General features: G+C 35.4%; 10 protein-coding genes and 1 long non-coding RNA gene across 14 annotated transcripts in view; 2 read left to right on the forward strand and 9 right to left on the reverse strand.

Moving 5' to 3' along the window:
* Window positions 1-786, reverse strand: part of LOC123564623 (leucine-rich repeat protein lrrA-like) — a 21,162-nt gene extending 20,376 nt beyond the window's left edge. Inside the window, exon 1 of the mRNA XM_045358337.2 lies at window positions 674-786. The gene's annotated coding sequence lies outside the window, so the exon portion shown is untranslated. The remainder of the gene's footprint in view (window positions 1-673) is intronic.
* An 8,802-nt stretch (window positions 787-9,588) lies between these two features.
* LOC128549774 (uncharacterized) lies at window positions 9,589-11,275 on the reverse strand. Its single transcript, XM_053527331.1, has 2 exons — window positions 10,692-11,275; window positions 9,589-10,441 (listed from the first exon to the last, which is right to left on the reverse strand). Exons 1-2 carry the CDS (start codon window positions 11,273-11,275, stop codon window positions 9,589-9,591), a joined length of 1,437 nt encoding a protein of 478 aa, XP_053383306.1.
* Window positions 11,276-29,917: 18,642 nt separating this feature from the next.
* Window positions 29,918-40,441, reverse strand: LOC123564624 (uncharacterized). 4 transcript variants are annotated; one of them, XM_045358339.2, is made up of 3 exons: window positions 39,776-39,829; window positions 39,308-39,376; window positions 29,918-32,561 (listed from the first exon to the last, which is right to left on the reverse strand). In XM_045358339.2, exon 3 carries the CDS (start codon window positions 32,538-32,540, stop codon window positions 30,630-30,632), a length of 1,911 nt encoding a protein of 636 aa, XP_045214274.2. In that variant the 5' UTR covers window positions 32,541-32,561; window positions 39,308-39,376; window positions 39,776-39,829; the 3' UTR covers window positions 29,918-30,629. The 4 variants fall into 4 exon arrangements, with proteins under 4 accessions (XP_045214274.2, XP_045214275.2, XP_045214273.2 ...); XM_045358340.2 differs by lacking the exons at window positions 39,308-39,376; window positions 39,776-39,829 and adding an exon at window positions 40,339-40,441; XM_045358338.2 differs by lacking the exon at window positions 39,308-39,376 and having other exon boundaries at window positions 39,776-40,217.
* On the forward strand, window positions 40,439-43,149 carry LOC123564625 (uncharacterized). Its single transcript, XM_045358342.2, has 2 exons — window positions 40,439-40,572; window positions 41,141-43,149. Exon 2 carries the CDS (start codon window positions 41,174-41,176, stop codon window positions 41,939-41,941), a length of 768 nt encoding a protein of 255 aa, XP_045214277.1. The 5' UTR covers window positions 40,439-40,572; window positions 41,141-41,173; the 3' UTR covers window positions 41,942-43,149.
* A 54-nt stretch (window positions 43,150-43,203) lies between these two features.
* LOC128555289 (uncharacterized) lies at window positions 43,204-43,961 on the reverse strand. Its single transcript, XR_008369950.1, has 2 exons — window positions 43,786-43,961; window positions 43,204-43,275 (listed from the first exon to the last, which is right to left on the reverse strand). It is a non-coding gene; the product is annotated as an uncharacterized LOC128555289 (long non-coding RNA).
* Window positions 43,962-44,562: 601 nt separating this feature from the next.
* On the reverse strand, window positions 44,563-45,669 carry LOC128549776 (uncharacterized). The gene has a single exon (XM_053527335.1). It carries the CDS (start codon window positions 45,667-45,669, stop codon window positions 44,563-44,565), a length of 1,107 nt encoding a protein of 368 aa, XP_053383310.1.
* Window positions 45,670-45,721: 52 nt separating this feature from the next.
* LOC123526762 (uncharacterized) lies at window positions 45,722-51,178 on the reverse strand. The gene is made up of 2 exons (XM_045306014.2): window positions 50,989-51,178; window positions 45,722-50,478 (listed from the first exon to the last, which is right to left on the reverse strand). Exon 2 carries the CDS (start codon window positions 49,988-49,990, stop codon window positions 45,722-45,724), a length of 4,269 nt encoding a protein of 1,422 aa, XP_045161949.2. The 5' UTR covers window positions 49,991-50,478; window positions 50,989-51,178.
* A 6,270-nt stretch (window positions 51,179-57,448) lies between these two features.
* Window positions 57,449-87,779, forward strand: LOC123564627 (coiled-coil domain-containing protein 57-like). Its single transcript, XM_053527337.1, has 19 exons — window positions 57,449-57,613; window positions 57,980-58,093; window positions 63,462-63,616; window positions 66,208-66,376; window positions 66,988-67,109; window positions 69,029-69,117; window positions 69,376-69,533; window positions 71,648-71,722; window positions 72,082-72,282; window positions 72,739-72,798; window positions 75,543-75,609; window positions 76,096-76,192; window positions 76,946-77,143; window positions 78,096-78,196; window positions 79,020-79,217; window positions 81,620-81,760; window positions 84,982-85,072; window positions 85,491-85,709; window positions 86,654-87,779. Exons 2-19 carry the CDS (start codon window positions 58,008-58,010, stop codon window positions 86,836-86,838), a joined length of 2,412 nt encoding a protein of 803 aa, XP_053383312.1. The 5' UTR covers window positions 57,449-57,613; window positions 57,980-58,007; the 3' UTR covers window positions 86,839-87,779.
* Window positions 87,780-91,791: 4,012 nt separating this feature from the next.
* On the reverse strand, window positions 91,792-97,969 carry LOC123564628 (uncharacterized). The gene is made up of 4 exons (XM_045358345.2): window positions 96,569-97,969; window positions 94,842-94,875; window positions 94,372-94,497; window positions 91,792-93,761 (listed from the first exon to the last, which is right to left on the reverse strand). The coding sequence occupies exons 1-4, from the start codon at window positions 96,632-96,634 to the stop codon at window positions 93,652-93,654; spliced, it is 336 nt and encodes a 111-aa protein (XP_045214280.2). The 5' UTR covers window positions 96,635-97,969; the 3' UTR covers window positions 91,792-93,651.
* Window positions 97,970-108,481: 10,512 nt separating this feature from the next.
* On the reverse strand, window positions 108,482-118,621 carry LOC123564630 (uncharacterized). Its single transcript, XM_045358351.2, has 4 exons — window positions 118,494-118,621; window positions 109,534-109,567; window positions 109,045-109,161; window positions 108,482-108,701 (listed from the first exon to the last, which is right to left on the reverse strand). The coding sequence occupies exons 1-4, from the start codon at window positions 118,557-118,559 to the stop codon at window positions 108,610-108,612; spliced, it is 309 nt and encodes a 102-aa protein (XP_045214286.1). The 5' UTR covers window positions 118,560-118,621; the 3' UTR covers window positions 108,482-108,609.
* Window positions 118,622-124,317: 5,696 nt separating this feature from the next.
* Window positions 124,318-136,603, reverse strand: LOC123564631 (cysteine-rich protein 1-like). Its single transcript, XM_045358352.2, has 4 exons — window positions 136,453-136,603; window positions 128,924-129,018; window positions 125,511-125,568; window positions 124,318-124,514 (listed from the first exon to the last, which is right to left on the reverse strand). Exons 1-4 carry the CDS (start codon window positions 136,490-136,492, stop codon window positions 124,471-124,473), a joined length of 237 nt encoding a protein of 78 aa, XP_045214287.1. The 5' UTR covers window positions 136,493-136,603; the 3' UTR covers window positions 124,318-124,470.
* Window positions 136,604-144,179: the final 7,576 nt, after the last annotated feature.

Genomic DNA, 144,179 nt, shown 5'->3' on the forward strand with positions numbered 1-144,179 from the left:
TGATTTTTCAAGGGAGCTCTGCCTTCTAGGTAGCACCTAAGTTCATATTAGCTGCCGTGATTGATGATACAAAACATCTTCCTGTTTTCCTCAGTCCTACCAAAGACTTAACTCCTGCTTGCTGGTAAACTTCCTGAATATTTTCGATATTTTCTGACAGCTTGTATTTGATGTTCCATAATTCTTTTATTTTTTCATTCATATGTCTAACGACTTCCAATGCATCCCTCCTAATTACGACCATCTTTGGAGTTCATTTCCACAGCTGCAGCTTTTGCCTGTGCATCTGCCACCTCATTCCTGTTATATTTTTATGACCTGGAATCCAATGAACTTTAATTTTGTACTTTTTGTCTTGTAGGACTGACAAATACTTCTTGATGGTTAGAATATTTTCAATCATTTGAGTAGGCTCAGCCTCCTTGGGATCTCTTTTCAAAAAAACAAGATTATTGCAGCCTGACAGTCTGTGAAGACGTGAATATTTTTTGATATAGGTGTTTTTTCACCTCAGTAAGGAATTCCAGTGCAATTTCGATACCTACACTTTCGATGATCGAACCAACCTTGTGTAAATAACATCGCGAAAACGGACGACAAATAAAAATAGCAGAATAGTGCAGAACTGATAATCTTATTTGCATCTTGCGGAGTAACTTTTATTCATACATACCTTTTAATACAGAAATACTTCTTCTAAAACTAAATTATGACCAGAATTTAACGTAAACTGTACTAAAACTTAGAGCAAATTGTTAACGTAAGTTGGTCTATATACAATTTTACGTCATTACTGTTTTCTACGGGTGGTCGGAGACCGCCGATTCAAAAAAAGTACAAAAACATAAGTTACGATGGTTAACACCTATTTAGATAGCGTACCGCTTCAGATAATTTCCTTGTTTTTGTTGTTGTTTTTTTTTCTTTGCTTTTTTGGTAGGGGGTGGGGTGGGGTATTTTTTAGATATGGCCAGGAATGTGCACTTCTGCGCAAAGGCTTTGTATTTGTATTTGTATATCTGTTTGTTTTTGGTATTTGTATTTGCATTTGCATTTGCATTTGCATTGCAATTGCAATTGCAGCATTGCAGCATTGCAATTGCAATTGTAATTGTACTGTACTGTACTGTACTGTACTGCATGCATTCTATTGGTATTGGTCTGGTCTGGTCTGGTCTTGCCTTGCCTTGCCTTGCCTTGCCTTGCCTTGCATTGCATTGCATTTGCATTTGTTTGTATTGCATTTGTTTGTATTGGTCTTGGTCTTGGTCTTTGCCTTGGTCCTTGCCTTGCCTTGCCTTGCCATGCATTGCATTGTCATTGCCAAATACAAAAAAGGTGGTCTGTCTTACTATAGATATACTACATTGTATAATTCATATGTAGTTCCTGTTATTTCATATGGTGCAGATATTTGGGGCTTAAGATCTTTTTCCTGCATTTCTGCTGTCCATCACAAAGCAAAGAGATTTTTTTCTTGGCACGGACAAATATAACCCCAGTACAGACATTCAAAGAGATATGGATTGGAACCCATCATTTAAGACAAATGGAAATCAATATGAAATCACTGGAATCGTTTTCTTAACTATGATAATACTAGAATCAATAAGGAAACATTTGACTGGTCTTTAGCCAAAGGAAGCACTAGATGTAAAAATTGGCCATTTCTTGTACAGGATAAGTTAGCTTCACTTGGTTTAAATGCATATATACAATAACCTTTCCATCGTAAAAAAATATTAAATGATATATCAACTGTTCTCATACATACCCATATTCTACTTTGGAGAGCTCAGCTCGATAGAGTATCAAGTATTATTTGCGTAGGCCGTAAAAAACTAAGCTCTTACAAACTGTTTTAAACTAGATACGAAGTCGAATCGTTTTGCAAAATACAGCTACCATATTCTCATTTATTATACCTCACATAAATGTCCAATGCAACTTTCCCATTAGTTTAACTTGAATAATATATCATATTCCCCAGTGATTTTATATCACATGCGCAAAATCGTTATTTTCAATTTCTGCGCAGGTGATATGATCCATAATTTCATATCACATGCGCAACAGCGTTATTTTGTTTTTCTGCGCATGTGATATAATTTTTTCATATCACCCGTTGAGAGATTGATACTTTCGCATTGGTTAAAATACCGAGTCGATAAATTTTCTGACGAGGCGCTTATATAATTATACGTTAGGATTAAATTACCCTTTTCTGGTGCTCTTGCATGTGCGAACACGGCCGAATTTTCTTTTTTATGCTACGTGCAAAATATTTCGAAAACATTTTTTCATCAAATATTGAATCGAAACTACCGCAATAAGTTTGGAAATGATCTAACTAAGAAAATGAGTGCTCACACTTCTATGTTATATTTAGAACACAGAAAGTTATGGAAAAGTTATTCGAATGCTACTGATTGATGCAATGTTGAAATATTAGAATAAAATTAATATAGGGGTCAGCGATATGTGAACGTCTCGTCTAAATCTATCAAAAATTCTTATTACACAGCAAAGTCGCCACAAATTATGAGTGCTAACAAGTAAAGACTCTTTAATTCTGTCTTCATTATTTGGTTAGTAATTACTTTTTAATGTTAAATATATTATTATGTTGATATTATTATGTTGATTTTCCAGTAAATGCTTTGACCCTTATACGTTTTCGGTATAATAAAATAAATATTGCATTCCTGAGAGGGTGATACGAAAAAATGTTCACCCCTCGAAATATGAATATAGACCTCGGCTGGCGCCTCGGTCAATATTCATATATCTCGCGGTGAACATTTTTCATATCACCCTCTCAGGAATGCAATATTTATATAATATCTGCTTTGGCAAAGTTCAGGTGTGGTGTGCACCCCTGCGGCTTGAAACTGTGCTAAAATCTTAGAAATTATTCTGAAGGATAGACTTGATGGTATTTTCGATGATGTACAAAACCCACACCAAAGAGGCTTTACGACAAAGAGTTCATCCATGAATACAGCTTACATTGTTACAGAGGCAATGGAACACCATAGAGAAAATAATCAACAACTTCTACTGGCTACGCTCGATTCCCAAAAGGCTTCCGACCGTGTTAATCATGAAATTCTTTTTATCATATTGGAGTCCAAGGCCCATTATGGAGCTACTCCTTAGAAACCTCTATAGACAATCCTCAGTAAAATAAAATGGGAGGGAGAATTATCTAGATAATTTGAGTTTAAACAAGGGACAAAGCAGGATGCGCAACTCTCAACGACGCTGTATAAAATATTTCATAACCATCTTCTCTACTCAGTGTCCGGTAATGGCCTTAGAGCATTCATTGGGAACATACGAGTATCAACCTATACGTGCGCTGATGACACAGCACTCTTGGCAAACAGTACAGCCGAACTCCAAGCCATGTTAGACCTAGTGGAATTTAATACTAGTCAAGATCAACCAAGGAAAGTCCGAAATACTCACAGTTAAATGCAAGCAACTAGTAAATATAACACTGGAGGGGCAGTAAATCTCTTGCGTATCTCACCATAAGCATTTAGGAATTGATCGTAACAACAGAAACACCGTAGATCCAGAAGCCATATAAAAAAAACTGCTCATAGATATACGCCTTACCTTACTTGGCCCTGGTCTTCACGCTAGACGAGGGATGTCACCAATAGTATTATACCAGATGTGGAAAACCTTCGTTGTGTCCAGATTTTTATACGGTATAAAAACCCAAATTCTCACTAAAACAAACCTATAAAAACTAGAAAATTTTCAGCGGAAAATCATCAAACAGTTACAAGGACTCCTTGAGAGAACTTCGACAGCAGCAATATGCACGTTACTTGGTTCAGAACCTGTAGAATTGGTCATCGGCCGGAACTACATGTCCCTGTTTCTGTGTATAGCCAGGCTACCAGACTCAGTTGAATTTAGTATCATGTAAAGACAACTAACAATGTCAAACACTGAAAGTAACACCTTCATTTCGAATGTCAGAAAAACCTTAGATAAATATAATCTGCCATCACCTGAAGATCTTCTCCGACAATAGATGGAAACAGGTGTTTAAGAAGGCAACCAACGAGTATTGAAAAACATATGGGAAGATGAGTTAACATCAAAATCATCAACAAAGTATATTCAAATTCAGACAAATCCTATCGGCGCTCCACATAATCTATGGAAGGTCACACAATCGAAACCTCATGAAATCCGACGTGCAGAAGTGAAAGCCAGGTTACTTATTGGTACATACATCTTACAAAGTAATATCGCCAAATTCAACAAGAACAAAGTCTCAGCCACATGTAAACTCTGTAAGCAGGAAGATGAGACTCGAGAACACCTTCTTGTGAGATGCCTCATCGCTTACAATGTAACTGACACGGGCTGAAATTTCATAAACAGTCAATTACGGAAAACGATAAGATCGTTAACATTCCGTTATTTGATCCGCGGGTATTAGTATAACAATTATTGGGTTAGATATTTGTTTACATTTCATATTTCGTTTTATATAAAGTATGATTGTATACGATTAAGAATTTCATTATGATAGGACAATAGAAAATAGATTTAAAAACAAGAGCTGTCTCCGTAGGATGACACATGCCCCCGATGGCACTTTGAATGAATAGTTATGGCCGATGTTAGAGTTTAGGACCTTTGACCCACGGAGCTGGGTCTTGCGCGCAACACATCGTCTTACTGTGTCACACATTCATACATAGTTATTTTAAAATCCATGCATGAATGACAAAGATATGGACCGGACATGCCCATCAATGTACTATCATGAAAAATGATCTTTAACGTCTAAGTGTGACCTTGACCTTTGAGCTACGGACCTGGGTCTTGCGTGTGACACGTCGTCTTACTGTGGTACACATTCATGCCAAGTTATTTGAAAATCCATCCATCGATGACAAAGATATGGACCGGACACACCCATCAATGCACTATCTTTTAACATCTAAGTGTGACCTTGACCTTTGAGCTACGAACCTGGGTCTTGCGCATGACACGTCGTCTTACTGTGGTACACATTTATGCCAAGTTATTTGAAAATTATCCATCGATGACAAAGATATGGACCGGACACGCCCATCAATGCACTATCCTTTAACGTCTAAGTGTGACCTTGACCTTTGAGCTACGGACCTGGGTCTTGCGTGTGACACGTCGTCTTACTGTGGTACACATTCATGCCAAGTTATTTGAAAATCCATCCATCGATGACAAAGATATGGACCGGACACACCCATCAATGCACTATCCTTTAACATCTAAGTGTGACCTTGACCTTTGAGCTACGAACCTGGGTCTTGCGCATGACACGTCGTCTTACTGTGGTACACATTCATGTCAAGTTATTTGAAAATCTATCCATCGATGACAAAGATATGGACCGGACACGCCCATCAATGCACTATCCTTTAACGTCTAAGTGTGACCTTGACCTTTGAGCTACGGACCTGGGTCTTGTGCACTGCACGTCGTCTTACTGTGGTACACATTCATGCCAAGTTATTTGAAAATCCATCCATCGATGACAAAGATATGGACCGGACACGCCCATCAATGCACTATCCTTTAACGTCTAAGTGTGACCTTGACCTTTGAGCTACGGACCTGGGTCTTGCGCACTGCACGTCGTCTTACTGTGGTACACATTCATGCCAAGTTATTTGAAAATCCATCCATCGATGACAAAGATATGGACCGGACACGAAAATTGCGGACATACCGACAGACCGACAGACTGACAGACCGACAGACCGACAGACTGACAGACCGACAGACAGATAGACGGTTCAAAAACTATATGCCTCCCTTCGGGGGCATAAAAATGATAATAAGTCCGGAATGTTGGGTTGGGCTGTAGGGCATTGACCGAGGTGACCTTGACCCGATGAGTCATCCAAAGATCAGGCTGCTCCTTTTCTTCAATATTAGGGTTGGGCTCTGACGTCATGGGACTTTCCGATTGACTCACCTAGTCTCTATTGTTTTGGGAATGCTGGGTGCGGCTGTGACGTCATGGTAATTTCCTATTGACTCACCTACTCTCTTTTGTTCTTTGGAATGTTGGGTGCGGCTCCCCATTGTTCTAGGGCATTGACCTGTCCGCCATCTTGTTGCGCGATTGTGACGTCATGGGTTTTTCCGCGTAAAGTGATAACCTCGCCTCCGAGGCTCCTATTGTTCGTGCGCGGTCATAGGATACCCTCCCCATTGTTCGGTCATTGATGACGTCATGGGGTCACGTGATAGCCTCGGAGCCTCGGAGGCACTCTCCGAAATCGGCGGGACTATACTACTCACATCCATTGTGCAACAAAGCAAGACATTTGACATTTCATTTTAAAATATGGAAATGATAATGATAAATAAATGAACGTTAAAGCGGTTCCCTCTTATTTAAAGCTTCGAACAAATTTACCAAATTATCAAATTCAACTTCACAAACTTGTGTTTGCTGCCAAATGTTAACCTCGAATGGAGATAAAACGCGAAACAAAAACTATATATACAGGCAGAAATGCACGAAATGTTCGTGCAAAAAACCGCCAAAATATATACAATAGAAACCAATAAAGTATAAAACTAATGAAGGATACTTAATTTCGAAGCGATAATAATTACATGCAGCATAGTCTGTTATTTTTAGCTTAGTACTATTCTGCTCCTGAAACATAGACTTTGTAATATTCTAAGTATTATCTTTTTTAAGGACTCGTTTGTAATATTTAATTTAACAGTCTGTATTGACTTCATTTATTATATTGCAGGTGATTCTGCTAATCTGTACACTCTTATCCAAATAAGTGATTAAATATCTTTCTTGTAATATAAACGTAAATATTACACCTTGCCTGCTATAACTGTATTTTACTGTTCTGTGCTTTTATTTGATATTTAAGCGCACAGTGATATGATTTACAGGTTTAACCTTTATTTTAGTGGATTTGTATATATGTGCACTGTAAAATGACAAAGTAAGTTTTGTTTCTTTTAAAGTATGTATAGTCTCTTATAACTCTATTTTAAGACTGGCAATGTACAATATGTGTTTTATCTTTGATGATGAAATTTTATATGTAATTGCGCTTAGATGAGACTTAAATAAATAAATGAATAACATAAAATATTATAGGAATTTAGGAGTTACATTTTGGTTATCTGAACACAGCGAAATTTCTATAATGATCTCTTGATAGATTGACAGATAAAACTCAATTTATATATTACAAAAGCTAGTTATATTTTTAATTTGGAGAACTGTGGACTGGTTAGAGTAAATTTTATAAATATCTTTTTTAATTTTGACAACTTAGCAAAATGTCATAAGGCCTACATTGGGGTCATATCATTAACGCGAAAAATACTCAATCCATATGTTTTCATTACTTTGTCGAACTAAGATGGTTCTTGAAAAAAATAATGTGATCAAATATACATGTTTCGATTTATGAAAGGCCGTATACACACCATATAATGTTACAATTGAAGTCTATTGGAAAATAACCGATGGTCTCAATTCTATAAAGAGCTATATTATTTTAAACTTCTTTGATTGGAGCTAACATGGCTTTTATCGGAAATCATCACTGGTAGTATTTATGGTCACAAATATGTTTCAAATCACGTAGAAAATTTCCATGCGTGAGTGCGAAATTTAAATATATTTTTTTAAAAATGCCTCTTTTTTGACAGGTGTGCCTTTTTTACCAGTTTTCCATCTACATCTACATCATTACGCCAAACTGTCAGACTTGACATTTCTTTGACGGTGCGCAAGAAAAGAGAAAGTGTGAGAAAACTGTAAATAGTGAAAGCTAGAAGTTTGAGTCCCGGTCAAGATTGGGTGCAGATAGACAAATGTTAGAACTGTGAAGAAGTATACCCAGTCACGTTTCAGGTCCATCAGAACACGACCAATTCGGCTTCCGTGGCGGTACCAGGGCACAAGGCCCGGCCGACATAGCTCGAGTCTATCATATGAACGCCTAATTTGTAACTGGGAAGGGTGTCCCCTTAGAAGGTTAGGTTGGAGACCCCGCTCTTAAAAGATGCCAAAGAGGGGGCCTAAGCAACAGCTGCTGGTAGATCATTCCATAGCGGCATAGTACGTGGGAAAAAGCTAAACTTGAGACTGTTTGTAGATGTAGGGTGTGGCAAGAAACCATTTCCATGCTTGTGTCGTGGCATGACCTTTCTCGGAGTCAGATATTTGTTAACATCTATGTCAACGAGGTGGTTTACTATGCGGTGATTCGAGTGTTTCCCATTGTAGCTCTTCCAACATGCAGGTGACGCTGCTGGTGTTATGGTACCTGTTAGTGGTAAAGCGTGCTGCGCGCCGTTGTACCATTTCCACTTGAAGTTTATGTGATACTGCGTCTGGACTCTATACTGTGCAGCAATACTCTAGGTTTGAACGTACCAAGGAGATATAAGCGCTGGTCTTGGTTTCTCTAGAGGTGTTCCGTAGGTTGCGCCGCAGAAAGCCGAGCATGTTGTTTGCTTTCTTGGTCACTCGGTCGATATGTGGTTTCCATGAAAGTTCAGAGTTAAGGTCCACACCAAGGTACTTAGATGTTTTTTTCACTGGATAGTTGGATGCCTTTCAGTATGTAGTTAGTTGAAATGATCTTGGTTCTTGCCCTTGTTACACTTGGAACACTGTAATTTTGCGGGTGAAAGTCCATACCCCATGTAGCTTCCCACTTGGCTAGTGCATCAAGATCTGCTTGAAGAAGTTGGCGATCAAGGTCGGATCGGATCTGGCGGTAGAGAATGCAGTCGTCCGCAAAGAGTCGTACACTTGATAGTAATCCCTCCGGGATGTCATTGATGAATATTAGGAAAAGGAGAGGACCTAATACCGAACCCTAAGGGACACCGCTAACGACAGGGACCTCTTCTGAACGCTGACCATGAACCAAGACTCTCTGTGTTCTACCATGTAAAAATGACGAGATCCAATCTAAGGTGTTACCTCTGATTCCATAATGTTGCACTTTCCTTAGGAGACGCTGGTGTGGCACGCGATCAAACGCCTTGCTAAAATCAAATATGATCAAGTCCGTTTGAATCCTATTGTCGAGCGACTCAGCAAGCTCATGCACTAGAGTTAGTAGTTGAGTTTCGCAACTCCTCCTGGCTCTGAACCCGTGCTGACAGTCGTGAAGGATGGCATGCTTGTCTAGGTGCTTGAGTGTCTGGCTGACAATGACATGCACAAGCAGCTTGCAACATAGACTTGTTAGGGACACAGGACGGTAATTTGCAGGATCTTGCCTAGCACCCTTCTTGTATATGGCTGTGACACTGGCTTGTCGCCAGTCCTGTGGTACATTTCCTTCGCTGATGGAGCAGTGAAAGATCAGTCAAGATCGGGGCCAAGTCTTCAGCACAGTCCTTCAATATCCTAGCTGATATGTCGTCAGGACCTGAAGCTTTCTTGGGGTTCATATTCTTGAGGAGCTTCAAGATGCCTTCCTCTTGTAACTCGATCTTGTCCATGTCCCGGTAAGGTGTACCCGTAGGACTGGGGATCTCGCCGCCGGTTTCATCTGTGAAAACTTACTTGTATTGTCGGTTCAGTATGTTGGCCTTGTCTCTCGCTGAGTTGAACAGTCTTCCATTGTCCTTGAGCGGTGAAATACCAGTGTTGTCTTTCCGTAAAGATTTGAGGTAGTTCCAGAATTTCTTTTGTTTCGAAGGTTTTGTTTCATCAGGGTCGTCGACTTCAATCAGGTTGTTCACATAATTTTGATAAGTTACTCTTTCAAGTTTCTGAGTGGTACTCTTACATTGTCTCTTACATTGTCTGTATCTGTTGATATCTTCGTCCTGACCAGTTTTCTTCATTCTGGTGTACAGCTTTGCCTTGGAAGCCCTCACCTTACGGTCGATCCATGGCTTTCGCTTGAACCCCTCCTTGAGGATCTTTGTTGGGATATACTTGTTCATCAAGGATGTTAATTTCTTCTTGAATTTTGTCCAAAGCACATCAACTGAAGCATTAGGAATATTGGACAAGTCTTCATGTAGCTCGCATAGCTCCTCTCTGAAGCCCTCGTAATTAGCCTTGTTGTATGTGAAGACTTTTCTCTTGAGTGGGGGTGTCTTGTGGGGTCGTAGACTAGCTTCCACGTAGACCGCCTCATGGTCCGAAATTCCTGGAATGACTTCAGTTGTATTGATAAGTGAGCTGTTGTTGGGGAAGAATAAATCTAAGATGTTATACGAGTGTTCAGTAACTCTTGTTGGTTCTGTTGCTTGTTGTTCAAGACAGTGGTTTTCAGTGTTTTCAAGTAATTGATTACAAAGGACAGGTTTAGATGCTGACGGATTACCGCTGTTGTTTTCCCAGTCGATATCACCAAGGTTGAAGTCAGTCCCCTCCGAGCCAGATGTGTGCTCCTGCTGGGATCTCGGATAGACATGTGTTTAGGTGTGACAGATACCCCGGTTGGTCCATGTTGGGTGGGCGGCAAAAAGCACCAACGTAGAGATGGCTAGATCCCTTGAGAGTAAGTTGGACCCATAACATCTCGCAGTCGACTCCAATTGAAAGTTCCTCTGGTTCCCATTCTCGCATACCAGAGGTCTACCGTGGTTCCCCGTCTCGGGATTTTGACGAACATCTGATGGATGAGAATGCTGGTTGCATACTTTGGTACTTCTTTTCAACCAGGATGAAAACCCCGCCACCTCTACCTCTATTACGGTCTCGTCGGTAGACAGTGTAATTTTCTGGGAAGATCTCAGTACTCAGATGTGATGAGTTGAGCCAAGATTCTGTACCGATGATGATTTCGGAACCCGTGCTGGTGCACATATTGTAGAGAGATGTTTTCTTTCCAACTATAGATTGGCAATTCAGAAGGGCAACTTTGAGTGGAATATCCTGTCTCTGCTGTTTGCTTTTATGGATGAATAGAAATTCATTTCCATTTTCTAGAAAACTTGAATGTTCAAGGTTTTCATCATCGCCAATAGTGGTACATGGAATTGTCCAGACACTTGGGGGACGATCACGGATTGGAGACTTAGTTCTGTTTGGAGATGATGTTGCTTTCGGGTTCGCGAAGCTGATGTCACATTCTAAATGGCTGCTAATATCATTTTTGAGTGGGTCAAAACTGTTTGAGGTTTCATAGAAAGTTAGATCAAAGAGGCTCGATGCGAAGTTGGGGAGACCGCAGTTTACACATCCCCATGAAACATTGTGTAGACCCCTGTACACTTCATCGCACATACCCATTCAGTCTGTGTGGTACCAGTTGTCGCATGAATCACATTGCACACCTGGAGTAGTCCATTTTACTTCCTTTTTACCGGCCATGCAAGGATATTTACATTGTCTAGGACCCGGGTTCGGCTCAGAGTAGAAGGACTCATGGAGAAGGACCATGCAGAGATAAAGCAAAACGAGTTTTTCGCGACATACTGGGCCTTTTTTCTTAGACATGTAGACATTCATAATTCGCGGCCGGATGTTGACAAAACAGCTGATAAAGCTTGCAACTCCTAGTACTACGTCTGATGATGATCCGAACTATATAAAACTACAGAACTATAGAGGAAAAAGAGAAACATCATGGAACACCGATAGAGAAGGTTACTGTAAAAGAAGTTGAGCTGGCAATTAAAAACCTAAATACAGGCAAAGCTGCTGACGAAAGAGGTATCGCTGCTGAAAATAACGCATATAGAAGTAGCACCAATTATTACAAACATTTTAAATGAAATCTTCAATGACCTAGATGTGCCAACTTAAATGAAAGGCGGAGTTCTTACACCTGTTCATAAAAAAAGGCAAAGATAAAACAATTCCTGGAAACTACAGGGGCATAGTGGTTACTGATACAGTTATGAAAATCTTAGAAAGCATCCTGAAGATAAGAATAGACAGCATCTTTGACACTCAACAGAACCCCCTACAACGAGGCTTTACCTCGAACAGTTCCTCTATTAATGCAGCATATAGATTTTCAGAGGCTATTGCGAATACATCTGGATCAGACACACTAATTATGGCAAGCCTTGATGCCCAAAAGGCATTTGATACCGTAGGTCATGAGGTTATGTTCAACAAGTTGTACCATCAAGGAATACCAGGACACCTCTGGCTTCTCCTGCGGAATATATAACGAAACACCACAGTAAAAGTCAAATGGAATGGGCAACTCTCTGAAAGCCTCTCATTACAGTTTTTCCCGTGAGATGATTTCTGACTGCTACCCAAGTAATGACTCCTTGATGACGAATAAAGTTTTGCCTGTGATAGGATTTCAGACACTTTATTGTCTGCCCTGATGTGGCTCTGATGAAGGAAATAAAATAACTTCATGTATTTCATGAATTGTAAATATTTACCAGCTGACAACATTTTCAAATAAATAGTTTGATTCAAACTTTGATGGATATTACAAGTATAGTATGTGTTAGATGTAAAAAATTATGGCAGAGACATTTTAATGGATTAGAAGGATAGTTGTGTGATTTGTGGAATAAAATTTATACTGAAATGAACATCAAGGTACGAACTGCATGAATTTGACATTTAAAAATTGAAATGATTACGAGTTTGAAGTCTAGAAGTAAAAAACATAAGACAATTGATTAGCAAATTTATTAAAATAGTGACACGATAACTCTATGCACTGGTGATTTCTTTTGTGTTATAATTGATTGTGGATACATATTGAACTATTTTTAAAACCTGCATAATTATTGACCAGCGCTCACAATAATACTTCTTTTGTGTTGGCAAGTCTTGCCTGTGGGGAAACTACGGAAGCGTATAGAGGCCAAAATGACAATAGAAATTGAAACATATCGCGCCAGAATCGGACCTTTCGGTCCAGGTCGAGGCTACAGGAAACCTTCTTCAAAGGCTGTGTACAACCCAACGACAACCGGTACAGACATTCATTTCAGAACCTTGCTGATGGGAATATTAGCCGTTATGACCGTCGGGGGAGGGACTTTTATTTCAAATACATTTCTGGATACGGCAACTGTTTTGAGTACCGAAAAGAATTTCCCACAAAACATTTGTATAATCGCACCCATCACTTCCGGCGATTTAAATATAGGCATACACGATGCAACCTCCATATATAATGGCTATACGGCCAGACTAATTTCCCTATCTTACGATGTAAAAGTCAGCCCAGGCCCTATGTCTGACAAAGATGAAATTCTTCAAGCAATTAAAACTAATAGTGATCAATTGAAAACTGAAATAAAAGGTGTTAGAACTGATATTTCCCAGATTAAATCTGATGTCGAAAAAATGAAATCTCTTTGTAATGAAATGAAATCCAGGGTTGATATAATTGAAGGGAGGCAATCTAAGCTTGAAGAAACTTAAAAATCTAAAAGGTGACGTAACGTTTTTGCGAGGCGATAAAGATATGTTACAACTTGATATTGATTCCATAAACGAGAAATGTGACGAAAGATTTGAAAAATTAGATACTGTTGAAAGTGCGGTGGATAAAATTGAACGCCGTTTAAATCAGAAAACTTTACGAATTTTTGGTCTAGGAGAACCTCCCGGTGAAACTGAGTCACAATTAAAAACTAACATTATCAACAACGTTTGTCTAGTTGCTTGTCCCGGGGAATCATGGGATAACGGATCCATTACCGAGGCATATCGAGTTGGTAAACCCGATTCTGAAAACAAACGTATTATTATTACCAAATTCGCCTCAGTCAGTGACAAACATAAATTATTCAGCGGGAGAAACAGTCTGCGAGAAAATAAAATCAGAATTTCGGACGAGCTAACTACTAGGGAAAGAGCGACTTTAGCAAGCCTGAGGGCACAGGGCAAAACTGGTTATTATTCAAAGGGTAAATTGCACATCAGAACTGAAAATAAAACTGACGGTGCAGGAGTTTTTATCAACGCTAAAAGAAGGATTGCACAAACAAGCTCGGACAATTTAGGTGCTAGTTCCAATAATGAGAACAGTTTAGGAGATGACCATGAAGATATTAACGTTGATTAGCAGTCCGGCCGAGGCCCGCAATTAGACCAGTTGAAATTTTTATTTTGGAATATTGAAGGTATTTCACGAAAAATTGAATTCGAGAATTTCCTAGACTATTTAAAATGTTTTGACATCATCGGTTTGGCCGAAACTTGGGAAGAAAGTAATGAAAATACGAAACATCTTTTAGATACACACACTTGTTTTTTCTTGCCTGCTGTAAAACATTCAAAACACGGTCGCGCTATGGGTGGTATGTCAGTTTACTGTAAAAATGATATTGTGAAATATGTAGAGCGTATAGAAGAAACCTGTTGTATTGGCATCATACTAAAGCTTGATAAATCGTTTTTAAATTCAGACGAAAATGTATATATAATGTTTGTTTACCTGCCTCCAATAGACTCACCATTCTATTTAGATAAAGAAGTAAAAGGTGTTTTTCTTCTTGAAGATGAATTATTATCACTATATTGTAAATACAATGCAATAAATCTAGTAATAATGGGAGACATGAATGCACGCTGTGGCGAAATAAGCGAAGCCGTTACAGCTGAACATACCAACACTGGAAGAATATAACGATATATATGAGTGCCCTGTTGATGAAAATCGGAAGTCTTGTGATAAAACCATTAATACACAAGGGCGACATTTAATAGACCTGTGTAAAACGTATGCTCTATATATCATGAATGGCAGGTTTGAAGATGACAATAATATTGGGAACTTTACATTCACTTCATCACATGGCTGCAGTGTTATCGACTACTCTTTGATTTCTAAAGATGTTGTGAACTTTGTAAGAAATTTTTGTGTTGAAGAAAGAACAGAATCTTCACATTTTCCAATATCATTAGCCTTTGGAATTAAAATACAAAGGGCCGAAAAGCAAACCATTTTCGAACATACAGAAACGAAATACAATTTGAATGCAAGAACTAAAGAATCGTTTCAATGTAAAGTTCGGGTTTTTTTAGTAATAAAATGCTTCACAAAATAATTACCAATATAGATAATCTAAATGTCAGTGTTAATGATTGTGTTTCAAATTTTGTCGAAATTCTTAGAGAAGTTGGCTCAAAATATATTCGTCCAGTGAAGCGTAATTTGGTAAAATCCGGTCCTAAGTGGTTCGACAAGGAGTGTCTAAATATGAAGCGGCAGAAATACAAACTTTTGAGAAATTACAGACGCTACAGATCGGCCGAAAACCTGAACTTATATCTACAAAAGAAAAATGAATTTAAAACCATGTGTGACATTAAAAGTAAACAGTTTTTTGCGAATGAGTTAGACGATTTGACAAATTGTATTAACGACCCAAAATCTTTTTGGTCCAAGCTGAAAAAACTATCGAATCGTAAGAGCAATGTTACAAATAATATAAGTACTGTTGAATGGGTTGAATATTTTGAAGGTTTATTAAATCCAAATGTTGCTAATGATAACAATGCTGAAACAATCGATATTTCAATAGATGAACCTGATACTGAAGTTGAAAACCATATATTTAATTCGGTAATAACAGATGATGAGGTTAGATTAGCTATTAAACATTTGAAACAAGGCAAAAAACCTGGTCCTGATAATATTGTTCCAGAATTCTTTATATACGGTATAGACAGTATCACACCGGTATTAGTTAGATTATTCAACAGATTGTTCACCTCCGGGGAATATCCTGATAGTTGGTGTGAATCAATTATCGTTACTTTACATAAAAGGGTGATGTGAATAATGTAGAAAACTACAGGGGAATTTCTTTGCAAAATGTTCTGAGTAAAGTATATTGTTGTGTTCTTGTAAATAGATTAAATTTCTTTGCACAAATGTATCATAAAATTTCTGAACCAAGCTGTTGTTGATCGTATTCTTGGAATGAAAAGACGTAAATTATACGTCGCATTTGTAGATTTTCAAAAATGTTTCGATACTATAAATAGACAATTATTGTGGAATATACTAAAGGAAAACGGTTTAAAGGGTAAATTATTCAGTGCATTTCAGAGTATGTACGGTACAGTTAAGTCATGTGTCAGATGTAATAACATAAGAAGTGAATATATACAAAGTACTGTGGGCTTAAAACAAGGATGTATAGCTAGTCCCATTTTATTTTGTTTTTTCATAGATGAATTAGAAAGATGTTTGTCTGAGAACAATGTAAAGGGTATTCAGTTACATCCTGATACTATGCAATTATTTCTGTTAATGTTTGCAGACGATATAGCACTAATGTCTGACACTGTTTATGGTCTACAAAAACAACTAAATGTTCTATCAGGGTTCTGTAATGAATATATGTTAAAGGTAAATGAAAATAAAACAAAAATTGTTGTTTTCAAAAATGGTGGAATTTTAGCCAGAAATGAAAAATGGTATTATAATACCATACAATTAGAAGTTGTAAATAGATTTTGTTATGTTGGATTAACTTTTACTAAGCAAATGTCCATGAATAGTATGGTTCATGAATTGTGTGTCAAAGGGAAACGAGTTTTGATATCAATTTTACATTCATTATATAAACATAGTCAATTACCTAAATCTATTTTCTTTAAAATATTTGACTGCAAAATTTGTCCCCAGTTATTGTATGGATATGAAGTATGGGGCTTAGACAAATTTGAAGAACTTGAACGTGTTCAATATTATACATGTAAAAGGTTTATGTGTGCCAAACAAAAAGCATCAAATTCTGCAATATTGGATGACTGTGCAAGATATCCATTGTATATAAAAACATATAAAAGGGCCTTAAAGTACTGGCTAAAAATTTTAAGAATGCCAGGTGAAAGACTTGTGAAAAATTGTTATAACATAATGTTAAATGATGACAGATATGGGTGTGTAAATTGGGCTACTTCTGTTAAAACATGTTTGCAGACCTTCGGGTTTGGTTATGTATGGTATGATCAAAATGTACAACATGAAAACTCTTTTTTGAATATGTTCGAAAACAGACTTAAAGATGTCAGTACACAGGAGTGGTGTGAAACTGTTAGTATTAACCCGAAACTTAGAAGTTATAAATTGTACAAAAGTGATTTTGTTTTCGAACCTTATCTAGATGTCTTAAATATTAGAAAGTTCAGATATATTTATGTCAATTTTAGAATAGGTAGTCATGATCTTGAAATTGAAAAAGGAAGGTACGCAAATATTTCAAGACAAAATAGACTGTGTAAACTATGTGATACTAATAGTATTGAAGATGAATACCATTTTTTGTTGAAATGTACCTGTTACTCAGATCTACGTGTTTCATATTTACCACAAAAGTATTATCTCCAACCAAATGTTAACAAATTTAATATGCTTATGTCATCTAAAAATGTAGAATTGATCAAGTCAGTTGCGGTATTCTTATACCATGCCTTTCAAAAGAGAAAACTTTGTATGCAGGAGTTATAACCACATATTGTTAATCAGTACTTGAAAGATATTGCCTGATATAAATGTATCATGTCTATTTCATTGACTTTACACATGCTATACTTTGTACACATATTTGTAAATGTATATATATTTTGCATGGGCCGGAGGCCTTAAAGCGAATAAAACTTTGTCATTGTCATTGTCATTGTCAAACTTATCATTGGTGGGGTTATGCAGAGATAAAGAATGTTTTTCTATACTACTTTGTCCAGCTGAATAATAAAAAAAATTCCATAAGGCCTCACCAAATTAACAAGTTGTTCATCGGATTTGCCGCTCGTATATTTTCAGAATCACAAAAAAAATTGTTTTTGTTTTTGGCATGCGCTCGCCCCATTGAAAAAAATCAAGCCAAACCTTTTTGGTGCGCTACTTTCTATTGACGTAACAGTGTACAAATGCTTAAAATACCAGTCCCAGATTGTTCTAATATGGACTTTAATCACAATAAATATATTATACGCACACATCGTCTAAGTACTGGACTCTAAATTAGAGCTTTGCCAGTAAAGGGGGCATAGTAGTCAAAAGCTTTGAAAGTAACAGACCTATTGGACGCTATTATAAAACTTAAACAAAAATATTCTAAGTTAAAAATGGGCATAACTCTGTCAAAATTGAATCAGAGTTATGGTTATGGGGATTGTTTCTCTTGGTGTAGACTTTGATAGTAAATAACTGTTTTAAGTTTCAAGTCAAAAGCTTTTATAGTTACAGAGATATTTGACTTTATCAAAAACTTCGAAAAGTCTAGCGAAAATGCTACATTTTCATAGCAGTAGATATTCAAGTCATATATCTATGTCATTATTATGGTTTAAGGTTATGCACTGTTGTATATTAAATATTTTCTAACGGCATTTTCAAAAGCATACATTATTTGATTACTCTGTACTGTATGCCAGTGTTACTTAATACCTTTTTCATGAGTTCGCTTTGTTGTGCGTCTTCAGGTCAAATTTTCTCAATCCCTGGTGAATTATTTTTAATGTAAAATGGCTTTACATTCTGTTTTAAGGTTTTTATGAGTCAATCGAGAGCTAAATCAAGACAAATACATTTCTTCGCTCTTCGCTCACTCCTGATTTTCTCAAAAACCAAAAAGAATATTTTTTCGCACGCTGCCTCAATTTTTTCAGAAAAAAATCCGATGAACAACTTTTCAATTTGGTGTGGCCTAATGCACTTTAGTACTTATCATATAGCAGAGTTTTTATTATAGAAAGATCTAGTTTCACTCAACAGTACTGTGAAATCATACAATATTGTGGGTATTAAAAGGTTTTGGCCCAAACAGTTATTTCATGGGGATTTGAATTAGTAGATTTTAAACTTTGAAGAAAAAATGAAATTAGCTATTTTATTTGTTCATTCGGATTTTATTTCCTGGATTGATGCACCCATTAAATACATGAAAATAATCTGTCATGAATAATATGAAATAAGGCACTGCCTCAGTCGGAAATCGATCCGACTTCAGCTCATCCCATAAGATTTGAAAAGAACTGTCAAATGACAGCACTCATGAGGACACATTTTTTAATTCGGTAGTAAATATCTCATTTGGTATATCGCGTGTTACAGTAGAAGTAGATGTTTAAATAAAAAAAACACTGTTACACTGCCCATATTTGTACTGATGTGCAAAACGTTGCGGTTTGGACAAGTTATGTGGACGCTTATTAGGAACAAGGAAAAAGCGTATTCTTCCAAAAAATCCGAAGTCAGATGCAAATGAATTATGGTATACACCTGTTATTATTTGTAACATAACTGTTTCAGGTATTGAAGAGCTGAAACTTACACATATCACTGCCAAGATTGGATACAGCAACAAACCCAGCATAAAAATGTTTATGAACAAGAGGTATTTTATTTATGATTCTTGTAAAATGTTTTCACTTATCAACACTACTTTCAACTATTGTAGGCAGCCTAATCTGACACCTGATTTTATGTTTTCTAATTGTGAATTAAGGTGCAACATGATGATATTATTTAACATGATGATATTATCAACATGATTATATTATCAATATGATTATATTGTCAACATAATGATAATGACAACATGATGATATTATTATGGAAATACATCAGTGGCTGAAAAAATCTTACCAAAGTTTATTCACAGATCTCAGATGAATTTTAGAAAGCGAGTAAGAATTGACAGCATAATGCTTTTGAATGTTTTTCTGTTGGAATTGGCAGTGATTACTTGGATTAATGATAAGTTCACTTGGGTTAATTATAAGTTCACTTGGGTTAATTATAAGTTCGGTTAATTATAAGTTCACTTGGGTTAATTATAAGTTCACTTGGATTAATGATAATTATGTTGAAGATGTAATGAAGCATTATTAAAAATGTGTCCAGTTTTTTTGCTATGACCGATGTAACAGTACCGTGAATTCTTTTGATTTTCAAGAAAAAAAGTAAACATATGGAAAAAATGATGAAAACTTCTGACCTTTCGAATGATAAACATAACCCAATTTTTGACAAAATATCAGTTAGAAATGAGGCAACAAAATAAGTTGTGGTAAATGAGATTACTAACTGGTACATAAATATCAAGATGGATTAAAGCACTTACCAATTTTTATTTTACAGATTTCCAGGAGTGATGTTTTTGAAGAAATAACCTTTGAATTAAATCTTATTGAAGACAGAAAGGAAAGAATTAAAGCTTGCAGTGCTCCATACAGGATTGACAGATATAGATAGCACTATGTTGAAATTATTATCGCTATGGTAACAGATTCAGCCAGCCTGACAGTTGCAGATGTGAATGATACATTTACAGTTTAATACATTAAAGTTTATTCATTGAAAATCTGTGATAACTGTGAAGTTTTCTAAGACAATAATCTTTACGATCATTGTAGTTTGACAAATTTGAATGCCACGTAGAAATCTTGGAAAATTTAACATTTGGCCTGCTAAATTTCTAAAATGGAATGGTCCATCATTTAATTTTGGCAATACCATTTATTATCTAAAGGGGTGTTCACTGAAAATTTACTGATTGAATAGCAAAGAGTGTGTAATGACCATGAACCATGATCAGCCTGTATGTCCATGGCAGAATCACTTTGCACCAGCAGGGTAAAGGTTAATACCAATAAGACCCTTAACGATCATTTTGGTGCAGTTGAAATTAAAACAAAGTGTATTTATACATTTTGAAGAATCATGATATTTGTAGTATTTATTTAAGCTATGAACATTGTAACTAGGAAAAAAGGCATTTCAGATTCTTAATCTAATTGATTGTGTATTATTGTCTGACATGACTTGGTCAAACAATTCTGACCTGCTTTGTGAAGAATGTTAGCACAGTATTTTATTTCATATGGTTCATGTTAACTTTAATAAGAATCATATTATTATGTTGTTTAAAACAATGTTATATACAAAATAGTGATATATTTGGACGAATACCAGTTGGAAATATCTGCTCGTCCGGTTTTTTTTTTTTTTTTTTTTTTTTGGATGGGCAGGAGTCAAGATATAAACTGTATTGTACAGGACAGTGTTAAGGTGTTAAGCTTTAAGCCCTCAACAGACGGTAGGTTTTTATTGTACAAACATCAATTAAATTTAAGATGTACAGCCAAATATTACCATGTGTACGATGCTATTCCTTGATTTCGTAAATCTTAAGTCTTAACTTACAGATTAGGACATTTTCTATTTCGTAAGTTTTGCCTTACGTACCATCCACGTTGACTAGCAACAAATTGGTAAATAATTAGTTGATAAGAGGGAAGTGAATGAAATATCCAGAAATAATTGCCCAAAAAATAAACACAAATTTGAATATAGAATGACTTCCAATGTATAATGGAAAAAGGATGACACTGAAAAGTTAAATGATTTGAGCCGCGCCATGAGAAAAGCAACATAGTGCATTTCCGACCAGCATCCACGCAGTCTGGTCCATGCTGTTCGCTAACGGTTTCTCTAATTGCAGTAGACTTTAAAAGCAAATATCTTTGATCCTGACCAGACTGCGTGGATGCACAGGCTGGTCTGGATCCTTGCTGGTCGCAAAGGTACTATGTTGGTTTTCTCATGGCGTGGCTATTTGTGCCATGCGTAATCAAATTCATGGGACATAAAAAGGTGAATAGTATTTTTTATTATTAATGGTTACATTCTTTTTCAGATGCACTATGTTTACTAGGTAAATCTCTGTGATTTATATGGGAGTGGAATACTGTCTGTATGTGAAAAATGTACAATCTTAAAATTGTACATCTTTGAGATAATTAGTGTTGTACAACTAGAACCTACCGTCTGTTAAATAGTCTCTTTATTCTATGAATTTTTCTCAGTTTAAGAAAAACAATAGAGATAGATTGGTTTATAATATATATACAAAAACATAGCATCTAGCGTTTTTAGCTCACCTGACACATAGTGACAAGGTGAGCTTTTGTGATCACTCTTCGTCCGTGGTCCGTCGTCCGTCCATGCGTGCGCCCATCAACAATTTCTTCTCTGCACGATAGAGGTTTCATTTATGATTTTATTTTAACCAAACTTGCACACAACTTGTATCACCATAAGATCTCGGGTCCTTTCTTGAATTGGCCAGATCCAATTTTGGGTTCCAGAGTTACGGCCCCTGAAACGTAGATAACTTTTGACTGAGTTTATGACAAATTACCTCCCTTTATTTTATGTAAACGAATATATATCAGCAGCATCTAATGTGATTGGTTTTAAATGTTATTTAAGTCTTCCAGGGGAAGGAGTAGTCATGTTAGTACAAAAATGCAGCATTTGAGCCTATGACCCTCAAACTTGGTATGGAAACTTAAGGGACTGTTTTAAGAAAATGTTTATCCTGATGATATTTAATGTGTAAGCCTATGTGCTCTATGTCAAAACTTGATCATATCATTTTGAGCAATGGTATTCAGGTGAGCGATAAAGGGTCATCATGGCCCTCTTGTTTTACGTTGAATTCATATATTTTATCGGTCAACATCTTTTTGGCTTGGTCAACATGGGGATTGGAAGAGAAGTTGTTGCATCATGCAGTATGGAAATATACTGTAACCAATAAAGAAATATATTGTACGGTCACATGGTACAAGTGCGAATTGCTGTAGCTTACTACTCGATCCCTTGCTTTTGTAAAATGTATTGTAATCACATGCTATTTGTTGAATAAAATATTGTTTAAACCAAACTGTGGTTATGCCATATCAAACTTGGTCTTCAGGTAGCTTGCATGGAGACCAGTATTCAGCTGCATTTTGGATCACTTTGGTCAAGGTGGCCATTACTAATTGCACAATGACCATGGTTGGTTGCATTTTTAAAATCGGCATTGGTTTAAACTTTTGTTTAGGTCCACTTTTCCTGAAAAACTGTTAGAGCTACAGCTTTGAAACTTTGCATACTTGTTCATCACCATTTAGGGACTATGTAGGCCAAAAACCATAATTCTGATATGCATTTTGTTAGAATTATGGCCCTTTTTGTACTTAGAAAATTTGAGTTTCTTGGTTAAAATTTTTGTTAAGGTCCACCTTTTCTCAAAAACTATAACCTGAGCTACAACTTTGAAACTTTGAACACTTGTTTATGATCATCATTAGGGGACTAGGTAGGCCAAGGCCCTTTTTGTACTAAGTAATTCTTAACTATAACTCTTTTCTTACATATTGTCCAGCACTTGCAGACGAGCGATAGTACCCGCAGGCGGTGCTCTTGTTTTGTTTTTGTCATCACGGTCAAGATTATTGTTACATCTACATCTACATCTACATGATACTTCCAACAATCATTAACGATTATGACTGGAAGGCTTTCTTAAAAGAGAAAAATGTGCTTTGGGCAATAACTTTTGTTAGAAATAAAGTACTATTGTCAGAAATAGATAAACTGTTTCAGTCAGTCAAATTTAATTTCATTAAGGAATGAGGTATTGAACCAAACTCACATTTAAAAAGTCCATTTTAGACAGAGAATGCCTAGACCTGTTCAGCGGGTGATACAAATTCACTGAATTAGATTTATATGCATGATTAAAAAGACAGTCTAAGCATGTATTATGGCAATCTCGTTATGTCTGTCATTGCATGATTTGCATCATAGATACAGATATTAAGCTGATCGATGATTAATATCTTCTTTGCAGGCGTATTGATTTTAGCTGGTAAACCACAATTTGATGTACTGTTGATTTGTTTTCCAGACCTTGTTCATCGATCATGTGGGTGTAACATTTCGCAGTCACTATTATTATTTCAACTGCTTATAACACAGGAACGGTTTTACACAAACTTACAACTGTTGCGAAGAAAGGTCAAGGACTGAAATAGAAAATAGAAAGGTTTGCCTTAATTAAACTACAACAGCAAAAACTTATCTTATAGTAATAAAATTTAAAGATTTATCAAATAATATACATGCATCATTTTCATCAATATACGGAAGGTAAAAGGCCCGTGATTTGCCATATTGACCTTTTACATAGTGACCCACAAGTTGTTATCTGATCAGAAGGATTCATCTTCATAGAATGTAGTATTTTGGGAAATTGTAATTTACCAAACGGACGCGTCAAGTAGCATTGCGAAAGTGTTATATAACATCAAGACATACATAGTCTAATAGTGTGATCTAACACCCCTTCGGAATAATCCTCAGACTCCTTGGATAATGCTTAAAATTTGTTATGAAATTGTTGTGTTCACCAGTTTACTATTATATACAACTGTAGGACTTTCCAAAATTTGCCAAGAACATGTCTGCACATACAAAATAAAAAGGTAGTACAGCGTGTCGGTTCTGAAAAAAAAAACACACTATATACAGGCAATATACAAAAATGTACGCTTAAGTTCAGGTGCAATAATGATACATGTCTGGTGAATATAATGCCACTAATGGTGTGAATTACATGTAACGATGTGACCAGCTTTACATGGCTCTTGCGGGGCCTCCGTGGCCGAGTGGTTAAGGTCGCTGACTTCAAATCACTTGCCCCTCATCGATGTGGGTTCGAGCCTCACTCGGGGCGCTGAATTCTTCATGTGAGGAAGCCATCCAGCTGGCTTACGGAAGGTCGGTGGTTCTACACAGGTGCCCGCTCGTGATGAAATAATGCACGGAGGGGCACCTGGGGTCTTCCTCCACCATTAAAGCTGGAAAGTCGCCATATGACCTATAATTATGTCGGTGCGACGTTAAACCCAACAAACAAAATAAATAAATAAATTACATGGCTCTTGCTGTTTCCTTATCTTCGACCGGACATTCATTGGATCTACACACCATAATGTTAGAATACAAACCATGGTCATATATAACTGCTTTCGGAATGTTCGCCTTCCGAATTTTTTCTTATTATCATTACCCGGCGGATCTTCACCTAAGAGAGTGGCAGATGCGGAGTTAACATGACACTGTCCAGTAGTGCAAGGTACCAATGTTCAAGTAGCAAGTTCTTACCGTCGTGGGTGAACGGAACCTTGTCACTGGGTTATAGTCTAAGCACAGATTAATTTCACCATTTCCAACATGTACTTCACGTTCACGAATGCCAACTATTATATTTTTGTGGGATTAATTGTCAAACCCGAACTGACCACCCTTAACGTAAAGCTTTCATTGGCATAGTGTTAATGTACATTGCTGCTGTATTCTGATTTATCATACATATTTTAAATAAGAAACCATGCTTTTATGAAGGTCTAAAAGTATTTCTTTATTCCGGTTATCATTTTGAACGTATTTTAGACTTGTGAATTCTGACATTTTTTCATCTCTTTTTTCATAATATCTGAATAATATTGTGGATCTGCTCTCAATTTAGATTCGTCTTCGAAAAAGGTCCGGTTTGTGACTTTCAGTATGTTGCTTTGGTCTTCCTCTGCAATATTGTTTTCCTGATCATTCGAAATGACAGTAGCAACAACATTCAGAGTTTCTATTCCGGATGTTCCATAGTAGAAAGCTGAAGTTCATGTAGTTCATGTAGTTTTCGAAACCGTACAGCGAGGAGCTGTATAAACAATGTTGTTTCTTAGTCCTTTTGACATATGTTTTCCCGAATTGATATATGGCACTTCCAGTTCACAATATATATATGTATAAATATATGTTACTTCTTGTAGTTAACATCATAATACTTTGTTATTTTCCATTTATACTATAGTTTTTATAACATGTAGATCACTTGTTATCTTTTCATGTATATTATAATTATTATTACAACACGGTTCTCAATAGTTTAAAACTATGTACACTGCTTCACACTGTCTTATGTTTCTTGTAACAACACTGTTCATTCTAGTTTAAAACTATGTACACTGTTTCCCACTGTCTTATATTGAGGCTTTTTAGTACCCAATTTAACCCGTTTTAGCTATAGCAGTTAGGCGAAAATTTATTTGCCACAACCCAAAACTTGTTAAGTCTAGATTTACAGGAATTTAGAGTGGGTGCATTTACCACTTGCTCTGGTAGGTTGTTCCATGTATCAACCACTTTGAGACTGAAACATTTTAAGCGAGTTTCTGTACGGGCCCTTTTTTGTATAATTTCTTATTATGACCTCTAGTATTTCTGGAGACGACTTGAATAAACATTTCATTATTTTCTACATGATCTATAAAAAAATTGTTTAAGATTTTGTACAATTCTATCGTATCGGCTTTTACCCTTCTGTACTCTAGTGTAGGTAAACCTAAGGTACGTATTCTTTCGGTGTAAGTTTGTCCCACTAATGATTTCACCATTCTTGTTGCCCTGCGTTGTACATTTTCCATGCTGATAATATCTTTTTTTAGTCTTGGGGACCAGACTGGGGATCGAAGCATACTCTAGATGTGGCCGTATGAGTGCTTTATACAAGTCCATGAACATATCTCTAGACATGTATGTGAAGGTTTCCATGATCAAACCTAAATTTCTATTGGCTAATTTCGCTTTGTTATGGATGTAATGCATCAAATTTCAGATTTTTGTCAAATGTTACACCAAGATCTTTCTCTGTAGAGACCGGCTGGATTTTCGTAACTGTACTTTGACTATCTTTCATGAAGAATTCATGTTCTCTGATCGTTTCCAATTGTTAAGACCTTGCATTTTTTTGGTATTGAAGACCATCTGCCATTTCTTTGCCCACTCACATGCATTAAAAATGTTACCTTGCAGCACGTTCTCATCTTCAAGACCATCATTAACTGAGTATAGTTTTGTATCATCAGCAAACATGCAGCTTCACCGTACAAGTCATTGCCTCAGGAAGATCATTGATGTGGATTAGAAATAGGACAGGCTCAAGCACACTACCTTATGGGGCCCCACACTCTACTGATTTCCCCGGAGAACTTTTACCATTCACTATCACTCTCAGTTGTCGAAGAAATTTTCAATCCATTTGTATATGTTACCTCTGATACCACAGTTCCAAACTTTTAAAAGAAGTCGTTTGTGAGGCACTTTATCGAATGCAGCCATTATCGTGTTATTCTGCCAAATACGTATATAGAGTATATTGAATTTGAGAGACTTTTTTCAACCGAATTTAGAAGCAACCAAATATTGACTTATTTTGAAGAAAAATATACCATCATAAAGGTATTGAATTGTTTTTAAGGAAATGTCAGGGGTGGTATAATTGAATAAATAGAAATGTGTAATTTATGACATTTTCTATGGTAAATATATCATTTTCCTATATAAATCAATGCAAGTATAGGAATAGGATTTATCAGTTGCGCTGTCTGATGGCTTATCAGAATATGTGCCGTAGATATACTGATAAGATCGCCAAAGAGGAGAATTGTTCGAAATCAAAGTATGTATATTGTATTTACGTTCTTTTTTTCATCGATAACTCTACTCCAATCTTTAATACACTCCAAGAGTTGTGTGGTGCATGGATGTTTTTTTTTCTAAAACCATGTTGTTTTGTGATGATCCCATTGTTTTCCAAGTGCGCCACAACAGCGTTCCGGATTATCCTTTCCATAGCCAGACAGTAAATAAAAGTGACGCTAATAGGACGATAGTTTTCTGGTTTGGTCCTTGACACAGATCTGAATATGGCAGAGACATTGGCTGTCTTCCACGAGGTTGGTAGTTTACCTTCCTGTAGTGATTAATTAAATATCATTTTAGTGGTTTAATTACAGTCGTCATACATTCATTTATTATTTTAGGGTGAATTTTATCAGCTAGGTCCCTGGGCTTTTGTTGGATTTATTTCCTTTAAATAAGGACTTGAGCATCATATCTTCTGTTATATATATCAGACAGTATATTATCAAGTATTTTTTCTTCCATAACTGACATATCATTTGAATTTTCAGTGGTAAAGACATTAATAAAGTGGTTATTTAATGTATTTGCTATTTCTTGGTCGTCTGTTGATAAGTTGTTTTCTTCCGTTATGATACTATTTACTTGGGCACTAGTTTTGGTATTGGATCTAATATATTTCCAGAACATCTTTGTGTTATTGCCAACGTTTTGTGCTATGTTTTTCTCATATTCGTACTTAGACCTCCTTTACTCATACACCACTTTGTTTCTTGCTAGTTTATATTCATTATATCTATTTTGGTTTTTACAGTTCATATATTTTGTCCATTTCTGTCTTTTTAATTTTATTGCTTCAGCTGCACCTCTGTCTACATATGGGTTGCGCGTGTGTGTGTGTGTGTGTGTGTGTGTGTGTGTGTGTTCGGGTTTAACGTCTTTTTCAACAATTTTTCAGTCATATAAACGACGGTGTTACTTGTAGCAGTGAACACAATGCCCACCTTTATAGTGCTGCCTCACTCGAATATCACGCCGTACACACGTGACATGATACCCCACCCAGTCACATTATACTGACACCGGGCTGACCAGTCCTAGCACTGCCCTCTTAATACTGAGCGCCAAGCGAGGAAGTAACTAGTACCATTTTTTACGTCTTTGGTATGACGCGGCCGGGGATCGAACCCACGACCTCCCGCACTCAAAGCGGACGCTCTACCACTAGGCTACCGAGGCGGTTACATATGGTTTGCGATGATTTGAGTTTGAAATGCGTTTGGAATATGTTTATCAGTTATTTGGGATATGTTATCAGCAAATCTTCCCCACAACATCTCAACCCCTGTGTCTCCAAATGCAGTCCACTCAATATTATTTAGGTCTGCAATATATGATTTCCCCCCTGCCAACTGTTGGAACGCATTGATCTGCTGTGTCGTGAATATAAACTAAATCAGAATGTAAGACTGAACGTGAAAATGTCAACTTCGACAGTCGACAGTTTTGTATTTCCTGTGTGCAGTTGTAATTTGTATGCAGCTTTAACTTGAAAGAAGCTAATATTGTTGTCCGCGCGCACTCGATATTTAACTATAACTTATCCGAAATTGTCAAACGGTCAACTTCCCCTATCGACCCTAAAGTTTTCTGCTTGACCCACTTTTTTCGTCCATTCCCCCGGAATTTGCATCAAAAGCCCATTAGGCAGTTTTGGACTATGTGTCCATGACTGAAATTCTTCTGCCGTTTCATTATCAGTCACCTCCAAAGGAATGTTTCAGTAATGACGAGATAATTACCGGCGCTATCTTCGTAAAATACATTAATCAAGCTATTCTGGTTCGCACACTGTTCCAGTAAACTACAGTTAAGGTATATCAGTTGTTGTTTGTAGGATCTATAATGGTAAGACAGGCACAAATTGTCCCATTGTAACAACGTGTTCCATTTTTACTTCTAAGCAGTATAAAAGAGGCGTGTCTTGCTAGTTCTTATCTTCCGTCGCATTAGGGTTTAAATAATGCAAAATCAGGATGGCCACTTCGAGTACTGCTACATGAACATTTAATAAGAACTTTGATTTTTGTTAAAAAATGTTACTGTGTATACACATCAAAGGGACAATCGTTTGTAACGAAAAGGGGAGACAAGTTTTGTTTTGCTTGTAATAGGAATCCAGAATTAAACATTTAGCAAATTAAATTGACCATTTATCATAAAGGATATTGACCTAATTGGCTTTCTATAGTGTAGAATGTAAAACATGTAAATAAAAAAAAATATTGTCTACATACAGATCATAATGATACAGAAAAAGTCAAAAGCATATTATTCTTTTCTTTTTATTTTATTTATAAAGCAATATAAGCAAGGAAAAATAGACTTTCTCACGGAAATGACATCTTCCCATGGGAATGGGAACATTTTCCATGGGAAACAAACGAGGAACAATGTATTCTGAACTCCGTGAAGAAACAGTAATTAATGTTTGTATCATATACCCACCATGATCGTAATTTTTATGATCAATTTCGTTTTCATTGTTTTCAAAATCTTCCCAGGGAAACCGTTCCTTATGGAAACATGTGAGAAAAGTTTCCTATGGGAATGAAAGGATGTGAACGAGGTGAAATTAAAAATACTGAGAATGAAGACAACACGAGGGATAAGGACGGCTGTTTATTCATAAATACACTTGCAGTTCAGGCTTTAAGTGACCCAAATAAAACATTAAATGACAACACATTGAAATATTGCTAGATATTTCTAAAAGGAAACCCAGCAGTACTTTTTATATGGAGGCGTAATATATATAATTGTATTTCTTTTACGTTCTTCAGTTGTTTTTATTTGTGCATACATACATTTTCGTTTATTTATACGTGACTCTATTATTTAACTTATATGGATTCGTCATATTGCCATCAAAAAGTTTAACTTGAACACCAAACAACATTGAAATTAGCAAGATTCATCATGACACAAAATAGATCAGTTCTTGCAAAATTTTGCATTGATTTTAAATGGACTTATTACACTGATTCGTTAACCTTTCTGAAAACGTACTTGTACAGGCTTATTAAGTGAAATTGCACTAAAATGCATTCATATTTACAATCTATCAAAGGTGAACATTCATTCAGCGTTGAATCAGTAATGAAAGAAAATGCATCGACTAAGCGTTCACACAAGAATGAATAATTCTACAACATAAACACACTTAAATTACAATTCAGCATTGAATCAGTGCTAAAAGTATTTTTACTGGAAAATATAAGACCTTCAACTTTGTGCTTTTCAGAAAAAGCAATACAGTAGATATGCCTCGGATACAAAATTTCTTGCATCAGTTGAAGCGTCATTGCACGTGTATATTCTTCAAATGCTGACATATGCGAGTTTCGTTGATTCCTTGAAGTCATCTGAATTTGATGTAAAAACAATTACGTCATCAATAACGTACACTCCGAGACAATCGCACAAAAGCCTTTTAGTGTCATGCTTTGCAGCCAGTGAACCGTCATCAGCTAACAAGAGGGCGATCTCATCCCTACACGCAATGCAAATCGTGTCTTTGTACAGACACATGTTCCTCGGAATGAACGACCTGTCTTCGTATTTACATCTCCAAAGTGCATCAGACGTTTTAAAAGAGAAGCATTTTAAAGTTTTATTTTGCATGTTCATTATGTAAAGGCAATCTCTTTTGAAATCATACGTTGTTGTCATTTGAGTCAAAGGCGACTGGACGGAGCTATACTGTACGGACTTCATCTTTCTTCCACTTTTGTCAAGAATGACTAGTTTATTTGGTGAGCTTATGGCAAATTGCGACGACGCTTCATCGAAATCGAATCCAGTTATATTTGGGATTTCTTCATGTACCATGAAGTATTCCGTCGTTGAAAATCCGACAAAGCTTACATCAAACTTACAAATCTGATGTCCATTTTCAACGAGAAGAGCAACCTCAGTTTTTCCAGTTGCAACAGCACCTTCCAATCCACCTATCATTGTTTTCGTTTTGTAAACGTTTCCGAGTAAATCTGCCATCACAAAAGAATTATGAGCTTTCGACAGCAACCCTATGAATCCATCTCCAAGATAAACAAGTTTGGAAAACTTACATGCAGAGCTGAACTGCTGTTCGAGTTTTGATAGCACTACTGTTTTGTTTATCAGATATTTAGGATGCACGTAACTTGACGGAGCAAACGTTTTAACATCATATACATGTTCAGTGCTTCTGGATTTACTTTCACATAGACTACCCGTCTTCAAGTTGTTAATACCTCTCTCAGGTTCCTTTCCGTCCGATTTATCTGATCTCTTTATATCTGACGAAAACCATCTACGTAGTCCTCCAAATATTCTGCCCGACTTTTTTTCTTCCAATGATTTTTTGTCGGCTTGCGTACTTTCACCAGTATTTTCGCCGCTTTGAGCAGGAATTCGAGTTTCGTTTTTAATACCATATACTATTTCATCTGATGATGTATACACCGCCGCTAAAAGTTTTTGACGTGTAACGACAGATTCTTTGTCCTCTTCTTTCGAACTAACTTCACTTTTGTTTAAATGTTGGATAGGCAGTGTCTCTTGTGATCGCATCTCAACTTTATTTTCAGGCAAATCATCAATCATATCATAATGTTCGGTATCAGTCAAGTATACGCGTCCAAGAGAAGTATCTTCTTGTAAAATGAAATCGCCAAAGAAACTATTTGGTTTAAAGTGACCTTCAGGCATGGATTCTTTATCTGGAATGTTCTGCACTAATTCTGTTTTCATCTTTATTAAGTTCGGTTGAATACAAATGATGTCGTCTGGTGAGCTAACCGACAGTTTGTCGAGGTATTCATTTACTTTGGTTTCGACTATAACTATTCGTTGCTTGTTATTCTTGTTTGTTTTTATGACTGCTTTAGCTTGTGTTTCGATTGATTTAAGACAAGTATCTTTCATTTCGTCGAGCCGCTTTGTTAGCTTACTATGCATCTCTATTACTTGTTCTTCCAAATTAGTCTTTACAGTTTCTGTTTTCCTTTCATGATAGTCTATTAATCGTTTCTTCTTTACTGTCATTTGTCTAGCAACTAAACATTCTAACATCAGAATATCGTTCTCTTCAGAAACTTTTCGGATTTCAATGATCGAACATTCTGGTGATTTCTCTCTTCCCAACACACAGCTTAGGCAGAGCAATTCCTTATGGTGACGGCAGAGTACTAGTGCAACTTCATCCTGGTGACAGTCGCACATAGGTTCGATGTAACTATATTCTGACATAATTGTTTCTTTTCTCCATATCTGAAAAAAAAACAACAGCAAACATTTTATTCAAAGCTAAGGCGGCGAACAGATGGTTTAAGTGAACTGTCATAAACGATTTCATAATCTCTTTATTCTCTCGTGTCTTTGATGGTTCGTCCTACCATATGCATATTAAAACTCTAGGTACATGTATTTCAACTATATGTTGCATTTTCTAGTCAAGATAAAACTTCAACATTCTGCTATGTTTACCTTTCGATCTACAACCAAACTTTGTTTACAAGCAGTGGTTTCTATGTATTCAAACATCCACAATGCAACTTTGTCCCATTTTGCGTCGTACGTTTGTAAGGAAGAAATATGAATCAGTCAGGATTTGGACCCAAAACTAAACTAGGATACAAGTCAAATGGTTTATCGCGGCCAGAAATTTGTAGAAACCGGACAGAAGTTGCGAAATTGTCATTTGTGCAGGAAAGAAGCGTTTACCATAATGTCCAGTACTGGACAGGTATAGTGACCATGCACGGACACAGCCAATTTTCTCAGAGGAGGTCCGATCCCCTGCCCCCGCCCCCTCCCCCCTGGAAATTTTTAAATTTAGCACTTCATTTTTTGCATTCTGGGACAGTTTTATGGACTAACCTGTTAAATTTGGGAACATGATAAATCAAGCTTTCTTGAAGGTAAAATTCTTAGTTTCTTTTAGATAAATAATATGAATTATGTCGGGGTCGTATGTAGCAGCAGCCGCATATACTTTACATGCAGTCCTAATGTTGCCTTTTTCGAAAAACATTTTCTTTCCTTCTTGTCTTCTTTCCTTTTTTAAAGATTTTCCAGAGGGGGTCCGGACCCCCGGTTCCCCCTTCTGGATCCGCGCATGGTGACATATCATGCTTTCTGTTTATGCAGGTAAACTTGTGTTTGGTTAAATTTCAACAGAGCACAATTTTCTGAACAGTGTACAAACTCATTACTGTTTTTCAGGCAAGAATGGAAAAAAAGTGGTAGACAATGAAAGCAGTAACAGTTTTATTAAAAACATAAACAATAAGACAAACATTTCCAACATCTTTGGACGGTTCAAAAATCCCATGTTAAACATACGATAAAGCCCGAAACGCGTGAAAATGTTCCGAATGTAAATCGGGTGAAGTACGCGCTCTATGTATAAAATTAGATTGTGCGTCTAGATTGATTACACTGGGCGAGTCTACTTACTTATTACTTGAGGATGAAAAAAACGTGTTTTTTAAATGTTGCTCTTAAACAAGGGTGGCGGTTGAACTACTAAAAGTACAACAACAGTTAATTCACAACAAATCGTACGGTATGTTTTATAATCAGTAGAAGCTAGTCGTATTTACGCTTATGAGACCTGTTTCACCCATAAGTAAAGAATTCACAGGTCCATCATGAAATATTTTCCCCAGCGCGTATATACTTGTCCTATTCAAAATGATCGATAAATTAACGATTACAATACCTTTGTAATAGAATATAATTTCCTTGCTTTATAAACTTATATGTGACAAATTTTCGTCCGTGTTCTATGACACGGAAATATGGTTGTACATACAATTCAATTTAGTTAAAGGCAAAGAAAATCTCCTATATAAGTGACCACCGCCCCCCCCCCCCCCCCCCCCCCCCCCCCCCCAATACCAGACTTTTTAATCCCCAATATACAAGATCCTGTCTGGTCCAGTCTGATAAGGGTCCATAAAACCCCTGTAGACTTGACATGTAGCCTAATTATTGTCAGAGAATCATAAATTTTATTGCCTAGGTAAATTGGTTATTTCCTGTGTTTTTGCATTTTATTAATTGAAATGCTGTTGTTTTGTTTTTTAGTCTTTTTTTCAGCATGTACATGTGATATAATGGTTTAAAGAATCCATTATACCAAACACTTCTTACGCATTCTTTTCAGATAGCTTTTTGGTCAATAATAAGTCATGTACTTTAAGAATATATTTCGCATTCCTTTCCACACTTAGCCTTACGGTCTAGAAATTAGTCATGTGCATTAATTGACAGGTTACATTATATCGCCCAGTTAATGCATTGTCCAGCAATGCATGTTTCAAAATTACTAATTGTTTTGACAACTGACTAACTGGATAAATGACGGGGTAATTATAAACACCCGGTCTTTTGATCACGCCGCATGACTCAAGTCACGAATCATTTCTTTCTTAAGCAGAAGTTTTGTGACAAAAACTGCAGTATCATTCTGGTACTCAGTTAGGTTAGATGCTTATGTTCGATACTACCAAAATGAATTAGTTAGATAAAGACCGAGGCAATTAACGTTGAAGTAATTATGTCGAAGAATAGAAGTTCTTTTAATAACTGTGAATGTTAGAAAACTATGTTAGAGAATTATGAAGAAAGACATTGATGTTTATATATTATCGTAGCATATAGTAGAACATTAAATAGTAGTTATATAACAATTGTTGTTGTTGCTGGTATTTAGTAGTGTGAACTTTAGTTACTGTTACACCACATACACAAAATTATTTTAATTGATAAGATACTAATTTTGATTGCTCAGTCATGTTGAGTAATGTCCTGGCCAGTTAAATTATAACCCTAATAGCAAAGCATTTCTCACTATAAAATAATTATTCAAAACTTAATAAGAGAAATTACAAGTTTGTTTATTCAATGATTATGATCTTTTTATCAAAAGTAACAAAATAAAAACGAAAAAAAAGGTAATTGCTGGATTTTATTAGAAATTAAAGAAGCGTTCAGTTGCATTTTTAATAGATAAAGAAGGTATATAGAAAGAAGGATGTTATATATTAAAAATGCTTAATTCCTCTTGTGTTGTCTAAATAATGTTAACTTTCTTTTATGTATAATAAAATCCAGCAATAAAGATATATCATTGTTCAAAATACACAATAATTTATTACTTCTAAAAGCTATGTGCCTGAATGCATTTTTTATATTTTGATAATAAAAAACAGCAATAATGAGATGTAATTGTTAAAAAACTTACTTTATTAAAAATATGTTCTAACACGATCCGCAGCAGTTGCTATATAAACATATAGCGAAATCGCCTATACATGAATCTACGATAAAATATAGCTCTTCCATTCTGCCCTACGATTGTAACACGACTGATATTCTACTCTGCTTCCGTTATATACCGACTAAATACTCGACTTTTTCAGTGTTATGTAGTAGTAATAAAAAGTACATCAAATTTTCTGAAACAAACAATATCTAACTGATGAATTTATTTGTTTATATTTTACCGTAAGAGTATGTTTCAGCCCGGTAAGTTTCAACTTCAACACCAGTGCATCTATGTCTGGTCGTGTGTGTAGTTTACAATTTCTGCGTTGTAGGCACCACAAATGTCAACTAAATTCTACTTTGACAGTAAATAAATTATAATTAATTTTCCAATCTTCCAGACTCAAGTTTTTACGTGTTTATATGCCGCCGCAATGTTCTGGCGTGTATGTTTCAGTGCCATCATGTAGGTGACGTGTACTATTTTTAGAAACTGCATATATAAACCTTGAATTAAGTATTTACCTCTGATTTCTATATCCGACCTTTGATGTTATTGAAAATAACATTTTCACGGCAATAACTACTTAATACTTTAATTAAAATTTACTGAATATCGGAAAATTCTGTTTGATGCAACGCTTTCCATTCGTGGGGAGGTTTTTATAATAGCATATGGCCAGCCGAATGACAATCGCGCTAAAATGTAGTGCTGTAAAATGCGAAGAATTTACGTGGTTAGAATCGAAATAATAAATATGTTCCAATAATTTTATCAGTTAATAAAATATGGGCAGTCGTTCGGATGCGAATATTAAATCACTCGTGCTACGCACTCGTGATTTAATTATTACGCATCCGAACTCCTGCCCATATTTTATTAACTGATAAAATATAGGCACATATTTATTATTTCTTAAATAAAACACTGTTGTATCTTATCACTTTGTTTATTTAGCCCTAATTCAATCAAGCTTTCTAAACTCGTTATAAAGGTGAGAACTGATTTGCTATAAAGGTGAGAAATATCACCTGCAATTTATTTACTGCACAGTAGCTATACAGTAGCTTATTATGATAAACAGAAGCAAGTCTACCAATGGTCCTGACTTGTGTATTGGCCCTTATCGCCAATACGCAGACCTTATCATCTCCATAGGCTACATACCAGGCATACCAGAATTAGTGTCTTTAAAGGCAAAGAAAATCTCCTATATATGTGACCCCCCCCCCCCCCCCCAAATACCAGACTTTTTAATCCCCAATATAATACAAGATCCTGTCTGGTCCAGTCTGATAAGGGTCCATAAAACCCCTGTAGACTTGACATGTAGCCTAATTATTGTCAGAGAATCATAAATTTTATTGCCTACAGGTAAATTGGTTATTTCCTGTGTTTTGCATTTTATTAATTGAAATGCTGTTGTTTTTTTAGTCTTTTTTCAGCATGTACACAAAATTATTTTAATTGATAAGATACTAATTTTGATTGCTCAGTCATGTTGAGTAATGTCCTGGCCAGTTAAATTATAACCCTAATAGCAAAGCATTTCTCACTATAAAATAATTATTCAAAACTTAATAAGAGAAATTACAAGTTTGTTTATTCAATGATTATGATCTTTTTAACAAAAGTAACAAAATAAAAACGAAAAAGAAAAAGATAATTGCTGGATTTTATTAGAAATTAAAGAAGCGTTCAGATGCATTTTTAATAGATAAAGAAGGTATATAGACAGAAGGATGTTATATATTAAAAATGCTTAATTCCTCTTGTGTTGTCTAAATAATGTTAACTTTCTTTTATGTATAATAAAATCCAGCAATAAAGATATATCATTGTTCAAAATACACAATAATTTATTACTTCTAAAAGCTATGTGCCTGAATGCATTTTTTATATTTTTGATAATAAAAAACAGCAATAATGAGATGTAATTGTTAAAAAACTTACTTTATTAAAAATATGATAAAACACTGTTGTATCTTATTACTTTGTTTATTTAGCCCTAATTCAATCAAGCTTTCTAAACTCCTTATAAAGGTGAGAACTGATTTTCTATAAAGGTGAGAAATATCACCTGCAATTTATTTACTGCACAGTAGCTATACAGTAGCTTATTATGATAAACAGAAGCAAGGCTACCAATGGTCCTGACTTGTGTATTGGCCCTTATCGCCAATACGCAGACCTTATGATCTCCATAGGCCACATACCAGGCATACCAGAATCAGTGTCTTTAAGAACACGCAGCAATGAATTAAACTACAAACACTTTTTATGTTTTTGAAGTGTCAGATTTATATATAGATGAGCGATAACGAAAGAGGTCTAAGTGTAAAAGAATATAGAAGCTTCTAGACCACTTAATTCGCTCTCATTAGTCGGTATATACTAACACATTAGTCGGTATATACTAACAGATAGAATTATTAAATAACGTTAACATTGAGCAACTTGATAACAATCACACAATTGTGTCATATTTAGATTTAGGCATTTGTACTATCAGATCTCAGAAAAAATACAATGTTTCAGTCTATCGTTACATTTAGTAATGCAAGTGCAGGTAATGACATATCATCTCGCCACATGATGACTTTCATGTACATTCATATGCTCATGGTACTTTTTTGCATTAAGGGGACGAATATAGAGTTCTGACGGCATTATGGCCATGTTTACATTTCTGATTATTCAAACGGCATAGATATTATTTCTAATATAATCTATATATTTCCTAGCAGTGAAATCAAATACATGTATCTACATATGTTAATAGCCTACATGAATACATTTTGACGACTGTTTCCTACATTTCAAGTTTCAAACTACACCCCCCCCCCCCCCCCCCCCCCCCCCCAACACACACACACACATAATGTTTATTCAATAAATGCTGGAAAAAAATTTTGTTAATTTCATAATTGTGTTAATTTCAAAGATAGCTCATTTTTACCTCGAGACAAAAGGCAATATAAAGTCAATATAGGAGTGAGTGAGTGAGTTGGGTTTTACGGCGAATCGACACAAAACGGGAACGATCTGCTGGATTTCCTCCCGGGTACTTTCTTAAAATACGATGTTTTTGAAAGAAAACTAAATAATACTATTTAAAAGAAAGTAAAACCTGAAATTAGATGAGACTGCTCCTTTCAGTTATATAGACACTTGAAAAAATACTTATGACAGTAACACCTTCTTTATATAGGAAATGCAAGATATGGTTTCATGAGAAACAACAACATTTTCCTACTAAGAAGGCAACAAAATGAAGTACATCACAGGTTTTAACTAGTTTTAACTAGTTTTGTGGTCCATTCTGCATGTAGTTACTTTCAGTACTCGTATGTACGTTACAACGTGTTATTACGCATATCTAATGTGGGATGGTTTGTACACCAAGACTTGAAGAGAGTCATGTAATATGCGAACAACATATGAAAACAAATTTAAGGGAGTGCCATATGATATTCAAGGGTGTCATATAATATAACAAAACTAATTTAATGGGGTCATGTGATAACACCACTAGTTTAAGGGGAACATGTGATACAACACCAATAATCTAAGGGGATTGTGTGATACGACATCAACAGAAATGATTTAACAGGGTCGTGTGGTATGACAGAAATACTTTAAGGGGGTCGTGTGATGACACAAATAATTCAAGGGGGTCCTGCGCAATAATATATATAATTTAAGGCGCCATGCATTTCAGCAACAATAAAAAGCTACTCACCTACATTTTTGGTGAAATTTATCATCCTGTTCATTTATACCAAGTTTGGCATGGAATGTATATACGACACTGAAAAATGATAAAGTGGCTGAAAATACAAGAAAATTGCATTTTTTGCAATATTTCTAACTGCTTCTTTAGGTGTTTATACCAAAGTTTGGCTCTTATATTATTGAAGAAAGACGTGATTTCGGTGGATCAATTTAATAACGCACTATAATCGTATTTGTAGCGATTGCATATGAAAAGGATAAATTGGATGATGAGTCGTATAACATGAACCCCTAGTTAGTATCGTATCACGTACATGACCCCTTAAAGGGACTACCCCGAAAAATAGATTCTCTTAAAAATTCATTAACAGTGAGTACTCTGAAAATAACTAAATGTACAAACTTATTGACATAAGAATTTTGCAAGATATTCATTTAAATAATATTATATAATAAGATTTATAATAATGCTCACCTCAGTAATACTACCTTATCGCCATCTTTTTTCATAATCCATTTTCACTGTGGGGAATCACATGATCAAAATAATCTCTAAACCAAAGTTGTATTTTGAAGAACATGAATAAATTTCCTGTCATGATAAGATATGAAATTTAAACATAGCCTATCATATGACTAATGAAAATTGTTAAATTATCATGGAGTTGACAATAATGATAGATATCCTGTAATTACAAACACTAAGGAAAATAAGAAGTATCAGTTTCTTGAAATGTTCCAGATAACCAGAAGGTGCTTGTGATTGAAATCTATGTAGTTTTTAGATACATGTATGTTGGTGTATGATAGGCTGTATCTTAGATTTACAGCAAAAGATTCTTCAATATTATCCGACATTATTCATAAATTTATTTTGGTTTAGAGATTATTTTGATCATGTGATTCCTCGCAGTGATTTTTAAAACTTATTTTTAGTGAGAGTCTGAAATATGAAATGCTTACATACACACTAAACGTAAAAGTACATAACAAATTCAGAAACCCTGTTTGAAAGCATGTTGCATAGATAAAACTCACCTTATAATATTCTCTTCTGCTTCCTGTAGGACAGGAACATTAATACCATTGACACACCGACGCTCGTTGTAATTAAACACTTTTAGAATATACTTCCTGTAAACATATGGTTATACGCATGGGTGTGGACGTATTTAATAAGTTGCTGCTTTTAGGCGAGAAAAATGCTGGTTGCAGTTCAAAATGGCGTCATTTGTTTACTTTTTGACATAACATAGGACACATTTTGCAGTGGTATGTGTGTTTATTATATACGAATTTTCAAACGATAAATTATCTTCACTCGGCTTTTGGTCTTACATGTTTATCTTTGTTTGTTAAAAAGTTATCGAAGGTACAGTACCAGTTTATAGTGACGAAAAAATCGTAGCCGTGCATGAAAATGTAGTTCCTGTACAAAACGAACACTTTACAGGATGTTTATTGATTTGGACATATACATAAATTTATACTGTATACTCCCCCTTTTTAACTCCGAATTTTTTGGTTCAAGTTTTTGATAAAGTGAAATATCTCTTTTACTATCATAGCCTTTGACTTGAAACTTAAAATAGTTATTTACTATCAAGATCTATAAAAGGAGAAACAATTCCAATTACTCTGATTTGAAGTTTGACAGAGTTATGCCCATTTTTAACTTAGATTTTTTTTGTTAATGTTTTATAAAGTTTTTACTGACAAAGCTCTAATTCAGAGTCAAGCACTGAGAAAAGTCGAGCGTGCTGTCTTACGGACAGTTCAGTAACATGACATATAACTCTATCCTCCTTATTTGTTTAATTGCCTTCTTTTATTTGATTAGGAGAGGCTTATCCCCAAAGGTTGCTATGAAGCTATGGAAGACGTACATCATACCTCGGTCGTTGTATGGAATAGAAGTTCTCCACACAAAAACTCTGACATACAACAGCTGGAGAAACAACAGAGGACTACGTTTGAACACTTTCAAGGCCTTCCAGAGAGGGCAGCAAATGTTGGGGTTCATATTTTACTAGGTGCAGAACCGATAGAATCACTCCTAGACAAGAACCAACATTCACTATTTCTGAATATCTGTCGCCTTAAAGGGTCAACTGAGCATGAGATACTCTCTAGACAGCTTGCAATGTCAACTCCAGGAGGCAAGTCTTTTTCTACAACCATTCAAGATGTTCTCAGAAAGTACTCCTTGCCAAGTGCCAGAACATTACTTAACGATCCCCCTTCAAAGCTAAAATGGAAATCGATGGCAGACAAAGCAGTATCAAATTACTGGCACAAAGAATGGACATCTCAGCTTAGTGAAAACCCATCTCTGAAGTACCTGCAGATTCAGCGAAGACCTACAAAGGAACTGCACAATATATGGCAGTCGGTACGCCCAAGGGAACACGAGGTGAAACGGGCAGAGATAAAAGTAAGACTAGCGACTGGCACCTACGTACAACAAACGAATGCAGCAAAAATTAACAAAGCAGAAGTCACCAGAACATGCCAGCTATGTAATAAAGCTGACGAAAATTTACAACACTTCATCCTGGATTGTAGAGAATTACAAGAGTCTAGAACAAAGGGGCTTCAAATGCTCAAAAACATACTTGAAAGAATCCACCCTGAGGGCTAAACATGCTGGTGAAGTCAAACAACCTTCTACAGCTTGTGATGGATTGTACTCACAAAGATATCTAAGATATACATTGAAATTAAATGGAAAACATATTCTTGAGTATTGCCAATTTTTCTTCCCAAGATAATTCCAAATAACACTTATAGGCGTCAGATTTCCAATCTCCTAATAACTGAATATGTTCTGGTAAAACATTACGTTGAAAGGCTAAAGTCGCAAATCCCCTACGGAAAGAGTGAGTGGAAAACTGAGAAGAATCTAAATTAAATTTGGTTATGCAATCCCTAAACTTCTGTTGGAAAAGACTATAAGTGATACATTTTCCACCTGGTAATGAAAAAACAGCTCCCCACTTATTCTCCAAGTTTAAATGTTTCAATCTGATGTAAGCTGTGACTGGACACAACACTGAAGGTAACTTCAGTAAAGGAGATATAACCTTTCTTTCTCCAAACTGAATTGTTTTTGACCAGTTGAAATGTACTAGTAAATGATTATCAAAAACTTCAATGCTATCTTTATGTAAAAAAATGTCCACTTATCAAGTCTTGTTTTGATGTAGGTACTAAATTAGACTTCCTAGCAACCAAGAAAAATGCAAATAAAAACAAACACCAATACACTGTATCAGATGGCTCACTAAAATTTAAAATACCATAAATGTCAGTCAAAATTTCAAGTGTGACTGGTTTGGCGCGTTTAACAGTATGTTGCTTTAGTCTAGTCAAGCCCTTTAATGATAAATTGAGTAAATAGGTGTTAACATGTGCCAACTCCATTCCTAATATGAAATGTAAAGTCTTAACTCCAGCAATATAATTCCGTATGCTGTCAACTGATTTAAAAGTTCTACTTAAAAACTGTGCATACAATTCTAAAGTGACAGTTGATGCCGGCAAGAACGTAAGATTAAAAAACAAACAAAAAATTAAAAAGGTCTCCCACTGAATTCTCAAATTCTTATTAATACCTTGAGCAAAGGCTGACGTTGTAGTCACTTTCAAATCCTTTCTCAATGACTGTAACTCTGAAAACAAAATGAACAGCTGCGATGTTACCAATCATGAGAAAATCTAAAATTTTCCTCATTAACCTCTACTTCATTCCAAGACCCTGAATGCACTGCTAGCTTGTCGAATTCATCTTGAAATGACTGATCTAAATGCCATCTGGACAAATAATCTGATAAACGATTTTTTGTACCTTCAATATTGTACTGGCTGGTAAATGTTCAAATATCAAGACAAATTGACAATGCGTAACTGTTTCAAGATGATCTTTATTACATCATGTTGCATGGTGTTATGTCCAGTTCGTTATGTTACGATTGACTGAAAATACACAAAACCATGAATAAGTACTAGCAAATAAGTCACAATACATGTATAATGCTATTATAGCCTAGTAAATTATTATACATGTCAAAACAACTTAATTAATGTTTAAAATCTTTAAACTTCTTAACACAATACTAACAAATGTAACAATAGTGAATTTAAGCAAGGTGAAACAAAGGGGCATAACTATGCAAGGCATATACAAGAATTTGTAGCAGTTACTTCCCTTGACAATAAGCAAACGACAACTGAGGTCTTAAACGTAATAAAATATACAAACACAGCTTGAATACAAAGAAAATCGATCCTTGTTACTTAAACAATTGCTGTCCTAAATCTAGAAAACTGTAGTAGTCATTTACCAGCAACAAACTTATTAGCGAACAGTCAGATATGGGTGGGGTACGAATGGCGCGTAACTAATTAATAGTTATACAGCATAATTGCTTGATTTTACATGTCAAGAATATTCAACAATAGTAAAGCAAATACTTATATTCTTACCAAATTATAGTACATGTATTTGAACCTTTTCAGTACAAAAAAAAAACGAACAATTTTCTAGAAAAAATACTCTGGAAACATGGCTAAACTGCTAACGAAAATCAAAGCAACATTATCGTTGTCGTCTAACAAAACGGCTAAATGCCGGTAAGTACCGACCATTACGAGTGGCACTTACATCCAGCCCTTAATTGTGAAGATAACATCTGACACAATTACTCAACACAATTTCAAAACTTAAGATACAGTAACTCAATTTGCAAAAATAAATTCTTGAGGTTTGAACCATGTGCATAATTTAAAGACATTAAAGGTATTTTACAAAATACACTGTATTCTCAACTAAAGTTTACAACATATGAATTCTCAAGTAATTCTCTAGTAAGACCTTTCAAATATCTTCAAAAAAAAAAAAAAAAATAAAAAAAAAAAAATAAAAAAAAAATAAAGCTATAAATGCCTCATCAGTTATTTAGCTCAACATACAATAGTTCAACATATCAGATAGTTCAATAGACAAACATGCATGTATAAGGTAGTTCCTTCAAGTAGTTCAATTTTCTCTTGAAACGACACACATAGTTCAATTTCTTCTGAAACAACAACACACTCTAGTTCAATTTTCTTCTATAACAACAGTTTAGACTAGTTTATATCGATCACAATAATTAAACTGTTTCTCTTGCTGACTAGAAAAATTTACAAGATATTGAATACTACTTGTTATCAAGATTGTTTCACGGGGATTATTATGCCCCTTAAGAACAGTGAAGCAATCTATGTTTCCGCTTCAAGAAGCAAGCATAGCTTGTCAACTGGACGTACCAAGCTCGTATTGAACACAGTTTTCAACTTCACTTGCCTAACATGGCCTAATCTATCTGGAATAGTCTCTGTTACTTTACCCATCAACCACGAATTCCTTGGCGCGTTAGAATCTACAACTAGGACAACATCACCAACGCATAAATTTCTTTTGACGTCACACCACTTCTGACGTTCTTGGAGTAGAGGTAAATATTCTCGAGTCCACCGATGCCAAAACAGATCAGTCATGTACTGAACTTGTCTCCAGCGACGTCTGATGTAATTATCTGTTTTCGCAAAGATTCCTGGAGGTAAACTTGGCTTACGTTTCATAAGAAGAAGGTGATTCGGGGTTAACGTCTCAAGGTCATTATGTGAATCTGAATTCCTGGTAATTGGTCTATCATTGATTATAGACTCAACTTCGCAAAACAAAGTATGTAAGGACTCATCATTAAGAGTTTGCTCCTTCACAACACTATTTAGAGTTTGACGTACAGTCTTAATCATTCGTTCCCAGACGCCTCCATGATGCGAGCCTGCTGGAGGATTAAACTGCCAATCTATGTTTTTCTGTAACATTGCGTCATGAATCTGACACACATTCCAGTCAGTAATCGCTTTCTTGAGTTCCTTATTGGCACCAATGAAATTACTTCCATTATCAGACCGCATTTTTGTCACTTGTCCGCGACGAGCAATAAAACGACGTAATGCATTGATGTACGAGTCAGTGTCTAGAGACGCGGCAACTTCCAAATGAACAGCTCGACTTGCTAAACACGTAAAAATAACACCATAACGTTTTACATAGCTTCTTCCTTGCTTAACCTCAAAGGGTCCAAAGTAATCCACGCCTACGCGCGTAAAAGGTGGTTCATTTGGCGTGACTCGATCTTCAGGCAAATCGGACATTTTTTGTTCACCAACGCTGCCTCGCTGTCGTCTACAAACTACACATTTTGAAATGATTTTTCTGATAGCTGACGGTGCATTGATCAGCCAAAATCTTTCTCTTAATTTCGAAAGCATCTGGTTTCGACCAACATGGTTGAGATCTTGATGAATTTGTCTCATTATTAGACTAGAAACATGACAGTTTTTTGGCAATATGATAGGATTTTTGCTTTCAATTGGCATACATGACTCGTTTAAAACGACCTCCAACACGCAAAAGTCCATCATCAAGAACAGGGTCAAGATTTCTTATCGAACTGTCTCTTTTCAATTTGTACTTTCCGGACGCGAGAGTCGCGATTTCCTCTGGGAATGCATTTTTCTGAGTATAACTGATGACAATTATTTCAGCTAGATTTAAGTCATGAACTGTTATGTCAGGACAACCACGGTCAATGTCACCAGAAAAATGACTTTGCGAACTAGACTTACACTTTACGCGTTGCAACAACTTTGCGCGAACCTTAAGTATCCAGGCTACTGCTCTTTTAAGTCTTAGCCATGAAGAATAGTGTAATATTAGTTTGTGAATTGGATCCTCTTCAATTGATTCAAAAGTAACATTGTTTGTAACTGATTTCACGAAGTTTATTTTCTTAACCTCGGGGTCATCATCAAGTAGAGAATCTGATACTTGAATGGTAGTTTCCGGTAATATGGACTTCCACAAAAATTCTGGTGCTTCAATCCAATGCCTCGAGAGGTCAGTTGCTGGAATACCCCTGGAAGCTATGTCCGCTGGGTTGAGCTTCGTGCTCACATACCGCCACTGGTCGGGGTTCGAACCTTCATGAATTACCGATAGTCTATTAGCTACGAATGTGTGAAATCTTGATGTGGTATTCATAATGTAGCGAAGAACCGACATACTATCAGTCCAAAACACTGAGTCATTCAACGGAATGTCAATTTCTGATTTCACCATTCTGTCTGTGCGAACAGCAACTGTAGCAGCTGTAAGTTCTAATCTCGGTATTGTGACCTGTTTCAACGGCGCAACACGCGATTTTCCAATCACAAATGAGCAATGAACTCTTTCATCTGAATCTACTAATCTGAGATATGTGACAATTCCGTATCCACTTTCACTGGCATCAGAAAAATGATGTAGGACAGCGGAAGTAATTTTTCCAAACAGTGATGGCTTCAAACACCTAGTAACGCTGAAGTCGGATAGCTTTTCAACATCATTTAGCCACAGATACCACCGCTCGACAACTTTTTCTGGGACAGGATCATCCCAGCCTAGACCTAACCTACACAGATCTTTCAAAAGATTCTTAGCTTGAAGCATAAATGGCGCCAGGAATCCCAAAGGGTCATACACGCTGCTAATCATAGACAACATCCCCCTCCTGGTAAGTGGACGTTCCTTGAGGTGGACCTTGAAACAGAACATATCGGACTCAACATTCCATTGCACCCCAAGTGCACGATCAATGGGAAGAACGTCTTGGTCCAGGTCTAAATCTTGAATCTCTTTGGCTCTGTCACTAGCAGGAACTGCCTGCATTACCTCACGACTGTTGCTCAACCACTTTGATATGTGAAACCCGCCCTGACTCAAAGCTTTTTGTAAACCTTTCACAACTGATTTCGCGTGATCAACAGTATCAACGGATTTTAAGCAATCGTCCACGTAAAAGTTTTTCATAACAGTGTCAGCTATTTCTTCATCAATGTCATCACTACGGTCTTGTACAGTTCTTTTCAATGCATAATTCGCGCAACTCGGCGAGGACCTTGCACCGAACAAATGAACCATCATTTGATATTCAACAATATGTTTATTAATGTCCCCATCTTCCCACCATAGAAACCGTAACAAACTAGCATCACATTCTGGGACCCTAACCTGATAAAACATGCTATCTATGTCCCCCATAATAGCAACTTGCTCCTCGCGAAACCTGATCAATGTTCCAATAAGAGTGTTCGTAAGGTTCGGACCTTGCAATAATTCTTCATTCAAGGACCTTCCTTGAAAACGTGCCGCACAGTCGAATACAACACGTATTTTGTTTTTCTTTGGATGGAATACACCATGATGCGGCAAATACCAAACACATCCATCGTTCTGTGTCAAATCCCTACTTGGAACCTTTCGCGCATAGCCATTCTCCATCATCTTATTCATGAAATCACCGTACTGTCCTTGAAATTCTGCATCACCTTTGAAACGCTTTCCTAGTAATGACAGTCTGTGTATAGCTACCTGTCTGTTATTAGGCATTTGTATGTCTTTCGACTTAAATGGTAAGTTCATTACATAGTGTCCATTTTCAAACCTTGCAGATCCTGCCACTATCTCTAAAAATCGCTTATCTTCGCAAGAATGTTCCGGAACATCATCAATTACGCGTTCACTGAAATCAAGGTTAAAATTATTTCTAACTTGCTGATCAAGACTTGTCTGAATGAAGTTACATGTCACTGAAAACGCGTTTAAACATTCAGCATCAACATCACTATAGTCTATGGGACCATTTACAGCCCAGCCGAATAGGGTCTTAACCGCAAACGGACTGTTGTCAACACTGGGAATAACATCCCAAGGCTCCAGTGCCCTAGGTACGTCGACGCCAATCAAGAGTTCAACATCGCAATTCGACTGATCAATCGTAGGTAATTCAACGTTTTTCAAATGTGGCCATTTTTCTAACTCGGACTTTGTTATTCTATCTGCAATTGTTACCGGCAACTTTGTCTGAGAGTATATCTTTGGCAAGTCAATAACTTCATTCTCATCTAAAGACAAAATCTCTAGACCCGTAACAGCAAGACAGTCTCGCGTTTGCCTTTCAGTAATAGTCTGGATTGTGACTTTATGTCCTTTCCCTAATACATTTAATTTACTAAGTAAACTTTCAGAACAAAATGTTGATGTACTACCAGTATCAAGAAATGCATATGTTTCTACAACTTTGCTACTACTTTTAGATTTAATTTTCACAGGAACAATAGGCAAAACTTGACGAATTCCAGCCCCTGTAGACGTTGCAGCCGTTTTTGTGTAAAATTTTTCATTGTCCGTGGGTTCCACATGGAGAATACTTGGGTGTGGTCTCTTGCAGATATGACATTCCATCTTCCTGTTACAATTTGACTTCTGATGCCCTGGCTTCAGGCAACCAAAGCATAAACCCTTTGATCTCAAGAACTGGTATCTTTCTTTAAGTGGCTGTTTGGTGATGTCCTGGCAAGAATTCAGCGAATGTTCAGCGCTGCAATACACACACTGCACAACGTGTTCGGATAGACTTGTTTCAGGTAGTAACTCTCTATGTTCGTCATTGCTTGTATTTGTAGCGAAACTTCTATACGGCTTCCTTTGATTCAACGTAGGCGCACGTGTACTATGCGACTCCACACTCATCACCGTTTTCCCATACAATGGGTCGTTGGCCTTCTTAGCTTCCCTTTGTACAAATGAGACAAGGTTGTTGAATTTTACAACGCGATTCTTTTCCTTTAACTCATATACTATTGTGCGCCACCTCTCATGCAGGTAATACGGTAACTTCATGATGATGCGCTTAATGTTCTCAGAGTATTCAAGAACCCTAGCCGCTTCCACATTCTCAACTGCGTATAAGCATTCCTTTAAAAATATAGAGTATTGATCTAATGCTTTTGGATTGTCTGCTTTTATGACGGACCATTCTAAGGCTTTTTTAACATACTCGTTAGCTACCACATCGGGATCACCATATCTGTCTTTGAATTCCTTCATTGTAGCTGTGAAACCTACTTCAGCACTCAAGTGTGAATATCCTGAAGCTATTTTGTGTGCTTCACCAGTTGTAAACTGTAGTAAGAAATTCATGCGCTCATCATACGAATCAGTGTTATTTAACACTCTTGTCTGAAACTGTCTAATGAATCTGTTGTAGTCCATAGGATTTCCTTCAAACTTGATAATTTCAGACTTTGGTTTATTCAGTTCACGCGTCACCCTATGTAGGCCATCGTTCTCATTACTACTGTAAATGTTAGTGGTACTGTAGGTACACTCAGGTTTCATGTAACTATTCATTTGAGGGTTTGCAGACTTTGGTAGCGTTGGTGGAGGTGAAACCCTTTCCATATCTGGTTTGAACTCTGGAGCATCAAGATTTAATGGTAAGTTGGTCTCCTCAAAAATATTTTCATCCATACGTATGCTTTTTTCTAATTCATCCATAACCTTGGTTTTAGCATCACTTATTTTAATTTCAGTGGATAATTCTAACTCTTCCTCTTTTATTTTCAGTTTTAACTTTTCTTCTTCGATTTTCTGTCTTTCCTTTAAAGCTGCGGCTCTTGTCAATAGTTCTATCTTCCTTTGACTTTCTTTTAACTTTTCTATTGATAATTGGCTGTATACTGAACTATGACGAGATACCGCACTAGATGTACTTCCGGGGCTTGTTTTAGAAGTCTTATTTTCGGCTTGTTGCATCTTCACCGAAAACCATTGTTCAACACGTTTTTTCAAATCACACAATTGTTCATAGGATAATTTCAATGCATCATCGTCAGACTTTTTTTCATCAGGAGATAAGAATTGTTGATAACACTCATTAGCCTCAATAAATTCTTCGTAGTATTGAAGCCACTTTGCATGAGACTGTTTTATTACTAGCGGATCTAATGTACACTGTAACAATTGTTCCAAATTATCACTCTCTTTCTTCAATCTGTTAAGCTTCGCTTCTCTTTCCCTTTCTTCAAGTTCATGGTATATTCACGCCCTTTCTCTGTTAAAGTTCTCTTTCGGCTAAGGTCGTCATCCATTTCCTCCATTTCACTGTTTATAATTTGTCAATGTTGTACTGGCTGGTAAATGTTCAAATATCAAGACAAATTGACAATGCGTAACTGTTTCAAGATGATCTTTATTACATCATGTTGCATGGTGTTATGTCCAGTTCGTTATGTTACGATTGACTGAAAATACACAAAACCATGAATAAGTACTAGCAAATAAGTCACAATACATGTATAATGCTATTATAGCCTAGTAAATTATTATACATGTCAAAACAACTTAATTAATGTTTAAAATCTTTAAACTTCTTAACACAATACTAACAAATGTAACAATAGTGAATTTAAGCAAGGTGAAACAAAGGGGCATAACTATGCAAGGCATATACAAGAATTTGTAGCAGTTACTTCCCTTGACAATAAGCAAACGACAACTGAGGTCTTAAACGTAATAAAATATACAAACACAGCTTGAATACAAAGAAAATCGATCCTTGTTACTTAAACAATTGCTGTCCTAAATCTAGAAAACTGTAGTAGTCATTTACCAGCAACAAACTTATTAGCGAACAGTCAGATATGGGTGGGGTACGAATGGCGCGTAACTAATTAATAGTTATACAGCATAATTGCTTGATTTTACATGTCAAGAATATTCAACAATAGTAAAGCAAATACTTATATTCTTACCAAATTATAGTACATGTATTTGAACCTTTTCAGTACAAAAAAAAAACGAACAATTTTCTAGAAAAAATACTCTGGAAACATGGCTAAACTGCTAACGAAAATCAAAGCAACATTATCGTTGTCGTCTAACAAAACGGCTAAATGCCGGTAAGTACCGACCATTACGAGTGGCACTTACAAATATGACATATGACAAGCTCGCAATTGAAATTCGTTTATAGAAGCTAAAAAACAAATTTCACGTAAGCACCTCTGTAAAAATTGACATTTGGCTCTGCCAGTATTTACAACTATGCAGGCTGCCATATTATCACAAACAATGACCACTTTTTTACCTTTCAAAAGCGAACCCCACAATTTTAAACACACAATTACTGCTAACAGTTCTAATCCACTGATATGCATTCCCAAATCCAACACAAATTTTGGAAACTCACTATGAAAGAAATGAGATCCAAACACTCCACCACAACCAGAAAGACAACTATCTGAAGATAAAACTTCATCGGCATCTGACCACTCTCCATTATCAATTAAGGAGATACCATTATATAGGGGAAGAAATTTATCCCACCAAACTATATCTTTCTTTACTTCATGCGGAACTGAGAAACATGCACTTGTACCTTTTAACTGATAACATTCTCTAAGCCAATTTAGAATTCTATTAATAAAAATCCTACTTGACCGTACACAGGCCCCTGCAAAATTTAACTTGCCTAAAAGCTTCTGTATCTCTTTTAATGTAGAACTTTTCTTGTGTAACCAACCTTTTATTAAGGTTTTAACTTCAAGTAATTTTTCTGGGGTAACCTGCATAATCATATCTTCACTGTTAAACAAAATACCTAAAAAAACATGATGGTAGATGGTGTACAAGCTTTGTCCAAAGCTTCTTCTATACCACTATTTAAAAATATGTGCCTTAAAACAGAGAATGCCATTGGGGCTAAAACTTTACTCTCTGCACCTGCAAAGTCATCCAGATAATTTAAAACAGCAAACCCCAATCTAAACATCATATAAGCAAAGGCATTAGTAACCCTTTGACATATATGCGCTGCTGACCTCAAACCCATTGAAAGGACAGTATCACAAAATATATGATTCTTCCATGAAAAGGCTACCAAATTGTAATTAGACGGACATATACTAATTTGTCTGTAAGCTCTTTTTAAATCTAGCTTGTACATAAGGCACCCTTGACCTTTATTTTTTATTAAGGAAATGAAGTCATCTATTTTGGGAAATAGAAGTTGTACATCTTGATCCAAATAACTATCTTTACTTATATAATCATTAACAGCTGAACCATCCTTAGGGAAACTAAGATCTAAAATTACTCTACGCTGAGAAGGGTCTGATTTTGGTACAGTGTTGAGGGGTGAAATATGAATATCTTCTTCAAATGGGTTTTCTTTAAAAGGACCCATAATGGCTTTATGGGAAGCTTCTTTAACCAAATACTTTAACATTTCTTCTGGGTAATCTCTAGCACCTTTATGATTTTTTACTTTGTTTTTGTTAGGTCGAGACTTGGGACCCAAATAACCTATTGGGAATCCATATTTAAGAAAGTCACAAACTCATTTATCTTTGTAATCATATAACATGCGTTTCATGTAATCTGTATTAATTTTGGTGTTAACAGGAATTTTACATTTTTCAAAAATATATTTTCCTGATTGTTGAACTATTTTATGTATTTCAATTTTTTCAAGTGTGTCATGGGCCAATGAATTCTTTAATTGTTTACAAATTTTACAACGATGTTGATGGTTTGAAAAACTAGTTATTCTACTTGAATTGTTCTCGACAATAAAGGCTCCCTTCTCAAGGGCTCGTGACCAGTATTTTGGGAGAAAAGTGTCTACTGTGCTGTCAACGGGTCTGAGTTAGTGCGCATGTCAAGCAGAGGAATGTGGACAGGCCGAAGAGCATTCTGGATGGTTCAGCTCTTTATGATCTGTCTGCCAGCAGGTTGCACAAATATGTTTGGCTAGTCTCATTTTTCCTTTATGAGTTAACATATGAGAGGTTTTATGATCACATTTATTTCTTTGAAATTTTGAACAGAACCATAAATTCTCAGCACCTGCACTGTTGACTACAGAAGCTGTACTTTTGAATTTATTGGACGACTCTGTGGATTTAACCTTTGTTTTGTATCTTGATAGAACTGCATTTTCAACATAGTGAAATTCACTATCCCATTCTTTGTGACCTAGTTCTATTTCCCTTAAGACAGCGGCATACAGAGTTCTGATGACTGAAAATTCATAATCACTGTTCAAATACATGAGACGTTTTAAAAATTCTAATCTACCTTTTCTTTCTTTTTTTGAAATTTTTGCACTAGAAATTATTTCTAGTTCACCGGCTACAAATAAATTCATTTCTAGTTTGTTAACTTCAATACTTCTACTAACAAAATCAAATCGCAAATGAGCTTGTGGATATTGTTGCTTAATCTTAACTGAATCAGATGATTTTGATTTGATTCCAGATTTTTTCTTTTTACTTTTTTTCTTATGTTTATTCTTTGACTTAGAACTAGAATCAGAGGATGAACTGGACGAATCACTAGAGCTCGAACTGGAATCAGTATCTGAACTATAATCGGTTGACGAATCAGAACTGTTATTATCATTGTCACTGTCTATTACTCCTAATTTTAAGAGCTCTTTTCTGGCCTGTTTTTTGAGACCTGGGATATTTCTCAAAGTGTCTATAGTTAATTTTTCCATACCTTTGTCTTTTGTGGAACTGTTCTGTGACGTACTTTTGTCTTTATGGCTCTTTTTCTGTTTTGTCGTTTTATCTTTTTTCGTCTCACTCGTTGACGTTGTAGCCTGATTTCCACTACTCAAGTGTTGTTCCAAATTTAACACTGATTTTTCCTTCTCCTCGACCTCCCGTCGTAAATCTTCAAGTTCTTTATGTTTTTGCAATTGCTTCTCTTTCTCTTTAAGAATTGCCAGTCTTTTTTCTAGCATTACTTTCTCTCGCTCTTCTACCGGAAGCGAAAAACAACCATTTTGTTCATAGTCACCGGAAGCAGGATAAATATCATCTTGCAAGCGTTCATCGACATCTTCCTGGGGCTCCGATGGGAGTTCTACAATCTTCAACGGAGACGATTTACCATGTTCATGTAAATGTCTGTAATTCATTTCTGGTTTGGGTCTATCGGAACGTCTGTTTTCCGCCATCGTCCCGTAATCTTTATAAAATTAAAGTTCACAGAAGGCAAACAGCCCCACAAACACAAATACACAGTTATAGTGTCCAAAAAAAAAAACAATCCTGTAAGAGCCTTGCACTTCTTTACATGATGAAGTTAAATTATCTCCAAACTGAAAAAACTTTTGTAATGGCGGGCCACAGTCAAGACCCTCTGTTTTCGGCTTAATGAGAACAATACAAAATCAAGATCCGACTGCTACAAGTACGTGTCGACAACTGTGCAGATATCTTGTAAAAAGTTCCTAAGTAAATGCGGAGTAATTTGTAAACAAGTACAAAATCTGACCAATCAGAAAACACTTTAAGAAAATGTTGACATGATGTCATTTTAAAACAGAGACCAATAAAAGGAGGCGTGTCATTTAATAATTAAATAATTTTATCAAAGATAAAATCTACATCTACATCTACATCGGTACAACCAACAATCGATTTCCGATTATGACTGGTCGGCGCTGTCAGAGAAACAGTTGTTAAAGAAATTTAGTATATTACAGTATTAAAAGTAAAAGATAAAAGGACAGTATGCTACAGTTAAAATAGGACAGAATGGAAGAATTACATAGTGACCGCCGCCAGCCTCTCTGTAAAGATACTGAGACTGGGGCTAGCTTTGACTGATGTGGGGGGAGTTCCAGAGACGGATGGTTCTAGGGAAATAAGAGTTAGCAAAGTATTGAGTGCTGGAATAAGGGATAAAGTAGTTAAGATTTCTAATGGGGGTCAAGTAACCTTGGTCAATAGCAACGGTCTGGGTCCTTACTTTGTAAAACAAAAGTAATGAACAGTTTAATCTACGGTACTGGAGAGTTTTCCATTCTAAGGATTTCAACATTTCAGTTACACTGCTTGTATTGTTGTGATCATTCATAACATACCTAGCTGCTGACCTTTGGACTCGTTCAAGTTTATGGGTGAGGGTTTTCTGCCAGGGATGCCACACAGTTGAACAGTATTCTAGCTGTGGGCGGACATAGGTGGTGTATGCAGCTTCTTTGACCTTTATGTTATCTGTCTTGACATTTCTCTGAATAAATGGAAGGGAAGAGGTTGCCTTAGAAGTTATGTTTTCTATGTTGTGACCAGTTCAAATCACTGGGGATAGTTATTCCTAGGTATTTAGCTGATGAGGTGGACTTTAACTCTGTATTGTGTAACCTGTAGGGGTATATAAAGGGATTTCTCTTCCTACTTACTCTAAGGACTTCACATTTGTCGGGGTTAAATTCCATTTGCCAGACTCTTTCCCATGTTTCTAATTTATGGAGATCTTCTTGAAGGGCTATGCTATCATTATTTGATTTGACAGTGAGGTATACGATGGTGTCGTCTGCAAACATACGGGTTTTACATTTGACTGAGTCAGGCAGGTCGTTAATGTATACAAGGAAAAGGCAAGGCCCAAGGACAGACCCCTGTGGAACTCCAGACAGGACCGGAAGTTCGCTGGACAGGTGACCTTCAACTGCGACCTTCTGAGTACGATTAGAGAGGAAGGATTTGACCCAATTGGTTATTTGGGGACTAACACCTAGGGATTGTAACTTGTAAATTAGCCTCAAATGGTCGACTTTGTCAAATGCCTTAGAAAAATCTATTACGATGACGTCAGTTTGTTGGCCTTGTTCTAAATTGCTATTAAGTTCCTGGGTGAAATTAATAAGCTGAGTTTCGCAACTATGACCCGACCTTAAACCATGCTGGAACTGGCTGATAATATTGTGTTTGTCAAAGAAGGACATAAGATTTGAAACCACGGTGTGCTCAAGGAGTTTGGACGCAATACAGGTTAGAGAAATTGGTCGATAGTTGCTGGGTTTTGATTTGAGACCTTTTTTAAAGACTGGTGCAACTGTTGCCTTTTTCCAGTCTTGAGGGACAATGCCTGTATTTAGGGATAAATTGAAGATGTGGCAAAGGACGGGGCGATTTCTTGATGAAGTTCCTTGAGAACACGGGGGGGGGGGGGGTTCATCTGGCCCTGACGCTTTATGTGGGGATAGACCAAGAAGGAGTTTGTCAACACCCTCTGGAGTTACATTTATTTGGTCCATTAGGGAGGAAGGGGATGTTAACAGTTTGCACAAATGTGTAAGGCTTAGGGGCTTAGGTGGGGAGAAAACTGATTCAAATTGCTTATTAAGGATGTTTGCTTTAGTGACTGGATCAGTGTGGGTGAAACCGTCTGATTTGAGAGGGGCTATGCCGACATTTTCTTTTTTGTTATGTTTGATGTAGCTATAGAATTTCTTATTTCTTATTACTGTAAGGATGTTGCAAAAGCATTTTTAATTTGGTGGTATCTGACCTACAGGAATGTTTCGGGGGCAAGGGACAGTAAATTTGAAAACTCCACAACTCTGCGCTGATACCAGTGCGAAAAAAATCATAAAAAATCCAATTTCGACAAATTCAAGGCAATTTTTGAGCGAATGTCTCGCATAGACATAGCACTTCATTATGTGACATTTTCAGTCTGCCGATAATGTTGCTTCTGTGATAAAAACGAGTAAAACGCAGGTTTCAGGACACTAAATTTTTAGACAAAATGGCCCAAAATGCACTTCTTTCGCGACCTGTACCGTATTATCTGCAAATGACTGGCCTAAAACACATGCATATTTTTAAAGCATGTGGCCAGACGAAAAAATGGTGGGAAGAAAAGTATCACATAACCGTTTACTTTTTCCGCAAATTTGAGCTGAAGCTGGATGGATTGAGGACTGTTTCCAATTCGTCTGACTTCCGTTACCTAAGGGAAAGTTTTAGATCCGGCCGTCTACATGGAGCTAGGAAAATCGATACATGCACATATTTATTTTACACAATAATCACTCGTACGCAGGAATCCTTAGTTCTATAAACATCATAAATAACCAGTTGAATATATATGCCTGTAAAGTACATATGTCTATTTTATTTAAAAAACGTACCCGGGCCAAATGCGAAACTGGCCCCTGCCACTTTCTACACAATCCAATACCTTACTACTTTACAAATGTAATATATAATGACATTATAATTAAATCTAAGCGGTCAACTGACAGGGGTTACCTTACAAAATGTCCATATCTTTGTAAAATGAACATTTCGTTATGAAAATTTGTAAAGTAGTAAGGTATTTGATTGTGTAGAAACATTCCTGTAGGTCAAATACCACCAAATTAAAAAATGCTTTTGCAACATCCTTACAGTAACGCTTTATGGTAATGTTTACAAATGGCCGTCAATTTGCAAGTTCTGGCAAGATTTTGCGGTTATTTTGAATAATTTTCCTTTTGAACATTTTAACAGCTATTTTAAGAAGTATTCAAATTATGGAGGACTAAAATATATATATTCTCGTGATATGCAGATAGCAGACGTAAATGCTGAATAGGTAAAAACTCAAAGAATGACACATAAAATTTCGAACGGGTAAACAGTTCTAAACTGTAATAATGTATTAAATATTCGGATATGTATATGAGTTCAATATAACGATTTAGTTAAATCCTATCAATGTAATAATCGTATGTAATTCGACTTGTTATAGATGAATAATTTACTATATGTCGAAATTTGTGACTGCTGACTTGTTAGTTAAGTTGTAAAAGAGTACAAATGACATTATCTTGGGGCACAATTTGTTCGTTGGGACTTAGTTTCGTGGTTGGGCTGATAGATAGACAGATAGAATTCCACATTAAATTCTAAAAAAAAAAACTGGATATATATTGAATAAACGATTTATATTGCATTTCAGGCTAGAGAATATTTACAGGTATTGAAGCATGGATGGTGGAACTAACGAAGCGGATCACTGGCGAGAAGTTGCTGCCCAGAAAGAAAAAGAATGGAAACAAGTCACTGAGCAAAGGTTCTACACAGGAGAGGTGTTCAAACAATACCTGTAAAAGTGCTCTAATATCTTATTTCTGGTCCCATTTAGCTAAAAGTTAAAAATTTGACAGATATGAACATCATCATCTTCAGTGATCGCCTCAGTCTGTGTAGAGTATACTCGCGATAATGAGAATATTTAAATTACAGATTTTGGAACATGTATGCACAATATTTATCGTCTCCTAGGCAATGTCACTTCCTCAAAAGCATCTCAACGTCATTAAGACACTGTCATATCACAAACTATTAATCAATACAACTCGTGATTATCACTGGTTCAATGTTTATCGCAATAAAATGCATTTCTAAACCTTCCTATGAATAAATAAATATTGTTCATATTATATGGCCGTCATATTGATGAAATGGGACACTGAACTGTTATGCTGTATAAAGGGGCCGGCTCTTTAACTAATTAAACGTGACAGACTGAACGTTATATTTCATGTCTGTACCACAGGTTTTTAGCGATATTCTCCCGACCACTTTTAAACGTCACGTTTTGCTAATAGAATTTTGTTTTCTTCATGGCATTGTCAATTAAACGTTTTGCAGCATAGCATTTGTCTCTTTCCTTTATATTCGATTCAAAACACAAAATGTTATCTCATGACTTCATAGGAGAGATCGCCATGACGTCACGCACTAACATCTGTTTATCTGGTGGTTGGCAAAACAAATTTATGTTTTTAGTTTTTACACCGTTTGCATATGGGATCGGAATTTTTATTTTTTAATAACTTTTTTGCTCATTTATGGATTTTCAAAATTCAAAAAGACTTGAAATACTAACAATTTTCATATTTTCGTATTCAAATATCTTTTTTCAATAAATAACCGTTTTAAATGACATATAATTTTAAAAGCGGCATAGTGAGGTTCAAAACTTTTAGAAAAATTAGTGTAAGTTAAGCGTTCATAATTAATCCATATTATTTCGAAATAACAATTTAAAGTAATTAATAAATTGCTTGTTTTATAAACTTTTCATTTATTAAAAAAATAATTGATATAATTTGTGTTTTAAAAAAGTTTAGACCGTTAAGAAAACATCACTTATCACAAAAACACATGGACGATCGGCTTCTGCCCACCTGATAACTGTCCTATCAGTTCTAAAAATAGAAAATACACAGGATTTGTATACAAACACGACCTCTCCTATTCAACACTGACTTTCAAGTGTTGACAAACACAAAATGCCTGCCAAACATTTTAATGATGTCACATAATTATATGATTTGACGTTATTGGCATAACAGTTACTCACCCAATTTAAGAAAAGGTAGCTTGAAAAATACGTCAGTGGCAAGTAATGTTTTAGCGCATGTAATATAGAAAAGGAGACAAAATTGGGTCGGATGACATCACATGACGTTGCCATGGGCACTAGTATTTACTTATCATTTCTCAAAAAAACTCATAGTTTTGACATGTCAACTCAGTATTCCTTAAATTGACACTAATCTACATTATGTAGCAGTTTCATTCATTTTTGATGATACATGAAGAAATGAGAGCACTTTTCCCGGTATTTTTTAACACCCCTAGTAATTATTTATTTGCATTTACATCAAGACTACATGTAATTTAAACTGTATTCTCCATATTGGCACAAAGTGTTTGCCACTCATCCCTGGGGTTGTAGGTTTGAACTCTACTGGTGTCATAGTCATACCTCATTAGACCCTGGCATTGCTTTTTGCAGCAAGTGGATGCAAGAATTATTTTGATATGCTTCCAGCTTTCTTGGACAAAATTGACCTTTATACATACATTGAGGACAAGTGAAACAGTATATTGTATTTAACGGTCTCTCCCTTATTTTTCACCAGAGTTATTTCCTCCATGAAAGTGGCTCAGAAATTATTATTATTATACCAGATTTGTTGAGTGTCCTTTTCATATGAAATATACGTTCATTGTTACTTAGGGCGCTTTACATTTAAACATGACATATCGCAGATATATGTAGGAAAATCACAAAACATGACATATGGAATCATAAAACTGAAACTGAATAATTTTATCAAACGTCTATTTTTAGCTCACCTGTCACATAGTGACAAGGTGAGCTTTTGTGATCACCCTTCGTCCGTCGTCAGTCCGTGCGTCCGTCCGTGCGTGCGTCAACAATTTCGTGTCTGCACAATAGTGGTTTCATTTATGATTTTATTTTAACCAAACTTGCACACAACTTGTATCACCATAAGATCTCGTTTCCTATTTTGAACTGGCTAGATCCCATTATGGGTTCCAGAGTTATGGTCCCTGAAAGGGCCAAAATTAGCTATTTTGACCTTGTCTGCACAATAGCAGCTTCATTTATGATTTGAATTTAATCAAACTTACACAAAACTTGTGTCACCATAAGATCTTGGTTCCTTTCTTGAACCAGCCAGATCCCATTATGGGCTCCAGAGTTGTGGCCCCTGAAAGGGCCAAAATTAGCTATTTTGACCTTGTCTGCACGATAGCAGCTTCATTTATGATTTTATTTTAACCAAACTTGCACACAACTTGTATCACCATAAGATCTTGATTCCTTTCTTCAACTGGCGAAATTCCATTATGGGTTCCAGAGTTATGGCCCCTGAAAGGGCCAGAATTAGCTATTTTGACCTTGTCTGCACAATAGCAGCTTCATTTATGATTTGAATTTAATCAAACTTGCACAAAACTTGTGTCACCATAAGATCTCGGTTCCTTTTTTAAACCGGCCAGATCCCTTAATGGGTTCCAGAGTTATGGCCCCTGAAAGGGCCAAAATTAGCTATTTTGACCTTGTCTGCACAATAGCAGCTTCATTTATGATTTGATTTTAACCAAACTTGCACACAACTTGTATTACCACAAGATCTTGGTTCCTTTCTTGAACTGGCCAGATTCCATCATGGGTGCCAGAGTTATGGCCCCTTAAAGGTCCAAAATTGCCTATTTTGGGTTTTGCAGCCATATAGATATTTCATTTATGGTTTTATTTGATACAAACTTCCAAAATATCTTCAATAAGAATAAATCTTGGATTCCATGACAAATCAGATCCAATCGTAGGTTCCAGAGTTATTTTATATCTGATTACCTCCCCTGATTGTAATCAAAATGGATTTATATCAGTAAGTACTTATAGGACTTATTTGAAATTTCATTATTGTCATTAGTTGGACTGAGCCAATCAGGGTATATAACTATGGACTGATTTTATGTCAAATTACCTCCCTTTATTTCAAATTAAAACGGGTATATCTTCGTAACTAATGAAGATACTGATCTGAAATTTCATTTATGTCAACAGATTAATTTGGCAGATCCTTCTTTTGTTCACTTACAATAATTTTTTTTTTTAATTACTTCCCTTTTACGTTACTATAATCGCTGACTTCAAATCACTTGCCCCTCATCGATGTGGGTTCGAGCCTCACTCGGGGCGTTGAATTTTTCATGTGAGGAAGCCATCCAGCTGGCTTACGGAAGGTCGGTGGTTCTACCCAGGTGCCCGCTCGTGTTGAAATAATGCACGGAGGGGCACCTGGGGTCTTCCTCCACCATTAAAGCTGGAAAGTCGCCATATGACCTATCATGTGTCGGTGCGACGTTAAATCCAACAAAACAAACAAACAAACAAACGTTACTATAAAAAGCTTATTTTTAGTAACTTTTTTATTATTGGCCGTAGGGAAAAACCGAGACCACTTTTCTGTGGTACAACATGGATGGTACCTCCAATTTTTAGGTGTATTTTGACATATCTATACCTTGTAAGAATTCTTTTTTCTTTTTGGTTAAATTTCTTCCCTTTGTTGTTCCTGTCCTTTGGACTTAGATATTTTTTCTGAGGACCTTCTTGTCCTCAAGTGCAATGATAACAGATGAGCGATATAGGGCCATCATGGCCCTCTTGTTATAAATGATGTATTCAGTGGTGTTGTACATAATAATAATAATGATAGCCATCATAACAATATCAATAATGACAATGATAATTATTACAGCCTTATTGTAACAAACAGTCATGACCGCACCCCTCCCCTTGAGGTCATTTTACCCCTTTTGCCAATACCAGTGCTTAAAGCATCTGGTATGCCCAGACGAGCTGCATATAGAGGTTCAAACCCCCGTTTAATGGTGCCATTATATACTGTATCAGGAATACCACACACTTCAATTGAAACTTAAGTCTTGCAAAACACACATAGAATGTCATAACCCGTAAAATGTGACTTGATGAAATAAAGGATGAATTGCCAGTTAAGTTAATTACATGATGAATTGTACAGTAAAGAGATCTTCGTCAGCGACAAATGACTTGCCGTAGTTCTGTATCACAAAAATAACAATAGCATATTTATTATGGGTAGAAACAGTCACATTTGGTATCTATGTGTTGTAGAAACTTTTGAAAAGGTGTGTTTTGAGAGCTCTTTTGAATGAATTTAGTGATGAATTCTTTTCTGAGATTGTCAGGGAGAGAATTCCATAGTTTTGCGGCGGCAACTCTGAAACTTCTATCACCGTAAGAAACCAGTCCACTTTTTTGTGGCACAAGGGTTGTTGTTGCACTTGCTGATCTCAGATTTCTAGTTGGCACATAAACCTCCAGTAAGTCTCTCATATACACTGGCGACTGTCCATGCAAGGCCTTTAATGTTTGAATGAGAATTTTGTATTTGATTTTGTCTTGTATTTGAAGCCAATGAAGATCTTTAAGGATTGGTGTTATATGTTCAAAACGGGTTGTTTTCGTAATAAGACGTGCAGCTGTGTTTTGAACGTTATTCTTTTGGCTCATAAAGTAAGGCTAATGCCAGTGTCAATACAAATGTAGTAAATGTATTCAGCTACCTTACTGAAGGTTTGTGGTTCTACCCAGGTGCCAGCCATCAACAAGACTTCATTATCATCTTGAAGTAGTGTTTTAATACTCAGCATTAAATGTTAATGGAGTAACTTATCAACTATCTGTTGTCTATACATATATTTACATTCAAGCTGTTTTATGATTATGTTCTCAATAACAGTTAACCAGCATTATTATCCTGCCAGTACTTAATTTCCTTTGTGAATTTGTATAACTTTTAGCCTGCTGGCAGCAAGTGATTCTGCCTTTGCGACCAGTGCAGGCCAAGATCAGCCTGCATATCCGTGCAGGCTGATCATGGTCTGCACTGTTCACTATTCAGCCAGTAAATTTTCAGTGAACACCCCTTCAAATAATAAATGGTACTGCCCAAATTGAATGATGGACCTGTCCATTTTAGAAATTAAGCAGGCTAAAGGATAAATGTTTGCTAAGAAAGATTTTTTTATAGGAAAACTGATTCAGCTGATTCTGTATTTTGTAGAATAAATGCCCTGGAACATGCATGTCAGGAGAAAGAAAGACAGCTGACAGAACAACGAGAAAAGTTTCAAAAACTGAAGGAAGACTTTAAATATAATTTGAGGCTTCTGGAGCAAAGGGATCAGGAATTAGACCGATATGATGCAACATTCTCTGGTATGCTTAGAATTTTTCAGAGCCCCAGATAAGCTTTTGGTGCATTTGGGTATTTACCCATCACTTTTTGTCTGAATTGGGTACTGGAAATCTGAATTGGGTAAAAATAATATCATTACCCAGCCTTTTCAGAAGTAATTGGGTATTTGCTAAAACTAATTGGGTATTTCACTAATTTTGCACAAACAATTGAGTATTTTTTGCTTACAGTATATATCATTAACCAGGATTGACCAACTACATAAAAGTACTTTAATAGCACCCTTCAATGATTAATACAAAAATGTGTTTAAAACTGTAATGAAATGTGATTAATTAAAACAGTACACTGTCTTTTTAAATGTTTTTACATGCCTGTAATCAATGTAAACATGTGTATTTTAATTCATAGTACCAAAGATATTTTTTCTCTAATCATGAAATGTATTCTGAGATACTTTTGTTCCATACTGTTGTTTTCTTTTTCACTTTTAATGAAATTGGAGATCAATTCATCAATATACCGAAAGATGTTTTCACTGCAATATACGTTCTTCCATAAGATTTCGTCCAGTATTGGTGACACTACATCTTCACAAAGAGATAACTGCCATTGTAGAACAGCAAAATATCCCACTAATTTGTTTGTTTGTGCAGCAACAATGTTTTTTTCTGCCCTCTTTTACATTTTATCGGCGTAAAGAAAATTGTTTACAAAGCGTCCAAATAACAATGATCAGCTGATTGAATGGTCCTGTGATTTTTCTGATAAACTACAACCTGTTTTGCGGTACTGTATAACCAGTCAGTTGTCTAGCGTTAAAGTCTTATACCCGTTCTAGTAATAAGGCAGATGCGATACGCAAGCGATTTTTTATGAATTGGGTATTAGGAATTTTAATTGCATTTTTGTACGTACACTGTATGAATTCAATTGGGTTTTCTGCAATTTTAATTGCGTAAATACGCAAGTACACAGCTTATCTGGAGCTCTGATTTTTAGCTCACCTGAGTGACAAAGTGCTCAAAGGTGAGCTTTAGTGATCACCCTGTGTCCGGCGTCGTCCATCCGTCCATCGTCAACAATTTAACTGTTAACACTCTAGAGGTCACATTTTTGGCCCAATCTTAATGAAACTTAGTCAGACTATTACCCTCGATAAAATCTTGGATGAGTTTGATATTGGGTCATCTGGGATCAAAAACTAGGTCACCAGGTCAAATCAAAGGAAAAGCTTGTTAACACTCTAGAGGTCACAATTTTGGCCCAATCTTAATGAAACTTGGTCAGAATGTTACCCTCAATAAAATCTTGGACGAGTTTGATATTGGGTTATATGGGGTCAAGAACTAGGTCACGGGGTCAAATCAAAGGAAAAGCTTGTTAACACTCTAGAGGTCACATTTTTGGCCCAATCTTAATGAAACTTGGTCAGAATGTCCCCCTTAATAAAATCTTGGACAAGTTCAATATTGGGTCACCTGGGGTCGAAAACTAGGTCACCAGGTCAAATCAAAGGAACAGCTTGTTAACACTCTAGAGCTCACAATTTTGACCCAATCTTAATGAAACTTGGCCAGATTGTTATTCTTAATAAAGTCTTGGATGAGTTTGATATTGGGTCAACTGGGGTCAGAAACTAGGCCACGGGGTCAAATCAAAGGAAAAGCTTGTTAACACTGTAGAGGCCAAATTTGTGACTATATCTTCATGAAACTTGGTCAGAATGTTAATATTGATGATCTTAAGGTCAAGTTCGAATCTGGATCATGTAGGATCAAAAACTAGGTCACCCGGTCAAATCAAAGGAAAAGCTAGTTAACACTGTAGAGGCCACATTTATAACCATATCTTAATGAAACTTGGTCAGAATGTTAATCTTGATGATCGTTAGGTCAAGTTTAAATCTGGGTCAGCTTGGTCAAAAACTAGGTCACTAGGTCAGATCAAAGGAAAAGCTTGTTAACACTCTAGAGGCCACATTTATGACTGTATCTTCATGAAACTTAGTCAGAATGTTAAACTTGATGATCTTTATGTCAGGTTCGAATCTGGGTCATGTTGTTGGGTCAAAAACTAGGTCACAGGGTCAAATCAAAGGAAAAGCTAGTTAACGCTTTAGAGGCCAGATTTATGACCATATCTTAATGAAACTTGGTCAGAATGTTAATCTTGATGATCTTTAGGTCAGGTGAGTGATACAGGACCTTCATGGCCCTCTTTTTTATCAGTAGATCTGCTTCCTTAGGTCAGTGATGCTGGCAAACTGCATTTGTTAAGATGAGTTTTGTTATTCAAATGCCATTTCCTCATTCTTAAGTGATTTACTGAACTATTCTATTCCTAAATATTCTGTGTAATATTTAAGGGTCACTCTGTCATTTGTCACTTAAGCTATTTGCTACAGTGTCATAAAAGTTGCTTAAATACTTTTAGTGTGGCTCTTAAAATAAAGCTAATAATAGTGTCAAAAAAAAAATCAAGTCAGTTTGAATTTTGATAATTTTCCACACTTAGTGACTGTTGTAGAACTTTGTTCAAGTATTTTGCTGTATATTTAAACTTAATGCAATACAGAAGAAAAAAAGCTTTCCATTTACAATATTTACAGATATAAAAGCTCAATTGAATGCCAAGAATGCGGAGGTTAGTGAGTGTAAGATACATGTAGATGAGTTAAGAACCCAAGTCAACTGTGAGGTCAAGTCACGGGAAGAGTTACAGCTGCACTACCAGGCCAGGCTCCGTGAAAAACAAGCAGAGATTGATTCATACAGAAAGTAAGATATTCTTTTCTGTATTTCCACAGTTTAACCTTTACCGAAAGTTTACCCTGCTAAATCTCTAAAATGGACTGGTCTTTCATTCAGCTTGGGTAGTACCGTTTATTATAAAGGGGTGTTTAAATTTACTGACTGAATAGTGACCAGTGTAGACCAAGATGAGCTTGCACTGATGTGCAGGCTGATCTTGTTCTGCACTGGTCACAGAGGCAGGATCACTTGCCGCCAGCAGGGTAAAGTTTAAAAGAAAAACTGTCTTTAGCAGTTGCTGAGGTTTCTTGAATATTGAGTCACAACAGTTTTTGCTTTAGCCCTTGATTTGTCTGTTTATGGTACTTAGGGGTTACATTTTGGTAATTACTAATTAGGTGATTTTACAGCACAGAAGAATCCTTTTTACCAGTATTTGATTCTCAGTTTTAGTTGGATGTATTGTACTATGTGTATTGCTATTGTACACAACACATTGTAGTTCACTGATAGTACTATCATACTCTCACTTCAAAATAAATGTATGCCCTATTCTACAACTGTAATTTAGCATTACTCATTCCAGTAAGTAATTTCATCTGTATAATTTCTTGGAATTTAAACTTAATTTTTTTTAGTACAAAAGATGGAGAAATACAGGAAGAGCGAAAAGAGTTTGAGTCATTCAAGCGTAAACTTCAGCGTCAACTCACCCAAGTGGAGGAAGAAATGGATGCTCAAAAAAGGGAACTAACTACAGGTAAAAATAGTAAATAAACTAGGAGAATAATAGTGCATAAAGACACTGGCAGATTAAGTAGGTTTTAAACCTGCTGGAGTTGTGACTCTCTCCACATCAAATACATTGAAAAGAATTGAGCCGTGCCATGAGAAAACCAACATAGTGGGTATGCGACCAGCATGGATCCAAACCAGCCTGCGCATTCGCGCAGTCTGGTCAGGCTCCATGCTGTTCGCTTTTAAAGCCTATTGGAATTGGAGAAACTATTAGCGAACAGCATGGATCCTGACCAGACTGCGCGGATGCGCAGGCTGGTCTGGATCCATGCTGGTCGCATACCCAGTATGTTGGTTTTCCCATGGCACGGCTCAATTGTTTTCAGAAGGTAGTATACTAGATGTGTTTAGATAAGTTTCTAACTTGATTCAGAAGCGTTAAAAAGTATAATTCAAATCATCAAAAGTGAAAGGTCAATACAAGTAATGATTATTAAGATATTTTCACAGTGGGATTTGAAATAACATTTCCAATAAAGGTCATAGGTATATCTGATGAAGGGCAATATTATTGGAAAATTAAGTGAATAGGGAGTGCTCAGCCCCTATTTAAATAAAAGGATTATTCAAGAAATAAGTTCCCAAGTGTAGTTTATCATAGAATAACCCATGTTTTGAGTTCTTATGTGTACGAATATATCACGAAGGCCATAGGCCTGAGTGATATATTATTTCACATAAGAACGAAAAAAAATTAAGATAAATCACACTTGGGAACTTGTTATTTCGAGTCTAACATGACATACTTCAAACAACAGACTGTCAGTGTTAGGAAAGAAATGGTAACTACTTTTTACGACATGAACCACATTTCATGCAACGCACTTGGTTTTGACTGTTGAAATTTCCTCCATGTATTATCCCCATTGCTTAAGGATTGCAGTAAGTATTGTGTAACATGGCCATTAAACCTTTTATCAGTTTGTTCCCGTATGCAACAGATTAGTTGTTTGTGCCAATTTGCAGACGAAGTTTGTTGTTGTTGTTGTACACGGTTACCATGATTTTTACATTACAAACTTTACTTGACTTTTATTCATAAAAAGAATTGCACGCGGAGGTTTGGCGGTATACTGAACAGCCAAAACAATTCTTTGCACATGCATGGGCTATTGCAAAATAACCGTGGGTTGATTTTCTTCTATGTGTATGTAGGTTATTTGCTGGTTGTGTTAGAAGAATAGCCATCATTATTTCTTTATGATTAAGTATAATATTGTTGGAACATTGTATTGGTCAGGGTACATTTTTTTATTTGATACATATTTGTAATCACTTTTAAACAGGTGTATAACTTTTGGCGAAACAATTGCTTTGAATCTGCTCTATTTTAAAATGATCATAACACAAAATGAAAGCTCAGATATTTTAAGGGTATTTTCTCTTCCATTTAAAAAGAGATAAATCCTTCAAAAAGTACATTTGTCAGATTATAAAGGGCTCTGTTTTATTTAGTAGATATTCTGTGAACCTAACCACTGAGAATGTCAAAAGAGATGTTGTATATGTTAACTGTGCATCCCTCTCAGGTAGTTTTTGAAGGGATATACAGGTTGCATTGTGGAGGAAACATTAAAAGCCTTCTAGTTACTATTAAAACAATATTTGTGCCATTTTATTTTTTTTTTCTAAAATTCACTAATGGGCTTCCGTAGCCGAGGGATTAAGATCACTTGTCTCACACTGATATGGGTTTGAAACCTCATTTTTGGCAGAGAATTTTTTATGGAGGGTTTGTAATTCTAAACAAGTGCCTGTCTGTGCATTAAAAATGCCCCAAGGGGCACCTGTGATCTTCTCCACTGTCAAAAGCAGGAAAAGTCGCCATATTATCTAAATTGTGTCAGCTTAACTCAAACCCAACAAACAAAATATTTTCAGGTTTTGAAGAAGCAATGAGAAAAAGGGAACATGAGTTCAGATTACAAGCAGATGAAATGAGTGCAAAAGTACTGGAGCATGAATTAAAGGTATTTAAAGATAAAGCAGCTCACAAATTGTATGTTCACTTTTTCTTAAGCATTTACAGAGTGATGTATTCCCAGTATGTTCATTATGTTGTTTAGAATTTCATGTATTATTTAGACGTTGATTTTGTTGTTAAAATGGCCTCTTCAGGCTTCTTTTAAAAATTGGCTGAGTAAAATAATATAAACCTGAGCATCCCTTTAAGTGATATATGCAAACATATGACTTACATTCACATGGAAAGATTCTGTTGTGTACAGGCAAAGTTACTGAGCAAGGAACTGGACCTGGTTCGTTCAGCCCAGGAGAAGAACAGTCAAGAGTTTGAACATGTAGAAAATAATCACCGTGCTCTTGAGAAAAAACTGAAAGAGAAAGACTGGGAGTTACAGGATTTAAGAGCTATGAAAGATGCAAAGTAAGTTTAACTCTTATCACGCTGGACACAATTGATTCTGCCTTTGTGAACAGTGTAGATCATGATCTGCACTGTTTGCCATTCAGTCAGTATCTTTTTTGCTAAGCACCCCTTTTAACAGTTAATGGTACTGTCTAAATTGAAAGATGGACAAGTTATTATAGAAATTTAGCAGGGTAAGGGTTAATCATTTTCATTAATGGACTGAAGTATTTAAGTCTGATATTTATCAGGGATTTTTTCTCTGATATTGTATTTAAATTGGAATGTTCTGCTTTAATGAAAAACTTATCTAAGTTTAGAAAAGAAAAGGTAAGGACTGTTGCTTTTATATTTGATATGGCAGAAAGATTATTTTTATACATTATGTCTTGCTCAGAGTGAATACTGTGAAAGCATTAATTTTCAAAGGGGACTGATTGTCGTGGACTTCGTGTTTTTTTCAGACCACAAAAATCAAGGGACAAAGAACATTCTTATATATTTTCTCTTTTAAATTTCGAAATCAACAAATTAAAGCCCCCACAGAAATTTACAGAAACCACAGAATTTTATGCCAGTGGAATTAAATGATTTCTCAGTCCTTTTGTTTAGAAAATTAAGGGTTATAACTTTTGAGCTCACCTGAGCCAAAGGCTCATGGTGAGCTTTTGTGATCGCTCAATGTCCGACGTGCATCGTCCATCCGTCAACATTTTCTAAAAAAATCTTCTCCTAGAAAATCACTGGGCAGAATTACACTAAACTTCACAGGAATGATCCTTGGGTGGCCCCTTTTCAAAATTATTCAAAGAATTGAATTCCATGCAGAACTCTAAAGGAAAAACTTAACTTTAAAAATCTTTTTGTCCAAAACCTCAAGGCTTAGAGCCTTGATATTTGGCATGTGACATCAACTTATGGTACTCTGTCAAGATTGTTCAAATTATGCACCTTTGGGGAAAGGAGGCCCAGCCCCGGGGTTCTCAAGTTTTACACAGATTTATATAGAAAAAAACTTTAAAAATCTTCTTGTCTAAAACTGCAAGGCCTTTGCTTTTAATATTTGATATTTTGCATTGCCTTGTGGTCCTCTACCAAAATTGTTCAAATTATGCCCCTGGGATGAAAAGAGGCCCTGCCCCGGGGGGCCTCAAGTTTTATATAGACTTATTTAGGAAAAATACTTTCAAAATCTTCTTGCCTGAAACTGCAAGGCCGAGGTTTTTGATATTTGGTATGTTGTCTTTCCTAGTGTTTCTCTACCAAAAGTGTTCTTATTATGTCCCTGGGGTGAAAACAGGCTCTGTCCTGGAGGTACCAAGTTTAACATAGACTTATATAGGAAAAAAATTAAAGATCTTCTTGTCTGAAAGTTCAAGGCCAAGGCATTTGATATTTGGTATGTAGCATTGCCTAAAGGATCTCTAACAAGATTGTTCTAATATGCCTCTGGGGTGAAAAGAGGCCCCACTCTTTGGGTCACTTGCTATATGAGTTATGTAGGAAAAAATACTTCAAAAATTATCAGATCATATTTCCTAGACTGCTCAATAATAATTACCTGATGACCCCAAGCGATTAGGGGTCACTTGACTGTGCCCTTGACCTACTGACCTACTTTCTTGTTTTTTTAAGATACAGCCTTGAAACTTGGATGACATGTACAGTTTAGCAAACCGATCTTAAAACTGACTTTCAGTGACCATGAATGTGACCTACTGACCTACTTTCTTAATATTTTAGCGTCAGTTTGACATTTGAAACATGTAGCTCATATTACTCAGTTGAGCGATCCAGGGTCATCATGACCCTCTTGTTTAAAGTGAGTGTTGGTTTAATAGATAAAGTGACAGCTGCTCATTGAGGATAGTCTAGGTATAGATCTCGCTGGCATTCTGAACTGCTACTGCATATAAGACTCACACTACAGAGCTTTCCAGGAAAAGAGTGCTGGTATAAACAGAAAGCAGCCTTGCTTTCAAATATACAAAAAAGTCAACTTCTGACAGATAAAAGCTAAGAAATGTAGAATTTTTTTTTTTTAAATAATACTGTCTGGCATTTAAAATTTGCTCAGTGCACAAAAGTGATATGAAGTAATTATGAAATGTTGATATTATCCATTCTTGCAGTATCTCTGACCTGGAAAATCAACTACAGCAAAAGGAATCTGCTATGAAAAGATTACAGGAAGACTTTGAAAGAAAGTAAACAATTTCTTGTTTAAATAAATCATTTGATTGAAATAATAATATTGATAATGTTAGAATGCAGTCTTTATTTGCAAGGCTTTTTATTAAAAACAGAAATATGGTAATGTTTGCAAATTTTACAACAAAGCCAAATATAAAGTACCCACTGGAGTATGTGATAATTATGAATTAATTGATTTAATAATTTGATTATTATAATGAAATGAAAATGTTTGACCAAATTTTTAATTTATTATGTCATTTAATTTATTTTGAAGTAAACATTAATTTTCAAAGTCTTACACTGAATTACTGGCATTTTCCAGACCAGTGGTTGTTAATTTGTTTCATCAACATTTTATTTCATCTTGCAGACATTCAGAAATGGATAAATTCTGCCGTGAAAAAGAAAACACCCTATCAACAGCGAAAGAAGCATTTGCAGATAGGGAATCAGAGTTGCAGAAAGAGATTAGAGACCTCACTTCTAAACTAGAAGATGCTCAGGTTGAGATTAGAAAATTACAGTGGGCGAGTCAAGACTTGGAAAAGGAGAAGAATACATACATTGAAAAGTATGTTTACAGAGAAAAATATTAACTTGATTTGTTGATAAAAGCAATATCCACTGGTGTATCTTTTTATAAAGCGTTTCTCAGACTTGTGTCAGGTTGTTAGCCCACTAGAGGTGAAAGGTTTTAATGCTGCACACCAGTGATGATTTTTTCCTTCATTTGAAACTCTCAGAGTGGTTTACTTGAGTTCCGCAAGGGTCAGATCTATTTGATGTTAGGAAACTTTCGAGCGGGTTTGAAGAAGAAAAGTCTCTTTTTTTATTACCATTTTTATTTCAGATATAATCTTTGATTTTCACTACTAGCATAACCCTAGCCATCGGTGTGAATAAACTCAGTGAAAAAATGGGCATAACTATTTTTGTAATTCCTAACAACAGCATTCATATGAATAAGAAATAAGCTTGATCTGTGTGATCAAAGAAAGAAAATGATTTTGTTGATGTTTTCTTACAGACTACAAGTACAGTCACAGGAGCTTAAAGATAAATGGGACAAACAAATAGGGTGCAGGGGGTATCTAGGAGCCAAAAAAAATAGGCAAGGGAATCTGGGAGTTCCCCAAAATAAAAATTTGATTTTTTTAAAGAAATTTTTGAAAAAGAAATTTTGGAGAAATGGGAAATCAATACAAAGAAAAAAAAGAAGGACATAAGGATCCCGGTAACCAAATTTATTTGTTACCAAAAACAATTTTCCTTTAATCAAGAGGGCCAAAAAGGGGAAAACAAAGACCTACCAATAAACCCATTGGGTTTGTGAAAAAAAAACTGGGGTTTGGCAGATTTTTGATTTTGGTTAAAATTTTTATTACAAACTTTTTTGTTATTACATAATTTGAAGTACTTTTTAGGAAAATTTTTTAAAAAGGCAAAAAACATGGCCGTAGACTTTATTGAATCAACTTGGGACCTTCATCCCCCGGGGGAAAAAAATGTTTTGCCCCTTTTAATTTAAGTTGAAACCCTTAAAATAAATTAAACAGGGGCATAACCAAAACAGGAGTAAACTTAAAATTTGGAAATTTAAAAATTTAAGGGCCCATTAAAAAAAATTTTTGAATAAAGGGAGAAAAAACTACCAGTATATTGGAAATAATTCCTCTGGGTAAATTTTCCAACTTATGTTGTTCAAAGTCCCCGAAAAATTTGGAGATCCGGGACTGTTTAACGGGAAGTCCTGGAAAGGAAATAAAGTTCAAATTGGAATTTTGATTTGGCAAAAGAAAATAAAACCTGGAAACGGTTCGCATTGGGCGGATCAAAATTTTCCCCTTTTGGAAAAAGTTAACAAGAGGCCAAATGAGGTGGGGGAAACCAAAAGTTATTTATGACCGGTCTTAAATTGATTAAAAAAAATTGGGTAATGGATATTTAAATTTGGGTTTATAACTTTTAAGGAAAAGGCATAATTTTAATTTTGGACCCCAAATGGGTAATGTTTAAAAATGGCATTTGGGTTTGGGTTTTCCTTAAGGCCCATTTTGACTGTTTAATTTAACAACTATTTAATCATGCGTTTTGGTTTTAAGGGTTTGGGTTTGTAAAAAGGTATTTCTCAAATAAAAGGGGAAAAAAATTTTCATGTGAGGCCACAATAGTAAAAGTTTGCAGGGGAATCTTATGATCCAGCCATTAATTTTGGATAAAAAAACCACCCAAACTATTTAATTAAACAATTTTTTAAAACAAAATAAATTTGGTAAATTTTAATCATTTTTTTTTTTGGGGGGTGGCCACAATGTCAAACAAAAATTTAATTGAGAGGCCAGAATTCTAAACTCCAGATGGTTTATATTAAAGGTCGGAATCCTGTGGGTCTGGTTTGAAATATTCCTTGGGTCAATTTTTCATTCAAAAACAGAACCTTGAGGGCAAAGGGGGTTAAACCACCTTCATTTTTTTTAAATAATGTAATTTAAAGAATGAAGGCAAATAGGAAAATTTTTCCGTTTGTAACTTATTTTAAAGAAAAAAATAATCTACCCCTTTTTTCCTGTTAAGGAAAAATTCAACTTTGGACAGAAAAGAAAAAACCTTAAAAATGAAATATTTCCCCACTGGAAAAATAAAAATCCATTAACAAAAACATAAAGAAGTAGAACTTACAAGAAAAAAAAGGAAATAGGGAAAAGAAATTTTGGGCCCAGGGTGGGGCCTTTTGGAACCTTACTGGCCCCCCTGAAAAATTTGCATGAAAATTTAGGTTTTAATGTGGGAATTAATTACTTCTCAAAAAAGGAGGTTAAAATAAGGGGGTCCAATAACCTTAATGAGTTTTGAAACCCTCTTTTAATGAACAAAAATTATTTAATTGAAATACAAAATGAAAAATTATTTTTTTTATATTTTTTGAAAAAAAATAATTTTTTCCCTTTGATCCCTTGCGTTTCCTGTAAAATGAATGTTTCCCCAACAAAATTTTCTTTGAATTTTGGATTTCACCAAACATTTTTGCCGAAGGGAAATATCCCTTGCTTTGAAATTTTAGCCCTTTTACAAAAATATGGTTCTTTTTGAAGAAATTTAAATTTTTAACCTACAAAGCTTTTCTTTATTGAAATTATTTATTGACCTTTGAATAAAAAACTTTATTTTTTCAAAAGAATTATTTTTTATTAAAGAAATCATTTCTGTTTTATGCCTTTTATTAAAAATATTAAGAAATTGTTTTAACTTCCAGGCCCCAAAGCCCCCGTCAAAGAAAACCCCAGAGAAGTTACAACAGAAAAACATTTGTAAAAGTTTAAGGAATTTGCCAACAAAAAGCTTTGGAAACTTAAAAAATTGGCATCAAATGAGACAAAAACACAAAAGTTTAAAAATTTTCCCCCCTTTTTCAAATTCACTTTTTGGAATTTTTAAAAATTTTTTATAAACATTTTTAAAACCAAACTTTGAAAATTGGGACATTCTTAAACCCATCCCAGATATTCTTTTACTTTATTAAAACTTATAACGGGAAATTAGAGAAGTGTTTTTTAGTTTTCCCTCAATTCTTGAAAATTTCTTCTTAATGCTTGAAAGATTTTCATGAAACTAGCATCCATTGTTTTCCTCATCAAGATGACCTGCAAAGTGTTTCCCTTACCTGTATCAAAGCTGTGTCCAAAAAGTATTAATCACCTTTAAGAGGGTTCACATTTTTTTATTTATCTATATTTTTAGCTTGAAATGGCCCTTCCTTACCTTTAAAGTTAGAAAGTTTTCCCCATTTATTTACATTTTAACCATTGCATTAAATTGAATTACAGATTGATTTAGAAGAAATGTCTTGGAAACGGAAGAAGAGATGGCGCAGCTACATGAACAAAATGAGAACTTAAAGGTATTATTATTCATAGTTCTTCATGGGGCCTGGTAACACCTCATAATTTTGCAAAATATTGAATATAGAAATTAGTATATCTGTGTTATATCAGAAAATGTTATGGAATTAAAACTATTATGGTAATGGAAGGGACCTAATTTTTAAGGTATGTTTGGCTTTTTTATTGAACAGGTCATATTTTTTTTTATTTTATGAATTGTTTAAGAAAATCTTTTTAACTCCTGGTCTTTATAATTTTGGACAGCACAAAATTTAGTTTAAAAAATTTGATTGCATCTTCCTTTAAATTTTGGTTTTAAATGTTAATGTAGTAAGTTTGTGATTTTCATAATACCTAAATGTACAAAATTATAAATTTTGGGTTTTTAATTTTGCAAAAGAATCAGCTATTTTTGGTAAATAAACCAACTTTGTGAAGGTTTTAATCTTTCACATCTTTTGTTAGATAATTATTGATATTGATAACTGAAATATTTCGTCTAGATGGTAATAAAGGAGATGAGAAGTCAGATGGAACAGCTTGGACATGAGATACCCGTTAGTAAAGTGGAATTACAGAAAGATAGCAATTGTGCTGAAGGTGAGTACAGACAAAACAATAACAAAAAATGAAGTCAATACACTACTTTAGATGCAGTCAGTGATTCCTCTTTTGCCGAGCGTTGTATTAATATACCTTTTTGTGGGAGTTGACCCAGACCCATAAAAATTTGTTTATAAAACTGTATTTCATTTCTTTTTCTTAAATTACAATTTAACAAAGACAAAATAAGTTGCCCTGAATCTCTAAAAAGGGGAATTCATCATAAATAATCTTTGGGTAGTTGTTCAGATGTGAATTTATACCACTAGATTCCCCCTTTTGTGATATAATTTTCATATTAAACCCCAAAAATTTGGGTTTTTTATTTTTCAAACCAAAACTTATGATATAAAATTTGTGAATTTAATAAAAATTTAAGAGAAACCATCAAATGATTTCAGCTTGACTAAATATATATATATCGATGGTGTTTGTAGAGCTACATTCCCAATTAATTGTCATGTATAACAGCTATTTGTAAAAAACACTTCCACACATTTATGCTGTGCTAAGCTATATATGTATTACACATGTACTATTTTGAAGCTAACACACAGTACTGTTCATATAACAAACATTTTATGTTTCCATACATATTTTGAAACAATTGTTCAAATTTTCAGATATGACTTTGTGTTGAATATTTATTTAAATCTGTCAAAATTTATCACATAAAAAACACCTGAGAAATTCTTTATTTAATAAATTAATATACGCTAGAAAACTATTTTGGATTGATTTTGTCTTCAGATTATGTAACTAGCCTTGAGAAAGAATGTCGAAATCTTCGTAAAAAGAACCGTGAGTTAGAGCAGGAAGCTGATGTTTCGCGGAGGTTTGGGCGTGCTGCAGCACCACCTACCCCTGCCAACGAAGACCAAGTTTTGACAGAAGTAAAAGACAACATTCTTGTAAAGAACCATATACAGTCACTGAATGAAATTATTGGTAAGATTATTGTTTGTTCAACTTCTCAAAAATAAATTAGCTTAACCTTCAGCCTGCTGGCGGCAAGTGATTTTGCCTTTGCAACCAGTGCAGACCAAGATCAGCCTGCAAATCCGTGCAGGCTGATCATGGTCTGTACTGTTCGCTATTTAGTCAGTACATTTTCAGTGAACATCCCTTTGAATAATAAATGGTCACCCAAAATGAATGATGGACCAGTTCATTTGAGAAATTTTGCAGGCTAAAGCTTAAGTTTGGTGTCTGTTTTACAAGCTATGAGATCATATTAAGATATGGTTATGCTAAGCTGTAACTTTCACCAGAGCCATGTTTTATACATCATGTAGAGAGTGAGTGATTTTATGATAGGGATTGCAGAAAAATATTCCATCTTTTAGATTTGACATGCCTTCATAATGAAGCACATCATATTTTTTATAAAACAGATAGCAACATCTACATTTTTTTATAAAAAATCATAGATCTATATTTTTTAAACATAAAATTAAGACTGATAGACTATAACTAGATTTCTTCTGTTTTACATCAAAGTTACACTGGGTCACAAATGCAGCAGTGGAAAGCATTTTAAATATTCTATAGACTACACATAAATACTGCCTAGCTATCATTTAATTACTATGTTTCACTTTCTTATTTTATAATTTCAAACATATGAATGTACGATGTAAATTTCTGAAATTTTACATAAATCTGATGGTGTAACATCTTTTCACAGTAGTGTTGATTGAATCAGAGGGTATCTGTATGTACATCATCTAACACCTGTTTAAAATAAGGAAGCATAAAAAGTTCTGTTTATAGAAAATGATGATGTTAGTTCCTGAGTTTTGTTTTTCCTTCTTTCTATCTTAAATTATCTGTAAATATTTTAGTTTAATTAATCTTTGTTAAATAGACCTACTTTATTTATTTCCTCATTTGTTTGAAGGTTCATTACGAGGAGAGAAGGTTGACTTGTCTGCCCAGCTAAAGAAACAACAAGCCCATCTTTTATTTCAAGAGAAAACAATAGAAAACATAAAGAAACAGGTGAGTTTATGTTAACGCAAAACCAATCAACTTTGTAATGAAATTTTAATAGAGCTATTCAATTAAACCTTAAGCCTGCTGACTGCAACTGATTCCGCCTTTGCGACCACTGCAGACCAAGTTGAGCCTGCACCGTGCAGGCTTATCTTGGTCTCCCACTGTTTGTTTTACAGTCAGTAAAATTAAATTAAAAGTGAAAAAAACCTTTAAAATTTTAAATAAAAATTAGGAAATTGCCCAAGGTTTAAAAATATAAAACAACCAGTCCATCATAGAAATTTTACCCAGGTCAGTGAAAAATGGGAAAAATTTTTAATCCCATGAAATTCCCATACTACATTGGCATCAAATATTAAATTTTTAGTTATTTTTAAAATAAAAAACTTTTTTCTTGGGCCTTTTTAAATTTTAAAGCCCTAGGGGCAATTGCCTTTAGTTACTAAAGCAAAATAAATTTGACCCCCCATAGTTATTATTAAAATTTTCAGGATTTAAAAAACCAAAGCTACCCCCTTTTTTTGCAAAAAAAATCAAGGGAAATATTTTTTCTGCAACCAAAAAAACCTTAATTTTAAAAACCAATTTGTTTTAATAAAAGTAGGCAAAAAAAAGGGTTATGAAGAATTTAAAGCTTATGATTGTTAAGGAAAAGCGAAAAGAAAATAAAAAGGGCTAAAGAAATTATTTTTTTTATTTAGTCCTTAGTTTTCCTTTAGCCCTGTAAAAATTTAAAAAAAGCACTTTGGGGGTGTAGTTATTGATTAAAAATAAAAAGTAATGTTAATTAAAAATTTTGGATATATTTTTGAAACCAAACCCGGAGAGAAAGGCAATTAAAAAGTTGAGAAAAGTTAAGTACGAGTTAGGAGCAGCAACGCGCAGATCTCACACAGAGTTGTCTAGTCTACGCCAGAAAGTCTCAGAACTTGAGCTACAATTGCTGGAAGCGAGGAAAGAGGCTGATGAATATTATCGTAGCAATCTTGAAAGAAATATGGAGGTCACAGCACTTGACCAAGAGGTAAATTTACAGTAAATATTCTGAAGTCTATGACCTAAATGTAAATTGATACAATAGTAAGATTATGATGATTTCTTCTTTATACTGTAAAATAAATTTGTAAAAATTTTTTTACAAAACGGCCATGTCAAGGAGCTATAAAGGTCAACTTTTGAACTAATATTAGATTTTATTTTTGTTGGGATTACATAAATTTATATTACCCAAACACAAAATCAAAAAATTAGTTTCAGTTTTATGTTTCCCGTTGTAAATTTGTTAAATTTCCAAGGGCAAAAAGCCCCATAAAATTAGATTCAAATACTTTTTGGCAATTTTTAAATTTAAAAATTTTCCGTTCATTGAAATTTTTATTAGAACAAAGTTGGGGTTAAAGGACTGGGCCCAGCGGTTAAGTTTCGGAAAAAACTTGAAAGCTTGCCAAGGATTTAAAAAAATTTTTGGTACACAGCTGTAACATCATAAAATACAGGTCAAGCTTAACTTTGAGGTCAGTAGGTCAAAGGTCAGCCTCACTATGACCCGCAACAGTTAAACGGTTTCCGGATGATAACTTGAGAACGCTTGGGCCAAGGATCATAAATTTAGTACCCGGGTGTAACATCTTGAAGTACAGGTCAAGTTCTACTTTAAGGTCAGTAGGTCAAGGGTCAGGGTCACAATGACCCATAACAGTTAAACGGTTTTCAGATGATAACTTGAGAACACTTGGGCCAAGGATCATAAAGTTTGGTACTCTGGTGTTACATCATAAAATACAGGTCAAGTTTGACTTTGAGGTCAGTAGTGTAAAGGTCAAGGTCACAGTGACCCAGAACAGTTAAACGGTTTCCGGATGATAACTTGAGAATGCTTGGCTCTAGGATCATAAATTTTGGTACACATGTGTAGCACCATAGAATAAAGGTCAAGCTCGACTTCGAGGCCATTAGGTCAAGGGTCAAGGTCACAATGACCCATAACAGTTAAACAGTTTCCAGATGATAACTTGAAATGGTTTAAGCCTAGGATCATGAAATTTGATTGGGAGGTTGGTCATAACCAGCAGATGACCCTTGTTGATTTTGAGGTCAGTAGGTCAAAGATCAAGGTCAAGGTGACCCCTGAACAGTAAAACAATTTCCGAACGATAACTTGAGAAGGCTTGGACCTAGGATCATGAAAGTTGGTAGGAAGGTTGATCATGACCAGCAGATTACACCTATTGATTTTGAGGTCAGTAGATCAAAGGTCAAGGTCACAGTGACCCAGAACAATGACCCCTATTGATTTTGAGGTTCGACTTTGACATTTGCTTACTTCTGTTACAAGGCTGTATTGTGGAGGTATAATTCGTCACTCCTGTGACAACTCTAGTTTAAATCTGATCCAGTATGGTGGTTTCTGTTGTTATGCTTGAAGTGTGACCATTGTGTCCTGAGCACATGTAGCTCGTGTGTAATTCACATCATACAAAATTCATGGGAACATTTTCAGAAATTATATGTTATTACACATTGAAGTTGAATACAAACTTGTTAACAACCATTTTTTCTAGAAATGTCCTGACTTAAATTTAGGTTTTAAATTAAACATTAAAATCAGTATTGACTATATTTTTCTCAAAGTAGGCGTTTCTGATGACAATGTCAAACACCATCCAATTAAAAATGGTATAATAGAGTCACTGAAATTATACTGAAACGCTGCCATTCGTCCACTTCTGACACTGGCAAATGAACATTTTAAATCATGTAGGTGGCTTCTATGTTTGTGTTTTGTAAAGTAAAAGTCAACTTAACTGTTTATCATTTGAAAAAATGGCCAATTTATTTACCTTTGTGTAATGACTTAAATGTATATTTATTACTCATTTCCAATGACAATAGCAAAATCTCTATGTATCCCAGTCAAAGTAATCTTTAGTGAGCCCACCATGAGAAAACCAAATAGTGCATTTGAACCAGCATGGTCCAGACCAGCTGGCACGCAGTTGCAGGTCTGGGTTCTAAGGTTCTCTAAATTTCTGGGTTTAAAGCCCTAAATTTCCAACTTTTGACCCTATAGTGTGAACGCATGGGCCGAAGACGCAAGGATGCACAGACTGGTCTGGATCCATGCTGGTTGCAAATGCACTATGTTGGTTTTCTCATGGTGCGGCTCATATAAGCTTCATGAGTAGGATAGTGTCATGCTTCATTTAGTACAGAAAAACCTTATCTATTATGCATCTTTCATATATTGCATTGCGACAATCTTCTTGGATTAAATTTTCCATATAAATAGATGGGGCATTTCAAATCCTTGTGTGTATATCAGACAGTAAAATTTATACACAGACCTTTGAATATAGAAGCTTGATTTTTAAAATAATTATCTACTCCATTACATGAATATTAATTTCCAGTTATTGACATTTTCAGCTTTCCAATTTAAAACTTCAGTTGGCAGAGAAGAGACCAGGAATAAATTATGGTGCTCAGGTAAAATTCTCTTTAAATTCTCAAAAATGTTTCAAAGAGATGCATGATATTCAGAGGAGATTTATTTTCATGGATTTTGTGGTAGCTTCCTTGAAATTTATTCACAGTGAATATTCCCTTAAATCATGATATACACAAATTCATGTTCTGACAAATGTTATGCCCACAATGTTAAATAGTACCATTTGATCAAATGATCTATTTAAGCTTCAGCTATTTTATGTAATTTTGATGAAAGGAATTTTTTCAAAAACAATTTAACAATAAATAATATAATAAGATTATAAAAACAACATTGAAGTATTTGCTTTTAGGAACAGTACTTGTTTTATTACTAAAGTACACTGTTTGTTTAAGTTTAAGGCCTAAAAATAATTGTTTGTTTCCGGTATCACGACCTACCCAAAATTTTTGGCCCGACCCTAAATTTTTATGGCTTTGGAGAAATTTGCTTTTCACTTTTTAACAAAAATTGCAAACTGCACTTTTAATGCTTAAACATGGCCCGTTTTGGTTTGAAATTAACTTACTGATGCCTCCTAAAAGCAAATCCCCTTATATTTTTTTTGCCCCCTCCGAAGGGGGCAATGGTTTTGAAACCCCGCGGCCGTCCGTCAGTGCGAAATTTTGTGGTCCTCCATAATTTTTCATGATATGGATTTTCAAATTACTTGGCATGGAATTGTGGTTAACCACAGGGAGAGGACAATTCCGTCCTCAAGACCCAGGGTCGTAGAAGGGGCAAGGTTTACCTTAGAATTAGGTAGGCATTGAGGTTCGTGGGGCCCGGTCCCTATCTTTGTCCTCATGGATTATTTTCAAAAACTTATGGAGAATTGTGAACCAAAGTAATACACGGTCGAAAGGGCAAGCCATTCCTAGGTCAATGGTCAAATACACCTTGGGCTTAAAAGGATAGATGGCATTGATGGGCGATGTTCCCATATATCTTGGGCATGTTGAAATGGATTCCAAAATAACTTCAAAAATGTGACCCAGAAGACATGGTCCGGTGCAAACACCGGGTCCTAGTCAAAGTCAAGGTCACATCCAACAAAAAAGGATAGGTCTTATGGGCTCCGGGCCATACTTTTCAAAGGGTTTATGAAATTTTCAAATAACCCTTGGATGAATTGACCAAATAAAAAGACTGGGGCCGTGCAAACAACGGGTCCGTAGGTCAAAAAAAGAAGGTCAACCACATGGATCGTTAAAGGGTCAATTTTTATGATATTGGCAATTTTAAAGGCGGGCGGGCCATTAGTCAAAAAATCCTGGTATTATAAAAAACACGCATTAATGGGTACACATGGGGCAGTGTCGGCGCAAGGACCCAGCCCCCATTTTGAACAAAGAGGCCTAAAAAATAACATTTGCCCTAACTAATTATTCAATTGGACAAATTGGCATGGTGTAAAGGAGACAGCCCTTGTTTGTATTTATTTTTTTGCCCCAAAAGGCATATTTGTTTTTTGAATTGATCTCCTTGTTGGTTATATCAATCCCCAATTTTTTGGTTTTCCGTTTAAAACTTGCATCCGATGGATGTGATTTTCCAATAACTTGGGCATATTGAAAACAGGTAAAAAGACTGAATGCGCGTAAAAAGGTTTAGTTCCAACAGGGCAGGGAAACCCAGACGGAAAGGATTTCATTGAAGGGGCATTTAGTTCCGGATTTTCCTATTTGTCATATGTAGGAAATTTTAAATAACTTTCCCATTAAAGTGTAAAACCGTAAAACATTTTTAGGGAAAGGAACCCCGTCTACTTTAAAAGGAAATTTAAAACTTTAAGTTAAATAAATTTTAAGAAGGAGGGGGTCGAATTCTTGTCAACCAAGGTTTGGAAAACAAATAACTGGTCTCAGGTTACCCACAGAAGAAACTTTCGGCGCAAAAAAGGATTCCGAAAAATCAAAGTTGTGAAGGGGACACAACGATAAAGGTAATTTATGTATGCTTATTCTCTTGCCAAATTTTGTTTAATAAACTTTGAATTTGGGAAAGGGCAAGTAACGGTTTTCCGCCAAACAGGGTTTATTCAAAGGTTAAAAACTTTCATAATTTATTCAAATGGGCCCCGGGGGGCAAGGTCATCCTAAAAAACTCTTTTTTACTAAAAAATTTTTTGCCAAAATTTAATAAAAAATATTTTTTTATTTACCCGTAAAACCTTTTTTTTTCAGTATAGAAAACCAAAAACCAATCCCCTTCGTTTTTTAAACCCTAAAGAGGAATATGGTACCTGAAATTTAGCCTACTTTCTCTTTTCAATGTAAATTAATCTGGGTCCATAAGCTTTGAATGAAGGTTTTTTCTTTTGTAATAACCCTTTAAGTTAGAAATTTAGTGGGGAATTTAATATAAAATTAACAAACCCTTGATCAGATAACTATTTTATTTTGTAAAAGGTTTTAAATACTCATATAAATTTTTATGTATTTATTTTAAAATAAACCTGTTTAAAAATTTTTATGCTTTTTTTTTTGGTTTTACTTTTAAATTCACAGGACTGGAAAATACAAAAGATTGTTTTTTTTATAATTTTTGGGAACAATTTTTAAAAAGTGTTTTGTAAATGCTTAAAATGGTATGTTTTTTAAGTCCCTGCAAAAAATGTCAGGGGGTTTTTCCTTGAGGCTCGAATGCCCGGTGTCCTTTCGTCTTAAGGTTCCGCTGTGTCCAAATTTAGCTTGGGGTAGAGTGGGGGAAATTTTTCAACTGATTCCCTTCAAAAAAGAAACTTTTGGGCAGAATTTTAAAAAAACCTTTAAAAATTCAGAAAGGGTTTATAAATGTTCCCTTGGTAATTGGGAAATAGTCAAATTCAAAAAAAACCTTTGAGGTAGAGGGAGAATTTTTTTAATTAACCTCTTAAATGGTCAAATTTAAACCTTGAGGGGGTTTGGGGAAATCTTAGGAAACCGAGTTCGAAAATGGGTCAAAAACTGGGTTTAAAAAAACCCCCGGCAAACCTTTTTGGTTAAATCAAAAAAAACCTGTAATTTAAGGGTGTTTTATCAAAATTTTGATCTTCAAATTTGGTCGAATGTTGCATTATAAATCTCAGGGCCAGTTTGAAAGGATCCCGGGCACCCGGATATGGTCGATCAAAGAAAAACCGGTATGGATAGCGGCTTTTTCAAATTATTTCATTAAATTTTGTCCCAAAGAAATATGTGTTCTGAACTTAAAAGTGATATTGTTTAACTTTCATCAGCTAGCCCTTTTTAATGTGATGACTCACAAATCAGCATGTGTATGATGTTAGGAATAACGATAATTTGTTTTTATACTGCAGGAATTACAGTATGCTCAGAAGTACCAGAGCCCAGAAACAGATGAATATAGACCATCCTCTATACTCAAGAAACCTTCCACATTCAGAGACTGTGAGTACCAGTAGTTACACATAGTAAATCATGTTTTCAAGTAACATATCATCTAAAAAAGTTCTATCATGTTGTATAAATAAATAACAACTTAATATTTGAAGTGGCTATGCTCAAAACTTAATAATAAATTTGAGAGATTAATACATGAAAAGGACAGCAGGTTATTGCATGATGCAAAAAGACTTATTTTATAGGCTGAATCATATCAAGTCATGTTAGATATATAGACAATCACAGTAATATCTGAAGACTTACGGTAAGTTGTTGTTTTATTGCAAGAAATTTAAACATTAATTGTCTTATCACACAGCAATGGTCACAGAGGTAGATGTTCAAACCAAAGTTGTTTTATTATATAGAAAAGTAAGTTATATGTTGCAAAAAAATCTTCATAATTCAATAACCATTACTACAGCTATGGACACAGAGGTAGATGTTCGAGCCAGTGTGAATACAGAGGGAGGAGAGACTGTGGCTTCTATGCGTAGTGTACCAGACACAGCAAGATCTCAGTTGATGATGAGTATGTCCTCTATGGGTGGAGAATCTCTACAAGAAGTCTGGAGAATGTTGGAGGAAGCTCGACCATCCCCCACACCGAGATTATCTAGTCCACATAGACGATCTACTCAAGGTACTTCGAAAGCAGTGTTTTTGTCTTTTTTAATCTGCACCTTGCCTCATACGGCCATATTTTGAAATCCCCAGTTATCCACATGTCTGGTGGTAGCTACTTACGTGCCCACCCATGTCTGAATTTTTTTAAAAGAAGCACTTTGCGTCTTCCTAAACCATTGATGCTTTATTGTGTTAGTATGACTGAAATTCATCCGAAGAAATACAATTTAGGTCAATGTTAGATTTTGAATTTTACATATTAAACTGAGTGCAAATGAATATTTCCTAATAGCGAGAAATTCCATTTTTAGCTCACCTGAGCAATGCTCAGGTGAGTTTTTCTGATCGCTCGATGTCCGTCGTCCGTCGTCTGACTGTCAACATTTAGCTTGTGTATGCGATAGAGGCTGTATTTTTCAACTGATCTTCATGAAATTTGGTCAGAATGATTACCTTGATGAAATCTAGGCTGAGTTCGAAAATGGGTCATCTGGGGTCAAAAACTAGGTCACTAGGTCAAATCAAAGAAAAACCTTGTGTATGCGATAGAGGCTGTATTTTTCAATTAATCTTCATGAATATTGGTCAGAATGATAACCTTGATGAAATCTAGGCCGAGTTCGAAAATGGGTCATCTGGGGTCAAAAACTAGGTCACTAGGTTAAATCAAAGAAAAACCTTGTGTATGCGATAGATGCTGTATTTTTCAATTAATCTTCATGAATATTGGTCAGAATGATATTCTTGATGAAATCTAGGCCTAGTTTGAAAATGGGTCATCTCGGTTCAAAAACTAGGTCACTAGGTCAAATCAAAGAAAAACCTTGTGTATGCGATATAGGCTGTATTTTTCAGTTGAGGTGAGCGACCTAGGGTCATCTTGGCCCTCTTGTTTATATCAGCTCTGCATCTATTTGAAGATTTTTTTATACTTTTCTTTTTTTGTACTGTTATTTTCAGATGAGAATTATAACTCTAATGAAACTGCAAAAGACACATTGTACCTTTCTGGTAAACCTACAGGACATCAGAGGCCAAGGTCTGAAAAGAAATTATCTGACAAGGCTTCTGGAAAAGTGTTTAAAAAGGTTCAACAACCATCTGTTAGAAACTATAATATAAGAGATGATAGAGCAGCTAGATAGCACAGGAAGGAAGTGATATACGCTGTAACTATTGTGGTGATACACAGGAAGTGATATATCCTGTAACTACTGTGATATTAATACACAGGAAGTGATATCTGCTTCAACTATAGTAGCGATACATGCTGCAACTATAGTGGTGATACATAGGAAGTGATATATGCTGTAACTACAGTGATATTAATACACAGGAAGGAAGTGATACATGCTGTAACTTTAGAAGGAAGTGATATATGCTTTAAATATGGTGATAATACACAGAAAGGAAGTGATATATGATGTAACTATAGCGATTTGGAAGGAATTGAGATATGCTGTAACAACAGGGATAAAACACAGAAAGGAAGTGATATATGATGTTACTATAGTGATGATACAGAGGAGGAAGTGATATCTTCAGTAATTATAATCTAACATGTGCACTTGGCAGGTATGCACATATATCAGCCATTGCTCTAGATCAAACATCCAAATTTTTAGAAAGGGCATTTTCACCAAGTTTTATAAAGAAACGAATTGTGTTATGACCACAAAATTCTTTTATCAAAAAAAAGAGAAAGGAATAACCTATGCATTTATGTGTAGTTCATGTATCAATGCTTTTGTTCATGAATGCCTTGAAGAAACATCTGTAGTGATTTCACTTGCTTGGAAAAATATTTGTTGTAACTAAGAAAGGGAAAATAAACATGAAGAATGGAAGAATCAACAATAGTGTACTGTGTAATACAGATATAATTTTCGTTGCTACACAGTTTTATGAGCGTGTATAAGAAGTCATTTAACTTTGAACTAAACACCTTCTGAAGTGTTAAGCTGGGTCGAAAGATACTTTAGACTCAGTACTGATTGACTTATAATAGCTGGAGAGAAATGTGTCATATTTATTTATCTGTGATAATTAGATAGAAAAAATAAAATATAATAGATTTACAATACCTCACTTGTTCTGTATTGATTTTATAGAGCCAGGTGTATGTGGATACACCGATACAGAGACAGTTGTCTATTAGAGAAATAAATATTTCATACATGTTTTGGTTCTACCATTCTTCCAGTAGGCATGAGTAGGATTTATCATTTCATGTACTAAGTATAATGTATATTTAACTCTATATCACTCCAATTTAAGGGATACGTTTTACTTTTTTTCCAAGAACATTGCACTATACAACACAAATTTCAATGATGAAAGGCCAACTTTAAACTTAAGAAGATTAGCTGGTACTCTGGATGTATAGCTCTGGCTGTGTATCCAGGAAATCCGCCCACATTTACCAGGTTTTTAGAAGTTGAAAACCTGGTTATTACATTGGCGATATTGTTTGGCAGATGGATGGATAGGCAGCATGAAGATTTGGTTTCAGTTGAAGAACTTTAGTTTGGGTGGAGATATTGAAATAAAGTTTATAGTAAGACCAAAGGTTTGGATTTTATTTCCGTTCAGTGGAGTCAAGGTCAATGTCACTGTTACTAAAATAGAAGAAAAAACAGTTTCCTCTCAATAACTTGTTTCGACTGATGGATTGAAATTAAACTTGGCATATATATAGCTAATAGAAAAGCCAAGGTTGGGATTGCATAAGGGTCAGTGGGATCAGGTTCAAGGTCAGTATAACTGATTTAATGTGCATACTTGGAAAAATCCACTGTGGCAATGTGGTCTACAGCGTTAGGCCAAAGCTTCCTTTTGTGCTGTGGAACAGATGGGTCACAGTTCAAATCTCACTGAGTGACTTCCTTACTGTCACCAAACTTTTTGTCTGAAGAATTAGCTTTAGATGATATCTTGGGTCACTGTTGCTAAAAACTGCAAAATGGCTTCCACACTGCATCATTAGTTTGGGTACATATATCGTCAGCAAACTGAGTTTGAATTTGATTAGCTTTTATCAAACACAAAGTTGGGACTGTATTTGGGAATCACTTATGTCAGGTCAAGGTCACTGTAACTAAAAATAGGAAAATGTCCACTCAGTAACTTCAGTTTGAAATGAGGCTTTTTATTTAATTTGCAGAGTTTGAAAATTCCTGTATGGCTCTGAGTCAGTGGTCTAAGAGTGTTTGGCTGAAGTGATCTTTTGTGCTGTGTCACGATTCAAATCCCAGTCAGAACCTAAATTTTTTTGTTGTAAAAAGTCTTGTAAATTTCAATGGGTCAAGGTCACAGTTACTAAAATAGATATTTTTCACTGCTGATCATCAAAATGTGGTTTCCAGTTTATAACTGTAGTAAGGATGTACTTTCTGTCACCAAACTTGATGTATAGCAAGTTTATATGAAGAACTGGCTTTGGATTGTATTTTGGGTCAAGGTTATTAAAAATTTAAAAAAAAGGGTTATGCCTGATATCTTTAGTTTTTGGTACACATATTGTCAGCAAACTTTGTCTGTATGTGTTTTTTATCAAAAATAGAGGTTGACAATATATTTGGAGGTCACTCGGATCACAGTTAATAAAAATAGAAAATTGTTTCCGCTGAATAATTTGATTAATCTGCATACTTTCAAAGTTTCACTGTGATGCAGTGGACTGAAGCGTTTGTCTACTGTACCTTTTATAATGTGGAATGAACCGGTCACATTTCAAATCCTGATATGGGCCTTACTCTGCCATAGGGTCAAGGTCAAACAATGACATAAGTCAGGAATGACGGATCTATGTTTGTTATATGGTATGATGGATGCAGTCAAATTTGTATAGCAGAACATGGCCCGTTTCTAAATAGAACCTGTTGGTGTGATGCAAAGTTGGAAAACCTGGTTTTCGTGGAATTTCCACATTTCTTACCTTTTTTACGGTCAGTACAGCCTGGAAACCGCTAAAGGGACTGTAATATAATTTGATCTTTGCGTAGGGAAGAGGTGCATGGCACAAGAGCCATTATTCTAAGTCTTGAATAGCTTTTAGCTCGACTTTTTTAAAAAAAATTGAAAGTGGTAGGCTTTTGTGAGCTACTGTGATCACTCGGCATCCTGTTCATTTGTGAACATTGACTGTCAAAAACATCTCTAAATTCACACGTCTGTCCCTTATCAAATCTATTCCATGCAGAACTCTTTTTGTGAGAACAGAAAAAGTAAAAAAATCTACTTGTCAGAAAGTGCAGGTTTGAATTTGAAATAATTTCACATAAATGTCACTTCGGTGACCCTCTAGTAAGATTGGAAAAACAGAAAACACGGTGTCCGGATGGAAGCTCAATTTTTCTGTATATATACATGTATTGTGGAAACTTTACAAATCGTCATGTCAGAACCAGGCCCAATTTTTAGCTCAACAGAACGCAACATGCTCAAGTTTAGCTTTTGGGAGTGGTCTCTAGTAATATATCTACAATAAACACTGTCAATAAACACCAACATAACCATGTTCCACATAAACACCACCAAGACCGCGTTCAAATGTCGCATGCAAATAAGCTACTGGATCGCTTATTAATATAAATGTGTCATTTAACAACACGCTAGTGGAGCGGATAATATACCCCCAATGGATCGCATAATAGATCGCTAATTGAACGCATGACGGATCTCTTGATGGAACGCATAATACACGGCTGCTGATCGCGCAATTCGAGCACCATCGGTGCTCCTCTTCAGTGGATTGTGGCACTTCTGGTAAACTATTTGCGCACGAAAAATAGACAAATTTGCGGTTATTGTGCGTTTTAATCGACCTGGCGGGCGGGGTTTCGCGACGGTCCACTGCATTATTGTGCAGGATATGTAGTATATTCGGCAACCTGATTTCTTATTCAGTGGCCATCTACCATACATTGTAACCAATGTAGCGTTGAAGTTTAGTCAATTATATTGCTCTACCTATTTTGCTCGGTTTTTTTTTAGGTTACCGTTATTGCATATGTCAGAGATTAACTCCGCCCCGCCAGGTCGAATAAAACGCACAATAGTGGTTCTTTTTCTTTGTTATTATATTTTTGGAGTTGGATATCAAAATTCGGGTTCCGTAGTCCGACATGTAGATAAACAAAGAAATATCCTAGAAAATATCTTCTTAAATAGTGAGAGAACAAGTGAGATTATCAAAACATCGCCTAACTGAACCACAATGCTGTACATATGTTATTTTCTTGCGCAACTAGCCATTACAAAACAAAGCATCAACTAGTATATTATCGTACTTTACATAATGTTTAATGTACTGGAAGTGCGAAGACTGCTGAAGTGGGCCAAAAATGTAACAATTACATTTAGTTCTCTGACGTAGAACCTACAATAAGAACCTCGTCAAAACAGTCGAAAAATTAACAGGGTTCAAGAGTGGTTGCCCTATGACGAAGACCTGTTGACCTAGTTGAGACAAGTACAGAATATCTTTCTAATTCATAATTTGATACCTTCAAGACTTTGAGATCTCATTGATGAAAACACCTTTTGAAGATGTTTTGACGGGCATGCTTATGATACGGGTAATCTTCGAAAGTTTCATTGTGCGGACTGACAATAAAAGTTCCACCGGTCAACAACCTAGTTATGCCAATGCGAGGTTACCAAAACCTTGATGCATACCCGTATATCAGACGCTTGTTGCTATGAAGTTATGGCCCTTGAAATTAGTAAAAATTGAGAAAATTGACAATAAGTCTTCTCAAAAAGTATTGTTTAACAGGCAAATGTAAATTTGTTGTGAGGCAGTGACGGGCGTATACTGTGACTGGCACTCCCGTTGCTTTTCATTACTGAAGAAACGATAGTACGATAATACGATGCAGTAACGTGATAATATGACGTGACAGTGAGTGAGATATTACATGCTTCTGAAACTGAAGTTGAAAAATAACCTCTACGTATGGGAGATTAATGTCCATCGTCTAAATCGAAAGTTTATATTTTTGCAAGATATGAGTTGTTTGGAATACCTCGCATGATACAGCTTCCTAAGATGCATCACAGTCCCAATTAGTGTCACCAGTTAATACAAACGAAGCTGAAAGAGCTATATTTTACTTTCTCTAGTTATAAACACACACCATATTTACAACATCTCCAAGTACAACAATAGATATATACGCGGGACATATACAAACTGTAATAAAATAAAATGAAAGAAAAGCTGCAGTTTTTAACAAAGTCTGAGTACTCCAGTATATCATTTGCGGATATAAAAGTTATAATATAGATTATTTGATGTCCACGGCTAAATATTTTGTAGCATTTAAGCCTTGTTGCGTTCCCAGGTGGGGATGGTTATGAATCAAAATGATGTAAGATTAGCTACGTGTATATAGTGTATTCCTTTCCAGCATCCATGTCATAATTGTATGTTGTGGGAAATATTTTTTGCCTACGAGCGAGTTGACCGTTTTTAAACGATCCCGTGGCATCACTGATGTTGGGAATAAAAGGTTTATTTAGTGTCTTCGTTAAATCAGTGGTCTAGCACTTAAATGGTATCAGTTTATTTAGTCAGAATGGCTGACACGTCAGGATGACATATTTACTGAGAAAAAAAAAGGATAGCAATAACGCAAAAAGTGAATTAGCTTCAAAACCAGCCACTTAGCTTTTAATTCTTTAAAATTATCTAAACATACAGGTTAGTAAAATGCTAAAACTACTGAAAAAGACAAATCAGTCTCGTGAATAAAAATAATAAAGTTCTGCAAAAGAGTACACAATAATCACAATAAATTCTAAAGTATTTTAATATATATATATATATTGAGACTATGTGCTTAAAATTAACAGCAATCTTATGAATTATATAAGTATAATTAATGATATTTTAACGATCTAAAATGATTGCTGTTAAAACAACAGGATTCAAGTTACTTTATTAATGGAAATTACTTACTTATTTACAAAAAGAAAGAAATGTTACAATGAATTAAGTATAGTTCTGGTGTTAAAAATAGCCAAAACTAAAACAATTTATCAGTAAATATTAAACCCTGCGTGAGTTTTTTAGCTGTTATCAGTCCAGAAGTTTTTTATAGAGTGAAGAAATTGATCACAAATTATTCTGAAGTAAACTGTTCTTGAATGCATTTCTTTCATAAGGGATGTAAAGTACATTCTTACTGGTCAGCCTCTTTCTGATGAGCCATCCAAAAATTTTCAGACAAAACGAATGATGAGTATTTCAACAGGGAAAGCCACGTTCCAAAAACGAAGCCTCCAACCAGTTTCTACCTAAACAATGTTTAACATAACCCTTTGGTCTTTAATCTAAAAAAATTGTTTTAAATGTTTCTCATAATAGGTTATATTAAAAATAGCAATTGAAAATAAAATGGAATATGGAGTGATGTGAAATACAATTTAACTAAGTTTCACAAAGTAAAGATAAACCGAAAGTACGAATGACAGACTATAATCATAACTGAATATATTGTGTTATGTCTTCGTTCATGTTTTAAGAATATGACGAATAATTTTACTAGACTACTGTCGTTGAGAGCTCAGAGCCCCTTAATAGAATAGTTAAAAGTCTATATACTTACTTTTTAAAATAACATATGATAGTAAAGTATACACATTAGACTATTAGAAAACATTATGTAATACTAAAACTGTATATTATATAACATTACGTTGTAAAAATCAAATTTACAATATTATGAATATATCTATGTTTGTAAAATGATATATACAGGTAATTTGTTACAATATTTCGTGCTGACATACGGGATTGATTCGGGATATTTGGACGAGTTTTTCTCAACATAATTAATACAGATAGTTTTAATATATTGTAACCTTTTACAAGTTACTTAAATTCAGTGTGTGGAATTATTGAGGAACAGTTTTCGGGAGGTCAGATTAGTATTATATCAACTAAAACAGTTCTACATTTGTTGAAAGGGCTGTGCTGTCTGACTCCTCTTTCTTCTATACAATAAGAACACGACGGTTGCAATAATGGCAATCACCACAACAACAATAATCACACCTGCCCCTGAATAAATACAACAAGAGAATTATGTAACACAAATTGAAAATGTTGCTCTAACGAAAACTTTCGAATCTAAAACACTTATCCAGTTAACATTTTAATACTACTTTATGTCGATGTTACTACGACAAAGGATGCGTACATGTTTATGGACACAAAGAAGACCTTTGCAAGAAAAAGATTCTTTCACTTGTTGTAAAAAACTTGGCAGGGAGCCTCGTTACCGCCTAAACAGTTACCCTCAAGGCCGGATATTTCCATCTGCACCTACAACAAGTGAAAGAATCTTATAATATTGCATTAACATTGGCATTTTTCAACAAGTTCCCGCCTTGAGTTAATATTTCAACTGGCAAGCGCAATCGGTATATACAGTCAAATCTGTATGAAGGCAAGCGCAATCGGTATATATACTCAAATCTGTATGAAGGCAAGCGCAATCGGTATATATACTCAGATCTGTATGAAGGCAAGCGCAATCGGTATATATACTCAGATCTGTATGAAGGCAAGCGCAATCGGTATATATACTCAGATCTGTATGAAGGCTATTCTTAATTAATTTCCGACTTAATATGCTGTAATATGGTGTTTTTTTCTTATTCATACTTACACCATGGAAATCCTACAGATGTAACAGTTCCAGGATAACAATGTATAGAGAATCCTGTTGTGCTTGTGGTTTTACAACAACAATTCTTTGCCTCCCCTTTGTCCTTACTACAACAAAGTTCTCCATCTAGACAAATGTATATATAATCAGTTTAAATAACAAAAACAACAACTACTACTGCATCTACATACAGCTAAATATGCCTTCTTTCTTTTTGTACTATTAGAACGTTTGGCCAATGACACTAATGTGTTTGGAAATAGTTCCGTATTAAATCTGTTACTTTTGTGATACGCTTATATTTTGAAATCACCTTCCAGTGCTTGTAAGTTGCTTATGTAGTTAGTCGCCTAGTGAATCTTATTTAATTGTATAATAAAAAGCATGCGCTGAAAATTCTTGTGCAAGGGTAGGGATTTTTTATAAATGTAACAAGGATACATAAAAAGAAACGCTTAAACTTCGATTACCTGAACATTTTGTTTGACCGCACGTCAGACAGTCCTGCAAAATAAGAGAACAATATAATTATAAAAGCACACTTAATAAATGAGCCGCGCCATGACCAGCCTGCGCATTCAAAGCCTGTTGTAATTAGAGAAACCGTTAGCGAACAGCAAGACCCTGACCAGACTTCGCAGATGCAATAACGTCATTGTCAATGGCATACAGTAAACTCCAGTTATAGCGAACTCCTAGGGACCAGCAGAATGTGTTCGTTGTATCCGGACTTTGTTATTTTTTGACCCGACTACAGTTAGTTGGTACGCTTTCTTATTTGATGGTGCGATGACTAATAAAGTGTAAGACTCTGTAATGTTTTTCTCCTAAATCGTACAAACAAACGGACGGAGGGAGTGGAAGTTTAGAATTTTAATTTATGCAATAACAAGTTTTCAAACACGTCCAACACATTTTACACCAGTAGGAGACCTCTTTACATGGTAAATATACTCCGCTGAATTGCATATACCTTTTTCAACTAGCCAGAAACCTTGTGAGCTGATCTTGCCTAAATAAAAATAGGGTAGTTGCTAAACAAATAATTGAGATATGATGTATAAACACATTAACAGATGCCTCCGTGTTTTGTTATGTACTTGAGTTTCACTTTCCATATATTTCGCGATGATGGTTCAATGGTCAATGCCTGAAATTATGTTGTAGTATGAATGCCAAGACGATGGCATTGAAATAAATGAATGAATTTGGCAACAGAATCAACAACACTAGATCCATATTACGTACTTGCCATCCACTCACCCGTTCAGCCCTTGAGTAAGGATATAAAGATCGATAATGACTGCATAAAATATCTTGAATAACCTGATAACCTGTAGTAAAAAATCTGAAATGTCTTCTGCGTAGTCTGGTCAGGATCCATGCTGTTTGCTAACGGTATCTCTAATTGCAATAGGCTTTGAAATATATATATTGATATATTTGTGTAATATATAACAAGTTAAACTATACAACATATACAACACTGTATTCTTTAACATTGTATTCACCCGCTTTATAAACACAACTTTTATGTGTACTTTCGTTACTTTTAAAAATGGGATATGGTAGTAAAAAGAATAAAATTACATCTTTGCGTGAATTTTATAATGTTCCTTACAACACATTGACCTAAATGTAAGTTTAATTATAAACTATCAGTGCGTAAAAGATGTTGGCAAAATAGCAAATGACAGGTTAATTGTTTTGTTATGCCATGATTTATTTGTGCCTATGTCATATGATATCCTATGGTACATGTGTAATGCTTCTTATTTTGGAGGCTACACAAAACCCCCAAATTATTTTAATATTAACTATGGAAGCCTTGAAGGGACACTATACTTCCGTACTTCCAACTTCTGACTTCTAACTTTTGCCCTTCTCAATGGTAATATATATATTAAGTACACCTTTTTGATAGGGCACGTCAAATACATTAATTTTATTGTCATTTCCTTCCCTTCAGATCTGTGATATTTCAAAATGGATTGCTCTCGTAAAATAAGTCAGTTCATATAACAGCTAAGTTTGATTTTATCGTAATTTTAAACATATCGGCAGAAGCAGACGACAGATTAACCGTTTTGTTCAGGATATCTTCAGAAGTTGTTCTGTTAGATTTGACTTATAACAGCACTATTATATATGAACATATGATAGATATTGCTGTAACTGTTGTTGAAAGTGTACTTACAGCGATGTTGAATAGGATAAAGATCCAGCATGAATATACCAGTGCTCGCTGTAAAAACTTATCCATTTTGTAGCGTATATCAGCGCGCTTTAATATCGAAACTGTCGGGTAACGGTAATTTGATCAGCTACTGTTGCATGCTATAGTTAAAAACAGGAAGATTTTATATAGGACCTGCTTTATTTGCTACTGTAAGGTAGTGTATTGCTCTCCTTTTTAGTAGTAATTATACAAAAATGGCGACGTCCGTAGAAAGTTCTCGTACACTTTCTTTTTTTTGGGCGACTAAACGGGCCACATTACCCCAGCTAGCATTCTATATCGGCCCGATATCAAACCGACGTCGTTGTCTATAACGGCCCGATATAGGCTTCAATTTCGGCTGCAAATAGGAATGATGTCGGCCCGACGTCGGCAGACGGTATCGGGCCAACATCATAATGACATTGGACCGATATTGGCAAACGATATTTGGCTAACATCAAAATGATATCGGCCCGATATTGGCAGATCATGTCGTGGTGGCGAAATAGTGTGAAAAAGTTTTCTTAAAATATACACTTTATAAATTCTCAGAGTAATTTTCTTGGGAAATGATGTGTCTCGCATCATATACATGATGCTTATTTGATTTTATTGACATAATATTTTTCACAACTATATTCTGCATGTTTTATACAGTTACCACTATTAAAAATTGTTCAGTTAGAATTTTAAACATATTTATATTTTCAATTTTTGTAAATATAAATATTTCTATGGCGGTATTTTACATAAAAATAAAAATGAATCTTAATTATTACCTCCCTTTATTACATATAAAATTTTGATAAATACCGTCTACAAATTTTGTTTGGAACCTAGTTCGATTAATTTTGGTATACATCTTATTTGCTTAATAAATTAGCACATATAAACAATTAGATTACTTTTCACGTTTATCAATATTTTGAAATATTATAAATATTATAAAATATAGTTATATTAGAGAATCCAATATCGACCCGATGTCAATCCGACATACGAAACAGTTACACTGATTGATGTCGATCTACCGATTTCAATATTTTGCGGCACTACAACGGCCCGACGTCGGCCCTACGTCGACACATTTTGCCGACATTCCGACATTATACCTATATCGGGCCGATATAGTCATGCTGGCTGGGACCATCCGGACACAATCTTTAACGGTTCATGTGTTTCTTTTAAACTTTTAAAAGCAAATAAGAACAACAAATTCAATAAAACACTGAAAATGCTGTAAGTCCACAGCCACGGCAATATTTTCTAAACTTTGTTAGTGTGTTTGTGGGCAGGAAATAATATATTCTGTTAATGTCTTTGTCATGCGCCTCCTTGGAACGACGTCATAGCCTGACACTACAATGGTAATAAACTATAGATCTACCATCCCTAATGACATCTAAAATACGACAGTTTTACTTTATATGAATGAAGGAACCTGGAACATGTTAAAACCACTACTATACCGAATTTTGATGCCATTATTCCATAAAGATTAAATGGTTTGGTACTCAAAAATCCCGTTTTTCTTTGTGTTACGTTGATCTTTCATACTCATATCTCGGTGTTACCTCATAAAAAGTGCATGAAACGCATTTATTTTATGTTTTCCAGTGAATTATAGAGTTTTCTCAGTGAAATAAAAGTGATAATCCACAGTTTTGAAACAGTAGATTATCATTTTTATTTTTCACTGCCTTTGCCGTACTAGTTCCGGTCCTCCGTCGCGATTGAAGTCAAATTGTATACAGAGCGTTATGAATACCGGGGACCATAATGACGATGACGTCGTTAAAATGACGTCATTTGCGTTATGCTTTCTGTTGATCTTTCCCGCGATTTTCGACATTTTATAAATTACGCGACAAAAGAAGAGTTTTACACATGAAATAAAAAGAAAATTTGTTTGTGTCAGTGAAATATCAATTTTATTTCACTCGTGAGCACCAAAAAAAAGTCATTTTCGCTCGTGGCTACGCCACTCGAGAAAATATCAGTTTTTGATGCTCACTTGTGAAATAAAATTGATATTTCACTGAAGCAAACAAATATCCAGTATTTAATCTATTCCCTTATATTATTAAATGTCACAAGTCCTTTGACTCCTTTAATTAGCTACCCGACTACCTATAAAATGAATAAAATATGCATTACTGTATCAATGAATACAAAGGAAACACTAAATCCGCCTTCAAAACGGTTCCCAGGTCGTCATTCTCACGAAATATCTTGAGAACCAATGCTTTTCTAGAGAATCTACTTATTTCCGATTGAAGCACAATGTCTTCGCAGCCGTATGCACGTATTCAATTCAATTGTTTCCACTCTGTTTAGTACAAAAGATATTGGCCATTTCTACGAAAAACCCGTGGTGACATTTCAACTTCATTATTTCACGATTTCTGCTTCCTGATTTCACGATTTCCACTTCATGAATTCACGATTTCACGATTTCCACTTCATGAATTCACGATTTCACGAATTCACGATTTCACGAAAAAACTTCACGATTTATTGATTTCACGATTTCATGATTTCACGATTTCTTGATTTCACGATTTCCACTTCATGAATTCATGATTTCAAGATTTCTGCTTCCTGAATTCACGATTTCCACTTCTTGAATATACGATTTCACGATTTCCACTTCATGAATTCACGATTTCCACTTCACGATTTCACTATTTCAACTTCACTAATTCACGATTTCCACTTCACGAATTCACGATTTCACGATTTCAACTTCACGAATTCACGATTTCAACTTCACGAATTCACGATTTCAATTTCACGAATTCACGATTTCACGATTTCCACTTCACGAATTCACGATTTCCACTTCACGAATTCACGATTTCAACTTCACGAATTCACGATTTCACGACTTCCACTTCATGAATTCACGATTTCAACTTCATGAATTCACGATTTCCACTTCACGAATTCACGATTTCAAGATTTCCACTTCATGAATTCACGATTTCCACTTCATGAATTCACGATTTCCACTTCACGAATTCACGATTTCCACTTCATGAATTCACGATTTCACGATTTCCACTTCACGAATTCACGATTTCACGATTTCAACTCCACGAATTCACGATTTCCACTTCACGATTTCACGATTTCAACTTCATGAATTCACGATTTCCACTTCACGAATTCACGATTTCAACTTCACGAATTCACGATTTCACGACTTCCACTTCATGACTTCACAATTTCACGATTTCAACTTCATGAATTCACGATTTCCACTTCACGAATTCACGATTTCAAGATTTCCACTTCATGAATTCACGATTTCCACTTCATGAATTCACGATTTCCACTTCACGAATTCACGATTTCCACTTCATGAATTCACGATTTCACGATTTCCACTTCACGAATTCACGATTTCACGATTTCAACTCCACGAATTCACGATTTCCACTTCACGAATTCACGATTTCACGATTTCAACTTCATGAATTCACGATTCCCACTTCACGAATTCACGATTTCCACTTCACGATTTCCACTTCACGAATTCACGATTTCTACTTCACGAATTCACGATTTCACGATTTCAACTTCATGAATTCACGATTTCCACTTCACGAATTCACGATTTCCAATTCACGATTTCACGATTTCCACTTCATAAATTCACGATTTCACGATTTCAACTTCATGAATTCACGATTTCCACTTCATGAATTCACGATTTCACGACTTCCACTTCATGAATTCACGATTTCACGATTTCAACTTCATGAATTCACGATTTCCACTTCACGAATTCACGATTTCACGATTTCCACTTCATGAATTCACGATTTCACGATTTCAACTTCACGAATTCACGATTTCAATTTCACGAATTCACGATTTCAATTTCACGAATTCACGATTTCACGATTTCCACTTCACGAATTCACGATTTCAACTTCACGAATTCACGATTTCACGACTTCCACTTCATGAATTCACGATTTCAACTTCATGAATTCACGATTTCCACTTCACGAATTCACGATTTCAAGATTTCCACTTCATGAATTCACGATTTCCACTTCATGAATTCACGATTTCCACTTCACGAATTCACGATTTCCACTTCATGAATTCACGATTTCACGATTTCCACTTCACGAATTCACGATTTCACGATTTCAACTCCACGAATTCACGATTTCCACTTCACGAATTCACGATTTCACGATTTCAACTTCATGAATTCACGATTTCCACTTCACGAATTCACGATTTCAACTTCACGAATTCACGATTTCACGACTTCCACTTCATGACTTCACGATTTCACGATTTCAACTTCATGAATTCACGATTTCCACTTCACGAATTCACGATTTCAAGATTTCCACTTCATGAATTCACGATTTCCACTTCATGAATTCACGATTTCCACTTCACGAATTCACGATTTCCACTTCATGAATTCACGATTTCACGATTTCCACTTCACGAATTCACGATTTCACGATTTCAACTCCACGAATTCACGATTTCCACTTCACGAATTCACGATTTCACGATTTCAACTTCATGAATTCACGATTCCCACTTCACGAATTCACGATTTCCACTTCACGATTTCCACTTCACGATTTCCACTTCACGAATTCACGATTTCACGACTTCCACTTCATGACTTCACGATTTCACGATTTCAACTTCATGAATTCACGATTTCCACTTCACGAATTCACGATTTCAAGATTTCCACTTCATGAATTCACGATTTCCACTTCATGAATTCACGATTTCCACTTCACGAATTCACGATTTCCACTTCATGAATTCACGATTTCACGATTTCCACTTCACGAATTCACGATTTCACGATTTCAACTCCACGAATTCACGATTTCCACTTCACGAATTCACGATTTCACGATTTCAACTTCATGAATTCACGATTCCCACTTCACGAATTCACGATTTCCACTTCACGATTTCCACTTCACGATTTCCACTTCACGAATTCACGATTTCTACTTCACGAATTCACGATTTCACGATTTCAACTTCATGAATTCACGATTTCCACTTCACGAATTCACGATTTCCAATTCACGATTTCACGATTTCCACTTCATAAATTCACGATTTCACGATTTCAACTTCATGAATTCACGATTTCCACTTCACGAATTCACGATTTCACGATTTCCACTTCATGAATTCACGATTTCCACTTCATGAATTCACGATTTCACGACTTTCACTTCATGAATTCACGATTTCAACTTCATGAATTCACGATTTCCACTTCACGAATTCACGATTTCACGATTTCCACTTCATGAATTCACGATTTCCACTTCATGAATTCACGATTTCCACTTCACGAATTCACGATTTCCACTTCATGAATTCACGATTTCACGATTTCCACTTCACGAATTCAAGATTTCACGATTTCAACTCCACGAATTCACGATTTCCACTTCACGAATTCACGATTTCACGATTTCAACTTCATGAATTCACGATTCCCACTTCACGATTTCACCATCGTGAAATCATGAATTTGTGAAGTGGAAATCGAGAATTCATGAAGTGGAAATCGTGAATTCATGAAGTGGAAATCGTGAAATCGTGAATTCATGAAGTGGAAATCGTGAAATCATGAAACAGAAATCGTGAAATAAAGAAGTTGAAATGTCACCACGGGTCTTTCGTACATTTCACTTTCTGTGCGGTCCTTCTGCAGCGATTTCCGCCATTTATTTGCCCATCTTAGTGTTATATTTTGCGCGAATGATCTGTTATTTGCGCATGCTGGTGTTACTGGATATACACGGTGGTATAGCGATACACAGTATGCACGTTTATGTATACTTATATATGATCCCTTATTGCCTTGTTAAGTAATTCTGGGTTGCTTCTTTATTATTTCTCTACCAGTCATAGACCGGTTTCGGGGCTAACGGTTTGCTTTCGTCCGTCCGCAATGTCTTGTCAAGGCTGTAACATCTACATGCAAGGACCAATTTTCAAATAACTTCACATAAGTGTAACCCATAATGCAAGAGTTCGCGATTGACAACCTTCAATGTTAAGGTCAAACTTTATAAAGCAATATACCTTGTCTGGAGCATGACTATATTATTCCTTGAGGGGTTTTGATATATTTTACACCAATGTATACCACAGCAAGACTATGTGTCACAGGCAAGACCTTGCTGCTTTGCTTGCACGTCAAGGTTGTACTTTGGGCTCAAGCCTCTTATGAAAGGTTATATAGCAATACTAAGTGTCCGAAGCATAACTTTGTTCCACAATAAGATATTTTGATAATAACTGCTTGCACGTCAAGGTTGTACTTTGGGCTCAAGCCTCTTATGCAAGTTTATATAGAAATACTAAGTGTCCGAAGCATAACTTTGTTCCACATTAAGATATTTTGATAATAACTGCTTGCACGTCAAGGTTGTACTCTGGGCTCAAGCCTCTTATGAAAGGTTATATAGCAAGACTAAGTGTCCGAAGCATAACTTTGTTCCACAATAAGATATTTTGATAATAATTGCTTGCACGTCAAGGTTGTACTTTGGGCTCAAGCCTCTTATGAAAGGTTATATAGCAATACTAAGTGTCCGAAGCATAACTTTGTTCCACAATAAGATATTTTGATAATAATTGCTTGCACGTCAAGGTTGTACTTTGGGCTCAAGCCTCTTATGCAAGTTTATATAGAAATACTAAGTGTCCGAAGCATAACTTTGTTCCACATTAAGATATTTTGATAATAACTGCTTGCACGTCAAGGTTGTACTCTGGGCTCAAGCCTCTTATGAAAGGTTATATAGCGAGACTAAGTGTCCGAAGCATAACTTTGTTCCACAATAAGATATTTTGATAATAATTGCTTGCACGTCAAGGTTGTACTTTGGGCTCAAGCCTCTTATGAAAGGTTATATAGCAATACTAAGTGTCCGAAGCATAACTTTGTTCCACATTAAGATATTTTGATAATAACTGCTTGCACGTCAAGGTTGTACTCTGGGCTCAAGCCTCTTATGAAAGGTTATATAGCGAGACTAAGTGTCCGAAGCATAACTTTGTTCCACAATAAGATATTTTGATAATAACTGCTTGCACGTCAAGGTTGTACTTTGGGCTCAAGCCTCTTATGAAAGGTTATATAGCAATACTAAGTGTCCGAAGCATAACTTTGTTCCACAATAAGATATTTTGATAATAACTGCTTGCACGTCAATGTTGTACTTTGGGCTCAAGCCTCTTATGAAAGGTTATATAGCAATACTAAGTGTCCGAAGCATAACTTTGTTCCACAATAAGATATTTTGATAATAATTGCTTATACAAATGTTTATCCAAATGGTTACTGGTTGATTGAAATTTGTGCTTTGTTGTGTAGCAAAACCTTTGATAGCACTAAAGGTTTAGTCTTTTTCTAACATCGCATTAAGATCATTTAATTTCAAAATATAAGAAACTGTAATATTAATGTTTACTATAAGTTTTGGTATAGAATGAAAAAAAAACCGTTTATTTTCATATAAACAACATTGGTGCAATAATATCAAGCGTGACCCTTTCCTTGTGTCATTCACTAAAACATAAACAAACAAAAAAACAAATTCAAAATAGGCACCCAGCATTCCAAAAGAACATTAAATTATAACTAAAACCAATACCATTTTTGACAGTAAAAAGTCAATATTGAATTGACACGACTTTATACTTTATCGCTGGATTTAATTAAAGGTATTTTCAACTATTATCATGCAGAACTGTATTAATTACAATTTAGCTTGGACGGGTACTTTTGGCCGTTATATCAAGATGTAAAAACTGATAGAATAGCATTTATTGTGATTTTCTGATACTCGTAGAAAGAAAACAACTTGTGTTTTTGGCAAGCTTCGTTGAAAATTTATTAGAATTGAATGTTATTTTTGTTATTGTATGTGTTATTTTAGACGGGTATAAAGCAAGTTGAGACTCATTCGTGCGATTCATGGATTTGCAAGTCCCACTGTTGTTTTTTTCCGAATTAACGCAAAGCATTCTATTCTTTGATATATTATTTATATACTTCATCAGACCTTATTCAAAAGATTTACTCCAGAAGCAATCAATCTGGGGTGATGATATAGAAATATCGTTGTCTTCTTTCTATAGTTGGCTTTCGTTTGGAGAAGAAATGACAATAACGCGTGTAATTGGTTAAAATTCACTCAGGGTATAAAGGAATGTAGTCATCAGTTCAAAAATTCATTACGTTTTGGGACAAATCACTACCTTTGATACTTCTACGTACAGAGGTATGCATAGTAACTGGAATAAATGGATGGTCCAGAAAAGTCAACAGCTGTATTCGGCGACAGTTCTACCTGTCATTTTCGACAGTCATTATGTTTTCACCCGTTCCATTTTAACGGCTAATATTTGTTTTTCAGAAAGGGCATTGAACCTGGAAATTCCACACAGATGCTCCGAAATCATACGTCTGTTAAACCCAATATAAAGTTTTCACAGATTATTCATAAACAAAGTCATTTGTGTAGAACCTTGGAATTTTGTTCGATTTCATTAAACTAAAGAAATGGTTAGAGATTTTCAAAAAAAAACATAACGATCGTATTCAGACTAAAATTGTTAAATGTAAACTATGCTAATTTCTTAACAAAAACGCTGACTTGCAAGGACTAGCTATTTATTGTTAGACATAAATGAAGAAATCAACATACCCATTTACATCACGGTTAGATTCCAAGCGGGGTTATTTTTCGTTGACACTATATCCGCATGTAAGTCTTTGAGAAATTCATTGTGATTTTGCATCAAGTCCATTATATATTCTCCCCGGTGTCTACAGCCACTATCAAATGTAGAGTATCCTGTCTTTCAATCAGGCTTTTAAAGGTTTGATTCAATCATTTTCTCTTTGTAAAAGTACCTGTATTTAAGATAAAAATTGTTAGGCTTCAGGACAGTCTGCCGTACGCCATTTATATTTGTAGGTCTCAAAGACACTTATTACCTTTTTGATTCCGAAGTTAATTTTGTCGAAGTCATTGGCTAATCTCACCAGCATTTGAAGCCGTTACCTAACATATCTTATATAGTCTGTCAATCAGGCTTTCAGATATTTGATTGCAGCTTTTTCTGTTTGAAAATGGGCAAGTATTACAGATTAATCCTATGGGCGCTGGGACGATCTCATTGACGCTATACTAGTATACGTATGTAAGTCTTGAAATATTCGGATATTCTCACTGGCATTTGAAGACCTTATCCAAGATACATATAGCCTGTCAATTAGCTTTTTCTGTTGTAAAATAGGCGTGTATCACAGATTATGCTACATACGTAAGCAAGTTTTTGAAAAATTCAGTGTGATTTTGCGTCAAGTTAATTGCTATACATTCTCTCTGCCATTTGAAGTCGCCATCAGGAATATGATATCAAGTCTTTCAAACAGGCCCTCATAGGTGTTTTTTTTCAAACATAAGCTCTTAAAAATGTACCTGTATTAAGAAATTGCTTGGAAGGCATTTGGACGGTCTGACATAAGACATATATATTTGTAGGTCTCAGAGAAATGTACTGCTGTTTTGCGTCCCAATTTTGTAGACATCAGTGAATATTCTCACCAGCATTTGAAGTCGTTACCCAACATATCTTATACATTTTGACAATCAGCCTTTCCCGTTTGAAAAGGTGAAATTATCATAGTTTAATCAGATGGCTGCGGGACGGTCGGTCTCGTTAACGCTATATTTGCATGTAAGTCTTTAAGAAATTCATTATAATTTTGCATCAAGTCTATTTAAGAAATAATTTATAGCAAAAGAGTGTTTTAACACTATTTATGCACGATGGGCGGTTATTTATTCACGATGGGCGGTTACACGTCGGGCGTAATAATTTCAGGAGGGCGCAGCCCGAGTGAAATTATTTGTACGACGCATTACCTCCCGAGTGTATAAATAGTGTTAAAAACCACTTTTGCTATAAATTATTTCGATTCTAATATGGCCTTATTCTAAAACAGTAGATAAAATATAGTAGCGCTCTTTCTCGGTCGCAACAAAAACACTGACGTCACCGCACATTAACGTGACCTCATTCTAGCGTAAGAGTGTTTTAACAGAGAAAAGCATATTAGAATATAATATATTCTCTCTGGTATCTGCAGTTACTACCAGAAATAAACTATCCTGTCTTTCAATCAGGCTTTTAGGAGTTTAATTCAAATCATTTTCTCTGTATTAAATATTAACTGGTAGGCACATTGACGGTCTGCCGGGCGCTATTTAAATCTGTAGGTCTAAAAGACATTCTCTATTTTTTGCCTCTGAATTTTGTTGATGTCATTGAATATTCCCAGTCTTCTGTAGTTACCCAGCATATCTTAAATAGTCTGTCAATCAGACTCTCAGATGTTTGCTTGCAGCCTTTTTTGTTTGAAAGTGTGTGTGTTTTACAGATAAATCAAATGGGCTCCTGGACGGTCTCGTTGTCGCTATATTTGTTCAAGTCTTTGAGAAATTCAGTGTGATTTTCATTCATTTATGTTAATTGTATATTCTCTCTGCCATTTTATGTCACCATTGAGAAAATGATATCAAGGCTTTCAATTAGTTCATTCAACAACTAAATCTTTCAAAAGTGCCTGTATGAAAACATTTATTTGAAGACATCGGTACGGTCTATCGTACGTTCTATATATGCAGGTCTGAGATTTTTTTTGCTCTTCTGCGTCACGATTTTATTGATGTCATTGGATATTTTCACAGAAATTTGAATTTGTCACATATTATGTCAATCAGGCTTTATGATATTGAACAGGTGCTAGTATTACAGATTAATCAGACAGGCAGAAAGGCGGTTGCCCAATGGGCGTCGAGATAACGGGTTATCCAGTGTGTCTATGTTTTTCAAAATATTTGAAACAGGAAATCAACAACATGTTTAATATATTTTAGAGTAGGTATTCCCCAAGCAACGTTTCTCCAAACGAAAAGTACGTTAATGTTATTCTAGTATAAACATTAAAAACATTCATTGCGATACAAAGCAATAATAAATTGATTCAGGTTTAATGCTAGAATAGTGTTAAAGCTTGTTTGTTCATATAAACTCTCGAGTAACAAACCAAATTGGGGCTCTGTAGATGTTTATCAATGTTTTTTGTTCCATGTTTTGTATATTTGATATTTTCATCCAGCGAAAATCATATTTGATATTCACTGTGACCGGATCATAGCGTACATAATAATTTATAATGCGAACTTGTATCCTAGCGGATCTCACGTATGGGAAAGTCAACTGTTCTGAATATAATTATATCCCTTAACACAAATTATCTATATATATTCAATGTATCCTCGAGATCCAGTTAACTTTCAGAGAGAGAAAATATAGCTTCTCTGGTCCCAATCAGTTATAAAGACTAAAAAGTCACTACTGATTTGTGAGACATGAAAACAGAGATTTGAGTATATATATGCAAATGTTGAACCAGTATGAATGTGTAGTACAATTCGGGCTCGTATATAAAGCAGTATCGAAACTTATCTTTTTTGGGTTAGTGGACTTGCTGTGGCATGTTCGTGTTCGTTTGTACTGCTAGGCGCTTTGCCGTAATTGGTCTGGTATATTGTGGTGGTGATTTAGTTCGTATTAATTAATTCTCTCTACTACATAATAATTTATAATGCGAACTTGTATCCTAGCGGATCTCACGTATGGGAAAGTCAACTGTTCTGAATATAATTATATCCCTTAACACTATATATATATATATATATATATATATATATAGCTTGTTAAAACATTCGGATTGAAATACGGAATTTACGGAATTTATTCGGGATTTTCCAATAAGACTAGAAGATATTTATGGTAACCTTTAACATGTTATTTAAATTCAGTGAGTTCAAACATTGAAGAACATCCAGTTTTCTGGAACTCATAGGTGAATTATCTCAGCTAAAACAACCGTAACTCTACATTCGTGAAAAGCGCTATGCTGCCTGTCTCCTCCTTCGTCTATACAGTATGATCACGACGGCTGCAATAATGGCAATCACCACAATACCTATAATCACACCTGCCCCTGAATTAAAACCAAAACAGAAGTATGTAAAACTAATCGAAATTGATGCTTTAACGAAGCATTTCTATAAACAGATCTAGTTATTGGTTTTATTTCATTTTTTTACATGTTAATATGCAGTTTGTAACTGATATTTAAGCTACCTAGATGTTTATGGACACAGCAGGGACACGTCTTTGATTATACTAAAACAGGCTGGTTATATTTATACGTTTGTATATTAGTAAGAAATATCACAAATTCATTAGCATTGTTCAGTATATTCCCGTTTAACTATAAGAATTGCTTGCAATAATATTTCCTTCTCATGTGCACTAGTATATATATTTTTAAATACACTTACACCATGGAAATTGAACAGATGTCCCAGAATAACAATGTCTAGTGAATCCTGTTGCGCTACTTTTACAACAACAGTTATTTTCCTCCCCTTCGTCCTTACTGCAACAATGCTCTCCATCTAGACAAACGTATGTCAGTTATCAATTAAAGTAACAACACCAGTAGCAACATCAAGATATGAGAGTCATGTTATAAACTTTAATAAAATATGCTCAGCTACTTATTATACTATTTGAACGCTTTTGGACAATAGCAAAATGTGTTTGAAAATACTTCCGTCTTAAACATATTCCTTTTGGGATACTTTAACAAATTTAAATTTACCTACTACTGCTTGTAAACTGTGCATGTAGTTAGTCGCCTAGTGTTATTTGGTACATAAAAAACATGCACTGTAATAAGAAGACACCAGCCTCTTGTGGAAGTCTGAGGATCTTTAGAATAGTGATTATTTTTCAAGAAGACATAAAAGCAGTAGAACTTCGATTACCTGAACATTTTGTTTGACCACACGTCAGGCCGTTCTGCAAAATAAGAAAAAAAAATTAATTACAGTTAATAGCGTCTTTTTCAACGTTCTAATCACCGCATGTTGGTATGGTTTCAAGACATTGCACAATAGACTAATGTTTCTCCAGCTGAAGATATTACAGAACTTCTATTTTGATATTTAGTAAATGTCAATTTAATGTAATATAATTTCATTAAATCATTGGTCCGCTATGTATCTTTAAATCATCAATATAAATGTTTTAATGTTACTAACACTCTTTTTGCGGTTTGATCATAATTTTTGTTCAACATTAAACTGGTTTGAATAACTTTGCCTATTAAAAACATATGCATCAGTTCAATAATAGTTGTCAAATATTAATACATGTTTAATGAAAAAATATATAATATATATACATTGTAAGATCTTTGTATAAGATGGGAAAGGCCTGGGGCCGTATTCATAAAGCATCTTAAGTATAAGTTTTGACTTAAGTTGAAGATTTAATTAAGTTTGTGGTGATTTCAATTTAAGTCTAAGTAAAAAACTTAAGTCCTATTTATAAAACAGCTGAAACTTAAGATACGTAAGAAATGACTTAAGTCAGAAAACAAAATGGTGTCGTGAGTACGATTAAAGTGTTGTTTTTCAGATAAAAGCATTTTAAACATAATTGTGCATATTGTATCTGTCTGAAATTAATGTTGTTTTTTTAATGTTTTCGTCCACAATAAAAGCCAAGAATTACTTATTAAGCTGTTTTATGAATAACAAATATACTTAAGTAAAATAAATTTCTTACTTAAGTAATACTTAAGTAAATAATCAATTTCTTATACTTATACTTAAGATGCTTTATGAATACGGCCCCTGGTCGTGAAGTCGATTGGGAATGAAACTTGAACAGCTGGCGGAATCTTTATCAACATGTGAGCATCAGTTTAAAGTTATATTATTTTCGATAAAGTGAATAAATGTACCTATTTGGATGGAAAGAGGTAAATTATGTTTTGTGCTTTGAAACATATATTGAGGAAAAAAAAGTGAATGGTTTTATTTACTTGCTGTAAGGTGAAATAATAGCGACCTATTTCGTGTGTTGAACAGTGTGTTGACGGAAGGCTATCAAGGATACAGAGTATGCAGTCAAGTAAACCGTTGCTGATCTGAAGATCGAATATGATTATAATAGTGACGAGGTGCGTAAGTTTGAAAGACAGGAGGAAATCTGAACAGTAAAATTCCAGAATAAGCAACATCAGGCGCGTTTAGTACGTTTTAAGCTAGAATTAGTTTAATCTATTCGGTACCAATCAGTTTATTTAAAAATCATACATATTGTGTTCTATTTTCACTAATGCAATTGTACAATCTAGTTTCGACAGAGGAAATTCGATTACCTTTCATATCCTGCACCTCGCTGAATTTCATTATGGTGAGGGTTGGTGAATAATATTTCATATCTTAACTAGACAACTTTCCGCAATGTCAATACATAGATGTGTGGATGTGTGGATATTTTGAGTGCATAAAAATCTTTGGTAGGATTCGAGCTATCACTTAAGACAGTATGAGAAAATAGAGAAAAATGTAGACACCAACGTATTGTCATATTGTCTAGTTATCCGCCACCGAAATACAAAGTGGTTTTGATCATGGTCTCCACCATTAAAAGGGTTTGGTTAAAGCTTTAAACAAGGACAGAGGCCAATAAGAAAAGATACAGTATCAAATAACAGTAACTTTACATTGCCTACTTTATGAGTTATCTACCTATTTGATTTGGTAATTATATTTTGTCAAGATCATAACTCTAAAGCTATTCAATGGATTTTATTAAAACGAGACCAATGAACAACAGCGCAGTATATAAGAACCATAATCTGGCTTAGTTTTTCGGCGTTAGCTGACATGGATTTTGACCCAGATTCTGTAGTAATCGGGACATGGAACAGGTGCGCGCTGAGAAGATAAACCATTTATTAAGTCTTAAATGACATTGATTATCAGAAGACACATATTAAATGGAACATATTTAGTAGTTTTGTTATCCTAAACTAAAATGATATATTCTAATTTAAAGTTTTTAGTAATTTATCACCGCTAGAGAAATCGAAAGTAAACTTCTTCTCCCGCTTCCCCCGTTGCGTACCTCGCTTATGGATGAATGAGTGGTGGCTGGTTGTAACTGTAGAGTCAGTGTATCCGGTGTAGTTGGAATATTTTCAAATGAATAATGTGTTCGTATATGCTTATCAAAATATTTTCTGTCTGTACATTCTGTTTAATTCTGAATTTTTCATGCGCCAAACATTATTACCTCTACGCCGTTTGTCTTTTTAAAGTCATTTCTTGTTTTAAGTATCTCCCTTTTTATGAGTTGATCAATACACTTATGTCATGAACCCCAATTCTATTAAGTGATATTATTAAAACTTAACAAAATATAAAATCTAACAAGAGGAGATCGAATGTACATGAATCATTACTTTACCTTGTTTACTTTTTAACTTATCTTTTTTATTAAGTCATAATAACACTTATTTCTAGATCGCAGCTCCAAAACTATCGGGAGGGATTTTATTGATACTACACAATTATTAAATTTTGGAAGTGCAATAATACAGAAACCATTGCTCTATATTGCTTTGTTTAACTATCTCCTTTTTTTTATTACTCATTACGTTTATGTCCAAAGCACTCCAAAACTTAATAGGATATTGCTAAATCTTTACACAATGTTAGAGGATATCGCAAGGAAGGAAGTGCAATCTACAAGAACTATAACTCTACCTTGCTATTTTATTTTTAATCTCCAAATATTATTTGAATTACACATCAAACTTTTGTCAAGTGCATAACTCAAGTGCAAAAGTACTAAACGGCAATATCACAATAAAGTGCACATATTGGTGGCTGAGCTTGTTATATGGTAGTTCTGATGAAAAGTATGAAGTAGGGTTTCTTTTGTAGTGATTTATTACAGCTTTCTCCAATTCTTTAACCAACACAACAAACGGGGAATTACGGTGTTCTGTTTGGACAATCGTGACTTTTTATTGAATCCTTAACCGCGATTAGGATTCAACAAAACGAATATGTGATGGTGCGATGGCACGATGACGAAACAACGATGGTACGATGGTGAAAACGCGATGGCACGATGATGAAACAACGATGGTACGATGGTGAAAACGCGATGTCACGATGATGAAATCGACATGTTGCGATGGTAAGATGGTGAAATGTGGATGAAATATCGCGTTTTCATCATCGTACCATCGCGTTTTCACCATCGTACCATCGCATTTTTCATCATCGTACCATCGTACCATCGCGTTTTCGCCATCGTGTTTTCACCATCGCCTTCCGGTGGTCATGCGCAGCAGTACAGTATTTCTTACAGAAAGATGTTTCAATGCAATAAAGGCTTGATGCAATCTCATTTTCACATTGCACTGTGTTCCTTCTACATCCTAACAAGAATAACTAAGTTTGAACAAAAAAATGTAACTATTACACCCAGCTTTTTATTTACTTTCATGCATACATAAAATACAAAGAACGTGACCTTGAAGGTTTGGCACAGTTTTAATGAACTGAGCACTGAACATTTTGTAAAACATTTTGCAAAACAGCAGAATCGAAATGGTAAATTTCTTCTCGCAAAATACATTGATTTATTGTTTACAAAAATGCAAGTGCACGTAACTACGCATACCTAACCAGAACGCAATGGTACGATGGTGAAAATGCGATGGCTTGATAGTACTATGATGAAAATGCGATGGTACGAGGGGGAAAACCCGATGGTACGATGGAGATAACGCGATGATACGATGGTGAAAATGCGATGGCACGATGGTACGATGATGAAAATGCGATGGTACGATGGTGAAAACGCGATGGTGCTATGATGAATACGCGATATTACATCGACATTTCACCATCGTACTATCGACCATTCGCATTCTCATGTGCTCGGACATGTAATCGTTTTATCAGAAATCTTCCATCGGGCTTTTGTAGCGAACCATCATTGCAATGGTTTTGAAGGTTCAATAAAAAGACACGATTGGGTCCAAACGGAACACCGTAGGGTATGAATTTGTCAACATTCAGGCATTTTATTATGTGTTAATACCTCTAAAAATGGTAAAAAATGTGTTATGAAGGGACTTTTTATGAATGCTTAAAATTCAAAGACGCCGGAATTGTAAATCTTGGTCAAAACAACGCTAATTTTGGTCTTTGGTTATTCAGTTACTGTCACGGGATTACCAAAATATGGAAAACCCTTGGAAGTAACAAAATAAAAACAATACAGCGCTTAAGGCATATTGTGTGATGCGTACACAAAAACGTTCTCTGAATGAAGACGTTTACATGCTGGTATCTGTCGGTTGACATGTAATCTTTATGAAAATTTGCAGTGTGTTATAATGTAGCGCACAAACCGATGTCGAAGAATTTCAATGGTTTTGAAGGGGTATATACACATATAACTAAGACATTTGGTGTTAAAACCAGCAATTGGGTTGTCCACAAAAATCGTGTAGGACACGGTCCCCATGAAGATTTCCTACTTCCAGTGAAGTTTGATTATTTATATTTTACCGGTATAAATATGTCTTTGAATGTTAAGTATAGGGTACATAACTTTTAACTTTCTGGTTTTGTATAGCTGTGATGCGGTTCAAAGTAATTTGTGAACGACACGGCCCCACAAAATCAGATTTTTCAAAATGTTAGCCATTTCATCCTAAAATGTCATAAATTTTATTTTGGTGAAATGTAGCATGAAATAGACATTAAAGGTTGTTACCTAATCAATATGACCAAAAAATATATTGGTTTTATTCAAAATACCGTAAATTGAATATTGTAGACAGAACCGTAATTATAAAAGCATAAACATCATACATACATATTACTAAGAAATATAAACAATAAATTGCAGTTACTAATTAGAAAAGCAAAATAATAATACATTTCACAAAATGCAAAAGATATCATAGATCATGTTCACGAGTTCACTGATAGTTGTGCTAGCCAATATAAGGGGAAAACGGCATTTTATGATATGTCGAAATCTAACAAGAAACTTTTATGAAACAAGCCACGGTAAATCTGTGTGTGATGGACTTGGGGCGACTGTGAAATGTGCCTGTTACCAAACTGTCATTGGTAGCAGGGCAATGATTATATGTGCAGAAGACCTAATGAAATTCTGTTACAACAGATTAAGTGTAGACTTTACACAGAAGACAACAAGCAAGAAAGTAACTTATCACGCAGACAGTGTATGTTCATTGCCTAGAAAAAAAACGTTGACACAAGTTATCCAAACATCAAAACAGTTGTTCGTACACGGAAGATTCACTGTGTTAGGTCATTTGGTGCTATAAATAAGTTGTACACCAAATCACTAAGTTGTTACTGCCAGAAATGTTGTTCGAATCAACCGTGCAACTTAAAAATATACGTCAGAATGGCAACTGGCAAATATTAAAGTTATTACTTAAATAGGCAGCCGTGGACTTGCACCATGTTACATAAGTAGAACAGTAAAGTTTCAGACTTATAAATGTACACACGAACATATTGTTCATATAAATTTCATTTATGATGCTAATACAAGTTACGTTATTGTAGTATTATTTTAGTTTGATCCGTAAGTACAGGTACATGAAATGTGCTCATTTTTATAGCCTGCTATTATAACTCAGGCCATTATACTCAAGAACCTGCTCCATTTATTTACTATATTCATTTTATCCATTTATCAATACAAAATCCAGTATCAATTTTACCATGAATTTGTTATGAAATTAACGAATAAAATACTCCAGTGCCTTTTGACGACATTAGTGTGCCTTGTGTTAGTAGGTGTAAACAAGTCAAAATTTCGAGACTTTGTGGATACAACTACGTGCTCTGGTGCATAAGACATTATAGAGTATAAAAATTATAAATAATTTTCATTTCCTAATACTTCATAAAATGGCATATTTTTAGGATATGTGCGCACTTTATTGTGATTGTGCCGTAAAGGGATTGTATAGATACTACAAGCAATGAAGGTCATTGAGAGAAAGTGCAAAGTATAAAAGCAATAACTCAACTTTGCTTACTTCTTGAATTATTTCCCTTTATCAAAGACACAAATCTTAAAGCGTTTAACGGTTTAAAGGATTTTATTCAAACTGCCTACAAAGATGAAGGATACTGAGAAAACGTGCAATGCACAAGTACTTTAGATTTATTTTACTTTTCTTCGTATATTTACTCGTAATTGCTCATTGCACTCTTTTTCGGAGCAGAACTCTTAAACTTTGAAAGATATTCTGTTATAACTTCAGGCATTGATAGGCCATCTAGATAAAATGTACTGTACAAAAATCATAACTTTACTTTGCTTATTTCTTTGATTATTTCCCCCCTTTTTACTCATAAAATTTGGTCTGGAGCATAAATAAAAATATAGAAATAATTTTGCCAAGGCGTTTCACATTTTTTATCTTAAAAATACAAAATATGTTTAAACCCTACGCCCGGCCCTGACTTTTGAAATTGTGACCTATGAGTGTGACTAAGACCTTAAGCTACGGTTGCGGAATTTTCACGTGTCACACCGTTAATTGGAATGATAATGATTTGTGTCGACTTACATTTTCAAAATCTCGCCGTGAATGCCGATAAAGGGTCTTCACTAGACACGATTTCCAAACACACGTCTGCACTAATAGATGGCCGCTGTTCAGTGTATGCTCCTAATATGAGCCGCACCATGAGAAAACAAACATAGTGGGTTTGCGACCAGCATGGATCCAGACCAGCCTGCACATCCGCGCAGTCTGGTCAGGATCCATGCTGTTCGCTTTCATAGCCTATTGGAATTAGAGAAACTGTTAGCGAACAGCATGGATCCTGACCAGACTGCGCGAATGCGCAGGCTGGTCTGGATCCATGCTGGTCGCAAACCCACTATGTTGGTTTTCTCATGGCGCGGCTCATATTATCATGGCTGAGGCATAAATGCTTATAAAGCTTATTAAGATAGTAAACAACACATTCAAAAGTACAAAATTAATGTAAACATGTGATATGATTTATATTCGTAAACATGCCTAAACGCTACATCTTTCGAATTTTGTAAAAGATCTTATCTGAGATTTTGTTTATCTGCGTTTTAAAATATACGTGCAGGACTACAGTTACGCTGGAAATGTTTTAATACTTAAACATAGAATAAATAGCAATGCTTTATTCGTGAACTTTTTTTAACCTATAGTCAAATAGTAAATGCTTTTTTGTGCGATCACAAAATGTTACTGATTGTAAAAGGTATGTTAAGGGTATAGATGGTAACCAAGGTCAATGATGTGGACTAGGACAATCACGCTTCTATTGCCATTGTGTTGGATACCGAGCAATGTACCGGTTTGGTGCCGATAAATGGCTCGGTTTTGCACTTTTTGTAATGGTTCAAATGAAGTTCCTGGTGTTGTGGTTTTCCTGAGTATCGAAGATGATTTATTTTGGTTAAATATGTTTGCTTTACTTCAATTTCTAACATACTACCGTTTTACCATGTCAAAACTTGCAAAATTCAGTTTCATTTGTGTACATGTTTTTGTATTATAAAACTGCCGAAGTCCAAATAGCAGTACTTTTAACTTATTACACTAATTCCGTAAAAGCAAAGATGATGTTTTTTTTAAATCAGAATACATTTAATCATTATTTGACGATACTTTGTTTTAAATGAGCAAATTAAAATATTGAGGTGTCACAGTTGGATTGCGAGTTTGTAAAAGCTTTAATGTCGATGACAGTTTTCGAGTCACGTATTAAGTACATGTACGTGATTTTGCCTTCAATATGTCTCGGTTCTACGTCAACAAGAAGAAGATATTTGTTAATAATAGAAAGTATTTTCGAAAACAAGGTTTGGGGAGAGATCGTACGGCCATTTCTCATGCTGAAATAGTTTCTAAAAGCGGACCACCATTTCGAAAGTAATGGGAGTTGAAATTGAAGAACATAGGTAAACCTGGAGGTAGCTATTTGTATAGATATATAAATTTATCGATACATGGAATGTTTTCTTTTTCGTACATCTTCCTTTTTAAAATCATATCTGGTAAGAACAAGTAGACCGAGTAACTATCATTTAACTACTAATTTTGTCTGAAACAAATCCGTTATCGATACAAAAAAAAAAGATGTATTTGAGTCTCAGAGACAGAATAAGGAGACTTTCAAACCCAGATGTGTCATTCTGCCACTTATATTCGAAAAGAAACTTACCAGGTCGTAATCGCATATATAGCTATAACTGTGCATGAAATATACATGTTTGCATTTTATCTTAACACACCGGATTTATAAGTAAGTGCATATAAATCAATTTTAGTAAGAAATTATCTGACATGTGATCATTCGCGCATGTCTATAGAATCGTAATCGATGAAAATAATTTGCTTTTTATATCCCCTAAAATTACGGAAAAAACACGATTTTCTTTTTAAAGTCAGTATAACCAAATATTCAATCTTAAATAAACTTTAAAAGATCTACCATATGTAATCGTTTAATATAAATAGAGGGTGTTTGTTTGGGTGTAAGATGTAATTATATTTCGTCTCCTGAGCTCTCACTGGCGGCGAAGCCACAAATGAGGATACTATTTTCGAAGCTCACGAGATAGAAATAGTCTTTAAAAATCGAACATTTTGTACGAGTAGTAGAGAGTGCAGAGTGAAAAATATGTCTTATAAATATCAAATACATTTTCACTCTTATATCTTAGTTATTTATCCAAAAGCATAAAATAAAGGCACATAGATTAATCATAAATTATTTCAAACCAGTTAATATTTTCTTGAGTTATTTTGTAACAAAGCAAGCACAATTGTGTGTACCGATGATGGATATGCTGAAAGTGTACTTACAGCGATGTTGAATAGAATAAAAGTCCAGGATGTATATATCAGTACTCGACGTAAAAACATGTCCATTTTGCTGTGTATATTAACGCAAACTATAGATGGTCACGTACTATTGACTAATATATAATAATAAGAAACAGAAAGAGTATGTGAACATACTTGTGATTTGACGTACTGTAACGTGCGTAGCTGTGCACACTCAAATACGTAATTGTATATATAATCTTGACCTGGTCACTGAAACTGGTCCAACGATTATGCCCGTGACATGACAGATACGTTTATTAATACATAACAGCTTTCTTAGAGACGAACAGGCCATAGGAAGTAGTGCAAATGTATGAAAGAGAAGTCATTATACAAAATATAACGACGCCAATAGAAACTTCTCTTTAACTATGTTTTTCATATTTTTGGCCATTTTACATTCCAGACGCAATCCTCAACGGTTCATGTGTTAAATGTAACTTTTAATAACAATGAGAACAACAGAAATAAATAAAACACTGAATTTGCTGTAGTTCCACAGCCCCGTCAATAACTTCAAATTTTTCTTCGCATTTTCTTTAGCATTCTGTAACCTAAAACATTCAATATCCTGTAACCTAAAAACATTTAGTACCCTGTAACCATAAACATTTAGTACCCTGTAACCTTAAATATTTAGCATTCTGTTACATAAAAACATTTTGTATCCTGTAACCTTAAACATTTAGCATTTTGTAACAAAAACAAAAACAAAAACAAAAAAAACATCTGTTAGTTATCCTGTAACACTTAATACCATTTAGTCCAATTCTTTGTCAGCATGCGTACATCGAATAGGTGCAAATTAATGTGCGGGTATGAACGGGTAGTTCCATTATCTAAAGTCAACAAAAATATATACCAGGAACTGTGCTTACTTGTCGTTGTCACTGTATTGACTAACACAAAATCAGCAGTTTTAACAACATTTCGTTTGTCGTCTAAGCCACTGCGTGACGTCACATCGTTTGCCTTGGAGATAATAAAAAATAGTTTTAAGAGTCAGATAAAAGATATCTATATGCGTTATTATTTAGCTTACCAAAAGGTTCCTTCTAGCGCATATTAAATATTCTTTTTTTAAGGGATCTGTTTTCAGCATCCTGTTACAGATGTTTAATAAAAAAAAAATAAAGATGTGTTTTGTTTATGTGCATTCTTATCTATTTAAATTATATAAAGTTATTTCGCACAAACATTTATTTAACATATAATAATAATCAAACACCTTTGGATAAACGATCCTACCTAAATATTAGCGGACAATAAATAATAAAGACCGTCATTCTATCAAAATTTCGTGAATCTACTGTCGAAACCTTCCCTAGTGACACAGATCGGAATTTAACCGCATGTTTGCCACTTTGTACATAGCAATGCATGGACAAAAAAGTGCTGCCAAACGTAAATTGCATCCATGATTGATACTTCCAGCTCTAGAACTGGGACCGTAAAAGGTAAGCTTTTTTGTTTGTTTTGGGTTTAACGCCGTTTTTCAACAGATTTCAGTTATGTAACGGTGGGCTGTTAACCTAATTAGTGTTCCTGGATCTGTACCAGTACAAACCTGTTCTCCGCAAGTAACTGCCAACTTCCCTACATGAATCAGAGGTGGAGGACGAATAATTTCAGACACAATGTCTTTTATCAAATCGTCCAGGGCTCGAACTCACGACCCCGAGATCCGTAGATCTGCGCTAAACGAGCTTCTTCTTAGAACTATTTAAGTTTAGTAAGGGTCCATCCGCCCTTTCGGGCACGGTATAGCATTTTTAGCTATGTATAGTATAAAAGAAAAAGGGCTTTCATATAAGTCGGCACCAACAATCTAATGGGTTTGAAAAAATGCGTACAAAATGTTAACAGCTTAAAACTTACAAAACCACTTATCAAAAGGCACAAAATTACAAAGTTCGAAACATTTTATAGCTCAATAAAGTGAAAAAATGCATTATACAGTTCTGCATAAAAGCAAGGGGAGTAACTGAAATTGTTATAATACGGAGACGGTGCGTAGCGTGTAAATAGCATTAACAGACGAGCGAAAAACTTCGAATTACTTTGTAAGTACAGTATGTTTTAATGGTAATACTTAACGTCAAAATAATATAGTTGATCTGTAAAAAAGATCCTTTGGAAGCAAAGAATGCAACCAATAAAAATAATAGCTGACGATATTTTGGGCGGGAGTCTATTTTTAGATGATGAATATTCATTTTATTAATCTCGATTCTACATTATGACATGTTAGGTTTAGGAGTTATATGATTTAAACTATATTATTGTTTCTTGTAGGTCTGTTAATTACGTAGTTGTATTTCAATTAAGATTAACTTAAAGATGTGTAAACACACGTTGGCACAGATGCTATTTGTAATGAATATGCTGGAGTCCAAGCCCTACTAGAATTCGGATGCTTTTGACGATATCCTTGTTTCCATTACCTGCTCAGTCAAGTGTGACATGTTTATCATAAGTGTTCCTTCCCTTGAGAAGGAACCGAATAATATTAAAGCTATGAATTTATTTACCAATTAAATTTAAAAACGTATTTAGACAAATCATGTTGGAAAAACCCAAAGATGGGAACAAACTCGAGCATTCCCAAAAGCAGGGAAGTAACTGTACACGGCAGAATAGTCAACTTATTGATGGAGGCCGTTAACTGGTAGAAGTAACTCGACCTCTGACGCAAGCAGTGAGTACTGATATTTTGTTTTATCATGGCCAGTAAGCAATGTGTAGCGATACGGTATGTGTTTTTGAGATATTAAATGTTATTTGTGTTGTAAATGACAATCCTGCTATGACAAAATACATGGTGGCCTAACTATACTAAAGGAACCAGCGTGGGAGCCATCTGGTCTAGTCGCGTAATGGCTGCCAGGTATTTGAACACTAATTTTTCACTTGGCATGGCAACAGAGGTCTAAATTGAAGCTAGTTTCTGTTTAAATTTCATTGTGGATGTATTTCTGACATTTTGATAGGAAAAATGGTAGAGCATGTTGTATTTGGTGAAGTCAAGCTCAATTTTAGTATTGGTAGTACTTCCAGGTCACAGCAGTGTGATTTTGATGTCAGTTTACAGTAAGCAACTGTGACCAGAGAAATCTCTCTTAGATGATATATGACCCCTACTTTTCTCTTCATTTTATATCAGTTTTATCATAACTCTTTAAAATGAGGTATAGATTTTGTTCTCTCAAATGGGTCTAGCTATGTTTGGTAGCTTTTTAAAAAAGGTCGGTTTTACATAGAATATATAGGGAAAACTATTTACCTTATTGTGACCTGGTTACGCGTTCATAATATTGTACTTTATCCCGTATACGTTCCTTACCGTATTACGGATACAGGCATTTACACAACGACTTTATTCACTCCGCGGCAGCAATATACATTATTCTGTGACGTCACGCAATAGCTTCAACGACGAAATATAGAGTGACAGCGACAAGTAAGTACAGTTCCTGGTATATTTTTGTTGCCTTAAGATAATGGAACCACCCGTTTACACTCGCACTTCTGTTTTTCTATTTTTTCTTGTTTTCGTGTGGTGGGTGGGGTGTGAATTCGTTGCATTCCTGGTGTTTTTTATATATACAGTGGGGTCTTTTTATATAGACCTGTGTTGGCTTGACTATTGATAGAATTTCAGGTTCCTGTGATTAGACCTACCATTATCACACTTTACTGTTCTGTTTAATTCACCATGAGACGACTGTGTAATGGAATAAATAGCGCGTATTCCTTATTAAGCCTTAATAAACTGCCATTCCGATATTATTCACGGTGAGAGGGTTTATCGGCAATCAGTACAGCAGCAAATTTAAACCATTGCGCGGTAATGTTTTCTAGATTATTTGATTTGAAAGTTTTTATGTATTACAGGTAGAAACTGGTCATCTGGATCAAACACACGTCAATATGTAATATCATTAAAAAATTGTTGTAATATAAGAAATAAGCAAAAAATTACCTCAAGTTTAACTGATTTTAAATTTTATTTTTATTGACCATTGCGAACTTCGGGATTCGCCGAAGGGCGAAATTTTCATGTTTCACACTAAACCAGCATTTTTTTCATATAAAAAAAAAGTTTCGACACGCTAAGATTTCAGAGATTATATTCCATTGTGAAGCAAAGAAAGTTTAACATTAATTTAAAATACGTTCTGCAAAAAACTCGCTATATTGTACTACTTCGCTCTTTATTTATCGGACATTAAATCTACCCGCCCTTTACCCTAATGTACGAATAGGAAACGGATTTCAATAATGTCGATATGGTCAATGAGACACTGTGTACATGAATAAAGTTGAGCGACAGTGATTCCTCTATGTATGTGTCCTTAAACAATTTCACTCGTCACAATTCTCGCCCAATAGAAATGTGACAAATTGCCGGATGTTTATAAACTGGGTCAAAATCCAGGTCACCAGGTCAAGTCATAGAATAACCTTGTTGCCGCTGGTAAATGCCATATTATCTGCTAGATATATTTGAACTTTGACCAGACTGCTCATTTTATGTATTGTAGGTCAGGTTAGAAACTGGGTCATCTGGGGTCAAACACTGCGTCAATATGTAAAATCATAGGAAAATATTGTTATAGTTTCATAAGGTCAAATCAGAGAGAAAAAAACTTTTAACACATCAGATAGACAGATACCATAATTTCTATGGTTCTAGTTGACCCAGTTTCAAACTATGCGGAGATTTCGCCAGGACAGCCAGATAATGTTTCAGGCTGAACACCACTAAATGCAGCTGTTCTTTATTTCATATAAAATCCACTTACTTCATAACGGTTTTTCGACATTTTCTAGCATATCAGATTTTCAGACTTATATTCCCATAAAGAACTAGATCGCTACTTTAAAAAAAAAAAAAAGAAAAGAGGGTGTTAACTTTTATATAAGAAAACTACAGTTCGTTAAATACAACCCGCTGAATTTACTACTTTTCGCTTCTTTCAATCTCTCTTTTCGAGACATTAAATTCTTACGCCGCCATTTTTACCTAGCATGCGATAGGAACATGCCGATTTCAATAGAATGCAAAGTGATACATACTAAAACGCGGTAGTGTAAAAGTAAGCACGTTGCTGTCGAGAAAATGCACTAGGAAAGGAAAAAAGGTTAGTACTATTTATATTTGGACTACTTGTTTACATTCTATTTGGTAGTGATCAGCCTATAAATTGCAACAGACTTCGTGCTATCACAATACAGGTAGCTAAAAATAAAATGTGTATATTTGCTCTAAAAGACCACAGAACGCATAGACGGAAGTCTCCATAGATAGATATCTATGTGGATATGTGGATTAATTCTCTCTAGTTTCTTTAGCAATGTGAGAGATATTTAGCCACATAAGAGCAATGAAATGAATATATTTACTGTTATCTACTGTCATCCTAGCCACATTAATACCCATTTGTTAGCACGGACAGACAAAGGCAAGTCTTCATCCTGCAAAGAGTGGGACAGGAGTCACAATAGGCCCGACCACATTACCATTTATGCACATTATTTCCTACCGCATATTTTTGAATCATGTTGAAATTATCCCCCCGGAAAATAAGCCGCCCCAGCAGTTTAACACTTGTCTTTCTCTTCATTTTTTTATTCTAGATTCTACGTCCACATGTAGTTTGGGTATGAATAAGAATAATGGGATATGGGATATAAGATCATATTCATTGTATGTGCAACCATCCCACCAATGTATTTGATCCGCTTTAAAATACAAGTATCCATCTTGTTAGGGGGTGGGGAATAAAAACAAGTCATATTATATTTATGTATATACCTTTTACACATTGTAATTGATCTAAATTCAATTCATATTTTATGCTTTATTATGCCGTACAACTTTTAATATGATATTTTATTTGAATATAAATGCTAAGTTACACGGCAGAGTCTATGTAAGACCACAAGTTCTTCATTTTGTGTATTTGTAACTCTCGGAGCCACCTCGTCCGAATCCTAAAATATAAAACGAAACGTTTCAGTTATAGTTGTAACATTCTAGACTTTCTTTGAACTCACTGAATATTTTGATATACCAAAGGCAGTTACAAACCAAAGTCACAGAGGCAATACTGTCATTGCCCGACAAGGCATTTTACAGGTTTTTGATATTTTAATGCGTATGCGTGATATATATTTCGAAATAATTGATATACCGATTTTGTTTAACTGCGATAAAACAAAATCGTAATGAAAAACAATAAAACTATTCAATAAACTGATCAGGTGGTAATGGTAACGAGGCTCTGTGGTATTATCGCAAATCCTATAACCAGTGATAGAATTTTTCCTCGCTTACCGTATTTTTCAAATATTTGAAGAAATAAAATAAAACGAACGCTTTTCTTTAAGCACTGTCTGATTATAGTAGCGTATGTATTTATGCATTCATTCATAAACTACAGCATGTGAGTCATCTTACATCCCGGGCATAAACAGGGGTAAATCCTGCCCGTTTTGCTAGAAAAAGAATAAGTCACTGGTAGTAGGTGCGAATGGAAATTGGCGACTCTCGGGCAATCGTTTTGCGGTAACTCGGCAGAGCCTCGTTACCGCCAAAATAGCAACCCTCGAGCCAGATATTTCCATTGCATCTTCAACCACTGAAAGATTCATATAATCTGAGATATTCACAGAGGTATCATATTTGGAATACTTTGCCTCATTTGTGAGAAAACAAAATGTTTTTGTTTGGTTTAACATCACACTGACACAATTGTAGGTCGTAAGACGACTTTCCAGCTTTCCATGGTAGAAGAAGACCCCAGGTGTCCCTCCGGGCATTATTTCTGTATACATGTATACGTGTTGTCCTTATACAATGAAAACCAGTTACATATGATGATAATGCCTTTATTTACAACTGGTACAAAATAATTTTGGTAATTTAGAAAATGCAAAATGATTCGACAAAATAGGTCTTAACTATTACACTTATAATATAGTACTAACCTCCGGGTCCGAAGAGTGCTGAATAGCATGGGTTATGACAATACGGTTTTCCGTCTTTCTAAAATGATACAAATAATCGAGATTGATAATACAGAAATAATACGAAAAATAGCCAACAGATATTCTATAACAAGAGGGCCATGGTGGCCCTATATAGCTCATCTGCGTTTAGTTGCTTGCTTGAACAGTTAAAAGTTTCTACTAAATAAATCGGGCAGGTACTGTGTATGTTGAGGTGCGAGTGGGAGTGGGGGTGGGGGCAGAGGTGAGTAAGACATTGGGGGAATGATGTGATATGACAATATATCCACATGAAGACTTTTCCACTACATTAATAAGTGGCAATGTTTTTTATAAAACAGAATAATTTGTACAATCTTCGTAAACGGGTCACCTAAATTGGACCTGCTGTTTCTGACAATAATATTCTATAAGTTTCTATATAAATATATATATATACATATGGGGGGGATGGCCACACCTCCTGGCGGCCATGTTTTCAAAATAATTTGAACAATTTCGGTAGAGGGTTACACAGGGACCATTTGTGTGAAATTATTTCAAAATCTGGCCAGCAGTTTCATACAAAAAGGTTTTTAAAGTTTCCACTATAATATTATAAATATAGAGTAATACACCACGCCCTCGGGGGAGTGGGGGGAGCATGTTTTTTTAGGAATTGGAATAATCTGCAAAATCTTGGTAGAAAATCACACAAGGACCATTTGTATGAATTTATTTCAAAATCGGATCAGCATTTTCATACAGGATTTTTAAAGTTTTCATTATAAACATATAGGGAAAAGTGATCACGCCTCATGGCGGCCATGTTTTTTGTCCAATCGTAATAATTTCAAAAATCTTGACAGATGGTTACATAAGGACCATTCGTGTGAAATTATTCTGAAATCGGACCAGCGGTTTAAGACAAGGTGTTGTTAGAAGATTTTTCCATCTTTAGCTCCGGTGGCCCCTAAGTGCAAGCAAGCGGAACCATTTGAACAACTGTGAAAGAGGACCACCCAAAGAATATCCTAGCCAAGTTTCATCAACTTCCATCCAATGGTTTAAGATGAGATGTTGTTTCAAGAAAAGTGTGGGCAGACGGACGTCCGGACGCCGGACGATGAGCGATCACAATAGCTTATCCTGAGCACCATCTGCTCAGAGGAGCTAAAAAAATAATCTGTGACCCTTGTCCCAATACCCCGCCCCTTCAACCCAACCCACGCTTAATTACTAACACGCGTTTTTCCTTTTAACTGGTATATAAAGCACTACGGACTCTTTACGATGATTCTACGGATTCTATATACTTAAAACTGTTATTTTCATTCGGTTGCTTTGGCTGAAATAATGCTTATGAATTCTCTGATTTAGCGAATTGTTCGTTTGTTTTGGGTTTAACGCCGTTTTTCAACAGTATTTCAGTCATGTAACGGCGGGCAGTTAACCTAACCGGTGTTCCTGGATTCTGTACCAGTACAAACCTGTTCTCCGCAAGTAACTGCCAACTTCCCCACATGAATCAGAGGTGGAGGACACACTGTCGTTTATCAAATAGTCACGGAGAACATACGCCCGCCCGAGGATCGAACTCGCGACGCCGCGATCCGTAGACCAACGCTCTTACCTATGAGCTAAGCGGGCGGGCTTGATTTAGCGGAAGTACTACTGATTTAGCGAAAGTACTAAGTATGGTTCACAACTGCTTGTCAAACTGATATTATTATACATCTATATTTATACTTACTTCAAAAACATATGTAAATATCTTACTTTATGTTCATAACGAGGTTCTTCGTTTTTCAAAACTACGAAAATATAAATATACACCATGCTAAAGGTCCTCAGGGTGGTAGCGGTAAATTTAACAAGAGCTGTCATAGGAGACAGCGCGCTCGACTAATTCGATAGTGGATGGTGAATCTGAGCACATCTGAGGAAGCTGGAGCTGTCACTGGAGTGTTTAATTACTCGTATATGGATGAAGATATTGGACAATACTTTATGTCTGTGTCAAATATATTTAGTACATGCAGTAACAGAGATAGAGAAGTGTATCAAAACATTAAATAAGTACAAAAGGGACATAATTCATAGAAAATTTCTGCAAAAGTAATGCACCATGACATTGTGTCATATCATGTGACTAATAATGTGGAGCAACTGTTTGAAGTTTGAATCAAGTAAGTGAGATACAGCAGAAGGGCATAACAACTTGAGCCTTAAATTCTAGTAAGAAGGGGGCATAACTCATAGCATTTTGGTGCCGGCATCATGAACATTATGTCATATGATGTTGGTGACCATGTGGAACAACTGTTTTAAGTTTGATTGAAATTCGCATAGTAACAACAGAGATATAGTGAAAAAGCATCAAAACTGAACTGAAATTTTAAGTAAAAAGGGGACATAAGTCACTGAATATTTGTGCCAGAATTGTGGACCTTTTGTTATACGATGAGGACGACGGTGTGGAAGAAGTATTTTAATTTTTAATCAAATTCATTAAGTAATAACAAATATAAAGTGAAAGTGCACCAACAAAAACCTGAAGTAAGTCTAAGTAAAAAGGGGGCTTTATTCATGAAATATTGGCGCCAGAGTTATGGCCCTTGTGTCATATGATGTGGGTGATGGTGTCGAACAATTGTTTTAAGTTTGAATCAAATTCCTTCTGTAATAACAGAGATATAGTGAAAATGCAATCAAAATTAACCTAAAACTCTCTTGAAGTAAACAGTGGGCATAATTCATGAAAATTTGGTGCCAGAGGTATGGACCTTCTGTCATATGATGTCAGTGACGATTGGGAACAAATATTTTAAGTTACTCCATTCAGTAATAACTGAAATAGAGTGAAAGTGCACCAAAGCTTTAATCTGAAATTCTAAGTAAGAAGGGAGATAATTCATAAAATATTGGTGCGAGAGATATGGCATTGTGTCAGATGATGTGGGTGATGATGGGGAATAACGATTTTAAGTTTGAAGCAAATCCATCATGTAATTACAGAGATAAGGAGAAAAACCAGAAAGTGCATCAAAGATTTAACCAAAGTGCGGACGCGGAAGGACGCCGACACCGACGCCAACAACAGGGCGAGTAGGATAACTCTCCATATACTTCGTATAGTCGAGATAAAAAGTATACCTTTAATAATGTAAATGTTATAATAAAAAATGTTTTTACTCTGTATTCATTTCTGACCCATGAAGAAGTATAGAATTGTTTTCTAAATTATATTTAAAAGAACATGTTGCTTTCAAGCTAACTGAAAAATCCAGTTTCTTTGCAGTCATCTACAAATGAAACCCAAATTAAAAGATTAAAAGGATGGCTTTTATGAACACAATCAGGTTTTTAATAGGTATACAATTGAATGAATGAATAAAAGTCCGTGTACTTACCTCAGCATGTGAGCCTGCAGCCAATGTTTTCTTGCATTTCTCACACTTTAGACACGGCCTATGCCAATCCTTCCCTATGGACGAGACCTTCTCAGCTATAAAATAACAAAAGCGTGATATTAGAAAACTTATGTTATCACCTATTTTCTATATCTTTTTGTGTTGTGCGACCTGTACTATTAATCACTTAATACATGCACTCTTTTCCTTTAAACGTGAGCAACTATCAGTTAATATACCGATAACGGGGAGTAACACTGTAGGAGTTGGGCATAATGGGGGAGTTATACCGCGGAGTATATGTCTCAAATGTGGAATGTAATCGCAGTTATATTCAGAATGGTGATTTCCTCCAAAATATAGTTAACTTGATAGATGCTTTTGTAGAAAGCGCATGTCTCCCAACGGTTTTCCATGTTCAGGCCTGTGACCTTGACCTTGATCGAGTGACCCAAATCAGTAGGGTCATTAAACTCTGCATGTCCAACATCCTATTAAGTTCAACATTCATGAGTCAAGTGGTTCTCAAGTTGAGTAATTGATTGGAAAGAGTTTTCTATGCTCAGGCCCCTGTGACCTTGACCTTAGCACAAGTGACCCCAAGATAGATAAGGGTTATCTACTTTTTGAGTCCTATCATCCTATGAAATTTGAAGGTTCTGGGTCAAATGGTTCTCAAGTTATTGGCCGGAAACCGTTTTCCATGTTCTGGTCCTTGTGACCTTGACTTGATCAAGTGACCCAAAAAGCAATAGAGATCATCTATTCCACATGGTTAATTATACGATGAAGTTTCAACATTCTGGGCCAAGTGGTTCTGAAGTTATTGATCAGAAACGGGTTTCCATGTTCAGGCCCCTGTGATTTTGACCTTTGATCTAGTAACCACAAAAATAGTAGGGGTCATCTAAGCCCTATCATCCTATGAAGTTTGAAGTCTGTAGGTCAAATGGTTCTCCAGTTATTGATCGAAAATATGGTGTGACGGACGGATGGCCCCTTTGACCTTGACCATTGATTGAGTGACCCAAAAACATAATAGGGTTCATCTACTTTGTAAGTCTATCACCCTATGAAGTTTGAAGGTTCTAGGTCAGATGGTTCTCAAGTTACTGACCGGAAATGGATTTCCATGTTTTGTCCGCTGTGACCTTGACCTTTAATAGTGACCCCAAAATCAATATGGATCATCTACTCCATAAGCCCTGCCACCCTGTGAAGTTTGACGGTTCTATGTCAAATGGTTCTCAAGATACTGACCGGAAATGGTTCTCCATGTTCTATCCGCTGTGACCTTGACCTTTAATAAAGTGACCCCAAAGACATAACCATTAAATTGGCCGCATTGATACAGGGAAAATGAAATGCTGTGATCATGATATTTGACCTGCAAGAGTGACCAGTGACCCGGGTTACGTACGTTTCGGCGAGATGAAGTTAACAACTGATGAAAGTTTTATGAAAAGTTTTATGAAAAGTCTTCCATCTGTTAAGAACATAATTATGGAGCGGACACAAATTTAAATTATTTCATTTTTGACCTTTAAGTGTGACCTTGATCTTAGACCTAGTGATCTGGGTTGTGTCTTGGCATGTCGTCTGGATGAGGTTATCGATAAATGCTAGCTAGCTCTATGAAAATTCTTCCAGTGCTTTAGAAGACATTTAGCGGAGATGAGTTTAAACTATTTGACCATGGCGTCTAAGTATGGCCTTGATCTTGGATTAAGTGAACCGAGCCTCGTCTTGATCAGGTTAACAACTGATGGTAGTTTTATGACAAACTATTCGACATTTGACCTCCAAATGTGACCTTTACCTTAGGTAAAGTAATATGTGTTCTGCATACCGCACTGATGAAATTAATGACTGATGCTCGTTTAATCAAAACCTTCCCAGCCTTTAAGGAGATATGGAACGGACACGAATTATGGACGAACGGACAGACCGACATGCGTGACTCCGATATAATCCCTATAAACACTGTATCTCAGGGTATCGCAAGTATTATACAGATAAAATAAACCCTTGCGGATTGAAAATAAAATGAGAATAGTACGAAAGACCCGTGGTGACATTTCAACTTCATTATTTCACGATTTCTGCTTCCTGATTTCACGATTTCCACTTCATGAATTCACGATTTCACGATTTCCACTTCATGAATTCACGATTTCACGAAAAAACTTCACGATTACTTGATTTCACGATTTCATGATTTCACGATTTCTTGATTTCACGATTTCCACTTCCTGAATTCACGATTTCCACTTCTTGAATTCACGATTTCACGATTTCCACTTCATAAATTCACGATTTCACGAAAAAAAAACTTCACGATTTCTTGATTTCACGATTTCCACTTCATGAATTCACGATGATTTCACGATTTCTGCTTCCTGAATTCATGATTTCCACTTCACGAATTCACAATTTCACGATTTCCACTTCATGAATTCACGATTTCCACTTCACGAATTCACGATTTCACGATTTCCACTTCACGAATTCACGATTTTCACTTCACGAATTCACGATTTCCACTTCACGAATTCACGATTTCACAATTTCAACTTCATGAATTCACGATTTCACCATTGTGAAATCGTGAATTCGTGAAGTGGAAATCGTGAATTCATGAAGTGGAAATCGTGAAATCGTGAATTCATGAAGTGGAAATCGTGAATTCAGGAAGCAGAAATCGTGAATTCATGAAGTGGAAATCGTGAAATCAAGAAATCGTGAAATCATGAAATCGTGAAGTTTTTTCGTGAAATCGTGAATTCGTGAATTCATGAAGTGGAAATCGTGAAATCGTGAATTCATGAAGTGGAAATCGTGAATTCAGGAAGCAGAAATCGTGAAATCGTGAATTCATGAAGTAGAAATCGTGAAATCAGGAAGCAGAAATCGTGAAATAATGAAGCTGAAATGTCACCATGGGTCTTTCGTAGAATAGTATTTTATCATTCCCTGTTTATCTTTTCGAAAATGTATAACCAACCTAAGGAAAATCATTTCACCCATGCTGTATAAATTATGCGGATGCATCGGTGATTCTTTGTGTAAAGCATACAACTCCCGTTTTCAGTGTATGAGAACTTCCTATATAACCAAAAACTGACTCAAATTTTAATGGTCAAATAATAGATGCAACAGCCGGAATTATAAATGCCAAATTTTGTACATGTTTATGAAGTAAGGTGAATAATTCGGATAAATTTATCATTGAAATCGTCAAAGGCCTTCGTTATATAATGTTATTTCTTTAAAATTTTACAGTAATAGTTCACAGTTCGAATACCCGGAAGAACATGCTGCTGCTTCAAATCAGAACATCATATATTTTTCAAATGATTTAAAATTACATTCATTAATTTAAGAACTTGTGAAAGTAAGGAAAACCAGTTTACAGTATGGCATGTAGCTTGGATACTTCTGCATTCAGTATTTGGTATATAGAATCTGGCCAAAAGTATGTCGCACCGGCCTTCCATAAATTTCACGCAGACAGCTATAACTATATTCCAGTAACGATATTGTAATTAATATGATATTTAACGCTGTGAATCATTCCTATTATATTTCTATTGATCATTCCATATTCCATATTTCCGACTGTGGGTAAAATGAGAAAATCACAGGTACTGCGACAATATCCGTCGTGTTGCCAGGACACCCTCATTTCATTTCAGCGTAAATGACCACACGATGAAGTTACTTTAGTCTAATTTTGTCCTCTTGAAAAAATATCTGATGGGAGAAAGTGACAGGTCAAAGATAACCATTTCGATTATATTTGCATTAATTTTTTTGGTCCAGAAATAATCAGTGGCAATCAAAAGGGTTAATGGCACAACCGCTCCATTCACAGGCGGAAACTAGTTGGTTAAACTAATTAATTAATCGCATCTTCTTTTTTTAAAAAAACAACATCGTTTCATCATAATGAACATCAATGTGATTGCATATGATAAAACAGGACTTGCATTTGTTTTTGTTGTAAGCAGATTCTCCTTAGAGAGAACGTAAGTTAATTTATTAAATTTAACGAATGGGATTTAAAGGTAGTGGACCACAAATCCTAATCAGCAATATCTGTTTATATCAGCAGTACGCGGCGAAATCGACGTTCCCAAATGATACGGAATAGCAACAGCCGAAGAAGGCCGAAACAGAATTCGGGGATTACGTACTTGCACGAAAATTGCCGAGTGTCATTATTTGATCTTCCCATATACTATTAACAGAGTTTATTCTTTACTTGGAGAAATAAAGTATGTCTGTCTCGATACAGGTATCCAAAAACTGTATTAACACTGAACCAACGTTCATTTTTTATAGTCAGACGATATGTATGAATATAACCACTTTCAAAACGAATGATTCGGGCGTTTCATGACAAAACCCAAACAGAACTTGTTATGTTGTGTACGTAGCAACGGGGATATTACATTGTGCTTAGGATAGTAAGATATGATTTAAATCAAACTGTTATCAAAGTGGGTGTTACACATAGAAACGCCCTTTCGATATCAGTTGAGAAATAATCTATCGTAAATCATAAAAAGCGGATCTGCCACTGCGGTATTATATCCTAAAAGTATGGATTCCTGTTAGGGTCATATGCTATATGAATACCCAAACTCAGGTATACTGTGTGATTCGAGACTAGGACAGTAGAATCGTTGTATTTGATATCCTCCATTGTTGTTTTTCACTCAGACCGATGGAACGACATGGGATCACGACGGTATGACCCCCACCCCCACGACCCTCATCCCCACTACCCTGTGGTATGACATGTTTGCAGATAGTCTCGTATTCTCTTATGCAGTACCACCATGGAACTTGCCTATGTCTGGGGTTTACAAAAGGTAACAATTTCATAAGATCATAACTGGGGTGCTTATGTATGCAAATAAATCCTGAATCTTTCTTTTTGAAGATGTTCCTTATATCAAAGGGAACGCACATATCTCCTAAATAATATTAGGCCAACAGCCACGGTTACACTAAATACATTGTTATATGGTGATCTCTCAATTTCAAGCACACTAAATGAATCAATATTTCGACATGTACATAAATATATACAGAAAAAAAACCAAAGAGATTTATACATAGTATAAATAATATTCACAATTATAGCTGTTATAATAGCTTCGTATCCCAGGTTCCATGCCTTCCTAGCCCTACTACACAGCTTTAAGAAAATTCCTTAACACTCCATGTGTCTAAAGTGACATTCCTGACCTGCTAATCTCAATTCCTCTATTTCACTTCCTTCTTTCCTATCCCATCTTTTAAGATATTAATATATAACAATGGTGTTTAAGTTAAGATTTAAGTTATAAACAGTTAAAATTTTATAACCGAAAAAATATATTCCTTCCCCAACCTATTTTTATACTACAGTTTGAAAAATTTTTGTCTCATACCATATTGATAAACGAAGAAATTGCAAGCAGATCATGTAAGACAGATTATTTATTTGTTACCGTTGAAATTATATTATGTATATGGAGAGAGTTTCTAAAAAGGCTATTGTTTAAACCAATAAATCCCGAATCTGCTTCCCAATATCCGCAATTTTTATAACTTAAAACAGACCCACAACGATACTCGGCAATTTCCGTGAGATTACGTTTCCATGTAATCGTAAATTTAGCTCATGGCGCACATGTTTTTCTGTAAACGCGGAAAATGCCGAAATAGCATATGAGATTACGTAAATTGCCAATTTTTATTTCGAGCGCACTTCATGAACATATCTGTCACAGAAGAATTATTTCATACATTCACATGGAACAGTTAAATGTACTTGAAAATGAGACCCGCAGCAGCAGCTGTGATTTATTCATGCAAGGATATTCCAGCTTTTATTGCAACGCAACAGGTGGTATATACAGTGTACGGCAGCAAGTCATTAAAAACTTAACCCGTACTAGAGTGCCTCTATAGAGCAAACACCCCTGGGAAGATTAAAAAGTGGCTCTTGCTTTAGAGAGTCAAATATACGAATCATTATGTCTAATGAAAAAGAATATAGCTGTCTTTGTAGACAGTTGTTTGTTTTTCTGAGGTACGGGTGTGCTAAATGAAACTCTTTTTTTCTGTCGACTAAATGTTTACAGTTAGGTATCGGATTAATGAATTCTATTATGAACAAATCTTGTAAATTATGTGCGAGTATCCAGCTGATTTCATTTAATATGTTCATTTGAATAAATTTTACATTAGACATACATCAGTGAGTATGTTAAGATGAAAACCGTATTGCGGAAACTACTTCACTTGGTGACATTTAGGCGTTCGGGAAATGAAACGAATGAAAAATATAGGTATGAGAAAATAAGTTTTAACCGGTCGCGGCTGATATCCCAACTAGTGTTGATGTACTTAAATTGGTACAGTTTTCCAGCAGTATCGGCATAGACTGAATACTGCCGCCTGCCGTAGGCTCTGCTGGAAATAAATTGTTCCATCCATTCCAGATGGGGACTTTCTTCGACTACCCACGTTAAAAAAGAAACTTTACCTTTACCTTTCAAAACATCAGTTTTCAATGAAAATTATATTTAACATATTGATTTATCAATTTGATTTGTAAGCCTTGTATGAAGAATGAATCATCACTTACACCGTTTAATAATATTTTATCTTTAATGCAATCCCGCCTATAAATTATACTCGTGTGTAAACACTTAAATCAAGAATGTAAACAATGTGAAACTTTTTATCCATATTTCCCTTGTTTCTCATATATCATGATAAAACGATAACAATGTTTCTTTGTTTCACATTGACACAATTCAGGTCATGTAACGACTTTCCAGCTTTTAATGGTAGAGTTCTACCTACCACGACCGGGCACCTGCCTGTCACATGCATCGGCCTTCCATCCGCTAGCTGGTTGGTATAGTTTGCCTCCCTATTGAGGTCTCTAACCCACACGGGTGACAGGCTGGTGACTCCGAATCTGCGATCTGAACTACTCGACAGAGGAAGTCCACATATGATACAAAATGTTGATAATATATAACGACGAACCAGTGTCAAATCTGAAGTATGTACTTACTGGACCACGCCCTTTTAGGAAGTGGTAATTTAAAGAACGCGTGCTATTATAATATTGCTGACCTGAAAAGCGGACTTAATTCTAACACTAGTATGGCTGTTGGTTGCATTATTTTTTTTTCAATTCATTAATTCTTGGTGGTTCAAACACCGGTCAAAATAAGTAAGCCCGTTGAGAAAAGTTTCCGAAAATGTAATTTTATTAATTCAAATTTTCGATCTATACATTGCCTGTTGAAACACTGTCGTATTTTGCGAAGATACGAAATACATATCATTTTAACCTGTAACATGATATTGATATTTTACAGATATGTAGTATTACTCACTCGCTCATATACATCGTGTTCACGTTATTGATTGCATTTTGCATCATTCAAAAGTATTATATATCATTTTTGATGTACTTTAACAATTTAGTTATAAAATTTGAAGCATAAATGACTTACCAAAGTATACTTCCTTATTGCAGTTCGGACACTTAGGCATGTTTATCAAATAAATCTAACTTTACTAACTGAAATAATAACAACCTCAACCGCTGTCAACTTTCAATACGACAGTTTAGCGGGATTGGTGTCGTGTGCAAAGTAAATAGCAAGGGCGGATTTTACTTACGTAATCACGGTAATGTGTAGGAGGGAGATTTTTCATATCAATAAAATAGGTAGATGTATCTTAAAGGCATTTAAATTCAGCTAGTTATTTATGATGTTTACAGAACTAAAGGATTCCTTCCTACGAGTAATTATTGTGTAAAATAAAAAAAATGACTGAATCGATTTTCCTAGCTCCGTGTAGATGGCCGGATTTAAAACAGACTCAGCTCAAATTTACGGTTATGAGACACTTTTCTTCCCACGATTATTTTTGTCTGCTCACATGCTTTAAAAATATACATATGTTTAAGGTCAATCATTTGCAGATAATATGGTAGAGGTCGCGCAAGGTGTGCATTTTAGGCCATTAAAATGTTTGCCTAAAAATTTAGTGTACTCGTTTATACCATAGAAACAACGGAATCGGCAGGCTGAAAATTTCACACGATGAAGTGCTAAGTATATGTAATTCATCCGTTAAATACTTCCTTGGAAGTTCTCAAAATTAGATTTTTAGTGATTTTTTTCGCACTGGCATAAACGCAGATTTGTGGATTTTTAAAATTTATTGTCCCTTGCCCCCATACTATGGCACAGAGTTCAAGGTTAAACCAGCATAAATAGTATTCCTTATATATTCTATATAAAACTGACATTTTTTACTGAGCTACCAAACATAGCTAGACCCATTTCAGAGAGCAAATCCTTATTTCATTTTAAAGAATTATGATTAAACTGACATAAAATGAAGAGAAAAGTAGGGGATCATGTATCTTGTAAGAGATATTTCTCTTGTCACATTTGCTTAATGTAAAATCACATCAAAATCACACTGCTGTGACCTGGAAGTACTACTCATACTAAAACTGAGTTTCACTTCACCAAATACAACCTCCTCTCTCATTTTTTTTCTACAAAAATGTCAAAAATACACCCACAATGAAATCTAAACAGAAATCAAGACCTCTCTGGCCATGCAAAGTGAAAAATTAGTGTTCAAAAACCTGTCCGCCTTTATGTGACTAGACCAGAGGCAGATGGCTCCCAAGCTGGTTCCTTTACTATAGTTAGGCCTAAAGGGGAACACACGTAATAGTTATCGTACGAGGAAATAGGTCTGCATAAAAGAAGTTGTACATGCACTTTTAGCACTGAATGCAATTTATCGCTGGTATCATTTACAAATACTTAATTTTCTGCGTACAGGTTGTTGTTTTTTTTTTACTTTTTTACTAAACAAACTAGTTTTCTATTGTGCTGTTTGGTAATTATTACAGACCTTTAAAGAGTCGGCATGTGATTTTCAAAAGAGCCGTGGCAGTAGGTAACTACTGAAAGCAAGGGGGAAAAATCCAAAGTATATACCCTTGTGGACTTTTCCAAGTAACCGCCTTTTATTTTTATAAAAATAAAACAGTGTATATAACATAGAGTCTTGAAAACTGGTTTGAAAATAGTTGAATTGTTAACTCAGCTTGTGTACAATCATAATATTTTATCAAATTTATTCATTGCAAAATCGACGACCAGTAACAAGACTCAAAATAGCAAACTATTGATCAGACTGATAAGGGGGCAGGGGACAGTAAATTTGAAGATTCTCACAAATTTGCGTTGATACCAGCGCGAAAAAAACAACACAAAATACAATTTTCAGAAATGTTAGAGAAGTTAAAGCGGACGTATTGCATATACTGAGCATTTCATCATGTAACATTTTCAGCCTGTCGATTCCGTAAACGAGTAAAACTCGGGTTTCAGGACACTAAATTTTAAGGTAAAAATGGCCAAAACTGCATACCTAGCGCGCCCTTTCCCATATTGTCTGCAAATGACTGACCTAAAACATAGATATATTTTTAAGCATGTGACCAGACGAAAAAGAAATGGTAGTAAGAAAAGTGTCTCATAACCGTTTATTCTTTTCTCAATTTGAGCTATATGGATGGCCGTTTCCGTTTCGTCTGACTTCTGTTACCTCAGGTAAACACATGCATTTTATTAAAAAAAAAAAAAAAGAACATACTCAATACGAACCTTACCGCTTCGCTCACCTATTTTCTAAAAGACATCCATCCATTTGAATAAAAACGAAAAGAAACAGGGGTGTTGAATATTATGCAGTAAAATACAAGTAAACTTTAGTCAGGTACACTCATATTGCCGCACTTCAGAAACAGGTCCGCAATCAGTAAAAAACACGAAAAAATGCAAATTTAAACATGAAAATGTCTTATTTTATGTAAAATACATTCCATGAGTGAAATAATATCCTCTTGGCACGAATGCGCTTCCATTTGCCTTTTTCGACTACAATACGGAACCTTTGGTAAAACAATTAATCTTTGTCTCATTCCTGATAAATGGGTTTATTCTATCTGACTTTTAAGAACACAGTCTAACTATCTAAGAAATGGATATTGATAATGTGTCGGCCAACATTCGCGCAAAACGAATGGTACTAAGTAACTTTTAAAACAGATGAAAAGTTAAACATGTCTGGAAGACGGTGATTTTAAATCAGTTCGTTAAGCCCTCTACAGACGGTAGGATTTTGTTGTACAACACCAATTAAATTTAAGATGTACAGCCAAATATTATCGTGTGTATGATGCTATTCCTTGATTTCGTAAATCTTAAGTCTTGACTTACAGATTAGGACATGTTCTATTTCGTAAGTTTTGCCTTACGTACCACCCACGTTGACAAGCAACAAATTGGTAAATAATTAGTTGATAAGTGGCAAGTGAATGAAATTCCAGAAACAATTGCCCAAAAAATAAACAAAATCTGAATATAAAATGGCTTCTAATGCATAATGGAAAAAAAAGGATGACACTGAATAGTTAAATGATTTGAGCCGCGCCATGAGAAAACCAACATAGTGCGTTTCCGACCAGCATCCGCACAGTCTGGTCCATGATATTCGCTAACGGTTTCTCTAATTGCAAGACTTTGAAAGCAAACATCATAGATCCTGACCAGACTGCGCGGATGCACAGGCTGGTCTGCATCCATGCTGGTCGCAAAGCCACTATGTTGGTTTTCTCATGGCGTGGCTCATTTGTGTCATGCGTAATCAAATTCATGGGACATAAAAAGGTGAATATTATTTTTTATCATTAATGGTTACATTCTTTTCAGTACCTGATGCACTATGTTTACTAGGTAAATCTCTGTGATTTATATGGGAATGGAATACTGTCTGTATGTGAAAAATGTACAATTTCAAAATTGTACATCTTTGAGATAATTAGTGTTGTACAACAAAAACCTACCGTCTGTAGAGGGCTTTACATAGATAAACCGTTCTGTATAGCATTCTAGTTGGATGTATCTTAACTAAGTATACTTGCTTTCGAAGAAGTATGGTAATATTTATCTTTGGCAACAAAAACCTTTATGTCCATGCTCTTTATAATTTCAGTATCAATATTCAATCTATTCCAAGCGAAATTGGTCAAAGGGCAGATAATCCAGACTAAACGGACCCTCGGTTAATGTTATTCTATATTTCAACAGAGAACCATCTTTACCGATCTGACTATGACGGAAACTGACCTAAAGTTTCTTTGCAAACACGGTTTGTCTAGTACGATTAGGCGGCGAAGTAAGGCAGACGATGGACAGTCATTGACTCCAACAACAACAAGCAAACGTCACCAGCCTAGTCACATCGTCCCACAAGTAAGCGTGTTAAAAGCAACCAATTTAAAAGGAAAAGCTTAAACAGCTAATGCAATTTTCCTATAACCGCAAGATTTTTTTACAAGAATCAAACTAACTCTCCACATATCCGTTTCATTTCATCCTGAAATCTGTGACGCTTTGCTCAGAAATGCGTTATTTAGGACCGTCCGAAATCATCTCTTTCGTGTGATCAACTTTCCTACGCATGTGTTTATACGAGGGTCCTGCAAAAAGTTCTGTCACTAATGGGCTTCCGTAGTTTTACCCCGGGTAATTTTTAAAACGCCTCATTGCACCAATCTGACTAAAGTACATCTCCTATTACGCTACGCATAGGATCTGACAACGAGCTATTGATGGCCTCGTTCTGACAACCCTTCCGCTAGCCAATCAAAAGCTACCTTACAGCATTCTGTAAGCTTTATAAAGCCTTGAGTTTCGATATCAACAAGTTTTATGTCGAAAGATTTCAGATAGCCGGTTAGCTCAGTCGGTAGGGCACTTGCGCTGTAAACGAGAGAATCCAGGTTCGAGCCCTGGATTAATTAAAACTTTTTCTTACTCTTTGACATTCGAACAAGTTGTCTGATTGGTTCAAACAAAAATAGATTTGCGAAAATAAAAATAGCAATATTGGAAATCCAAAATATACAGAAGACGAATGTGAATGTGTCGTTTTCAGATCTTCGTTTAGAAGATCAAGTACTTCAGTCAGATTGTCATTGCACTAGAATGGTGTTGTAGCGTAGCACAACACAAACACGAACACGACACGAGTCTGAACGTTTTTTATATTTATTTGCACAATGGAATATTTCGTACATACTTTCATAATTCATTTTGTAACTTCTTAAGTCTTAACAAGTGTCATATCTAAAGCCTAACTTAATCTTAATATCTACGAGACCCATTTCCTAGGTCTCAGTCCAGCCGGACCCCTAAGCCCTTCTGACCACTTCTGCCCATCTAAATATCTGTAGCTCTATTATATAGCTACTAGTATATCATAACATCGGTTATATGTATTGTCTGACAATTTGATGTACAAAACGTGAGGATGTGATAGAATAAACAATTAGATAAATGCATCAACAATATCAGCTTGACAGGTGTGTAGCTGGTGTACTGTCTAACCTAACTAATTATTTTACAGTGTGTCCATTAACTAACGATATCCGTTTATATCCTGCAAATTGCTTTTCAAACGACCGAGTTATTTCATATTAAAATGGACGAAAAGACTGGAATTCGTATAGGCACTGTAACTAAAAACTTCAAGTAGGAACTATCTATTTTAGATATATGTATAGCTAACTGCATCAAAGTATGTAGACTGAAAAAATATTTCAGCTATCATTTTCGGAAAAAGAGTTATCTGAGCTGAAAAAAAATGACCCCGGGTAAAATATTTGGAAAATTTGGAGACAACTCCGCTATGACTTTACTGTAGGCTTAGGTTGCTATTGACCTAGTACCCCATGCAGACCATGCACTTTTTACCTCTACGCAGGAAAGAAGCATGCTTAATTATGCATAATTGCCTCAAGGATTAACAATCTGAATAGAAAATTATGTAAAGATCAAATAAGTTAATATCCTGGGGAAAGTGTGACATTTTCTGTGGTGAAATTTGCCAACAAACAGACGATTATTTTGAAAAAGTCAAAACCCACAGAATTTCACAAGGTAAAATATACTGAAAAGGTTACTGCTGGAAAGAGAACAATCTCTTCTATCAATATATATTATTATTATTATTATACCAGATTTATATAGCGCCCTTTTCATGATCAATTTCACGTTCAAAGGCGCTTTACATAGGCTTAGGTGGCTATTGACCTAGTACCCCATTCAAACCATGCACTTTTTACCTCTACAAAGGAAAGAAACATGCTTAATTATGCATATATGCGTCAAAGTATAGGAAAAACATCTAGAAATATGAGAAAATCAAAGAAATCAATTTCAAGACTGTTCAATACATGAGTGTCTTATCATGCATAGTATTTAACATAGATAGATTACTTTTCCATTGCACTGGTATAACATGGACAGGATTAGGATTAAGAATTGTTACTCACATTTCACTGTGAGTAAATCAATTATTTACTAATTTCGTGTTCCTATACTACAAAAACAACAACAACAACAGGTTTTAGGTAACAGGCATTAGTATTTGGCAGCATTTCAATCGACATGTATTGGCAGCAAAAATATATATTATATTATATACAAGCGGTACATAAAGCTACTTCTTTGATATTAAGTAGCGAAGTGTCTTTAACACATCAGCACTTGAATGTTATTTTTACGTACATAACTCCATGTATCCGAATAAGAATTGTTCACATTATCCATAAAGGTTATGAATGTTCTGCGTCATTATATAGATCCTGAGGGCGGCAAATGTTCCAATAGTAACTGCTTCTCAAACTACTTATTACGTAAAATTCCATTCAAGTTTATTGTTATTTGTTCTGTAGGAGATATAAATAGTAGGAACATGACCAATGCGATGTGTCTGACATCAGTATCTGAAAAAGACTAACTACATATGTTAAATATAATGTCAAAATTAAGCAAAGACACAATATCAAAACGTATGCAGCAGTTCTTTGCAACTGAAAAAGAAACAAACTTCATCATTACTGAAGAGACTGTAGACTTGCTTGATGCTGAAAGAGGGAGGGTGGGAGGGTTAGTATGCAACAAAAACAACTTCGGTGTGTAACTGCCAAATACCTAGCCTCGAGTGATTGACAAAGGCGAAATCCCCAATACATAACGCTATAGAAAATCGCTCAATCGAAACAAAGAAGCGCGAAACTATCAAACCTTGAAAAACATAGACTAGCTTAAAACCCAAAATAGACTAGCAACCACATACTAGTAACAGCGAAAAACGTAAATAATTTTATTTCACTCAACAATTTCGCTATATAAACGGAGTGTTTCCCTTGTGTAAAGAAGGCTTAGGGTAAGTCTCTAATTCGTAGCTATATTAAATGCCGCATCAGGCTTGATATAGATTCAAAGCAGATATTTGATGAATTGTATGGCTATGGTCCTCAGGCCATTTCAATGCGTACAGTTTTTAGGTGGATTAAAGCTTTTAAAGCTGGGAAATTAACTATCCGTTCTGGTAGGCCTAAAACCTGTGTTACTAAGCCAAACATTGCTGCTGTAAAAGCTGTAGTCGAACATGATGCGCGATTGTCGTTGAAAGATATAACCAGTTGTACTGGCATATCAGACGGAAGTGTGCAAACAATTCTAAAAAAACGTTTGGACCTGAGAAAGGTTGCGCTAGGTGGTTACTAAATTTGCTCACTGAGGAGCAAAAGAAACAACGCCTTGAATATGCCCGGGAACTTTTGAAAACATACAAAGGCTGTAATAGTCGGGTTATTTCTAACTTGCTAATAGATTACGAAACCTGGGTGCACATGTTTGAGCCACAGAGAAGTGCTGATAATAAGCAATGGAAGCGAAAAGACCAAAAATGCCCCTGTATTGGCAACCGTAAGATCGAAAAAGATGTTGTACGTAATTTTCTTCAATTTTAGTGGGCTAGTCGTTCAAGTGCCTTGTTCGTCCGGTCATACAGTCACTGGACGATTCTACAAGAACTCTGTACTGAAGAAAGTGAAAAAGTTTTACAATAAGAAACGTCCAAGCAAAGAATATTCAGAAGTCCATCCTATTCACGACAACGCCTCATGTTGTTAAGTCTTTTTTGACTTCTGAAAAGCTGAAAATTGTAAACCATCCGCCTTATTCACCTAATCGGAGTCCATGTGACTTTTTTTATTTCCAAGGCTTAAGATAATAGTAGTAATGTTGGCACAGTTTCGGAGCCTGCCTGGAGCTGGAGCCATATCACGTGA

This window comes from Mercenaria mercenaria, chromosome 2 (assembly GCF_021730395.1).
Source record: "Mercenaria mercenaria strain notata chromosome 2, MADL_Memer_1, whole genome shotgun sequence".
Classification (NCBI taxonomy): domain Eukaryota; kingdom Metazoa; phylum Mollusca; class Bivalvia; order Venerida; family Veneridae; genus Mercenaria; species Mercenaria mercenaria.

Bases quoted from the DNA above. Each gene is read 5' to 3' on its own strand.
- LOC123564631 (XM_045358352.2), bottom strand. From the start codon at position 136,492: ATGCCTAAGTGTCCGAACTGCAATAAGGAAGTATACTTTG. The intron at 129,019-136,452 runs GTAAGTCATTTA...GTTATTTTATAG, and splicing joins CAATAAGGAAGTATACTTTG to CTGAGAAGGTCTCGTCCATA. The intron at 125,569-128,923 runs GTAAGTACACGG...GTATCATTTTAG, and splicing joins CTGCAGGCTCACATGCTGAG to AAAGACGGAAAACCGTATTG.
- LOC123564624 (XM_045358340.2), bottom strand. From the start codon at position 32,540: ATGTCAGAATATAGTTACATCGAACCTATGTGCGACTGTCACCAGGAT.
- LOC128549776 (XM_053527335.1), bottom strand. From the start codon at position 45,669: ATGAGACAAATTCATCAAGATCTCAACCATGTTGGTCGAAACCAGATG.
- LOC123564628 (XM_045358345.2), bottom strand. From the start codon at position 96,634: ATGGATAAGTTTTTACAGCGAGCACTGGTATATTCATGCTGGATCTTT. The intron at 94,498-94,841 runs GTAATCGAAGTT...ACATTTGTCTAG, and splicing joins CGGTCAAACAAAATGTTCAG to ATGGAGAACTTTGTTGTAGT. The intron at 93,762-94,371 runs GTAAGTATGAAT...GTATTTATTCAG, and splicing joins ATCTGTAGGATTTCCATGGT to GGGCAGGTGTGATTATTGTT.
- LOC123564627 (XM_053527337.1), top strand. From the start codon at position 58,008: ATGGATGGTGGAACTAACGAAGCGGATCACTGGCGAGAAGTTGCTGCC. The intron at 58,094-63,461 runs GTTCTACACAGG...TGTATTTTGTAG, and splicing joins AAACAAGTCACTGAGCAAAG to AATAAATGCCCTGGAACATG. The intron at 79,218-81,619 runs GTAAATTTACAG...TGACATTTTCAG, and splicing joins TCACAGCACTTGACCAAGAG to CTTTCCAATTTAAAACTTCA.
- LOC123564625 (XM_045358342.2), top strand. From the start codon at position 41,174: ATGGAAGACGTACATCATACCTCGGTCGTTGTATGGAATAGAAGTTCT.
- LOC128549774 (XM_053527331.1), bottom strand. From the start codon at position 11,275: ATGGGTATGTGCGATGAAGTGTACAGGGGTCTACACAATGTTTCATGG. The intron at 10,442-10,691 runs GTACCAAAGTAT...TGTCTATCCGAG, and splicing joins TTCATCCTGGTTGAAAAGAA to ATCCCAGCAGGAGCACACAT.
- LOC123526762 (XM_045306014.2), bottom strand. From the start codon at position 49,990: ATGCAACAAGCCGAAAATAAGACTTCTAAAACAAGCCCCGGAAGTACA.
- LOC123564630 (XM_045358351.2), bottom strand. From the start codon at position 118,559: ATGGACATGTTTTTACGTCGAGTACTGATATATACATCCTGGACTTTT. The intron at 109,568-118,493 runs GTAAGTACACTT...CTTATTTTGCAG, and splicing joins TTATTCTATTCAACATCGCT to AACGGCCTGACGTGTGGTCA. The intron at 108,702-109,044 runs GTAAGTGTATTT...GTTTTAATTCAG, and splicing joins ATCTGTTCAATTTCCATGGT to GGGCAGGTGTGATTATAGGT.